The sequence below is a fragment of the Phallusia mammillata genome, chromosome 6, assembly GCF_965637545.1.
Source record: "Phallusia mammillata chromosome 6, kaPhaMamm4.hap1.1, whole genome shotgun sequence".
In the NCBI taxonomy this organism is placed as follows: domain Eukaryota; kingdom Metazoa; phylum Chordata; class Ascidiacea; order Phlebobranchia; family Ascidiidae; genus Phallusia; species Phallusia mammillata.
The window spans coordinates 3,167,197-3,271,936 of NC_137257.1; the positions used below are offsets into that span (position 1 = coordinate 3,167,197).

General features: G+C 37.4%; 6 protein-coding genes, 1 long non-coding RNA gene and 1 other non-coding gene across 8 annotated transcripts; 6 read left to right on the forward strand and 2 right to left on the reverse strand.

The window, feature by feature from the left end:
- Positions 1 to 986: 986 nt before the first annotated feature.
- LOC145234098 (polyunsaturated fatty acid 5-lipoxygenase-like) lies at positions 987 to 9,994 on the reverse strand. The gene is made up of 14 exons (XM_080098877.1): positions 9,882 to 9,994; positions 9,148 to 9,334; positions 7,968 to 8,096; positions 7,266 to 7,520; positions 6,649 to 6,745; positions 6,012 to 6,165; positions 4,866 to 5,123; positions 4,141 to 4,333; positions 3,591 to 3,671; positions 3,134 to 3,252; positions 2,541 to 2,660; positions 2,199 to 2,333; positions 1,768 to 1,866; positions 987 to 1,577 (listed from the first exon to the last, which is right to left on the reverse strand). Exons 1-14 carry the CDS (start codon positions 9,948 to 9,950, stop codon positions 1,395 to 1,397), a joined length of 2,079 nt encoding a protein of 692 aa, XP_079955003.1. The 5' UTR covers positions 9,951 to 9,994; the 3' UTR covers positions 987 to 1,394.
- On the forward strand, positions 6,244 to 6,317 carry Trnas-gga (transfer RNA serine (anticodon GGA)). The gene has a single exon. It is a non-coding gene; the product is annotated as a tRNA-Ser (tRNA).
- A 9,895-nt stretch (positions 9,995 to 19,889) lies between the features above and the next one.
- On the reverse strand, positions 19,890 to 29,050 carry LOC145233688 (polyunsaturated fatty acid 5-lipoxygenase-like). Its single transcript, XM_080098460.1, has 14 exons — positions 28,867 to 29,050; positions 27,306 to 27,492; positions 26,768 to 26,896; positions 25,884 to 26,138; positions 25,594 to 25,687; positions 24,833 to 24,989; positions 24,240 to 24,497; positions 23,191 to 23,383; positions 23,035 to 23,115; positions 22,650 to 22,768; positions 22,067 to 22,186; positions 21,601 to 21,735; positions 21,121 to 21,219; positions 19,890 to 20,495 (listed from the first exon to the last, which is right to left on the reverse strand). The coding sequence occupies exons 1-14, from the start codon at positions 28,927 to 28,929 to the stop codon at positions 20,316 to 20,318; spliced, it is 2,070 nt and encodes a 689-aa protein (XP_079954586.1). The 5' UTR covers positions 28,930 to 29,050; the 3' UTR covers positions 19,890 to 20,315.
- Positions 29,051 to 30,885: 1,835 nt separating this feature from the next.
- Positions 30,886 to 33,189, forward strand: LOC145233160 (transcription initiation factor TFIID subunit 10-like). The gene is made up of 4 exons (XM_080097828.1): positions 30,886 to 31,093; positions 31,968 to 32,032; positions 32,751 to 32,873; positions 32,949 to 33,189. The coding sequence occupies exons 1-4, from the start codon at positions 30,980 to 30,982 to the stop codon at positions 33,028 to 33,030; spliced, it is 384 nt and encodes a 127-aa protein (XP_079953954.1). The 5' UTR covers positions 30,886 to 30,979; the 3' UTR covers positions 33,031 to 33,189.
- Positions 33,190 to 33,403: 214 nt separating this feature from the next.
- Positions 33,404 to 46,782, forward strand: LOC145233159 (allene oxide synthase-lipoxygenase protein-like). The gene is made up of 15 exons (XM_080097827.1): positions 33,404 to 33,483; positions 34,262 to 36,269; positions 39,954 to 40,146; positions 40,432 to 40,560; positions 40,926 to 41,180; positions 41,745 to 41,838; positions 42,300 to 42,456; positions 42,602 to 42,841; positions 43,226 to 43,418; positions 43,761 to 43,841; positions 44,246 to 44,364; positions 44,701 to 44,820; positions 45,360 to 45,494; positions 45,806 to 45,904; positions 46,409 to 46,782. The coding sequence occupies exons 2-15, from the start codon at positions 36,204 to 36,206 to the stop codon at positions 46,586 to 46,588; spliced, it is 2,061 nt and encodes a 686-aa protein (XP_079953953.1). The 5' UTR covers positions 33,404 to 33,483; positions 34,262 to 36,203; the 3' UTR covers positions 46,589 to 46,782.
- Positions 46,783 to 48,121: 1,339 nt separating this feature from the next.
- LOC145232700 (allene oxide synthase-lipoxygenase protein-like) lies at positions 48,122 to 55,795 on the forward strand. The gene is made up of 14 exons (XM_080097371.1): positions 48,122 to 48,190; positions 48,717 to 48,903; positions 49,298 to 49,462; positions 50,310 to 50,576; positions 50,754 to 50,856; positions 51,104 to 51,260; positions 51,882 to 52,118; positions 53,101 to 53,293; positions 53,461 to 53,541; positions 53,958 to 54,076; positions 54,408 to 54,527; positions 54,588 to 54,722; positions 55,039 to 55,137; positions 55,286 to 55,795. Exons 1-14 carry the CDS (start codon positions 48,122 to 48,124, stop codon positions 55,460 to 55,462), a joined length of 2,109 nt encoding a protein of 702 aa, XP_079953497.1. The 3' UTR covers positions 55,463 to 55,795.
- A 79-nt stretch (positions 55,796 to 55,874) lies between these two features.
- LOC145232069 (transcription elongation factor SPT6-like) lies at positions 55,875 to 81,265 on the forward strand. The gene is made up of 35 exons (XM_080096571.1): positions 55,875 to 56,050; positions 59,400 to 59,552; positions 60,457 to 60,668; positions 61,209 to 61,363; positions 61,978 to 62,095; positions 62,324 to 62,419; positions 62,483 to 62,589; positions 63,251 to 63,332; positions 63,477 to 63,566; positions 63,709 to 63,834; positions 64,755 to 64,897; positions 65,077 to 65,164; positions 65,586 to 65,724; positions 66,083 to 66,227; positions 67,239 to 67,470; positions 68,195 to 68,296; positions 68,712 to 68,855; positions 69,328 to 69,458; positions 70,180 to 70,374; positions 71,041 to 71,176; positions 72,134 to 72,271; positions 72,713 to 72,880; positions 73,551 to 73,681; positions 74,390 to 74,597; positions 74,964 to 75,111; positions 75,474 to 75,622; positions 76,030 to 76,170; positions 76,603 to 76,798; positions 76,936 to 77,052; positions 77,486 to 77,607; positions 78,482 to 78,677; positions 79,392 to 79,544; positions 79,921 to 80,021; positions 80,205 to 80,395; positions 80,828 to 81,265. The coding sequence occupies exons 1-35, from the start codon at positions 55,942 to 55,944 to the stop codon at positions 81,027 to 81,029; spliced, it is 5,064 nt and encodes a 1,687-aa protein (XP_079952697.1). The 5' UTR covers positions 55,875 to 55,941; the 3' UTR covers positions 81,030 to 81,265.
- Positions 81,266 to 83,582: 2,317 nt separating this feature from the next.
- On the forward strand, positions 83,583 to 103,173 carry LOC145233998 (uncharacterized). The gene is made up of 6 exons (XR_013861234.1): positions 83,583 to 83,644; positions 85,275 to 85,407; positions 87,527 to 87,621; positions 100,502 to 100,561; positions 100,800 to 102,570; positions 102,862 to 103,173. It is a non-coding gene; the product is annotated as an uncharacterized LOC145233998 (long non-coding RNA).
- The last annotated feature ends 1,567 nt before the right edge of the window (positions 103,174 to 104,740 follow it).

The following is a 104,740-nucleotide window of genomic DNA, read 5'->3' on the forward strand; positions in this document are numbered from 1 at the left end:
TAACAAAGTCTATCCAGCTAATATTGTTGTAGGTAATAGGATGTGTATTGACATGTATACGATTCATCACTCCGTCTACCTAATGTAGGTGCTCACTTCCTTAAATAATAAACTTTCATTGATTAACGTCCACCTAGGGTCATTTTTTCAGTGCTTTATTGTTGTGCAAACAAAATTAAGCATGTTTTGCGGTAAACGGTTGCAACAGAGGAAAATTGGGCCAGGCTTTTCGGGCCAGGTTCGGACTTAGGTTTCTCAAACAAGAAACGGGCTCAAATCCGGCATGACTTTACGCTCTGTACCAGCAATGTGTTTGAATAAGTTTAACTAGCTAAGTAGCTAGTTGATGGACCTGACCTAATGACAAACAGCCCTAAAACGCCTTCTTCAAGACCAACTATCTCTTGCGTTTGTTGTCTTGGTCTTTCTTGAGGCTTGTATGGGCCTAACAGTCAAACTTTCGTGCCAAAACGGGCTTCTCATAAACGACTTGGGCTCGGGCCGGGTACGGACTCCAGTTTCAGGCCCGTTTGCAACTCTGTGTTTCAAATAGTCAACCTAACTTGTAACTTTCGTTAATTTTTTGGTATTTCATACGATTATTCGCTTGGAAGCTGTTTAGTGATTATTCCTTGTTCATGTGGGTTCGACTTATCTTCAAAGGTGGCCCAGTAGTTAACACAGATGCCTACTGCTTGAATCGTTTCGTTGAAATTCCTGCTCGATTTTCTGTGTTTCGCTTTGAGCAAACTAAACATTATTACCACTTGGAATTCGAGATATTGGTAACCTGTACACATCAGTGACCACAAAATTTCACTTAGGTTAATTGTATTTTATTAGTTTAGTTATGTAACATTTCACTACTAAACAACGCAATATAGAATCTGAACTAATTGTACAAACAAGCGGTTCTCAATATTTGAAACTGATAGGTAAATAGACCCCTCCCCCCCCCCACAACAGACAAAATTTACAAAACAAATACAAGACCAATATCACTGCGATGTCTAATGAGACCAAATCGCTTTCTAATTTTTACACACAACTTCTATTTAAGGTGGTAAAAATTACAGCCCATATATGAATTACTAACAGGTATATACTTCACCGTAACTTTTATCGATAACAGGGCTAAATAACTTTATTTGTCTGTAAAGGTGTACAATATAAACGTATACCATCATAACATCTCTAACTTCATACACGGTCATACATGTATTTACAAAATAACATTACCACTTAAGTAAAACTATTGAGCTCGGAAGCATGGATACTTTTTGCTATATATTTCACTTTAAATTCAATCTACAAAGGCATTTAATATTCACCCTAATACAAATCATCTCAAAGCGTTACCAAAATACCACCATCCTTTTTTAACGCTATGATGCTTAAATGGCGATGTAGTTTGGGACTCTGCTTGGTATAAGAAAGTTATACGGGTTAGGTTCTATACGTTCGTTGCGTTCATCTATTTCTTTCTCAAGTTGATTGAGGTCGTCTAAGTAGGTTTTCTGCACATGTCGAATAGGTTCCTCCGTGAAAAGATGTTTGTCATAATGACCGAGAAATACCTATTGTAAATTGTAAAGCAATATATTGTAAATTGTCAATAACATTGTGAGTACTTGTATTTAATTATCCTTACGGAAATCTGTAGCTCTAGTAATAATATTGTGGACGATTTGAACAAGTCTTATTCAATATTTTATTCACTTAAAAAAGTGATGATATTTTTTGTGAAAAAAACCTTAGTCAACTTACGTCATTGGGTGAAAATGATGACAAAGCAAATGATACAGCCACCATAATTGTCGCCATTTCAAGACTTGGAAGGCTGTCCATAATCAGTTGCTTGGTTGCCTGTGAAGTGAAAAAAGACTAAGATAATGTATGGATGTTAAAAAGCTGTGCCATTTCACTTATCTTTTAACGCTACTTGGTATTCACCTTTCCTAAAGCGTGGTTTATTTTCCCCACTAAAAAATCAGCATAATGACAATGTATTGTAACTTTGCACACCAACGTTAAACTTGTAGCTGTTTTATACATTTTCTGTCAGACACGTTGAAAATTTGATTTTGTTATTGCATAAATCTACCCAGTAATTGCATTTAACGTTAATCCTTTGCAAAAAATCACATTTTAGACAAGAAAGCCAAAATGGGTTTCGAAGCAATCCTATATAATCTGACCTCTCCCTTTTTGTGAGGAGCAAGTCTCATTCCAAGGGGAGCATTCGGGGCAAACTTGTAGGTCTCGTACTGACCGAAATTGACAGCAGCGTGTTGAACCGAACTGGTGTAGATAATGACGACACACAATTCGACCTGAATCAGTTTACAAATATGGTTTAGTTTTGCAAAAATGTGTTTATAATTCCTGTGCTAATTTCTCTGGCTTAAAAAATGACTAGTTATGTTATATACCCTTTGATCCATATTTGTTATATATCAGCTTTCGATTGAACTGAGTGGATTTGTTACGCACCAAGAAAATTAAAGTTTTTACTAAGTGGTTTTGGAATAACTCCCTACCAGTTGATCGTAGGTCTTGATTTCCTTTGGCACACCTTTAGTATTTCCATCAACCCATCCAACACCTTCGGTAGCTACATCGTTCACCCAATCTTGCAGTTCGAAATCGTTCTTGATGTCCTGGAGTAAACGGTTTAAATGAGTACTTCGGATGTAGTATATCATGGCAATCAAAACTAGAAATCTTATAATTAAGTTAAAGGATAGAAATGAGTTGTTTGTTGCAGCAGAACAAAAGCAGAAAACGTTTTCAGGACCCTTTTACGGTTGAAATTTTGCAAAAACTTTACAAGCAATCATCGAAATTTAAATGAAGCACCATGATTTCCTGAATCAACTTTCAACGTTTATAAGGTCATTCACAGTTGTAAGCAGATCTGAAATTGTTGGCAAACCCGAAAGTGTAATCCAAAACCACAAATTCAGCACAAATGAGGCCGGGTGTAAGGTCATGCCCAAATCAACCCCATTTTATGCAAACTTAAGCTCAAACCCGACTCGAAAATCCAGCCCTGATTTACACAAAATGAACAAAAGTTTTCTAGGTTCCCTTGTAAAAGAAACTTGCGAATACATATGTTATGTGGACTTACTTCTTCCGATTTGTAGTAGAACTTGACGACGGCAGTGACGTACTTTGTCATAATCTCCCACAATGCAAGAGCATCATCGCGGTAATAATAATGGGGAAGAAGATCTCGGTTTTCGGTTTCTAAATTCAGAGGAAAACTTTATAAATGTTGATTACCATTTTTATGGTATGTTTCTGAATAACTATTTTACTTTTTTAATAACACTTTAGAAAATAGTGGGAGGTTTTAGAAATTAAAAAGATTGCAAATTCCAGGACAAAAACATTAGACCAATTCATCATCATGGTAAACAGCATACTTCGAATGATTTTTGCACACTTTTTTGACTACGTTTAAGCTCCAAATAAATTTGGTATCTCAGTGTTTAGGTGTGAATGTAATGAGGTTTCAAAATTATGTATGAGGTAAAGGGCTACTGTCAGATTAATACATAACTGTTGTCTTATTAATTTCTTACCGTTCTTCTTCAGAACTTTAGGAATCACGAGGTCGTCAAACTGAAATGTCTTGTAAACTGAACGACTCAGATCAATTGCGGCTGTAAAACATTTTATTTGTGTTGTCTAACATTGTTCTTAAATCGATTCTAGGAATCATTTTCTACTCAATTGCAATCTTCTCTACACTGATTTCAAACTTGTTACAACAGCCATTAAAATCGTACATTTCGTTGATTCGATCATAGCCTTAGTGATACACTATAGCAGTACGCCAGGCATAATGAAGACATCATACCCAATCAAGCCGGTCTCACAAGCACAGGATAGGCTCTTGTCGTGGGTTCGAATCCCACCGCAGACTACATTTTTCTAGACTACGCCCTGTCGTGTATGGAATGCTTTGGAGACCGACTTGATTCGGTATCACGCTTTCAATAGGCCTGGAGTAATACGATTTTTATATGAGTGTGCCGTGATCGCTGGGCTGCATAGACGCTTCAGAGCTGATCCCAGTAATGAATATGTATCTTAGCTGTACGCAAGTTACAACACTTCATTCGTACTTACAAGTTGCCAAAGCCTTATTGGGTGCCGCTGTTGCCGGTATAAGATCTGTCCTCGCGTCAGCATTGATAGCAGAAACTGTGCGCAAATGCGGGCGCAGTAGCTTGTAGATAGGGTGGGAAAGGGGGAAACACCGAAAGAGCGACACGGCGAACGGCTCCATGATTGAGTGAGTGTAGAGGAAGTGATAAATCCACTACAACGTATAATATTTCAATTTAATAACCTCCCGAGAATGTGTTGTATATGTAAAGAACGATCACTGTATGCACCATAGTATAGAATTTGAAGTCTTGTGGTTTATAGATGTTTTAATGCAGGGGTCGGCAACCTTTTTTGCACTGCGGACCGGTTTTACAACTAAAATTTTATCGCGGACCGGTCTTCAAAAAACTACAAATATATAGCTATAAAAACGCTTAAATTAGTTTATCATGCCCGGGATACATGGGCATAATGTTTTATAGCATTTAACGTGAAAAATTATACGGCCCGGTAACGAACTCCTCGCGGACCGGTACCGGGCCGCGGACCGGCGGTTGCCGACCATTGTTTTAATGGACCAAACTCTTGAGGACAAAAGCTTAATTAGATTCAACGCGGCATGTTTTTATCATTTGAAAAGACTTTTTGGCGCAGTGCTTAACAATGTTAATTTTGCAAAGTGTACGTTGACATTTGAACTTGAAACCTGCACCACAATTTCTTATTTATACGGAAACTCGTACCTCGTGCATATTACCCTCCGCGCATCGGAAATACATCTTAGCAAGCAACCAATCTTCGTGGCTGTCTTGGGGCGTAAAAAGATAATCTCTGTTTCCAGGGATCAACTGGATTGCTATCGGCAAAAATTTCGCTTCTGAGTTTACGTAGAAGAGTCCGAAAGCGTCGGGACAGTTTAAAGGCAGATTGGTAGTCGGGGCAGGATTTCTTTCGATGTTTTGGAAGACTTTGCTGTAATCACTGATGTAAATCTTCCCTGCCTAGAAACAAAGTCGTGTTAAAAACCTGATGCAGTCATCTAAATATGATGTAAAATACATAAAAAGCGTTGAGTTTGAATTGAGATATGAGTGTTTAAGCTTTGAGCAGTGGTTCCCAATCTTTGTAACCTGCAAGACACTGACAAAAAATTTTGCTTCGTACAGTTAGCACACGAACATAATAAGTTGTTACGGCAGTGTTGTTTGTGTTGACAAACAGACGATATTTTGCTTTTGGCGCGCTTGGCTTCGTGCAAAAAGCGTGTATGTATAACCAACGCCTTTTTATGTCGCAGTGGCAGTGGTGTTGCGCTTAACATCGTACGCCTGAAGTTGGTGTGTTAAGAGTGTGAAGCGAGTTCTGCAGTTGTACGAAATCTATATGTAGACTCTGCCATATATTAACACATTACTTGATGTTGATTCTATTTAATATAGATTTAAGAACCAAAGGTCAAATTTATAGGAAGTTTGACCAGTTTGAATTATTGTAGGTTGACGAAACATGAATTTGATTGCGTGTTTATGATGTGCGATATGGAATAAAAGAATCGAACAGTATCTAAATTTTCTTATACCTGAAAGTTTCAAGTGATTTAAAACAATTTTGGAGGCCACGTATGTTTCAATAATTTCAACAGCCACTTTAACGAGGTGAGTAATAATGTTTTGGTGACAAATAAGATCAAAATACTGTCAGTGACACATTTATTTTGTCAACAAACCAGTTTTGAAACATAAATTATAAGCTGCTCAAATATTCCTTTACAATATTCTGACAACGCACTACTTGTGCAGAAACACAGTTTTTAAATCAATTGTTTCGAAGCTAAACGCTTGCTATGTACAAAGCTGTATTAACAGATTTCTCTTTGCAAGAAAACTTACCTCCATTTCGCACTCTAGGGAACTCCCCTCAAGAAACTTCTCTACGTCATCATTAGTGACGTTGAAGCCTTCCGGGATTTCGCGACACCTCTTAAATGCCAGCGGACTTATTCCGGTCATGACCTGCCGGCCCATGCCTTGATCTGTGTTCCAGCTAAAACAGAAAAGCGAGTTAAGATTTTGTTCCAACTTTTTTCTATGTATGCATCTTTGCTGGCTAAAAGAAATTCTAGCCTATGTAGCTCAGTTGGTAGAGCGCGAGTCCCGGAAAGACTCTTGTCGTGGGTTCGAGTCCCGCCGCAGGCCAGATTTTTCTTGACTGTGCCTTGCCATATAGGAATGCTTGGGAGACCTGCTGATTCGGTATGACGCCTTTAATAGGCCTGGTGTACTATAATTTGCTGGCTAAAAGAATTAATTTTTGAACATATCATGGTCAGATATGTAAGTGTCTCACTTTATGGTACAGGTACATTACTTAAATATTTTCACTGATGACCTTTGAGTTTTAATGAGTTTCTCTTTACGTGTAGCGATTTTGTGAACCACAAGCCTATATCGCGCTGTTTTTAGGGCATCGTGATTTAGGCAGAAGTTAGGCAACTAAAGCTAAGTGTAAAAGTAGAACAATACTTACTCATCTAGATAGTAGGGATTTTCCCGAATGCGTTGAAGCTTTCTGTGGGTGTATAGGCGTTTGTATGAGTCGAGATCTTCCAAAGGATGAATTTTACCTAAAAAACAACGTAATTATAATCGTAAAAAATGATTTTAGCTCTTAAATGATGAACAAAATCAGAAAACGCAGTAAAGCAAAAATGTCGAAATGAAACTCAGACCACTGAGTATCTTCATACTTTACCAAACAAACGCATTTGTCATCAGAATTTGTAGCAAAAAAGGAACTTAAGTTTTTCTAAATGCTCGTTTACCAAATAAATCATTTACTTTGATTCATTTTACCAGATTAGTTTACAAAAAAATATAAAAAACGTTTTAAATCATATTACGCCAGGCATATAGCAAGGCATAGACTAGAAAAGTTTAGCGTGCGGTGAGATTCGAACCCACGACTGGAGTCTTCCCGGAATACTTAGGAGACTAGCTTGATTCGGTATGTTGCTTTTCAATGGGCCTACTATGATTTATAAACTATGAATGAGTGTGTTGTAATCGCTGGCCTGATGGACGCTTCAGAGTTGATCTCAGTATGAATGTATTCATCTTAGGTAGAAACATTTTACAATTACTTACCTTCAACCAGATCTATGATTGTCTGAATTCCTGCACCAAGTCCTTGTTCTACAAAGTTTTCTGCACGGACGATGTCTCTCTTAAACATGTTCGGGAGATCGGCATATGTAGCTGCATCCACATAACGGGGCAGACCCCATCCTACACTGTCCTCTGCTGGACGCGGAATCCAACTGAAGGTAACCTTGTTGCGTTCAATTTCCCGTTTGCGCAGATCTTGCACATAGCGGTTCATGACGTTCTGGGGCAACTGACCTGTTGGTGACGAAGCAAAAGTCGAAATATGCTTAGTCATGTGATATTTTGTTGTCTAAAGACTAAGGGAGATATTTGTTCTAGGAATATATTGGTTCAGGTATACGGAAATGCGCATTTGTTTTTGTTTGTTTAGTTTTTTCGTTTCTCTGGCTAGTTAATTTCCATAAGACTTATACACAGATATCAATCGATATTCCAAAAATCACAGCCTACTCATGCAAATCCGAGTGATTTTTAATTGCTGTTTAAATGAGCTCAAAGACACTATTACACACAAAAATTCAGAAATGCTAGGCCATTTTTGTATTAACAGCATGAGCAAATTTTCACTCGCCGTTTAATAGGTCGCTGACTATAGAGTTACATTAACCTTACAACTATCCCAGTATTAAGTTATTTTGTCCAACCTCTTAAAAAAAGTATACAAGCGGCAATACATCCTACCTTTTCCCAATGTTACTTCCTTTTCCTCTTCAATCCAATCATAGACTGGGAATTGAACTTCGTCACCGTTAACACCCACAGCTATTGTATCACACAACCACTGGTCTTCGTGGTGCCGGTTTTCCAAAGCTTTTGAAAAGAAGTTACCAGGTTTAGTGACAAAACAAAACAATGTGATGCTTTGCTTGTATTTAAACCCACTATTTTTGTCTTCGTATTTAGACTTCGGTATAATATAGCTGAAGTTATGTCGTGGCCCTTTTCAGATCTTAACACTGGTAAGAGATTTAGGTAATGTCAAACATTGAAATCCCACCTGCTTGCTATGACTTTGAGGTAATCATTTCTGACGTACTTATGATTATAAACAACCTATTCCAAAGACAAAGCAGCAGAGCGATGGTAATTTGAAAGCAATCCCTTCATTGATAATAATATAACTTGCTTTCAAACCTATAACACATGCATGACGTCGCTTGCGCTGACGACGCGTTGATAGGAAATAGTCGCTATTGTTCATGGGCTGGAGGAAACTAATCACTGCTAATTGCTTCAAACCAATGTACATATGCCTTTGTATGAGAAATCACTGTATTGCTAATCCTTGCCCACTGATATGTTTGCGTTTGGTGGTTTTCGTGAATAACCTCTGGTAACAAGTTTACTTGAAACTTTATGTAAGCGTGCATGGAACACAGCGTTCCCAAACTAAACTATAAGTAGGTACACAAGAAATACCCACACATTTCAAAGCTTGTGTTATAGGTAGCTAAATTCATCATACACTAAATGGAGATTAAATATGTGTAGATTTATACTTGCTTTGAGGGCACCTGTTTCTTTCTAAAAGCACTTTAAGCCCGAGTGCACCATTTGACAATGAGTAAAACCGTCCGCTTTTTACGGTCTTGTAAGTTCATGCTGCATGTGTACCATACGCACGTCGTAAGAACAAATAAGAAGGATCATGATACATATTATGGGGTAACTACACCAACACCATTTTCAAACTACATAGGCATGGTTTTTGAGTCAGTTACTTCCAACAAACTGTACCGTATGGTATCGTTTTGTTACCAGCTGCACTGATGAGTGATCATAGGTCGCAACAGCGCGTTATTGCTCAGTTATGTCTACAGAAACAGTCTTTTACGATAAATTCTCGCCATAAGTCACTTACTTATTCGTACAATGATCGGCAATCCAATGTCTCTCGCATACACCCGGAAATGGTTAAGTTGTCCTCGGCAAAAATCGAAGTGAAAAAAGTTGTCGAGTTTTTGGGGACCCGTAGCTACACCACCCGCGTTGATCAAATCAATGAACACAACAGATCGAGTTCCAGCATTCTTATAGCTGTCCGATGTCTAAAAACAAAGTCTTCGTTGGCCATGAAACTAAATTCTTAACAAGAGATGCCTTGTTGGCATGTTTAGTTCGGTATGACGCACTTTCTGGAGAGTTTCAGACTGAGTTTTTCAGGTCGGGTTCGAGCTTGCGTTTAAATGAAGCGGGGTTGATTGGGACCTAATTTTACACTCGGGACTATTTGTGCCGCAATTTTACTCACTTTCGAGACTAGTTCGGGCTCATTTTTTTACAACAAAAACAAATTCGGTATGCTTACTCTTCTGCTTTTGTATAGGTTTGGTGTACTGTGATTTTTTGATATACAACCTAAGGCATTATTAGGGCTCGGGTTTGGCTCTAAGTCTGATTAAATCGTGTTTGATTCGGGTCTGAATTTACACCTCGCCACATTTGTCTCGTAATTTAATTTTGACAATTTTAACTTTTAGGCCTACTTCTGGCTTTATTTTTGATCAAATTTCTTTCGGATTTGTTTTAGGCTTGATTATTTAGGCATGGGTCCAATTTCAAGCCCTTTTACAACTCTGAAACAAAGGCGTTTACCTGTATTCTTATGTCGTAGTAAACCTTCCTGTATGGCTCATCAGGAGGCTTGCAGCATATCGCTCCCATTATGATTGACACTTAATGTTTTCAGTACTTAAAATTACACAAAAATGTTCTAAAAATTGAAAAAAATGTGTTGTAAAAGCAATTGGGCAAAACACTTAATATATAACATATTTATATATTATAACAGTTACTAACATTAATATATAATATATGACAGTTAATATATATTTAACGAAATATGCTGAGTAATATTGCAAATCACAATTCCCGAAATCAGCTTCCAATTTACATGCACACTTTAAAGTATAGAGTATAATCTTAAGCACATCGCTTGGATGGAAATACCACGTATATGTATGCTTAGTTCTGTACGCCAATCCCACGCGTTTAACACGACAGCAAAGTAAACTTTTACTTAAAGTGACAGTAACCACGCAATGTTGTAGAAAGTCCCTTGCGAATGTTTTCCATCAATCTAGGCCAGTGGTTCCCAACCTTCCATGGTCCGTGGCCCCCTAAAAGTGTCATTTTTGCCTCGTGGCCCCCTTCATGTAACCTTGCAAGTCCTGTGGCCCCCTCAAAATGTAAATGGCAAACTCGTGTGGAAATTGGATACTAATATCGGCTTTAAACGCAGGTCGAATAGAGTAAATAAGGGTCCGCATTCGTAAAAAGCCTCAATATAGACAAATAGTATGCAAAATAGTTGATTAAATTAGGGAATTTCTAGTGGGTGTTTCTGGTAAATCTACACCTGTGGCCCCCCTGAACACAGCTCGTGGCCCCCCTGGGTGGCCATGGGCCCTGGTTGGGAACCACTGATCTAAGCGATGACAGAACCAAACAATGGCTTGCCGAGCAAACATATTATGCAATACTTTTCCTGAGTCATTTTTAGAGGAGCAGATGAAATTCCAATCCACATTAGCTTCTCTGCTACGCTTGTGTGTTGATTTTTGTACTTTTGTGGGCCGATAAAAGTTTGGAAAGACTCTGGCAATCCCCTAAAAGGGCCCTTGATTTGTCAAAACAAAATTGCACCATGATTTTTTCCCAAATCTCATTATAAACACCAACTTTTTCAGCGAAGAGAATCGTGTCCTTACAAAAAAGCGGTAAATCAAAAATTTGCCATCAGAAAAACACAAAAAGAAATTACTCTGAAACTTCAACTAATTGTCCAATACATCATATACTTGTTCAAAACCAGGGGTGGGCAACCTTTGTCACTGTGGGGCCAAATACAATCGCCAAAGTTAGATCGCGGGCCGCACCTGTGTATAACACAAGGTGATTTTTCTTTGGTGCTTACCAAATATGCTTAACTACAAGTAAAATTCCCATTTGATTCTAGCCACAAATTGCCAGGTCGAAGAAAAATAGCATCGGACGCATCAATCTGCTCAAAAATATATAATAGTTGGACTCGTTTGCCAGTACATTTGAAATCCAAGCGTCTCTGGGGGCGCACAACCTTTAATGAAGGGCCACATTTGGCCCGCGGACCGCAGGTTGCCCACCTCTGTTCTAAACAGTATATACATCGAGTCTATGTATAACACAAAACAGACAAGTTGTAGAAGCTACATTTTTTCCGACTGCAGACCACAAGAAATACACTGACCTTTATATAGGGTTAGCGCGACCGATACTACCAAAATCCCCCGTAAATATGTTTGTGCTCCCTTGGAATGCATATGGTAACTGAGACAATTCCTAGGCCCCTTAACGCTGCTTTTTTCTCTCGATAGCTAAAAACGCTTTTGCAGTTTCTCTTTCCTTACCGGAATTCCTATACCACGCATACGAGTTTCGATTACGCTACAGCCAAATAATTTTACCGTAAATAGAGTTTTGGTTGTCTATCTTGGAATGTGATTAGTTAGCTTGTGCACTTCAAGAACATATCACATATTCACAGCATTTGGCTCTTTGTTGTTAACCAGAAAGTGTGGATCAAAACTTTATCCTCCAATCAATGCATAAGCAATTTATTAAACACTTTGGTTTAACGCTGGGGTAGAAACGGCAAACTATGCAAACAAATCTTGATATAATGGTTTGCAACCCATCAAGTAAACCTTCGTGTGATGTAAGAGTGCCTAAAATCAGGGTCCGAACCCAACAATACAAGCCCGATAAATTGCCCATTTAAAAAAAAGGAATTAGGTCTAAAAGATAAAACAGTGGCAAATGGGACTAAGTGTAAAGACAGGCCCGAGTTATGCCCATTTTAAATCAACTTAAGCCTAAAACCCGACCGTATCCGAAAACCCCACCAGACTTACAACTCTGAAGCATTCGGTCCAGATTACAATATGAATAGATTCGAGCTGTTTGGCCACTTAGACGTGGTCATGGGGGCATACCGCGTCGCCAACAGACCTGTTTCATTTAGACGTCAAAATTTGGGAGCGTATTTTTTTCTTATTGCTTGCTGGCTAAGGATTTGCAGCCGTAAAATAGCTAGAATACCATGTCGGTCACATTTTTGTTTTAAGGTATGGGGATTTTTATGCGTAGCGGCTAAATGCGTCAAAGAAACTTCTGGCAAACTTCATTTTGACTGCGAACAATTTCGTCGTAAAACATTAACATAGTAAAACACACACCTATAGTAACAAATGAGGCACGATTTGCTACAATTCGTCGGTATTATACTGTTATTTTTCGAATTATGACTAAAAAATACATATTTGTCATAGTAGCCTTACATACTTAGATGTTAGTTTACCAATTGCTGTAAACATAAAGAGTGCTGTTTGTGTCCCAACTTCATAAACGAATCACCGAATTCCTCATTTGCACGCATTCAAAAGCAATTTCGACAAACTCGGCATCATAATACACTTGATATGTTTTCGGTTTTCACTATGTAAGGAGAAAGGATCTATTGCCGCCGGCGCGAATCACCTATGCAATGATCAGAAAATGTTACGCAGCCTATATGAGCACATATACTTACAGCCCTTACTTCAAGCCAAACGACTAAATAATAATCATCTGGCTCTCATTCCATTTAAAATACGTAATTTTGTGAGTAAAATTTTTCATATTCGTTATTTATCAAGGTACATGATACAGTAGATTTGAAACATATGCCAGAACTCTATAGGCTTATGCTTTGTTTAAAACAGATAAACGTATGTAAATTTCGACGTTTTTTTAGTCTTATAATAAGTCTAATGAAAATGTTAAAACATGCACCACGATCGCCACGAGACACCATTTGGGAACCGTTGGGCCTATTTTCACGCTTCAAAAAATACACCTCCGTGGGCCGTTTTAAAAATTTTCGTAACTGACTTTACAAAAACAAGATCTTTATATACCTAACCGCATACAACTAAAAACCGATTTCAGCTAATACCACGTACTACCAATCCTCAAACATAAACCTCATTGCATTGAACCGACAATCGCATCTGTGATATTGTTTGTGCATTGGTATCTTCTTGCATTGCGTTCAGATCACACAGTCATCTATATGTTGATGCGTGCTCGATAAGCGCCGGAATTGAACGACTTCATCACTTCCGTAAATGCGCGAGTGCGTTTAGCTACATCAGCTCGATCTGGTATATTGCTGTTATTTTCTGATGGGTAATGTTTATGTGTTTCTGTGACCTATATCATTTTATCCAAGATGGGTTTGTGTTCTTTAAAACGGTTTGAAAAGTCAATGCAAAACAGAATCAAACTTACAAGCACAATTTGGATACTTTCCAGTCGGGAACTAGACGTTTTATTTGTATTTACTACAATATGAAACTGATTACTTTTTTGTGTCAAAAAATGATTTACATATGTTGTGCTCGTTATTTTGATTACACTTGATTACAAAGTAACTTATCCAGTTATGCATGAGTGCATTTAAAAGGGTCGTGGTTCTGATGTTGCTTAATGGGATCGCTACAGGAAATCTTGTGAACCTGTCTATTATTACAAATATGTAAGAACAACCTGCAGATGGTGGGAGCGGTCCAATGACGTCAGCATTGATGTTTTTAAATTTGTCTGACACAACAGGATATCTAACAAATGGAGTTACAGTGTGTCTTACAACTTTTGTACGTTGACAAATAATGCATGTCTTACACCAAGTTGTGACGTCACGACGTAGAGACGGCCACACGTATTTGGAAGAAATTAGTCTCAGCGTTGCTTTTACACCGCAGTGGGTAAGGTTGTGGGCATTGTCAAAAATCAATTTCCTGAAACCTGTGGGTACTAAAGGCCTGTTTGTTCCAGGTATGGAAGTATCACACAGTAAAGTCAAGTCAGGTGAGCCTGGTACCGGTTTATTGACCAGGTTAAGGGAATGATCTGATTTGCAGAAGTCTTGCAGGGTTTGGTCACGCCTTTGGGCAATAGCTATTTGTTGCCAGTCAATTTCTGCTGCATGTCTGAACATGGAGTTTATGTTAGGGCGTGACATTGTGTCAGCTACGACATTTGAAGCACCAGGTAGGTAACGTAAGTCAGTGGTATATTCAGATATGAACGCTAGGGCTCTGGATTGTCTGGCGTTTTCACGCGGTTTGTCTGCATTAAATGCATCAACAATTGCTTTGTGGTCTGTATGCACGGTGAACTTTCGACCCTCAAGAAAATATCGGAAATGCTTTATCGCGAATACAATCGCCGTGAGTTCTCTATCAAACGCCGAATATTTCGTTTGCGTTTTGTTGAACAATCTTGAGAAAAATCCTAGTGGCTGAGTTTCGTCTCCTATCGTTTGTTGGAGTACACCTCCAGCGGAATTATCACTCGCGTCTGTGACTAAGCTCAGTTCCCCTTTTGGGTGGGGGTAAGCGAGGGCTGTGTAATTAGCAAGGGCTTGTTTCACGCTCTCAAACGCTTCCTGTAATGTGCCATTCCAAGTTATTTTTTTATTGCGGGGATCTTTTCCATTAAGCAGTTCATAGAGCGGTTTTAGCTTACGTGACAACAATGGTACACTTGGTGCAAAAAATTGAACCATGCCAATAAAGCGTCTTAATTGTCTGGTCGTGGCCGGTTGGGAGAAATTTTTGATTGCCACAATTTTATCTGGATTTGGTTGTACACCCTCTGGCGTCACCAAGTGGCCTAAGAATTTGACTTGTTTGCGGCCAAAGCGACACTTGTCAATGTTCAAATGTAATCAAAATCGATCACTACACCCATGAGGACAATATGTCTGTTTTACTTTTACATTAATGCTGCTAAAATACTTTTGCAAAAAAACGAAAGTTGTAACGTTACATGTTTACTGGATTACTGATTATGTCATATAAAATACGCCCCCTCCACTGAATGTAACTTACTTATATTTCATAGTGAAAGTCAACACATTACTTCACTACACAACGACATGCGCAAATCGGATTTTTTAAATTTGCGCCAGGGTTTTGGTTTCACACAACGCATTTTTGCAAATGGCTTTCACGCGCCTTATGACGTGGGTACGAAACCAGCGAGGAAACGTTTAACGGAAACTCGTGTCGTACGGACATTTTCGTAACAGCCAAAAGTTGATATTATATTAGGCTCTTATACACTCTGTGTCAGTATTGTTTTGAATAAATTTAACTAGCTAAGTAGCCAGTTGCTGGACCTGACCTAATGTCAAACTGCCCTAAAATGCCTTGTTCAAGACCAATTGTCTATTATGTTTGTTGTCTTGGTCTTTCCTGAGGCTTTGAAGTACAGGCCTGCCAATCAAACTTTCGGACCCAAACGGGCTTCTCAAAAACGATTGGAGTTCGGGCCAGGTTTCGGGGTTGTACTTTTGGATTCGAACTTCAATTTCAGGCTCGTTTACAACTCTGACAAACGCTATGCAAGAAAAACATTATTCGCAAGAAAAACTATCGCAATTATATTTACGTTAGTACAAGCTAAATACAAAGATTTTCGTTCAAGCCGAGATAACGAAATTACATTTGGAGAATGTTAAATGATGATACAGCTTTCGTATCCAGCTTTACAACATATATTTCTTGCAGTGGTTGGCCTTGTAAAACAACCTCGCATTTTACAAAAGTGTTGCGTCTCAATTACTACCTTCTGTTGTTTGTTTTGGTGCAAAAACCTCTTACAAGTTTCGTTTTCATAGATTGGTACAGATCATGATTTCTGAAATGGCGTACCACGCAATAAAGTTTATCCCTTATGCTTATGGATTTTTGGGAAACGCTTTTATACCATGACGTTATGTGTCTATCATGTGCGCGAGTCCCTGAAAGACTTTTATCGTCGGTTCAAATACCACCGCAAGCTAGATTTTTGAGTATGAATAAGAAGTGATCGCTGGTCTGCGTGAATGCTTCAGGGCTGATCCCAGTACGTAAGTATGTTAAGTACACATTATTCGACAAAATTTGCTTCTACTTTGACTTTGTATTCTTCAGAAATTCTTGTCATTGGATTCTATTAAAATGCTTGCCGTTGTTTACTTGAAACAACTTGAACCGCAATCCTGGCGAATCAAACAACAAGGGGGTGTACGCATTTGTTTTGTGTGGTGTACGCATTTGGCATAGAGGGAGTGTTTTTCCTGTGTCATTGCAAACCTACGACTTCAGTCCGGTTTAAAGTGGCTTAACCAGGTTTATGTTGTTGTCAACGTTAACTGGATGTGCCTCCTCTGTATCCCACCTTCACAGTAGGCAGTTGTGAACGCAGTTTGTATTGTTTGGTGCGTGTTAAAAAACACATGGTTAGATAAAGCACCAACAACGAATTGTTTCTACTGGAGTGTTCCTATGACGTAACGGTGATTATGTCATATAGCGGGATTGTCTCTAGTCACATGACCTAGTTTTTTAGTTGTAAGCGAAAGAGAAATTCCCAAACCCGAAGCCCGACCCAAACCCGAATCGTTTTTCAGTCCTTTTGATCGACAAGCCTATAATAAAGAAGACACATAGAATATTACAATAGTGTACAATATTATACAATGGCTAAAACAAGACGTTTTAGGGCTGTTGGGCATCCAGCAACTAGCAACGTTGATCAAAACATAATTTATATCAAAAACAAATTATGAACACACAATGAACAGTCAGGCCCGAGTCAATCCCGTTTGTTAACACACCGAAGCCCAAAACAACGGGGCTTTGTTATTTTGATTACACGCCCATGAGGACAATACGTCTGTTTTACTTTTACATTAACGCTGCTAAAATACTTTTGCAAAAAAACAAAGTTAACATAATATGTTTACTGTATGACCGATTATGTCATAGTAAATACGCCCCTTCGATTTTAAGTACTTATCTTTCCTAGTGAAAATCAACACATGACTTCACTGCACAACGTCATGCGCGAATCGGATTTTTTAAATTTGCGCCGGGGTTTTGGTTTCACACAACGCATTTTAGCAAACGACTTAGGCTTTCACTCGCGTAATGACGTAGATACGAAACCTGTGAGGAAATGTCGTACGGACAATTTCGTAGCAGCCAAACGTGGCCAATACATTGGGTATACCATGTTGTACAAACGCTATGCGTATTAATCGCGTACTAAGTTATAGCAATTATAATTGCATTAGTTCAAGTTAAATGCAAAGATTATTGTTCAAGCCGAGATATCGAAATCAATTTTAGAGAATGTTAAAATGATGAAATAGCTTTCGTATCCTACATTATAAAACCTATAGGTGTTTTGAAATTGTTGTCAAAAACCTCGCATTTTACTGAGTGCTGCGTCTCTTTATTATCTGCTGTTGTTTGTTTTGTTCCGAAAATCGGTCACAACTGTCGTTTTCATACATTGGTACAGTCATGATTACACAAATGGTGCACCACGCAATAAAGTGTATCCCTTATATGTCTATGGCATTTTTAGTAAAACGCGTTTATACCATGACATCATGTGTCCATCCCTATCGTATGCGCGAGTCCCGGAAAGACTCCTATCGTAGGTTCGAATCCCACCACAGGCTAGATTTTTCTAGCACGCGCCTTGCCTTATGCTTGGGTGACCGACTGGATTCAGTATAGCGCCTTCAATGGGCCTAGCGTACTATGATTTATATATCAGTTTGCCGTGATCGCTGGTTTGCATTATAGTGCTTCAGGGCTGATCCTACTACGCAAGAAAGTTCAGTACACATTATTCGACAATATTTGTTTCTACTTTGACTTTGTGTTCTTCAGAAATTCTTGTCAATAATAAAACTGTTTGCCGTTGTTTTATTAAAACAACTTAAACCGCAACGCCGGGCAGATCAACAAGATGGTTGGTTTTGCGTGGGATACAAATTTGGTATTTTTGCCGGTATCATTACAAACCTACCAGTTCAGTCCAGTCTAAGTGGTTTAATCAGGTTCATTTTGTTTGCCAACGTTAACTGGATGCGTCTCCTCTGCAGCCCACCTTGACTGTAGGCAAACGTGAACTCAGTTTGGACTGGTTGGTGTATGTCAAAAAGGTTGTAGTTACGGGTACACATACTTATGCTGATGATTAGTATATTAATGTGTCTCTTTAATATAGTTTACCACCTAAATGTAAAATCGCATATGGTTACATAGAGCGTCAACAACGAATTGTTTTTACTGGAGTTCTCCTACGACGTAACGGTGATGATGTCATATAGCGGGATTGTCTCTGGTCACATGACCTTGGTTTTTAGTTGTAAGCGAAAGAGAAATTTCCAAACCCGAAGCCCGGCCCGAACCTGAATCGTTTTTCAGGATCCCCTTTATGCCCGAAAGTTTGATCGACAAGCCTATAATAAAAGTAGACATACTGTGTACAATAATAGACAATGGCCTAAACAAGACGTTTTTTATGCTGTTCGGCATTATGTTGTATCCAGTAACTTGCAACTCAGCTGATAATTTATAGTAAAAACAATTTATGGACACACAATGGACAACCAGGCCCGAATCAATCCCGTTTGTTAACATACCAAAGCCCGAACGCTTCCGAACCCGTCCCGAAAAGTTCAAAATCATGATAATCTCGCATCGTTATGTCATCATAACCAAATCGCGTTTCTCCCAATAGTCATGCCAGAAGGACCATGTTTTTTTCAAGATTGAGTTTAGTTTCGAAAGCACTATGTACTTCAGCACGTCATTTGTACGTCAATCCTTTGTGTCATTTCGAAAAAGAGAAAGAAAACAGGAAATTGCATTATCTTGGATAATTTCCGTGACCATTTACTTAAAAATTGTCGTCCTAATAATTGGATATTTCCAGCTAATATTGATTTTAGTTAGAAATGTAATGTTGTAGCCTTTTTTAAGTTGATTTTTTGCTAAGTTAGAACACCTCTTTTTATATTTAGCCCTGTCGATAGACACATTTAGTATTTTAAGTCATTGTGGTTGGAAAACTATAGTATATTTTAGGCCTAAACAAGTCCAAATTCATATACATGCCCACCCGGAAATTGTAACTGTCGAATTCCACACTATGGTAGACATGCCCACGTGACGATTAACGAATGTTCAGCTCCCAGCAACTATAATTTATGTTAAAGAAAGTAAATTACGACAGAACTATGGCAGGGCTGAATTACTGGTCTGATTAATTTTAAATTTTTAGTGGAAACCCGACCCGAAAATTCTTATCGACAAGTTGCATCTCAGCATGGGATAATTAGTGCAGTTTTGTGTTCTACTTGCGTCATATATACGTCATACTTCCGGTTAGTCTGTGTTACGTAATATCGAAAAGTTGAATCGTGGTTTTTTTGTTGGTACTTATATGTTAACCTATTTACCGCTACAAATAAAGATAAAATCTACATAATCCGTTTATTAACGCACAAACAGTAAAACAATGTGCAAATATAAACTGCTCATAGTGTATTCATAAATCATAAGTCACCAGGGCGTTTGAAATATTAAAGCAATATTCTAATGTACTAAATAGTATGTAAACTTCCAAGTCTTGGCTAATCCATCCTTTGTTCGTGACACATATATTTTAGCTGAGTCATTCGAATTTTAAAATAAACAAAAAGTTAAAATACAGTAATCTAACTAAAAAGATAAAAATAAGTGTTCGATTATTAAATTGGTTTACAAGAAGAACTTTTCATAATTATAACAATTGCCCCTCCAGTTGGCGGGATACTTAAAATAAAAATTTGAATTATCAAAATTTTCATGCTTAAAACTGATTGTAAAGATGATGATTGGTTTTGATGCAACATGACATATTGGTACCGAATTTTAACGTGACAGGAATAAATAGGCCCATATATGAATAAATGCTCGGATAAAAGAACTTTTTTACTTTTCTAAAAATTTGCTGTGCATTGTCTCTGAAACAGTGTTTCATCCTTACACAAAAAACGCCTAAATAAACCTCTAATGTTTCATATATCTGAACTTAATTAAGAGATTGTCAAATTAACTATATTTGCTACTAAGAAAAGCGCTTGTAAATTTAGCTATAAGTGGTACCAAAGAAAAGCGTTTATATGGCAATGTAGTTTGGGACTCGAGATGGTAGGAGAAAGGTGTACGGGTGTTCCATCTCGCAATTTCTTTCCTCCAAGCGTTTCTCTAGCGCCTCCAGTGATTGTCGATATTCTTTCTGCATTTCCAAAACTGGGGCTTCGGTAAAAAACTTTTTCCGATAATCACCAAGAAACACCTAGATGCGTAATTAACAAACATTTACTAAATCTTGTTATGTTATCTGAAATGATTGAGCAACACCATCGAAAAAATGCTTTTCTAAAACAATTATTAGCGGATTTTTTAACAGAAGAACTGCTTTATTGTCTGATATTCTTGAACCTAAATAACGCAGTAATTAAACATGCAAATTGTCATTTATGGGACACCAAATGTTCTTAAACCCTTTAGTCTTGATTATCCTTTAGGCGTTTTTAAAAATAAAGTTTATTCTCCAACATTTGTTTAAGAAACTTATCCCTCAAAACTGTTGCAAAGACAAGGCCTTAGCCGTGCCTTGAAAGTTAATTTGTTTACAGTATATCAGCACTGTTTTCACGTTCAAGAATGTCAAGTTAACTTTCTATATTTGTCAAATTTGGCCTTTGGAAGTAATCGGCAGTGTACGTGAGTTACGTAAAAGAACTATGGACATATTCAAGTTAATCATTTTCACAAATGTCAATCTTGTGTACTATCTTTACCCCAAAGGCGAGCCAAATTTTACCAATAAAAGTTATTATTTTACTGATTGAGAATTTCTGCAATTCAGTGACATTTCCTGTTACAACCACTACAAGTTTACATTGCATTGCTCTTACGTCATTTGGTGTAAAGGATGAAAGAGTAAATCCCAAAGCCACTGAGATTGACGCCATAGTGATGTCAGGAAGTGAATCAATGATACGTTTCATGTTTGCCTAAAAGCACAAATAATATCAATTTGACATATACCAGTAAAACTTTTTTTTTCTGCAATTTAAAAATACTTTCTGTACAATATTTGTCTGAAACTTTTTGGTAACTCATTAGCTCTAGGGCGGTCAGTAAAATAGTCAGTTGTTGTTTGTTTTTTAAACCTAAATTATTGTATATTGTAATCACAGTTTGTTGTTTTCAAAAATTACTTATTCTCATGGTTGACTTTAATCAAATTCAAAATCTTTAACTACTAACTAAACTCAATAAAATTACTCAAAACTCCTATACTTTGATTATGAAACCAACAGTATTAGCTGTAATTTAACGAAACAAAAATGATCTGAGATCTGAACATTGGCAAAAACAAATATATTGGTCACCTCTCCTTTCTTGTGAGGGCACATTCTCATAGCCAGTGGAGCATTGGGAACAAATCTGTAGTTAGCAAACTGTCCGAAGTTGACTGCTGCGTGTTGCACGGAACTCGTGTAAATTACGATTGTGCATATCTCAATCTGTGAACATAATGATAAGCTGATTTAAGCTGTGTTGAAGCAAAAATGATAGACCAAAATGTAAATTTAGTGTTTCTTCCATTTCATGTTTTCTGTACAATTTGTATGTTCCAAGGTTTTCAGTAAAGCGCTACATATACCATTAGTAATTTTTTATGCATACTTTGGCAAAAACTTACAAAAGTGAGTAAGTTTTTGTCAAAAAACATTACCGTTCAATGAGTTCAAAGTCAATTATGATTGGTCAAGTAGGAAAGTAAGTGTTTTTTGTTCTGTCATACATGACCACAAAACTTAATTTTATATTTAGATTACAAAATACTGTACTTACAAGTTGTGAAATTGTCGTTATACTTTTTGTCATCCCCTTGCAGTCTCCATCAAGCCATCCAAACCCCTCTACCGCTACGTCATTAGTCCACGCTTGTAATTCTGTATCCTGTACAACGTCCTGCAACACAAAAAAACACATTTATTACCTACATTGGTTATAATAATGTTTCATACTTAATGTGGGTATGCTTACCAATAGGAAATTTCTGTAAGCAAAGTTGCTGCGAAATTAATTGATTGGGAAAAAAATTGTTTTCGACATCTGCCAAGGGGTTTAAACGAAAGTAAAACAGTTGAGGACGTTTGTACTGAGGGTTCTTATACTGGTTTGAGATTCAGAACTTACAAGATTTGTTACTTTAACAAATGAACGCATACAATCTATGAATTTGTACGACTCCAACGGCTTCTACCCCCTGTAAAGCATTTGCTTTTTTTATCTTTTATAGGCAACTTTGTTTATAAATACAAGAGAATTCATCCCCTCAAAAAACTTAAAAACTTAGGCCGAGACGAACTCCGTTTGAGAATTAGCATTGCTTTATATCTTATGTGCAAAAGGTTGAATGACCCCTCCTTACCTGGTCGGATTTGTAGTAAAACCTGATGACGCTTCCTACATAATGCTCCATAATATTCCACAGTCGAAGTGCGTCGTCGCGGTAATGATATTCCGGAAGTAGATCTCGGTTGTCTGTTCCTATGGTTACATGGCAAAGTAATTCAACAAGAGTTAGGCGTTTCATCGACATGAGCAGCGCTACAAAAGTCCTAACTCAGCATGAAACGACCCTCAGTTAAAACAAATCCAGGCAATAAACTGAAAAAGGGGAAGCATCTAATCCACATGGTAAACATTTCTAAACAATGTACTGTTAGACGAATAAAGTAAAACAAAATTGAAATTAAAATATGTACATGAATATATGAAAACTTAAACAGTACCTTATGTTGAAGGAAACTTACCTTGCTTCTTAAGGAGCTTTGGAATGTTAAGATTCTCAAGTCGGAATGTTTTGTACCACTTTTGGACAGATGATACACCAGCTTAACAGAATAACATAACGTTATGGATCGTTAAGGGAAGAATTCGTCGAAAAAGGTTGGGAACTATTGACTTACACAAAGCCAGAGCTTGATTGGCCATAGCATCGTGAGTCAATAAAGTGTTCCTCGCATCAGTGTTAATAGTAGGCACAGTCTGAAGATGAGGTCGTAATAACTTGTAGAGAGGGTGCGACGAAGGAAAGCAACGGAACATCGACACCGCGAAAGTCTCCATAACCGCATGACAGTACAGGAAATGATACTGCCACTAAAAAATGTAATAAAACCCACTTAAACTCTAGAACACTATATATAAACGGATCTGTTCATAAGTTTAATGGTGAAAATAACGGCCAACTTAAAATTACTATGCTCTAGACTTTTTGTGATAATACAACAGGCCAAGTTATGGTCGAATACAGTGATTTGAAAAATGTAGTAGGTGTGCTTGGAATAGTAAGTTAAAAGTCTTTCCAACGAAATTTTGTTGCCCACTAAAACGCTGTATCAAAAGTTTTTGCTCAAACTCTTACCAAATTTCAAGTTTATAGAGAGCTCTTCTGGCAAATGTAATTTTATTCCGACGTTTCGACGTCCTATTACCAAATTTGTCGCTAAATTCTTGTACTTGTACATGTAAGAATGTATGTTTTACATTTTTCTTTCGAAACAAAATCATGCGATATTCCAAGAACATGTTGCAAGTTAATCGGCTTTGGGTAAGTTTTACTCGTTTTAAGCGACTTTAAGCGATCGATACTTTTTGAATTATTGTTGTTAACTGTTGGTATACTAAAGAGCAGTAGTAAGATTCAGCCGATTCGTGCCGGTTCTATAGAACCGCCTTACAACATTTTATGAGATCAGCGAGCCGATTAGCATTACTGGTTACTGTCATTGGACTTTTTGTAGCAGAACCGGCTGAAAAATATGACTTTTGTGATAGAACCAGCTGACAAAAAAATGATTCCCACCACTGATTAAGAGTCATCGTACCTCTTTGAATTAACCTGCAATAATCGTTTGATTACACTCTCTACTTGATAGAAAAAAAAGCTTATTGCTCAGGGGGCAATACAAAAAATACTCGTCCTTTGTAATAACGGACTCTTTACATTATTTACCTGATGGGCGTTGGATTGGGTACTCCGGAAATAAATCTTTGCCAACATCCAGTCAGCTTTGCTGTCAGCAGGAGTAAATAGGTAATCTCTATCCCCTGGAACTAGCTGAATAGCGATAGGAACGAGTTTTCCGTCCGAGCGTACATAAAACAAAGCAACAGCGCTACAACAGTGAAATGTCTCCTTTGTTTTTGGATGTGCGTTCCTTTTTATTCCATTCATCATTTTGCTGTAATCCCCGATGTAGACTCGGCCGATCTAAAAGCAATACAAACATGAAGTAAACTACTATGAAGGAAGGACTGGTATCGCTTAACATGAAATATCTTTTGCCAAACTAGATTACGCAAAATGTTGGTTTCCACATTGCAAAAAATTAAAAGATTTGTAAAGTAGTATGGATGTACTATTTTACATTCAATCTATGTTTGGAACAATACACACAAATCTGTTCATAAGTTTAATGCGGAAAATAATGGCCCAAATAAACGTAAAAGCGACATGCTAGATGAATAATTTTCTGTATTCTAAATTAGCCTAAAACCGCTATTTGTAAGTAAGTTTCTGACATTTTTTTCACTTTATATGTTTACCTGCATTTCGGATTCCAAAGTTTTTCCTTCCCTTAAGAACTGCGCTACGTCATCGTTGGTGACGTCAAAGCCTGATGGAAGTTCGCAACAACGCTTGAAGTGGATGGGACTTACCCCGTTCAATGTTTGACGTCCCATTCCTTCGTCTGTTTCCCAACTACAAAAACATGTTTAGATGACTAAAATTTTTACCACAAAGGATTGGCTGTTTAAAAGCAGGCAGAAAGTAGGTTTAAAAACACTGTAAATCGTCTGTTTGCTTTTGACAAAATCTAAACATTCATCTTACGTTGAAACGACTGTCAATATGTATAGATTAAATACTATGTGTACTTGTATTATACATATATAATAGAACTAGGACGTTTCCAGAGAAACAAAAAATTTTTCCAGAGAAACAAAAAAAGTTTCTGTTATATCCTTAAAGATATAGATGAATAGCTGGATTCAGCCCTGAAGCGTCGATGCAGACCAGCGATCACGGCACACTAATATAAATTGTTATAACCTACGCCTTGCCATATGGTGAATGCTTGGTGACAGGCTTATTCGCTATAACGACTTCAATAGGCCTGGTGTACTATCGTTTCTATTACATTTACAGTATTAAGCTGCAGACTATAAGGTCTCATTTATAGGTGGAAACAGTGTGCACTGTCTGCAGCTTATCATTTTGGCTCTATGCCTTTACATTTATAAGTTAGTATTTGTTTCGGACAGAAGAAATTTTTTGTTGATCAATTTTGTTTTGCTCGGTTTACCCCTCTAAGTAGTTGGGCACTTCGGTCCTTCGTAATTTGTTGTGAGAATAAAGTCTCTTGAATGATTCAAAGTCTTTAATCGGTTGGGAAAAGTCTAAAATATACGGTCAAATTTTATTGTAAAAAAACAACTTCTTTTATTGACATGGAAAACAGTGCTTTTTTGTAATAAGTTATGTATTTTACAATTGTACAAACGCTATACTTTATACCCAACGCACTGCACAAGAAAGGATGACCTTAGTATCTCAAATATGATACAAAAACAATGTACAAAATTGACAACTCACCTCCTAATAGATTAAGCACTGCTCCCATACCAGCCCCAATGCCTTGGAAAACAAGATGCTTTAACCTGGCTTGCTCGAACTTAAAAATCTTCGGTAGTTTTGTGTATGACTCCCACTTCCCATATCGGGGTAATCCCCAACCCACCGTTCCTTCCACAGGCGTTTCGGCCCAATCAAAGTTCACCTTGTTCCTTTCAATCTCGCGTTGCCGAAGAGATCGTATGTATCGGTTCTTAATTTTGTGAGTAAGCTCGGCTAAAAAATAAAGATGTTTTTGTATCAGTATATGGCTGTGGTTTTGTAACTTTTTCGCCAATTCCCTTAACAATTCACAGCATTCATTCCTGGTCGCTAATAGACTACATAGTAGATGCTAAACCATACAAAGATCATTTAAAATGGTGTCCTATGTCAACTTCATATTACAAGAGCTTAAGTGTCTGTTTACTAACCACATGCAAAAATTAAAGTAAATTTCTCCACTCAAGTTTTAAAATCCTCCCCGGTTGGGAACCACTGGCATATGATATGCTAAAAATCAAATACGACTTAATTCAGACATTTAGTTTTAGAAAGAGAGGGCGTTCTTTAATTTTGCTCTATTGAATGAAAGTAAATTTATAATCCAGTCAGATTACACTAATGTGATTTGTACAAAGATACTCTGGGAAATGCCCTGTCAAGTCCCAACTTGCATAGTTTAGAATCAGCGATGAAGTTTATTAGGGAGGAATAAAATGTTTTGTATTGTAAGGGGAGGAATTCGTGAAAAAAAGGTTGAGAATCACAGGTCTAAAGGTTATGTGTCTGTTTGCATTACACAATTGTAGTTTTTTTACCGCTGCCAGTAAAAAACATTTTTTTTTTGGAAGCAACTAACCCACCTGTCCCTCTTGCGAACTCTCTGTCTCCTTCTATCCAATCTTGAACGACAAAACACACCTCTTCGCCTTTATAGTGGACTGTGATGGTTTCGCATAACCATTCGTCTTCTTTAAGAAAGCCTTCTAAGCCTGAACACGAATTTTAAAGTTTAAGATTTGGCCGGTAAACGTGAGACCTTATAGGTACAAACAGTGTGCACTCAGTGGTGGGATTCAAATTTTTTGTCAGCCGGTTCTGTCACAAAAGTCATATTTTTCAGCCAGTCCCGTTACAAAAATTTGATTGACACTAACCAGTAATGCTAACCGGTTCGCTGATCTCATGAAAGTTCGTGAGACGGTTCTATAGAACCGGTGCGAACCGGCTGAATCCCATCACTGTGTGCACTGTTTTCAGCTTATTTTTCTAACAAATTAAAAACAAAGACACATTTTTACCAAGTCCAAATAATAATATGTTCTAACATGCTAGTCAAAATTTCGAAATAATTAAGGACGGTATGGCAACCCTGGAAATAACTACTTTACTGTTGCATACTTATTCTTATAATGCACGGTGGCCCAACGTCCCTTGCTTGTATGCGGAAATGGTCAACTTGGGCCCTTTCGTGGTCGTTTCTCAAGAAGTTGTCGAGTTTCTTCTTCTCTGTACATTTCCCGTCCTCTCCGACCAACATGATGTAAACAGTTGCGTCTGTCCCAGCATCCATATAATCATCTGCAGTCTGATATAAAGAAACATCTGGTTTTCGAGTATACATTGTGGTAATTGTGTAGTAGCAGTCTCAATGAAACAACCTACAATTTAATAAATTATAGTACGCCATGCAGGCCCATTTGCATTATACCGAATTGGCCGATCAGCAAGCGTTATGTCATAAGGCATATGACAAGGCATGGGTCCGATAAATCTGGTCCACGGTGAGAAAAATTTGTTCCAGTCCACGTCTTATATGGTGAATGCTTGGTGATTCGGTTTAACGACTTCAATGGGCCTGGCGTACTGTGGTTTTATATATGAGTATGCCGTGATCAGCATGAACGCTTCAAGGTTGATTACCTTAAACAATACGTTCATCTTACAATTTAGTTCAATTTTAGTCTACAACTAAATTGGTGTTTTATCCAGCTGATGAAAAGTAAAGGTCCTATGAAGTAAGTCAGGGGTGTCCAAAGTGCGGCCCGCGGGCCAAATGCGGCCCGCAGCTGTTTTTTCAAATTGTATTCCGTATGGCCCGCCATCGTCCGGATTAGGTTTTTAGGATTTGGCGACTTGCGACTTCACGTAAATGCCTTCCATGGAACTTCATTTCCCGGTAAAAAGGAGTGTACATCGTGCTGACGCAACAAAATCCCACAATTCCTTAAATCCCGTATATTTGTGTTGTAATACTAAAAAAACGTTGGTCCACGGGCGTCTTCACTTGGTAAAAATTGGCCCCCATTGAAAAAGTTTGGACACCCCTGACTTAAGTTGATCTAATAATATACTGATGATGCCGTAAAGTCGAAATATATATTCTTTAATGCTTTTTTGAACCAAATACTTATATAATGCTTTTTATGAACTAAAATCATTAGACATAAGGTTCATTATAGACTTCATCCACAAAGCAACGAACTGGGATATTTAGGTTAAGTACCGGTTGATCTTTTCGCTGGAAGCGTTATTAGGCAATGACTTTCTCAAAGTTATATTTACTTTTATTTGTATTTTTTTTTAAATTCATCAAAATGTACACGGGTTGTAAACTTTACCAGATTTTGCCAAATCAAAAAATAACAGATAACAAATTCACCCGTTAGTTGTAAAAAAACAACCCCGATGGCTAGGCTTTATCCTAAAGAGTCGTTTAGCAGTCTTTCGTGTTGTCACCACAGACAAATCATTACTCACTCATACGTTTGTCGAACAAAGGATTTTTACGTAACCTGTCTCGAGTCGCGAATGGTAAGGGGAAGGGAAATGTTTGTTTTGATTTAATGCCATTATTCTGTAAACACTAAACGCATGTTGGGTTTTAAAGTCCAATCCCAAACAAGTCTGTACTATTTAGAAGTACAAAAAATATATTTTTCTTTTGCAAACAACTGCTTACCTTTACCGTAACTTCGTATCGAATTGTGGGTTCGTTTGAAACTTTCGACTGGCAACATCCCATTTTTGAAATGTACGATTTGGGTTCAATACGGATTAATGTAATTTTACGACAAACTTTTTAATAGTAAACGCCACAATTTTTCCACTTCCTAATTTTACTGCAAGTGTTCTGTTGATAAACCTGTCCCTGTTAATGTAAACCATTAACTTAAATCTGTTGTTAGAAACCATCTCAACGATTTTTTCCTGTTTTCCCTATGTTTCTATGAAACATTGTTGTAAGTGGTCCAGAAAATCAGGCCGAACCCAATGCTGTTGATTGAAAGCCTGTACTAAGCCTAGAAATTGGTGAAATTACAACACAGCTGAGCAGGAGTATGAAGTCAGTAACAAATCAAGACAGTCATTTTATACAATTGTGCTCAGTTGTGTTGTAATTTCACCAATTTCTAGGCTTAGTACAGGCTTTCAATCAACAGAATTGGGTTCGGTCTGTTTAAAATAAAACATAAACCGTTTATCGCAAATTTGTAAACTGAGTACATAGCTTTGTGGGAGATGCAACGATACTCTTATCAACTCTTCTTGCTTTTTGCATTTTGTCACTCCTTCCGCAACCTATGATTCACCAAACTGTTATTGGTCTGCAAATGTAGGCTAAAGCAATGGCTGATTTGTTTTGGTTTTAACGTAACTAAAACAGTACACCAGTGTTTCTTAACCCCGGGCCCGAGGTACCCTAGTGGTTCACTAACAGCGTTTCCACTAGGCCCACATCAAAACCTCAATTCGCGCACAACGAGATTAATAAATCAAAATAATAAAAATAAAATCGTCGTTTTACAGGAATGATAAATGGTGAATATATTGATTCACAACAAACCCAAGTGTAAACATGTTATTTCCATTTTTCAATTCCATGTCATATAATAGGTTAAGTGAGTTCTTCAAGGTACTGCTACACCCATAAATTAACAAGCAATCGGTTTGTGGCATATGAGCCTCACAAAGTCTAATGGTTTAAACTGCTGCCTCCACATTCCTCTGGGATAAACTCAAGAAATCACTAATTCCCTAATCATTCAATTAATTATCAGCGAAAGAAATATTTCAAGATGTCGTATTAAAAAACAAAGGAATTTAGGACAAAAACAGTAATTAGCAATTAAGTAAAAGTAGAAAAAATATTCCAAACTTAACTAAAATCTTTTCTGGTATACGGCAATGTTCTACAAAAACGCTTAAGTACAACTTGCAACTCTATGTCCGTTCGAATGCCCAAGGTCAAGATCACCATTTTAGTTTGGCCGGCAGTCAAGGTCCGCTGACCCGGGCGCGGCCGCGCGTAGGTTTCAGTTAAATCGACTAACTCCGTGCGCCTGTAGTTTAAGTCAAACCCATTGTCATTTTTCGGCCGTTGACTAAACTAACGCAGGCTTGCCTTTTTTCTTCTCTATCCTATCCAAACGTAAAGACAAAAATGGCTTGAGTTACCAAAATCGCAGTGTATATACCAGTGTGTGTGGGGAATTCCTACCGATGTGTTCGGGCAAGTGCTCAATGAAATGAGCGGTGTATGTTATAGGCCTACGACTTACCGGAACGTATTTTTTAACCCTGTTGTAGTGTAGGTACGCGACTTCGCTTTCATTGTGGGAAAAGCTATTAAATAACGGGTATTTGGCATTTTGTCGCTGCAGATTCCAAGTTTCATCCGTTGCATCCATTGTCTACTGCGATAATTACGTACTAACCAAAACTGAGTATTTATCCGCTAAATCAACTGTCAAGTTTTCAACCTAAAACAAGACCTTTTAGCGCATTTTTGTATGAACAAAACGACTTTTGGTAGATAACTGCTTTAGCTTAGCAAATCAACTGTGTGACTTAATCCTTACTTCAAGATTGCCTTAAAATTGCCATTATAGTGTAAAACTCATTCTGATGAGACCTTTTTCAAAGACCCTTTATTAACATAAAAATCTTATTAACGCGACCCGCGACAGTTAGGACGCGACATTTGTGACGCGAAAGCATTGAGGCGACAACCTTAAGTTTTGTTGGTTGTTTGTTTTTAGTTTTGTAATTTTGCCTACTTTTAAGTACAAAGCATGAACGGGGTGAAAACGGAAAAGGACATGTCAAGCGAGGAGGACGAAGAAACACAATTGAGTGACTCACAGTTCGTTGACTTATTGCAGCAGCTGGAAAATTACACGCCTACGGTAAACTTAATAAAATGTTTTAGCCTCACAGGATTTGCGATACTCTAACAAGTGTTATAGGGAGTTTCACCACTGTTGTTTTCATCTAACAAATTACATTACAATTTTTCCTTTTTTGAAATCCTGTAGTTTTTTAGATATCAACATTTTGTGCTGTTCATTTTTATAACTAGTTATCTGACTAAAACTCATAGTGTTTTTAAGAAATTAGAGATTGTATTAGAGTTCCTTCTCGAGAAATCTCGAAAAAAATCGAGTCTCGATTCTCGAGAAATAAATAAAAAAATTTCGAGAAATATTACGTCACGTATCTTAAACAAAAAGTAACTGCGACAACTTTTATTACGTGTATTTTTCGTTTCAACTCACCTCTAGAGTGGACTGGGCACATGACTTTCTTTGCTTCAGAAACAGCGATTTTTAGCATGCGTTGTCACTAAACTTTCACCTTTCCCAGGCAGTAGTCACGCCTGGTTGCGTAAGATCTATAACAGTCACTTCGTTTTTTGATGGTTTGCTAGCGAATCACTACTTGCGATCGCTACTAGAAGCGAAAAAACATACAATCGGAAATTTTTTTGTTTGAAAATTTCGAGACTCTCAAGATTCTCGAGAAATGGATTTTTAATTTCTCAAGAAACAAAAAAGTCGAAAAACAGAGGAACCCTAGATTGTATCAACTGTTGAAATACATTCTATAAATGAATAAATTAACATGAGTCGTTTGTTTGATGTAACACAGTAAATTTTAAAAAAATGCCGGACGCTGCTCTTTTGTTTCCATCTTGTTCAAAGGTTTTACCTGTTAGTTTTATTTTTTCAATTGTTGCTTTGGCCAACATAAACTGTAATATACATTCCACTTTGTTTGCAGATTCCGGATGGTGTAGCTGAATACTACTTGAACAGATCTGGTGTAAACACAACAGACACACGAATGTAAGGATGAATAAATTGCTCACAAACTTTACTATTCCTTTTTTGTGCATGTATACAGTGGTGGGATTCAGCCGCTTTGGACTGGTTGTATAGAACCGTCTCACGAGATCAGCGAACCGGTTAGCATTTCTGGTTACTGTCAATGGATTTTTGCATCTTATCTTATACACTAATTTGAGATCTGGCTGAAAAATCTGACTTTTGTGATAGAACCGGCTGACGAAATATTTAAATCCCACCACTGCATGTAGCCTAGTGATTTCTCAAACTCTGTACTGCTGCACACACAATGAGAAATTTTCAAATGTGCCGCGACATGTGTGCTTTTTTAAGTGGAAAATTTTATGGTGTTTTAGGACTTGATGATGAAATACAGGCATGCATAAGAACATGATGATTTTTTGTCATAAAATCATTCTGAAATTAATCATCTTTCCAAACTGAAGTTTTGATTAAGGCAATATTTTTAATGTCAGTCTGCAAAGTATGCCACGAAAAGAAAAATTTACCACCTGCCTAAAAAGTTTGAGAACCACTCATGCAAATTGATAGCCATAAAAGCACTGTTTCTAAAAATGAGTTGAAAAATTAAATATTTAATTTGTTTACAGAAGGAAACCAACTGCATTTGTTTCTAAAATTTTATTTAAGTAGCAATTTTTGTTGGAAAAGCTTTTTTTCATCCGCAAACCTTAAATTTTTTGTTCTAATTTACCAGAGTTCGCCTAATTTCACTTGCTGCCCAAAAATTTATGTCTGACATATTGAATGATGCGCTACAATTAAACAAAATGAAGGGCTCTGCTCAAAATGCCAGATCAAGCAAGACCAAGGAAAAGAAGTATGTTACAAATTGCGATAATATCGATAAACTACTAAGTAACAAAATCTTGACCAAAATTTTATATTATTTCAGGTTGCTTTTAACAATGGATGATTTAGTTCCTGTTTTGGCCGACAGGGGTATTAAAGTAAAAAAACCTGCCTACTACACATGACCATATTTCGGTTTAAATTGGATACGAAAGACATTATTAATCATGAGGGAGTGGAAGGCTTAAGAGGTTGCCACCGATTTTTTTTTCTACTTTTACATATTTTGCAGCTTCGTTCTAGAGTGTTTTTGTCCAAATATATGTGCAGTGTATATTTCTGTATTCATATGTGGTAATTTTAGTGGAATTAGCCACTTAATGAAATATCCTTTTTTCTCTGAATTAAGCATCCAAACCAGATTTGTTTTGGTGTCCAGCAGACCGTGACCACATGTCGCAGTCAAAACAGAGATATCATATTCACAATATTTGTCAAACTGGCCAGGACAAGTCACAGTTATATAAAGGACCGGATTGTGTCTGTAGTTATGTAACTTGATATGCCCAAAGTTATTGTTCTGTCTTGAAAAACACTTTACGCCCTGACAACGTTTTTGCCATTTTCTGCTTGTATAGGTTCTAGAACAGCGGTTCCCAAACTGGGGTCCGCGGTCCCTTAGGGGTCCGTGAGGCAATTTTGGGGGGACCGCGAACCGGTTGAAGTAATTCTATAATCTTATTTGGCGTCAGTTTGTGCCACTAAATAAGTTTAAAATCAAAGTAGAATTGAGAATCGACTGTCTCCATCGCTAAACAATGGCCTTTATTGAATGACAACTATCAAAAATGCAATTGTTCGCGCATAATCGTAATGTTTTTGTCCTGTTTGTGATGTCACATGCTGTCTTTGAATGATTGTTATGCGCAAGGCTAAAATCCTGCAATCAACTTTCGTTTTTATGAAATACACATTAAGGCTTAAGGACCGCGAGCCCTCGAAATAATGGCAAAGGGACCGTTTTGAAAAAAATATGAAAAAGTTTGGGAACCGCTGCTTTAGCTGCACACAACGTTATGATTAAAAGTCCATTCTTCGCCTACTACCAGCCATATTTGTCACAATCTGATTGATCTTCTCCTCGCTGATTCTTTCATGATGACAGTGTAGCACACACATATCTGAAAGGCGATCGGAAGTCATCGTTGAGCGCAACCATGTCTTGACCCGCTTCATACACGAAAAAGAACGTTCAGCTTCAACCAGTTGTTGCCGGCAACGCCATTATGATATGGACCAAGTTGCGAACGCTTGGAGAGCTTAGAGAAGATCTCCACAGAATAACTTCGCTCTCAAGGTTTTCTAAACCAGTGGTTCCCAACCTTTTTTTAACACGACCCAAATAGGCTTGTATAGGTTCTAGAATGTTGAACTTAGTAAATGGGCATGAAAACCCTTGCCATGCTCGTTTAGTTATATGTGTTAAACTTATGGGTAATATGCTTTAAATGTCAAGACAAATAAAAATGTCGGTTTACTGAATCTAGCGAAAATTATTATTTTTTCGACTATCTCCCTGTGTTTCGGCATACGGACTACGTAGTTTAGCTGGTTTAAAACAAAAAAGAAGGCTTTGTACAAATGCATAGCTGATGATCCGAAAAAACATGCAAAAACAATTTTCGATTGTCGTAGTACCCGATTTAACACCGATTTGCAAGACCACACCAAACATCGTTTAAAATTGCTGCTCTTAAAAAGTGACCCGGAAATAAAAATTGAGTAAATATTTTCTGTAACCAGGCCTTAACTTTTATTGCTTGGTTACGATGCCATTTTGAAGGACTGGCCACAACCCAGAAAAAAAGATATGACTGAGTTGTTTAGCCGGCAGTTGCTTTATCTGTAATCATTTTCAGTAGAGGTGTTAATCAAGTAGATCTATTTAGTTGTCCGTTAAACGAGCTTATCTAAATACGCAATCTACTTATAAAACTTCAAAAATATCGGCGCTTAGGGCTGGGTTTAAGGTTTGTAAACACTATAACATTATAATACTCTCACGTGCGTTTGGCGTGGTAGGCTACTAAGGACCGTTAGTTACCACACCTTAAATCTTGCAAGAATATAGCCTCAAAATAGGGTCTGAATTAGGGTAGTACTAATCACTGTATGGTATACGCATGTTAACCCTTGTAAGATTATTAGCCCCAAAAGAGTTGACCACTAAGACATAGACTAAAAAAGGGGTGTTGGTGGCCAATGCAGGGCGTTTCAAAGTGTTGCCGTAAACGTAATTTGTTTCACAATTATTGACCGGATAAATTCATAAATAAACTCTGGCAGGATTGTCCGAAAGTTTTTCGATAGTGGCCAATTATGCTAGGTAAAGACGCCCGGCGGCCAACATTTTTGGCGATGTTTTAAACCGGAGAATTGGAACACCAATATACGGCTGTAAAAACGTGTCTTTGTTTTCTAAAGTCATGCCGTGTGTTTTCTGCTACGTTCAAAAAAGAAATGGGCCAGCCGCGGGCCATCCAAAAAGACGCCGGGCCGCATTTGACCCGCGGCCCGCACTTTTGACGCCCCTGCCCTATGGACTTCTTGCTTGGCTTAAAAACAGGATGATAAATACCATTTCTGGGAGTAGATGAATAATGTTACAAGTTACAATTGTTAGGAATTTGATCCGGAACCGTTGTAGTAACGTAAAAGTTTGTGATGGCTCAGGTTGCTGATTTCAGATTCCTGACGGTAACCTAAACTCAAACTGTCTGTGCCGGTTTTCGCGTTTCCAACGACTGTATTGTTTAAACTGCGTTGCGCTAAGTTGGCTATTGAACAGTAACAAAGCTTAACATGTCATGATTGTGGCTGTTCATTCCTGTTCCCTGGCCACCAGACAGACCACCTATTGTTTCACAAAATAGTAAAGTTTTGTAAAAAGCGGAGCAGATAGCTGGTTGAAAACAAGAATTTGGCAGCAATAAAATTGATTTTTTCGTGTTCGTGAGCTCATGCAACTTAAGTTTTGAAGTAGATTTAATTATTTAATATCATGTTACATCCAGTGGTGGGAATCAGCCGGATCGCACTGGTTCTATAGAACCGTCTCGCGAAATTTTATGAGATCAGCGAACCGGTTAGCATTACTGGTTACTGTCAATTTTTTTGTACAGAACCGACTGGAAACTATGACTTTTGTGATAGAAACGGCGGATAAAAAATTGAAACCCACCACTGGTTACATTTATTCCTTAAAATCTAAGTCAAACTCTGTGTGATTTATATTAGTTCACTTGTACATTTTACTATAGGTTGACTGCTTAGCTGACAAAGAAAATAGCAATTTAAAATGGGAAACGCTTGCGTAAATCCAACTGATCATGAGACAGACGCTGAATACAAGTTTGAAATTAAGGTACATGGTTTGAAAAATGTCCTTGACTGCCTTATGGCAGCATACTTTTTGCAATAAACGTCGGTTAAACCGGATTTCGTAAATCAGGATCATCACCTAATGTACAAATGATTTGTAATGTGGTAAAACTTAACTAAGCGACATCGGGTATTTTCGGACACATTTTTGAAAAAGGTTAAAATCCACTGCTATACTTTATACAGTAAACCTTTAGTAATCCGGATCTTCGCTTAGCCTTAAGAGACAAATGATTTGCAATGTGGTAAGAGTTGAACTAATCGACATCGGTTAATCCGGACATATTTTTTGGTCTAAATGAGTCCGAATTAACCGAGGTTTACAATACTTAATGTTATGTATTATATATATTGTCGTATGGTTTCCACGTCTCAAAAAAACTTAGATGTGATCGGATATATTTTGAAACCAGTCGCTAAATGCTGTATCGCATTCATGTACGGTCCGATATCCACCTTGTAACTTGGTTGTGGGGCATTTTAGGACAAGATGGTCGGTGTCTTGCTTATCTGCCCCACAGTGAGGGCATTCCGAACTCGTTCTTTCGCCCCAGCGTTGAAGCATGTGGGCAGTGCGAGCGTGTTTTGATCGCAGTCGGTTCGCTGCTACCCAGTTACGTCTATGTGCTAAGTCGAAACCTGGCAGTGGAGTTGTTGGGTCGTCTACTAGCTCTCCTCCAGCGGGCATGTTATTAAACCAATATTGTTTCCATTTTTCAGTCATATCGAAAGTGTTGTCAGTCTCTAAGTTGTAGATTGGATGCCTGGATTTTAGTCTACGTGTTTTTGGTGCTTGTCTTATAATTTTGGTGAGGGGAATTTCCTCGGGAAGTGTTTGAAGATTCTGTATCATCTTCATAGCTGATGCTCTGCGTCGTAAGTGTGGGGGAGGTATTGCACTCATTGTTGGTAGCCATGTAATAGGGGTGGATTTTAGAGTTCCTGATATTATTCGCATTGTTCTGTTCAGTTGGATGTCCAATTTTTTAGTGTGAGTACTACGCTCCCATGTCGAAGCACAGTATTCTGCGGCGCTGTAACACAAAGCTAAGGCAGATGTTCTCAGGACTGATTGACTTGCTCCCCATCTGGTGGCTGCTAGTTTGTTGATCAGTGAGTTTCTAGTTTTTATCTTGTTTGATAGTTTCTCCAAATGTTGTCTATAATTTAAAGTTCTGTCTAATGTTATTCCAAGATACTTCGGATTGGGGTCCGTTGGCAGTTGCTTTCCATCAATTGTAATATTCAGTTGTTGGTTTGCGCGGTGATTGTCCAGATGGAAAAGAGTTGTCACTGTTTTAGTGGTGTTCATTTGTAGATACCATGTCGTGAAGTATTCCTGGAGAGTGGTGAGATCAGCTGTGAGTTGGTTTTGAATCGTTGTTAGACAATTTCCTTGATAAGTTAGTGCCCAGTCATCCGCATAGCCGAATTTAAGACATTTGGTTTTAGGCATGTCTCTGATGTATACGTTGAATAGTGTAGGGGCCAGTACGGAGCCCTGAGGTACCCCGTTTTTTTATTTTAAAAGTTTTGCTGGTGTCGGAACCTACACATGTGTAGAAGCGACGAGTACCTGTCATTTTTGATATGATTCGCAGCATGGTTCTGCATTTTATTATTTTTGCTAGTTTTAGTAGAAGACCATCATGCCATACTGTATCGTAGGCAGCTGATAAATCTACGAATATGGCTCCAGTTGTGTTTTTTAGTTCATATCCTGTTTCAATGTGTGATGTTAAAGCAAGGACTTGTTCACTGGTGCAACGATGTTTTCTAAACCCAGATTGTTCAGAGGGTAAGAATGGTTCGACCAGTGGCGTTATTCTGGCAAGTATGATTCTTTCCAGAACTTTGTAGGTGCAGCATAGAAGAGAAATTGGCCTGTAACTGCTTGGATTGGTTGGATCTTTTCCTGGTTTCAAAATTGCTATCACCTTTGCTATTTTCCAATCTTTGGGAAGTTTTCCGGTTTGAATAATGTCTGTCAATGCGGTCCTCAGCCATTGAAGACTGTTATTTCCTAAATGTTTCAGCATTTCAGGGTAAATTCCATCTATTCCAGCAGCTTTGCTCGCTTTTGTTTGCTTTAGCGACTCTTTTAATTCTGACATTAGTATATGTGATGACAGGTTGGAATCTTCCGTGTATGTGCGGTATAGTTGTTGATATTCTTTTCTTACAGATTTTTCAAAAGTGTGGTTTGGTTTATGGTGTCCTCGTTGTTTAATTTCCTTTGCGATTTGGTTTGCACTTATCGGAGCTGCAGTTTTGGGCTTTGATGTTGAATTAAGGTCCAGTTTATGTAGAAGTGCCCATGCTTTACGGCTTGAGTGTTTGAAGTCGAGATTTTCAACTGTACTGATCCATCTGTTTCTCCTGTCTTTATTAAGCGATGATAATAGTTGGTCTGCTGTATTATTGTCATTTGTTTCTTCGTAGGCTTTGAACAAGGCCTCACTTTCTTTTGACCAGCAGGGAACATACTTTTTTCGTCTACCTCTTGGAATGTAGCGTCTTGCACTTTTTAAAACTAGTTTGTGAAATCTGGGTATTGTTTGAGCTGATGGAGGAATATGGATGCATGTCTGGTCCACGGCTTTGGCAAAGTTTTCCCAATTAGCTTGTTCGAAGTTCCATCTGTTTTTTGGAAGGGAGTTGATGATAGGAATTTTTAATCCAACTGTAGTTATTATGGGCCGATGTTGGCTATGTGGAAAGGAGGGCAGAATTTCCGTAGATGCTGGCAATGGATCGAGGTTATCGTTTTTTGATACGAGGCATAGATCTGTTGAATAATCTTTGTTCCATCTTGAGGAATGAAAGGTACCATGGGTTTTGGGGTCGTATAGTAGATGAAGATTCGTGTCATTTATCCATTGTCCTAATTGTTCGCCTGCTTTGTCGTTTTCATTATATCCCCAGTCGGTGTTGTGGCTGTTAAAGTCCCCAATGTAAACAGTGGGGTGAGGAAAGGATGGGAGAGGAGGATTCGGCCATTCTTTGTTTGGTGGTTTGTATAAGTTAACAACCGTTAGTTCTTTGATTTTTACTGCTGATCTGTGAGTGTTGTTGGATGTTAGAGCTGATTGCAATTCTGTTACTTCAGAAGGGTTTCTGGCATAAGTGCATATCCCGTATTTGTCATGGCAGACTTTTGAAATAAGAGTGTATCCTGGTATTCGGGTCTTTGATTCCGGTGATGTTGCTGTAGCGTGGGTTTCTTGGAGTAATGCGATGTCGACTCTGTGTTGTTGGAGGATTTTCCCAAGATATTCGCATTTGGGCATTGAACTTCCCTCGATGTTAAGTGAAAGGATCTTTGTCTGGTTACGGAATTCAATGGAGCCTAACTTATTTTTCGAACCTGCTGGGCTCTGTAGGTTGTCAGCAGGAACGCGAACGTTTTTATTCTGGGCCACGTTCGATCCAGCATTTTGTTTCATTTCTTTGTAAAGCATCTTAGTAAGTAAGGTAGTAGAGAGACGTGTACCCAGGATGGCGCGTTGCCGTTTGGGTACCGGGTTGGACTCGATCTTAGTGATTGTAAGCCCCTACACCAACGACAAGGTGTCGAGTCCCTTCGTAGGGGAATGTTATGTCAAAAGTATGTATGGCACCGGTAAACAAATAAACAACCTGAACACATTTGCTTTATTGCTTGTAGACATCACACGCGTATCGAGAAGCTGGCACAAGTCTGCTTTCTACAGTACATATTGACTTGGTTGGAGAGAATGGCTCTTCGACCGGATTCCATGAGCTTGACAACTCGTTTTGGCCTGACTTTGAACGTGGCAGTCGTTGCTACTTCAAATTGACGATGAGACATGTCGGCATGCCAAACATCTTAAGGCTAAGTAAGTAAAAACTACAAATATTTAGCAATAAAAACGCTTAAATTAGTTTATCATCCCCGGGATACATAGGCTAGGCAAAATGCTTCATAGCATTTAACCTGAAAAATTATACGGACCGGTAACAAACTCCTCGCGGACCGGTACCGGGCCGTGGACCGGCGGTTGCCGACCACTGGGCTAGATGACACAGGCAATGTCTGTGATGAGAACCATTTTTAGTGGAAACTAAGTTTTGTTTTCGATTAGGCCATGTCTCAAACAAAGTGGACATTTTCTTGTCCACAGAGGTTGAAAATTCCTATATGGATGACGAATGGTTGTGTGAAGATATTGTTGTAGAGCTGGGAGACAGCAAAAGGCATTTTCCGGTGTACGACTGGGTGGAGGACAAAATCGTTCAAGTAACTTCAGGAGGTATAATAGAAATACGAATAACTTAAAAGATAAACTTCTGTTTTCCTGCCTAATAAAATAAGTTGTAGTAAGTTAGCTAATTTCAGGGGTCGCAATAAAGTTTACTTGCGATTAGACGTTGCTAACTTGAAACTTGATATGATACCAAATTGGCTATCTTGCGAGGCCCTATTGTCCAAAAAATTTAGTTGCGGAATGTTAGTTTTTTCAACAACGGCGCCCCTTACAAATCAACATCACGCATCTAGTGTTTTATTACTTGCAAATTTATGGTTAATATAATTTGTAAATAGTCATGCAAATGGCCTTGTAAAACTTACCGCTTATTTAAACGCATTTGAATTATTACATGCAACATCAAACAGCTGTCTTGCCTCAAAACGTCACTTCAAAGTACGTCAAATCGATGCGAAAACACGAAATCGAGCAGAGCAAGGCTCGCTACGCTTGGATAGTTCGTCCGTCACGTGACGACATCGGCTGGGGGATGCCCCGTTACATGAACGCGTCGGACCCGAAAGAGTTGCCCTTGAGGTTGACGAGAGACGCAGCAAGGCAAGATGATAAAGACAAATCCGAACTTAGCTCAATTTTTGAACTTGTACGGGCTAAACTGCTGAGTAAGTATGCGTCAGCAAAAACAAACTAGCTTACAATGTAAAAATGTTAAAAATCTTGTGTTGCGTCTTGTGTTGAGTTTCAATCTTTTTTGCAACTACAGTTACCCTTTTTCTACCAATTAAATAGCATTGATTCCCAAAAATTCAACAACGGGCAGACCTTTTTGGAAACTAACACCAACTCACGGCAGTCGCACATTTGGCTAATTTTCGATAGGTGGCGCAAAGAGCCAAAATCCTATTGAAAACGATACATCTCAAAATATGCTTACAGGTAGAGCTCTTGGGGTTGGGGTGAGATATTATCATTAAATATTTTATGAAACTAACCCAAAAACTTGAAACTAACCCCAAATGTTCTTTATGTAAAATTTTCAAACACTTACTTCCCAGCCAAACCCCTATTTAGTACTAAATAAATAATTCCGCTCCTGCGCCACCTATCGAAAATTAGTTAAATGTGCGGCAGACGTGACTTAGCTCTACCGACCTTTTTAACTGAAAATTTCACTAACAATAGTTTGTATGGTTTGACAAAGTTTCTGCATCAAAACGTTTTTTTAGCTATTACGAACCCGATCAAAGAGCTTGACGATTATAAACAGCTTGAAGAAGTTTTTGGCAACGTTAAACAGCACGGTTCTGGCTTTCTAGAAGAGTAAGTATGCTTTTATTTATCCGTAAAGATTTAATAGTTACACCTACTGTTCTTGCAAGTTGCAACCGTTGCATGTCAGTTTACGGCTGAGGCCAATATTTAGCGTAAAAAATTACTATAAAAGAATTTTAACCATGACTATTGCTTTTCGTTACATTTTATATCGGCACACACTATACCTTGTTTCGAAAGGGTTCTAAGCAATTATTAAGATTAAAAAAAAACGCGTATCGAAATTTCTGAGCTTTATCGATTAGTCGAAAACCGATTAGTTTTTAACACTACACGCAAATGCGGTAAGATTTATTAGATTTGGTAAAAACGACATTCCATCTCCAAACAACATTTGACGCAGCGAATACTACGTTTGTTTTTTACTATAATTCATGTAACAGAGATTGGTAACCCATGGCAATACTTGCGATGTAATTTTTTTTGAGACCTTCCAACTTTTTTTACAGCTGGAAAACAGACGCAGGCATGGGTCGGCAAATGCTTAATGGCATCAACCCTCTCGCCATGCGCAAGTGCAGTTCTATTCCCGACAGATTTGACGTCACTAATGATGACGTCAGTCAGTATCTTCGTGAGGGAAAAACCCTTGACGAAGAAATTGAGGTTTTAAAATTCTCACGTTTTTTTAGCAGAAAATGTTATTTAAACTGTTGAAATAATTCATGTTTTAAACCGTAGCCAAAATTTCCAGTACTACACTAAATCGGACAAGAGCGAATACCAAAGCCATTTTACTTTTTTGTATAAGGCTGGCCGCGTGTACATCGCAGACTACGTTGAATACGTCGAAGGGGTTGATAGAACTGAGGGCAATGTATGCTGCGATTCAAGAGCTTTGTTTTATGTGAACGACAACAAGGACTTTATGCCGATCGCTATCCAGCTCGTTCCAGGAGACAGAGATTATCTTTTTACTCCTGCTGACAGCCCCGAAGACTGGATGCTGGCGAAGATGCATTTTCGCGTTGCTTATGGCAACATACATGAGGTAGATAAGTGTTTACCCAAATACGGGTCGCATAAAATTATTGTGGGTCGTATGTTTTTTAAGAAATGAAGCTTGTTTTGGACTCGTTAAATTAAAGGATCGCTGGAGTTTATAAAGTTTCATTTTAGAAATATTTGTATCGCAAATCTTTAGAACTTTTCGTTGTCTTTTTTAAACCAAGACTCACTAAGTTCATCGCAACATTGCGGACCCACATGTTAAACTCGAATTTAAGGCTCAAATGTAATAAATGTTTATTTGACCCAGCATACATGCCTTTCTACTAAAGTTGACAATCGAGTTCGAAATCTGAACGAAATTTTTCAAATGAATATTAAAAAACAAAATTTAACATGGATTTATCTGAAACAACTTGTTCTGCAGTGGATCTATCATTACTTGCACACTCATGCCATGGCTGAACCGTTTACGATCTCTCTGTTTCGTTGCTTGCCACGGGCTCATCCGATTTACAAACTCTTACGCCCTCATCTATGGACAGTGGTGTCCATCAACACGGACGCTAGGGTCACTTTAATTGCCCCAGGAGCTGCCCCAAGTCAAGCTCTGGCTATTTGTAAGTAATACATTTGCAAAAACTTGATTCTTACATCATTTATGTTTTCAGTATATTACATAGCGTTTAGTAGATTCCGGTTATTTGCATATTCTGTTTTAATGCAATGGTATTGTGAGTCGCAAACAAAGTGTGTTTTAGTTATATTTCCGAATATAAGCATGAAAAACTTGGCAAAATGGACATATTTTGACATGACTTTCTTTCATGAAATTTGAATTATCGATATTCTTCGCAGCAGTTTGCGCTTGTGAACATAATTTTCACATCTGGTTGTACATGTGAGTGACGAAATCGCACAGCGGGTAGTGTTACAATTAATCCGTCATATTTTCTTTGCAGCTGCCACAGACATGATCAGAAAATCGTATAAGAACTTCCACATCGACGATTTGAATATTCCCAAGGTTCTAAAGAAACAAGGTACGTCTTAACAACAGCCAATCCTAAATCTGATGAATTGTATTGCGACGTCAAGAGTTGCCAATGATCCCGTGAATATAAAATAGCGCCTGAACCACAAACAAAAAATAGAATATTGTATCTAAAAGAGTAAAGAAACCATGTACACTCTTTGGCTAGGACTGGATCGAATTGCACTAGGCTCTTGCCTTGTGAGGGAATATCACACAATATATTTACCTATTCGGTAGCATACTGCATGATATCCTATAAGTTTGCCCACAGTAAAAGTAGTTTGTTTTTACAAGTAGCTATTAAGTATTAATAAAGGAAATACCCAGTATAAGCATTGTGCATTATAAAAGCAGTGTATCTTCACTGGGTCACATAATTGTATCTCGATTAGTCAGAACCAATTTTTCCAGGTCTTGATGATCCTGATCAACTCCCTGGATATTACTACCGGGATGACTCCCTGAAACTTTACAAACTGATGGAAGAATACGTTCAAAACTTCATCAGCCATTTCTACAAAACAGACAAGGTGTGATTTGCTTAATTTCATATTGTTAAAAGGAAAATCTCACTAACCTATTTTGATACAAACTTGAAGCAACCATTTCTACAAAACTGACAAGGTTTTTCGTGTTAAAAAGAAACACCTCACTAAACCTTCGAAACTAATAACTTGAAACTTCAAAGGCTGTTTAAGTAATATTAATTACCTTAACAGCATTGTCAGTTATTGGATATATATAACCCATTTGTAACCAGGTCTATTCGCGTCTTTTACAAGTCTATCAATGTAATAAAGTTCCTACTGATGTCATGTTTACGAACGTGACTTACAAATACTAGCAGAGTTGAATGTTTATTTCAGGACGTGCAACAAGATTACGAACTTCAGGATTGGACAAAAGATGTAGCTAAGGAAGGTTTAGGCTGGGCCGATGGCGACACCAAGGGGATGCCAGAAAAAATGACCTCTGTGACACAACTGGTAGGAAAATAACAGCTCTTACCCGATCAATAACATCCTGGCTGCCTTCACAACAATTCAAGCGTTAGATATAACAGCCAATTTGAAGTCGTTTCTAAATCACACACATACATACAAGTTTGCTTAGTCAACGAGTGTGAGCCAAATCCAAATCGTGATGAATGTTGAATGAACTTAGATCAAATCTTTGCACATTTGTGGGGCGAAAAGTCTAAGAGACTGTGCTAAAAAATCAAAATTAATTTTACTTGTTTGGTAATATCTCATACAGACATACACCATATAGTCATAATCGTCACCGTTTGTTTACTAAATCAATAGAATAGACAGATTCAAACTACACATGATAATTACACGAAAAGTTGACCAGAAAAAAATGTATTTTGTGGCCTGGGTGTAGTCGCTTACATGACTTAACACGGGTATTTTTCTGAGTAATACTTTTAAGTTAAGTAGGGTCTATGTTTAAGACTTGCTCAATTTATTGCAACACTGAATAATTCCCACGAGTTTGGCACAAACATTATATCTGTACTCAGGTGGAGATTTGTACAATGGTGATGTACACTTGCTCAGCTCAACACGCAGCTGTCAACTTCGGTCAATTCGAAATGTACAAGTTTATACCCAACTCTCCAGGTGCCATGACAAGGCCACCGCACAAGAAGGGAGAGGTGGGTAATGTTTGTTTTTAAGTCACGGGATTCGAACCCAGGACCCTTCCGTGTTTGTGTATCAAACAAATTTGACCAAGTAATGATTTTTGGATTATAAATACCTTGGAGATTTTAATCCATGGCCACTTGGTGTAAAGAAAAATGCACTAACAACTTTTTGTTGTTTATAGGACTTGACAGCAAATCAATGTGTTTTTTACCATCCGATGGTAGTCTATGTTTCGGCAAATAAATTTGTGGTTAAAGATGAATTAATGAAATCAATAACAAAATAAATCCAGGTATACGACCCTTTTCTTACAATACAGGCAAACATGGAAGTCATCATGAACAGTTTGCCACAAGTCGACCGGGCTCTTGTGTTCATCACTGTCGCATATACGCTCTCAAGGCTCACTGCAAACGAGGTTAGTAAGAATAAGACGGCAGTTGTTGACGCTAAATGCATGCATTGTTTTGCCCTTAGATTAATGTACCTGTCTGACACTACATGCTGTAACAAATGATGGTTATAAATGGGGTCACAAACGTTAAATGACCCTGATTATATGATTAGTTTTAGAGGAGTATTTTGGTTACTACCGTTCATATTTTAGAGTTGTTTTTGTTTTTTTTGTTTTTTTTTGCTGTAAAATAAATAGGAATTGCTTCATTCATGTTAAGGAACATACAATACATGTATACATTAGTTGGTCTTTGTTTTTGTGATGCATGTTTATTGTACTGCAAAAGTTATTAATACAATAACTTCCAAAACCTTTAAATATCATGTAATGTCGAAAAACGTGTCATAATATACACAATATGTGGTCACATGCAATCCTATGGCGTCAAATCTCTGCGTAATAACAATATCACTTAAAAAAGTATGACACCCAAAAAGAGTTGATGCTGACGAATCGTGTTCACAGACTTACATCGGAGAGTTTCCGAAAAAGTTCTTTGACGATGAGGGGGTGATCAAAATCCAGGACGAATATACTCACAAACTGAAAGCGTTCGGGAATGACATAGAACTGCGTAACAGAGACCTCAAGCATCCTTACACTTACCTGCTTCCCTCAGATATCCCAAACTACATCGCTATTTAGTATTTTACCTCATAAATGCACTTACCATTCGAGTGGCATTTCAAAGTGTATGAATGTTTGTAAAGTAGTATTTTTGTAGCACGTTTTTGCACAATTGGGTAGCGTTTTGCACATGTATACCTTATTCACTGTTTGCTGTTTCATATTTGCTGTCACTTTTATAGTGTGAAGAAATACACATTCCAATAAGTTCAGTTTTACATTACATGCAATGCCACAGATCACACAAGCAAGGTTCACTTGATCAGGAATACTTGGTTGTGTAAACGTATGAATCTATGTCTGCATTTAATCAAATTCAAAAGCCGTAGGCTGTACAAGAAGCGAAAAAAAGGCCTCGATCCGGGCGTGACTTGACATTCAGCATCATTCATAACAACATTTCATCAACTTTCGGGTCTAATTGATTAGGTTGGTTTGGGTCCTCATTTTTGATTGGAACTAAGTTCTATCTAAATCAGTGGACCCTGTATTAGATGAAACATGTTGAAATCTTGACTTAGATCTGTTGTGCTAGAACGGTGCGCTGGGTGGCTCTGGTGTGGCCTGGGAGGTTACCAGCAGCGCCAAAAGATAAAAAATACATTTGTGTGATCCTTAAAGTTAATAACTGAGTGTTTAATATTACTATTATTGGTATGCCCCCGAAATTTTGGTTATTTTATTGGTGCGCCCTGAGCAGTGCCGGATTAACCATTAGGCAAAGTAGGCACGTGCCTACAGGCCAGTCAAAAATCCAGGCCACTTTAAAATCAGCAGAATGATTTGGCAACACTAATAATTCTAATTTTTTATTTGGCAATCCTGATTTTCGGGCCACTTATAAATTGTGCCTAGAGGCCAGCAGACCCTTAATCCAGCACTGGCCCTGAGGTCAAAAAGTTATAGAAACCCAGGCTTGGATATTAACAATGGTTTTTCAGCCGGAATAAGAATTATACAGAACAAAATAGATAACACCAAAAATGCAAGTAAGAATGTATTCATTTCAACCCTTTATGCCTTTTACACATTAGTTTTAAAGTTTTCACACCCAGTAAGTCAAACAGGCCTATATTGTATTAATCACCTGTAGGTGTAGAAATGTATGCGAGTGGTGCTCTCCACTACAGAACAATACACCACACCGTTCTACAGGGTCATGTTACCCTATTGTCAACCGTGTCACGGTACCCATGTCATGTATGTGTCACAAGAATACATTATTGATACGTACGTACTTTGCAGAAGGACTTTCGCGTGAGGAATACGGACTTCGTCGTTAAAGTAAGTCGTTGTTGTATTTTTTCGAATAGTTTGTCGAATTTGCTTAAATAACCGCTTCAGTTATCAGTAAAAATACCTAATGGTACTTGTGTGGTATTTGCCGAAATGTGCGAAAGATTAGATGATATCAACAAAACAAAAGACAACAAAAATTCAACCTTGGGCGCATTAGATAGTAGGTTATAAGTACAGCTTCCGTGTATCATGTTTTAACCAACTGTTCATTTCAGTTTCATCTGTTGATCTGATAGTTGTTGTTTTTCTAGCATGGGCAACGCTTGTATATCTGCTGGGGAAACCACGGATGGCAAGGTCACATATCGCATTGAAATAAAGGTAATTGAATAAAAAAATCCCTACAGTACGAGTGTGCTAGGCCAGGGGTCGGCAACCTTTTTTGCACTGCGGACCGTTTTTGAAAGTGAAAGTTTATCGCGGACCGGTCTTCAAAAAACTACAAATATTTAGCAATAAAAACGCTTAAAATAGTTTATCATCCCCGGGATACATGGGCAAAATGTTTTATAGCATTTAACCTGAAAAATTATACGGCCCGGTAACAAACTCCTCGCGGACCGGTACCGGGCCACGGACCGGCGGTTGCCGATCACTGTGCTAGGCCACAAAAGCTGCTGTAGCCAATTCAAATCATAAACAGTTATCCTGTATTCCTCCTTGTTTTTTTTCATCTGTTTTTTTAATATACAAAACCAAATGACAACACTAGACTTGTAGCCTATACCTATTTTACTGGAAATGGTGGCTCCAGGCAAAAAGTTAAAAGATTATTTTTCACGTCGGGCCAAGTTCGTGCCCAATTTAAGTGCTTTCGACAACCACGGACCCCCGAAATTATTTGCAGACATCCAACGCATATCGGACCGCAGGCACAGATGCTACAGTGTACATAGATTTGGTAGGGGAAGGCGGTAACTCTACTGGCTGGATTAAGATGGATACAAGTTTCTTTGACGACTTCGAGCGTGGTTCAAGTGGTGTTTACAAGCGAGTACTGGATAATGTTGGAATTCCGGTTGCTATTCGTCTCAGTGAGTAAACATTCAATGATAACATTTGAAGATAATTGTACAAAAACGCAGAAAGTCGTGTTATTGGTTTAGCTTGTTTTTTGTTATATTTTAACTTACCTTTCGTTGTAAGTGCCAATCTACAATAATTAGGCTGTAGTCTCAAGGTATACTGGTGCCACCATTTCTTGTTTCGCACAACTTAAAGATGTTTAGTTGTTTTTATGTGATATAAATCGGTACACTATGTTCAAAAAGCGGCTCATTCCTTGCTAAGGCTTCATATTTTTTCTAATGCTATTGGCGCAAAAAAACAGGGTAACTGCATTAAAAATTATCCAATTTATCGGTATATTTGAGCAGCGTTTAGCACTTTCATGGTATAAGCCGTAAATTATGCTCACTAACATTGAAGATAATTATGAACTTGTGTTAATTCTGTCGATCACAGAGCTAAACGACAAGCTTATCGATGACGAGTGGCGATGCGATTACGTCATTGTGTCGCTAGGTGGCAGTAAAGCTGAATTTGTGGTCAACGACTGGATCGAGAGAGATGTTCTGGAAGTTTCCAAAGGCGGTAAGGCAAAATAGTTAGAAATCTTTTTTATTTCAAGTTTGCAGCAGCACACAAATAAGAGTTGTAAACGGGCCTAACCAATGGAGCCCGAACCCGAAAGTACAAGCCGGAAACCCGGCTCGAACTCGAATCGTTTTTGAGAAGCCTGTTTAGGCCCGAAAGTTTAATTGACAGGCCTATGGATTGAAGCCGTAGGAAAGACAAAGATAAAAAATATATTCGAACAAAAATACTGACACAGAGTGTAAAGCCATGTCCGAATTAAGCCCGTTTTGTAAAGAAACCTAAGCCCGAGCCCGAACCCGACCCGATAAGGCCGACTCGACTTACAACTCTGGCACAGAATAAACAGCAGGTATCTTCACAGATACCTTCTCAGTCGAGTTGGACTTTGTTTTGAAAATTCAAATTAAAAATCTGATTTTTTTGTATCACAGCTGTAACTTATACCATATTTGAATCAGTCTTTGTATATCTTAATTCAAATTTGTGTTAATATCTTTTTCGCCATAACAACATGGCATCATTTAACCTTATTCAAATAAATAGAATCCTGACTCTAAGATACAGCTGTGATACGTCAATTTATGTACCTGGAATCGTCTGTTGGGCATTAGTGGGACGAATCCTCAATTTAATAGATATACGGTCTATAGAGACTATTAGTACATTTCTGATTTATCAGATTTAGGACGTCGAAACGGTATAAGATTACAATTGCCAGAAGAGCTCTATAAATTTGCTATCATGCCTGGCAGCAACTGCTTATATATCTCTGATTTAGATTGTGCAATGCTGGATAATTAAACAAAATAATTTCAAATTACTTTTTTATTTAATTTTGCAGCTTCTTTGCTCCATAAACTTCCGGACAACAAATGTGGAGATATATTGAAAGCGATGCGAACAGCTGAAGTCAAAATCAACCGTACCCGCATCCAGTGGGTGGCGTCAGAGAGTTGTGACGAAGAGTCAAGGGGATTACCCCGTCGTGTGAACGCCACCAAAACCTCAAACCTTCCGTTGCTTTTACAGCGCGAGTGGAGTAAAGTAAACGAACAAGCGAGACACGAACGCAAATCACTCGCTCATCGGATTTCTTCCAAAGTACTCAGTAAGTTCAGTACTGTTTTTTTTTGTAATTTGGTCGAGTCGATTTTCTTGTTTGCCTACAACATATATGACACGTATTTTTGAGTTGAAAACGTGTTTTTGAATTACTTTATTTGGTTTCCGATATTTTTCCATTGGTTTACGGAAAGTGATTATATAATGTTAGCGATATTTTTAGCTGCTTTCAAGCCGTTACAAGACTTAGACGATTATTGGGAGCTACAAGACTTTGGAGATCAAGATCATACGGAAAAGAATTCAGAACTGTTGCAAGATTTAAGGTAGACTGAAAAAAGTAAATTTTCGCAAAGTTAGAAACAAATTTTTAAACTTAAAAAAATTATAATAAAAAAAATACAAAAATTGCTAAACGTGGTCCCGAAACTTCTTTTCAAAAAAAGGATATTGTGTTCACTCACCGTAAACAATTCTCCTTTTCATTTGTGCGGAAATTAAACAAATATAACAGCCCGGTAGTTCTGGTTATGGACTCTACAATGTTTTAGAACACAGTAATTTATTTCTTAGCTGGCAAGACGATGAAGTGATGGGGTATCAGATGCTCAACGGTGCCTGTCCACTTGCCATCAGCAGGTGCGACGCCATACCGAATAATTTCAACGTCACCGAAGATGACGTCATCGACCGGCTTCGCCCGGGGAAGTCCCTGGAGGAGGAGCTACAGGTAAATCACTTCTGTAAGAAATATTCCATTATCAGACAAAAACTGTTTTCTGTTAAATTACTTGTTAACGGAACTTTAATTACAATCTTGTTAAATCGATCACAGATGTGTGAACATAAATAGACTCTTTTTTAACAAATAAATAACACAGGGTTGTAGGTATGGGTCTGGATCTGGCTTGAGTTAAAATATAACAAATTTGACTCGATCCTGACTTTGCAATTGTTCGTATTTGTGTCGAAATTTCACTAACATTTGTATTTAAATCGGGCTTCGATTAAAAATATCGGGTTAAGTCCAGTGGTGGGATTCCAATTTTTGGTCAGCCGGTTCTATCACAAAAGTCATATTTTTCAGCCGGTTCTGTTACAAAAGTCCATTGACAGTAAACAGTAATGCTAACCGGTTCGCTGATCTCATGAAATTTCATGAGACGGTTCTATAGAACCGGTGCGAACCGGCTGAACCCCACCACTGGTTTAGTCCGATTTCGGGATTTTTCTTTCGGGTGTGGGCCACCAATTTTTGGTCATGCCTACACTTCTGTTCTTACAAATATAGAGTGTTGGGCTGAGGTAAGGCATGTATTGTTGAGTTCTAATTCCCTCCATTTTTTCCAAGGCGGGACGTTGTTACATCGCCGATTTTTCGCACCTTGAAGACGTGGAAAGGCAAGAAGGAAAGTTCTGTTGCAGCTGCATTGCTCTTTTCTACACAAACATCAAAAATCTTCTGGTGCCAATCGCCATTCAACTGGTGCCAGGTGACAAAGATTACCTTTTTACATCTTCTGACAGCAAGGATGACTGGATGTTGGCTAAAATGCATTTCAAATGTGCGTTTGCTAATATTCACCAGGTATGTAATTTACGCGTTGATTTAGTTTCAATACTATGTTTGTTTATCTACATGTTAATTTGTTGAATGGTGAAAATAACGGCCCAAAAAGACGTGCGACATGCTGTATATTTCAAACGTTTCGCTTATGCCATCATCAGTGATATAGAGGCCACATCAATTACACCCGTTTATCTACACTGGAGTCACGTGATGAAGTGATAAAATGGTGCGAAATTATTTGTTATTTTTAATAAATAGTGGGTAACACCATTATTGCGATTTTGCCCCTAATGTTATGGACATGCACGTTAAATTTCGAACTGCCATAGTTAAAATTTCAAAAACTAGGATCTTGTAGTCTATGGGATAATAAGTGAAGACCTATAATAAACTGAGGGGTTTAGTTTAAAAATTTAGCACTTGAAAATTATGTGGCCAAACATGAGTATGTGTTTTCGCCTTTCCCTTTTTTGTATGTATTTACAAAATATTTATTTATGCATAAAATGCATGGCTTCAGTTTTAAAACTGAAATGCCTTATTTTCCAAAAAACTTTTTATTGAGTTTAACGACATCCTTTAAAAAAACTGTTTGCTCTAAAGTTGATATGTGTTTAGTTTATTTCGCCCGGTAGAGAATACATAGTCTAACATATCTGCACTATAAACAATCACCAAGCCGGAATTAGCTGCGTTACGTTGAAACCAGTGGTGGGATTCAAATTTTCAGCTGGTTCTATCACAAAAGTCATATTTTTCAGCCGGTTCTGTTACAAAAAGTCATCTTTTCATTGACAGTAACCAGTAATGCTATAACCGGTTCGCTGATCTTGTAAAATTTCGTGAGGCGGTTTTATAGAACCGATGCGAACCGGCAAAATCCCACCACTGGTTGAAACCTAACGGAGCGCAAAACGTAGCTAACTTAAACGGATAATCCTATGTTCCACGTTTTACCACTTTTGCTATTTGAAACATACAATTTATTATTTTCTCGTAGTGGATCCACCGTTATCTCCACACACACGCGGTGATGGAACCTTTCGCACTTTCGCTGTTCAGATTTTTGCCGCGAGCTCATCCAATCTTTATGCTCTTGCGCCCTCACTTGTGGACAGTTCCAGCTGCAAATGTTCTCGCCAGAAGTTTGCTGATCAAGGACGAATCTCCTGGAAGACAAGCATTTGCCTTATGTAAGTTTCACGAAATTAGCGTAGTTTCTTTTTGAGTAAAATTAAAGAACCTGAAAAATAAAAAAAAGAAACATTACGACTCGTAATTTACGAGAAACCCAACATCAGCAAAAAATGTTAAATTTGTGGTTGGTTGGTTGCTTACAATAACAAAAATATTTTATTAGCTCCTCACTCTATACTGCGGAAATCTTACAAAACATTTCAGATGTACGATTTGAACGTTCTCAAAGTGCTTCAGGACAAAGGTATGGCCTTTAATTTGTCATCAGGTATAATTTGCTGATCTTGCGTTAGTTTTATCAATAAGTATTTTTGAAATCTTAACATAAATTTATACCTGGGATTAGCCCTGAAGCGTACATGCAGACCGATGATCATGGCACGCTCATATAAAAGTTGTAGTACGCTAAGCCTATAAAAGGCGTCATGCCAAATCAAGCCGGTCTGCCAAGCATTCTCATATGATAAGGTTTTTCTAACCGACGCCTTGCCATATGGAAATGCGTGGGTGACCGGCTGATTCGCTATGACGCCTTCAATAGACCTGATGTACTAAGCTATGATTTTTTTTATAAATTAACTTTTAGGTACACGGTTCCAAAATGCTTTGCTGCAATATAAATCAAATTAACCTTTTGTCGATTTTGCATAAACATCGCAGGGTTGGACGATCCACACAAGCTCCCTGGATTTTACTACAGAGAAGATGCGACAAGGTTATGGAAATGCATTGAAGAGTTTGTGAACAACGTAGTGTCTCATTTTTACATTGCAGACGAGGTAAACAAAGACTTTCTCGGCTCGGGTTCTGGCTTAGAGTTTTTATTTTGCTGTAGCCTATATCGTATTTTCACTTTCCTTCACGAATGTAAATGCACACAATTCTTCATGTAGGCTACATCAGGATATTTTGCGAATATCTATGTAGGTGTATCTGCCTATAATTGGTTTGTTATGTAAACTGTTTTCTGATCTAATGTAGGCCTTCAATAAATGTCCTGTATAGAATCAAAGTTGGTACCGCTTACAACTCTAGATGAAGTAATAGTTTTGAAACCGTTTAAACCGTTTTTGATAAATTGTATGCACTTGACCCTTTTGTAACTTTTAGGACGTGTCTTGCGACGAAGAACTACAAAACTGGGCACAAGATGTCGCTCAAGAGGGGTTAGGTTGGGAAGGAAATGACTCCAAGGGAATGACGGATAAAATCACTACGACTGAGAAACTGGTACCCTGTTTATTACCTTAAATGATTTGAACCATTGTGAATGCCTGCACTTTGTCGTAGATTGAGATCTGCACCACTTTAATCTTCACGTGTACTGTCCAACATTCTGCGGTAAATACGAACCAAATGGAAATGTACAGATTCGTTCCCAGTTGTCCTGGCGCTATGCGTCTTCCACCACATAAGAAAGGAGAGGTAAACAATTGTTTCAGTTGTTAACTTTACCTTTTGTTGCATCTTTCTTTAAGCAGATCGCTCAAACAAAAAAGTCTGTATACGGTGGAGGGAATCAAATTTTTTGTCAGCCGGTTCTATCACAAAAGTTATTTTTATCCGGTTCTGTTACAAAAAGTACATTATAACCACTAACCGGTTCGCTGATCTCATAAAACTTCGTATAGAACCGGTGCGAACGGGGCTGAATCCCACCACTATATAACTTAGCTATAATTCTGAAGTAACTGTAAGTTTAACACGAAGTTTGATGAATTTGAGTTTCGTATTGACTTAGGCCACACTGGAGTTGATCATGAACTCATTGCCTGATGTCGACACGTCCCTTGCGATGATGACCGTTATATCTGCCACCGCAGAAGACCCTAAACATCAAGTAAGCTATTGTAATTAAAACACAAACAACGCAAGCGAATTGTTTTTCGGCTTGTGTTTGAGCTGGGTTAAGATTAATTATTTGATGTTGTCATTGCAATTGTCTTTCGTAATCTTTCTTGTAATCTCTTCTCGAATTTAACATTTAGGTTCTGCTCAATGTTCCGAAGTATTTCACGGGCGACAAAGAACTGATAAAAATACAGGAGCAATTTGCTGAAAAAATAAAATGGTGTGAACAAACCACTAAAAGGAGGAACAAAAACAACCGACAACCGTATACCTGCCTTCGTCCATCAAGAATACCAATAAACATGTCACTTTGATTTTGTACGTTGTTTTCATTTTGTGCATATTTCGTTCGAGTTAGATTTACCAATGCCTGACGACTTTTTTCTGTCTGTTTTAACATTAAACGTTTTTCCTAAATTGCCATACTATTGCACTTGATTTTATGCTTTTTTGTGCTTTTGTTTACTGAGCTCCGTGATCATTTGTTTTGCTGATCCGTTTTAAAATATCCAATGAGATGAAGCAAGTCAATGCGTTTGTAAATTGTCTTTCTCCAACAGACAGTTTTCTCAATCTCCTTTTTAGTCGTAATTACACGTCATTTAAACGCTAAATTTACAAAAAATACAATAAACTCAGAATACAGTTGTTAAACTTCACAACTGAAAAGGTGTAAATCACAAAAACTTCGTTTTTCGTCGTTTCACTTCAACACATTTCCATCAAGTTCCGGTTTCCATTTATATTGCAGCCACTTTTTTAGCCTTGTAGAAACGTGGCTTAAACATAAATCATGGCTGATTATATGGATTACGAGGCAGAAGAATCTTCTGACGAGGAATATGACGTGAAACGAGGTCGGACTGTACTCGATAGTGAAGACGAAGAAGAAAATGAAAAAGGTATACCTTCAAAGTATATATACTTTTCATAAACAATATGCAATAAAATACAAAGAATACCGTGACACAAGACGTTGGAAACATTCAAAGAAGAAAAGATTAGATTAGAACGCATGGAATATAGTGTAAAACTATTTTTTACGCAGGGTGCATGTAAATTGAAAAACAATAAGGTTCGATGCCATAGCAGTTTGGGTTGTATACATAATGCGCCAGAATAGCAGAACTGAATTATTTTTGAAATTTAAGTTGTCCACAGTTTGATAGAATAGGATTGTATTTAAATTTATTGCAATGTTTTCAGAAATGTCAGTTTTTAGGCATATAAGACAATGAATTAAGTAGGGAATACAAGCATGGTTGCATATGGCATAGATTATTATCAGTCTGCAGAGTATGACACAGCACATGCGAGTTGTTTTTTAAACAAAATTTGGGTTTGCACACAGAAATTTAGCATAAAGTACTGCCTCTTCCTGTATCTCACTTGCATTGTACTTGTTATGGGTCCCCTTCCCTGAAGGGGACACATATTGATTTTACTCGAATTGTTTTCTTTTTTTTTCTTTTTTTTTTCTTCCCAAAGTTTGTCCGACTCGTTTTTTCCATCAAATGTTTGATGGATTTGGCTGAAATTTACACAGATGGTAGATATAGTTATGTAGATGTGCATCCCACTTTGTTTTTGTTGATAACCCCAGTATTTACCCCGCTCGCCCCCTAAAATCGGTGTGTTTACCCAAAGTTTGTCCGACTCGTTTTTCCATCAAATGTTTGATGGATTTGGCTGAAATTTACACAGATGGTAGATATATTCATGTAGATGTGCATCCCACTTTGTTTTTGTTAATAACCCCAGTATTTACCCCGCTAGCCCCCTAAAATGGGTGAGTTTTTAAACAGTGTCAGAATTGGCTAAAATTTGGATTTCTTGTATAGTATGCCATTTATAGGTGTCGATTGTTGTGTTCAACCCTGTAGTCCTAACATTTACCCCACAAGCCCCTAAAGCAGGGGTCTCCAACTCAAAGTTTGTCCTGGGCCAATTTTCGAACTGCTTTGAAGCTGCGGGCCATATGCGCCCTTTGATGTCAAAACGCTTTCAAAGATCTTGCAACTGCACGCTACACCACTCTATCATTCTTGGCCAGATCTTTCCAAACCAAAGTCTCTGGTTTTTTACTGGTTGACGGCGCTATTTTCGTCGACCTCCAAGAGGTTGTCTTTACAATCTTACTTGCGTGTTTAAGGCTTGTTTATTTCACCACAAGTAACAATGAAAGCAATTGTTTGCGCATAATTCATATCTTGGTTTTGTCTGTGATGTCACAAACCGCTCTTAGATCATTGATATGTGTTACCAAGCAAATCATATTTAGGTGAAATGAATCCTAAAAGCTGTAGTGGTAAATCTGAAAATTACTTTAAGCAGCTTAAAACTTCGTTTTTCTAAGGTGTTTGATTGGCTTTAGCATTGAATTTATCTTGGACCGCGAGTCCAATTTGTTTCTTAAGAAAATGAAATGGCTTGGAAACCACTATCCTAGGCTTTTGAAACAATTTATGCGGCCCACTCAAGTATCAATAAAATGTTGGTTCGCCTTCATAAACGTAAATGTTCATTATCCATAAGCTAAACCTATACAGCAGTGGTTGGCAACCTTTTTGGCGACGCGTGCCAATTTACTTGTCATTTCCATGTGTTAATGACCTCGCGTGCCATCGTTTTTCTAAATAATAATGGTTCGTGCCAGCTGATATCAATAATAAAGAGGAAGCAGAGTGTTTTGTGCATGTAAGCTTGAATTTTAACACAATGGAATGAAAAAACTGAAAACAAGCAGTGAAACAGGTTTAATTGTTACTTCAATATTAACACGCAAATCGGTTGGCGTGCCATAAAAAAGTGCCAGGGGTTGCCGACCCCTGCTATACAGTAAACACAAAGAACTTAATGGATTCTGAAGTTTACGCTTTGATGATCAGACTAAGTTCGCATTGTTTCATCACAATTATGCATCACAAACGTTGAATTTTTTAACGTAGTGTTATATGGGTGTGAGTTAAAGTTTCATTACTTTTCTTTTGTTAAACACGCGACGGATGAGTAAATCAAAAACAGATGGTCATATTTGACAGGATATTATTATTTTTTTAATTTACTAATGACGCGGCGGGCCACGGAAAATTGCCTCGCGGGCCACATCTGGCCCGCGGGCCGCGTGTTGGAGACCCCTGCCCTAAAGTGTAAAACGTATTTGTATGTTACTGGGCACCACAAACGAAAGATTTCTTTGGAACAATAGTGTTACAAGGGCAACCAGTTGTATGTTGCTCGTTGGTGGGTTGCTTGGTGGTTGTTTTTGCGCCATGGCAGTTAGTGGCTTGTTGACAGCCCTATGACGTCAGAAACAATAACGGTTGTTGCTCAAAACACCTCTAGTGGTCTAAATTTTAAACATTGGCGGATTGGGCTGAAATTTTGCAGTATATACTATTGATTGAGTCATTGTGGTTTTTATATATTTTTTTGTTTGTGTGTCGAACCCAATTAGTTGCCCTACTAGCCCCCTAAAATGGGTCAGTTTTTTAAAACGTTAAATAGGACATACTTCAAACAATATCTGGGGTGAATCTAATTTTATAGTTTGTATTCTACATAGTATTATTATTTAAGCCCAGTGCCGATCACTGTGTTTTACCTTACAACACCCGACTTTCTCATGGTTATCTCTTGGATTGCATTATTTTCAACTTTGCATGTGTGGGGACCCATGAGTTTTTGCCTGCAGAAACGACTAAAGTTATAAAAGACGATGGCTAATATGGGACCCAATACAAAATAAGCATAGGAAATATATTAATGTTTTAAAATAGGTTATAGTGTATATTCAAGGGCAATATGTGCTAAGCCACCCTTCTAGTTATAATTGGTATTGCTTGCGGATTGCGAGGGTATGCCTGCACACATGGAGAACATAATGGCCCTGCATGCCCAGGATCTCATTGGGAACTGTCATATTCTGCAGACTGGGTGGATCATTGGTTCTAAACCTTTTAGTTAAAAAATACCCTCAAGTTGATTTACATCGCAAATATTTACCCCCAGAATTTTGGTAAATATTTGGTTTATCATTCATTGTTAGTCACAATAGGCATTATTAGGTGAACTTTTAGCTGCTGTATGTGTAAATAATAATACATCAGTATCTTTGCTTGCATCACTATTTCACTGTTATTGTAATCAACAGTAACCAAATGTTACTGCCATTGTAAATGGCGTATCACTCCATTACCAAGTTATAAGGTTTCAATGTATTTACAAATCAAGTTGTTACTATTGTTTCAGCACTTGCCAAAGAGATAGACGACACTGGAAACATATCCGGCTTGGTGGATGACAATGTTGTTGACGATGAAGAAGAAGCAGATGACGATAATGATAGTTTTGATTCCACTGAGGATGAAGATCAAGACTCAGATGCTGAAAATGTTGAAAAAAGTATGAAATATTTGTAGCATTAAAATCTCGGGTTCATTTGGAAAATTTGCCATGACGAAAAAAGCAATCACATTTTTTTACAACAATAAAGAACATCCCTTAAATTCTGAACCTTTTGCCTTCAATATTAATAAACTAAAAAATTATTTCGGGTAACTCAGCCTTAATTTGCATCTTACAATCTGTCTATTTCTATTTTGTCAGTTTCTGTATGCACATTATTTGCTATACTATGTGTCCTTAAAAAAATCAAAATTTGGGCCAAACCTGTCATCAAGACCAATTTTAGTACAGGACAATTGATTATAAAAGTTACAAAACTGTATTTAATAATCAGTAAAAGTTTTAACTTTATTTCTATGTTTATTATGGTATATTGCAGTATATATGTTAAGTGATGTTTATACTAGGTATAGATAGATTATTGTTATCAGACCCACAATGTCACCAATATTTGACATTTTACTGACTATCAGTATCACCCTTTTCCTATCAAACGGCCAATGAACAACACATTTGTAACTAGGTCACTTTTGCCTCATGCAACTATGTCTCTGTCTTGAGCTTTGCCAGTCACTAATCGATTTCACAGAAATTGGCATAAAGCTTTGATGCTCAGGCATGGATTTCGTTAGTTCTATTTTTACGGGGTTATTGTCATTCATGCTAACAGCGTGACCTTACAATTTTAAATTTTGGTACTCTGTCCTACAGTCAACCTAATTTTTAAACGCTGTTCTTATTTGCCGTGGAAAAGATATAAATTTATGTCTTTTGCTACAAATAAAATATCGGCTTTAAAAATACCAAATACCTACCAATAAGCATTATCAGCCTTAAAGAAACGATATCTGTCTATGTCTAGTTTATATCGGTCTAATTTGTACCATTAATCTTTTCCCAGAACACAAGAAACGAAAACGTGACCACAGACTCGAAGATGATGACTTTGACTTGATTGAGGAGAATCTTGGAGTCAAGCTGAAAAAAAGAAAGAAGTTTTCTCGACTCCGCACAGTTTCGTCGGATGAAGATGAAGAGGATGCTGAACAGGATGAAAAAGAAGTCATCCAGGATCAGCTCTTCTATGGGCCAGCAGATGATGATGTAGCTCAGGTAACATATGTTGTCAACTTTGTTTGGTACAATGCTTTCTTGACTATATATTCAGTTTAGTTATAAAAAAATCTAAACACCTAAGAAAACATGGCAATTGAATTTAAATATTAAACCAAACTTGTCTTAAAATATAAAGCTTTCTCAAGATTTCACTATTGTATGTAAGTTTTATAACATTAAGCCCATTGTAAAGTATTATATTCACACTAGCATTGTTTTTATATCAGGACTCCCTTAACATTTTAAACAGGGATTTTAATTTACAAAAATTCCTGCAAACTTTTATTTCATTGAAGTTCGCTTCTAGAATTCACTGGCTATGTAAACATATTTATTTCTAGATATAATCTAACATTTTTTACACACTGCTCTGATGTACCTCTGTCAAAAGCATTTGATCTTACTGTTTCCAAGTTTTGTACACAGAGCTGTGTTGTTTTACACTTAGTTAGTTTATCAGTTACGTATGCACTATACCTTAAATACTTTTTGTGCATTTTGCCACATAACATTACTGTTCAATTTTTCACATCACAGGCTCCACATCCAGAACCTGAAATGCCGTTGATTGGAGACGCTGAAGAAGAGGAATTATCGGATGAAAGTGATGTAGATGATTTTATTGTGGATGATAATGGAGAACCAATCAGCAAACCACAGAAGGGAATGAAAAGAAGAAGCAAGGGAGACTCGTAAGTTTTGTTGCTGTTACATGTAAAAGTCCATGTATGGTTGGTATTAGGAATGGGCCGAGCTGAGCCAGAACCCGAGTACTCGGCACAGAGCATTGCTGATTTTAATGCTCGGTGCTCGGCCGAGCAGTTGCACAAACTGACCCAAGCGTTAAATTTGCATATTCATGACCTGCTAACATACGACCGAGCACCAAGCATTAAAGTGAGATGCTCGGTGCTCGACCAAACAGAACATTTGCAGTTTTGGCACATCCCTAGTTGGTATGATATGCTGTGTAACAAAAGGTTTCGACAAAATTATGTATGGTGCAGTATCATAGCTTTACAAGTCTGCTGTAGTTTTACAGGCAATTATGAGCCTTGATGACACCCACATAGAACCCTACAGTCATCCTTTTATTAAATAAGTGCGAAAATGCAATCATATAACCCTGATGAAATCAACTTGAATAGAATGCGGAACAGTGGTACAAACAACACATTTGTCAAAATAATGTTATTGAGTTTATTCAGTAACCTACCTCAACTTTGTCCCCATATTGTAAGACAAAACAGGCCTGAGTGTATTTATATTGTATTTGTTGCTGGATTTATTATTTTTGACATCTCAGGGCACTTCAAAATCTGCAAGACATTTTTGGTGGAACTTTCGATTACGCTGACTTCGAAAAATACAATGAAGATTATGAAGGAGATGACATGGATGAAGAAACATACTATGATGAGCAGGTGCAGAATAATTTTTAATTGTCTAATTGGAGGAGAAATTCAGAGAACATATTTTTGACACCTTTTTGTCTTGTTTACTCATTGCCCATTTCAATGATACCTTTACCTACACAATTTGAACCTAAAATAGTTTTTTTGGTGACCTTTTTGCCAAAAAGGTGGTGGAACGTGTGTAATATATTGAGGTAAAATTAACTTATTTTCAACAACTCATGGTATATTCTTTAGATTGATGATGAAGAACTTGCAGAAGGCAGTGAAATGCTAAGCAGAAGAGCCAAGAAAAAAAGCAAGAAAGCTCGCAAAAAGAAATCTATCTTTGATGTAAGTTTTGTATGATGTGTTGTGTCAAGAAGTACTTTCTAACAAATAAACATCTCCAAACAGGTTATGGAGCCTGACACCTTAGAGAAGGGTTTCTACACAGACATTGATGCAGAAATCAGAAGCACTGATATTCCTGAGAGGTTTCAATTACGTGCCATACCTGTCAGGTAAATGTAGCGCATTTCGCCTGTTGTACTGGTCAGTTTGTTTTTGTTAAATCTTGTACCACACTTTCTTTCCTAAACAAACAAGCAACAAAGTTTTAGCTTTTTTATGTGGTAAAGCGTTTCGATTTTAGAAACCAAAAAAAGTGCGAAAAGCCAAGACCTTAAAATCCAACAGATATTGTAAAATAATAGCTGTTATTAAATTCTCACAATAGGCATTTAACTATGGCCGTGATGGCATACATATGCCATAAGTATTTTATTAGTTTTAGCGTTGTTGGGTAAAAGAGACATATGGGCGGTGCTGTAATTGTTGTTAGCTTTGTTGTTAGTCAAATATGTTTAAAGTCTTCTGCTCATAGAAGAAAACCTAAATGAACATTGAATGACTTATTGGTTAGTAGCGGAGTCTTTAACATGCATTTGATTTATCCTCCCAACATGCCTAAGTCTTAAGAACATGTCATGTAAACTGCATGTATGTGAAAATTTTCCACATACTTACACAACACTAATAATACACTTACATTTTTGTGACATTTGACTAACACAACAGTAATACCAGAGATCCACTTTTGGAAAAGCTTGTATAATAGTTTAATATGTCTTTCAAGACTATACAAACTAGTATCATGTAGCTCAATTTATAATTGCTTTGCAGACCAGCAGAAGAAAGTGAGCTTGAAATGGAAGCAGATTGGATTTACAAGTACTGCTTTGTTGAATCTACTTTGTCAAAACAGGTAATGTATCTGACATTTACAAATCGGCAATAAATCATTCTGCACACTTTTGTTATTTGTATATATAGCTTGTGTGGGCATTTGTTGAATATCAGAATATTGAGGTTTGGTAAGAAATATCTAATTATGTTTTTTTCTGTGCAGGATCCAATTGAAGATTTTGGTTCAAATTTTAATGCATCAGTATTGTCATCCCTGAACAGAAAACCACAATCTTGTGTGGGAAAAATACAGGTATGTTAATGTTCACTAATGTCTACACTTTGAATGAATGATCATCATAACACTCAGTGCAAAACAACAGTTAGTCTTAGTTGCTCGAATACTATTGACGGTAAACTAGAGATTGGCATAAAATATACATATTTTTGTACAGGACACCTTAAATTTTATGCGTAACCAGCAATTCGAGACGCCATTTATTGCTTTCTACCGCAAGGAATATGTTGAACCTGAGCTAAATATTCACGACCTGAACAAGATTTACCACTGGGATGAGAAAGTAAGATTTTTGTGCATATTAATCATAAACATTACTGCCAAGGTAGTGGTGTATATAGAATACATCGTGTAGACGTTTCGACAATCTCTGTTGTCATCATCAGTACATGTGAAACGTCTACACGATGTATTCTATATACACCACTACCTTGGCAGTAATGTTTATGATTAAACTACTTTTCGAGTCTGTGCATAGTGTTCCTTTGTGCATATTATTTTTCAATTTTTGTTTGCACTTTTCTTTTCTGTGCAAATGTCTGTTTAGGGCCTTCCAAACATTTTAGCTTGCAACCATTTCCAATTAAATATTTTTGTGACTTCTTGCATTTTAAGAAGTGTTTCAAACCAACATTATTCTGCAGGTGTAGTTTAATCTTTTTTCGGCTTGTAATATACACTGACTTAGCTGGCAAAAATTTTATCTCTGATCTCTCACGCACTTTTATACTGCCATGGGCCCCCGTTTGGTTGTTCAGTGTTCCAGAGCACTTCGATTTTTGCCTTCCCTTACAGTGGTTGCTTGTGACTGGATGGTAGTTTGGTGACAAAGCTCAAAGTTAAAACTGTTGTTGTGTTGTTGGAATATTTGCAAGATGGCACAGCATCAACTTAATCATGAAACTCTGTTCTGTACTAAACATTTAAACCAATACTTTTCAACACTGAATCTAAAGTGGTTTTAGTAAATCTGTTCATGACCTGAAAAATAGTGTGAAACACTCATCTTGCAGTAAAATTTAGAACCCAAATCTGCCAAACTCTTCTAGTCCGGACACAAAAATCATGTAAACTGTAGCCCATTTTCTTATCAAACAAGCCAACCTGTTATCTCCAGTAAAAATATGAAGAAACTGTATGTAGTAAACATTTCTAAGAAGATAGTGCAATATAAAATGTATGCAATTGACTTATTTGTTTCAGTGGACTCAGTTGAACAACAGAAAAGCGAATCTTACCAGATTATTACAAAAGATGCAAACCTACCAGTACGAACAGATATCAGCCGACCCAGATAAACCACTGGGTGACAATGTTCGTGCTTTGTCAGACTCAGATATTGAAAGGTAATTTCTGAATCCGACTTTTTATGTTGATCCACTTTGAATATTTGTTTGTTCTTTGTTGATGTTTTGTACGAGTACTGTTGCAATCTCAAAGGGGTTTAATTTTTTTGAGCACCATAAAACTGGTAGTAAAACTGGATTTGCAAATGCGTTTTTTGTTGTGAATTTAACTTGTTTAGAATTCAAACCGTTCAAACTATGGAGGAATTACGAGATGTGTATGGGCACTTTCTGCTTCACTATGGAAGAGATATCCCTAAAATGCAGGTAATGCTTTTGTTTAAACCAGGGTACCAGTCATTGCACATTTTTTGGATATGTCCCAATTCGGATTCACCCTAGATGTCCAAGGCCAATTAAAAATGTTGCTTAAATTGTTTGAAACACAAATCCGGATTTGGCCAATTCGTAGCATTTCATTTTGAGACTTTTGTCTTTTACGAAATTGAAACATGTGCAAACAGAATGGTAAAAAAAATAATAATCTAAAGAAACTGTACTTAGATGTATTGCAAAACCGCAAGAGGTAAAAAACATCAGTGCTGAAAAGCCATCCCTTGTTTGCACGTGAGCATTTTATTGTTTCACATTCAGTCGTTTAAACACAGCAAATTGCAACATGCTCATTAACAAAAAAGGTGTTTATGTCAAAATATACATGCAAGCAACTTTTGTTTCCATTCACAAGAACGCACTACGGATTCAACGCAAGCGGGAACGCGCGGAGGAGGGGGAAACACCTTCGGGTGAAGCACCTACTCAGGCGTCCGATCTCAAACAGGCTTCCCGCCGAGATATGTACACTGTGTGTCTTAACGCAGGACTGGGTAAGTATCATCAGTGCTATGACGTCATTAATGTGACGTATACTCTGGTTTTAGAGCAGGCCGTGCAGTAGTTTAGGCTTGTAACACACCAACAGACTCTTTTTTTGCAAATCACTGTTTGAAGGATACAAACCACAAATAGAATGTGTAAAATATAAAACTTTAGTGCATTTTTTACATGTTTTAGATAGGGAAAATGTATTTTTTACTCATTTTGAACCATTGGTTTGCATGACAATAAGTTGTTGTACACACTGACATTTTGTTTTCAAACCCTCCTAATGCAATGCTTTTTAACTACGAGTTTTAGAGATACTAGTTCAAAAGCAATCATTTTTGTTGGTATTACTTTTACCAGGTGGTGTCGCCAACAAGTTCGGTTTGACACCAGAACAATTCGGTGAAAATCTTCGAGATAATTATCAACGTCACGAAACAGAGCAATATCCAGCTGAACCACTAGATCTTGCGGAAGATTTTGTCTGTCCACAATTCAGCACTAAGTAAGTTACCGCTGAATGTTAATAAGTTATCCGTGTACAGTTGTGTCTTTTCAATACAACGATCGATTATGTATGTTGTTGTAGTCATAAAATCGGTTTTAGAATTTGCTGTGACGTTTTAATTTGAATTTGCCAAAAATGTAGGGTTAAAGAACTAATTTTTTTTAAATATATAACTGCCATGGAACTTGTGTTAAACCGACATATTCTGTACTGAGAGTATTTTATATACACAGGTTCTCTGGCAGTTTCATTCTTATTTATGTTACTTTTTAAGTCCGTGCTACAGTTTTGTGATTTTAAGACTGTTTTAACTTCAGCACACTGTCCACAAAATACTAAAACAATATTACGAAATGCCTTTCTGTTTTTTTCAGCGAAATTCATGCACTACTCTATATGCATAACGTCTAGTACAGTGGTCCCCAACCTTTTTCAACAATTCAAAACAGTTCGGTTCCTCCCAATAGACTACATAGTAGATGCTAAACCAGTGGTTCCCAACCTTTCGTGGACCATGGCCCCCTTAAAGTAACTTTTTGGCCTTGTGCCCCCCTTCAAGTTACCATGTAGGACCCGTGGCCCCCTTAAAATGTAGATAGCAATTTCGCGTTGGAATGCAGTATTAATTTTGGTCTGAAACAGGTCTAATAGAGTAAATGAGCATGATAAACCTCACTATAAACAAATAGTATGTGAAATAGTCCATTAACTTCGAGAATAAGTTAAAGTGAAAATGACTTTTAGTGGGTGTTTCTTGTGAATCTACGCCTGTGCCCCCCGGAACACAGCTCGTGGCCCCCCTGGGGGGCCATGGGCCTTGGTTGGGAACCCCCGAGCTAAACCATACAAAGATCAATTAAAATTGGGTCTTTTATCAACTTCACAGGTTATATTCCCAGAGCTTAAGTGTCTATTTACAAACCACATGTACAGACTAAAGTAAATTCCTCCCCTGTTAGGAACCACTGCCCTAGTAAACCAACTTCACACATACATTTATCACAACAGAGAAGCAGTATTAGAGGGAGCTCGTTACATGGTTGCCATGCAACTAGCACGTGAGCCGCTTGTACGTCAGTGCGTACGTCAAACTTTCACTGAACGAGCCAAGTTGACCGTCCAACCAACGAAGAAGGGGAAGAAAGAAATTGACGAATCTCATCCTTGTTTCCGATTCAAATGGATGAGCAACAAAATGGTGAAGGATTTGAGCGGGCCACAGTTTCTTCACATACAAAATGTAAGTTTATAAGCCACTTTTATTATGGGGTCCTTTCGTTAAAGATAAATATAGTAAACCTGGGTTAATCTGGACCCGTTTGGACCAAAAAATTGTTGTGTGTATGGGAAAGACCTGGATATACCGATGTTGATTAGTTAAAGTCTTGCCACATTACAAATCATTTCTACTCCCAGTTTTGTCCGAATTAGGCAAAGGTCAGGTTTAACCAAATCCGGTTTAACCGATGTTTACCCGAATGTTGTTTTGTCGTCTATAAATATATTTAGTGCTAAAACTTTTCGAAATTTAACACACATAGTTAGTTTACCGACGTTGGCCCCTGGATGACCCAGAGGTTTACCCACAATCCCCAAAAACGTGAAGTTAAAAAATGGTTGTACGTTCATGACCTAAAGGTTTCGATTTTTAGGTATTCCTTTTTTCGCATATACATAGCAATTTTGTTAATGGTACATCCAAGTTACCAAGCTTTTTAAAGCAATTAACCCAGAACATTCGATTACCCCACGCTTTTTATTAGCTTTAAATTCACAATCCTCATGCAATTAACCGGTATGCAAATAAATAAATTCTCTATTTTTTACCGAGAAAAAACTATGTTAAACCACATATTCCGGTCATTTGCATGCAACCAAGGCGAATTCGATATGCGATTAACCGAATTCATTAATACAGATGTAGTATTAGTCACGTTCTAAATCACATGTGTTTATTCTAACAGGCGGAGACAGAAGGTCTCCTCAGTGTTAAGTTCCATGTTGATATGAAAGATGCACCGAGCGCTCAAACCTACTTTGAAGAAATCAAACAGCTTTACTACAGGGTAAGGAAGCACTTGTTTCATATAATATTCAACATTTTTAATTTGAAAAAGCTAATTCAAGCAAAGCGTTTTGCTAAGCACCTGGCATCTCATTTTAGTACCATGTGCTTCGTTTAGAATTAGATTCAATACTATTTTGAAATATTGTTTTATTATGACTTCACATATGCTTTAGGTATCTTTTTTGATTTAATTTTGTAAAGTAGTAATTGATTGAAGTATGTAGACGAAATGTGCTGATATATAGCAACGGTAAAACTAGCAAAGTGATCGAACGATGCAATCTATATTTTTGACTTATCTTGCCATTTTTGGCTATTTCGGCAGTAATAAAGCAATCTTTTTTATTAGCAATATGGGTTAGGGCCATAGGCTCTGGTCTTTTTTGTGTATTTAAAACCCTTTTTTGGCTTAGGACGAATTCAGCCACCTTGTACAAGAGTGGAATGCCCAACGAAGCAAAGCTGTAGAATTTATGTTGAACAATATTCTCTATGTGGAAATGACCAAAGAAATTCGGACGATTCTATGCAACGAGGCCAAAGACGGTATCAAGGAGGTGGGTTGGTTTAAAACACTCACACAACTTATATTGCTTCAAAATTAATAGCTGAAAGGTTGTAAAAGTTTCACCTATACATTTATAGCATAGAATATTCATATGTTTTAAAGTATTTACAGATTTAATACAAAATTTTTGCCTGTATAATTCAGCGTTTTTTAAACCAGTGTCTATGATTTTAAATTGATATTAGTGAAAGTGCCATTTGATATTTCTTTTTTCCGACCATTTGCTTAATGTATTTGTTATAAAGAAGGGTAGTTTATAGGGTTCTATATCCGGAAAAGTCGAATAAACCCTATATTTGATTTTTAATAGCCAATAGAAGCACACTTTTGGATTTAAACTTTTTGATATTTAAATGTATTAATATTTAGATTTGCTTATGTCTTTCTAGGTACGTTTTCTTTTTACTCAAAGAAGTACAAAATGTCATTCGTGTGTTTAACAAGTGTCATCTCTTTCACAGCAATGTGGTTTGAAACTGCGCAGCTATTTAAGTGTCGCTCCATATTTGGTGGAAGAACGTGAGTTTGATGACGTGGATGACGACACCAGAGTGGGGACATACGTCATGGCTATCTCGTACTCAGAGGACAGGTACAACTTCTTCAAAGCTGTTTTACAGTTATATACTTGTCTGTAGAAACGCCGCCTTCCGGCTATGCTAACGCAGTAGGTAGAGGAAGGATTAGAACGTGCAACCTTGCGAGTGCAAAAATCTTTTTTAGTGAAATGTTTAGCCCTTATAGTTAACCTAGTTCTTGGGGCACATATATGTAACGCATGTACATTTTAGTATGAATAGATTTCATTTGAATAAAAGCTATGTGATGCTGTTACAGCGATATATATATATATCATACAATCTAAAAATGAACAGAAATTCATAACTGGGATCAGCCCTGTAGCGTCCACGCAGACCAGCGATCACGGCACACTCATGTATAAATCATATGTACGCCAGGCCTATTAAGTGCGTTATACCGAATCAGCCGGTCACCAAGCATCCCCATAAGCGGTCTAAAATCTGTTCTATCGTGGGATACGTTTTTAGGGAGGAATACGTCTTATTAAATCTACATGTAAGGTTCATTATAGTCTTTATCCACCAAGCAACGAGCTATTTTAAAGTTTAAATTACGAGTTTTATTCATTTCTTAAGGACTTAAAGTTACTGCTTGGCTTACAAGGACAAATTAGCCTTTTATAAATACTCGATATATTCGAGCTACAAGATCACAGCAAGAACAACATTTTTATGACTCCTGCTAAACGTTAACATAAAAATCTTGTTTTTTATTGATCCGTACCATTTCAGGAACATGGCAACATTCGCAGCAGTTGTGGCTGGTAACGGTGAAGTAGTGGATTATTTGAGATTGCCTTCAATGAGATTCAGGAAGAATTCACCGAACGAACATGAGGCCAAAGAGAAACAAAAGGACATGGAAGCTATAAAGAAATTTGTGACGAAAAGGCGACCTCACGTGGTTGTGATAGGAGTCGAAGACCGGTAAAAGTGAAATAAAGTGTTGTTTGTCAAAATTTTAGCTTTATGACTTAATTGACGCGAAATTGTAGTTAACAAGTTATAGGTTTTGATTTTTCCTTAAGAATATAATTTTAATTTGTAGAAATCTTTTTTAAAAATGTTTACGTGTTTCTTCTGACTTTTCGCAGTTTAATGACTTTATTGACGCGAAATTGTGATCAACAAGTCCTAGATTTTGTAAAAAATGCTCGTTTTATAACAGTTGTTGCGTCAGAAAGCTATTACGTCACATTCCCACGCGCGAAAATAATAAAAAGTTAATTATGACGTCATCCTTTAATAGTCCCATACGTTCTAAATAGAGGAGAAGTAAAATAAAAAAAATCGGAAAAAAGAAATCATAGGTTGGAATCGGTGTGGTTAATGCGGATCTTTGCCTAATTCGAACAAAACTTGAGGTACTGGTTTGCAATGTGGTAAGACTTAAATAAATATTGACTTCAGCTAATCCGGATCTTGTGTTATTGCCTTTTTCGGACAATTTTTTGGGTCCAAACGGGTCCGGATTAACCTAGGTTTACTGCATGTATATGAGGTGATAATAAACCACCTCGGTCGGTTTCTGCATTTAACATTCAACTAGAATTTTAAATTCCATTTTTAACTTTTTTGATTTGTGCGTTCCAGATTTGCAACCACATTACAAGAGGATGTACGACAATGCGTAACAGAACTAGAACAAGAGGGTATTGTGTCGAATGTGGCTGTAGAATTAATGGACAATGAACTGTCGTCGGTGTACGCTGCAACAGCAAGAGCGCAGGTCATTTGCTCATCACTGTTTTGTCTTTATTGTATTCGTCATCTTGTTTATTGAGCTTTATTATGGGTCCCCTTCCCTGAAGGGGACACATATTGTTTTTGTCCGTATTTTTTTTTCTTTTTTTCTTTTTTCTGTCTAACGCTGGCTTGTGAGACCCGTTTGGTCAAGAAAAAGTGCTTGAAATTTATTGAAATTTGGACATATGTTAGATATTAATCCAAACTTGGTCCACCTGAAGTTTGACCCCAAATTACCCAGCGGTTCACCCACAGGCCCCCGAAACGTAAAATTTTTAACGCTGGTTTGTAACGCTCATTTGGTCAAGAAAAAGTGCTTCAAATTTATTGAAATTTGGACACATGTTAGATATTAATCCAAACTTGGTCCACCTGAAGTTTGACCCCGATTCTAGTTATAACACATATGAGGTGAAAAGACTATAGAGGGGTGTTTTTGTGTAAATAACCGACCTATACAAGCATTCCCATATGGCAAGGCACAAGCTAGAAAAATATACAGTTATGAATAAATGTTCATCTTTAGTGTCAGTTGTGTACTGTAAATCAAAGAAGCAATAGCTGTCAAAATAGCACTTGCAATGTTCAACCGGTATAAGTAACTAGCCAAACTGTTTAAATGCCAACGGTCTTTCTCTTATATGGGAATGCTTGGGAGACTGACTTGATGTGGTATGACGCCTTTACAGGCTGTTGTAATTTGCCCAATGTGAACTACTCACATATTCTAAGCGCACACGTCCATGCCACACGTAAAATAAAGTCGATTATAAACTATAACTCATTATGTGTACTTAAACATGCATTGTCCTGCGCATTTACATAAAAAAATAATGCGGTTTGACTTTTTTGCGTTTTTTTGTGACACGATTTTGATGTGTTCTTTGAAACGCAAAATTCTAAGTTTTCTGATTAAAACTAAATATCCTCTGCTTCTTAGACCGACTTTCGTCATTTTCCAAACGAGCTTCGTCAAGCGATATCTCTCGCTCGAAGACTTCAAGACCCACTACTTGAGTTTTCTCAACTTTGCACAACAGATGAAGACCTCTCCTGCCTCAAACTGCATTCCTTGCAAGTAAGCTGGGTTGTCCATAAACTAATCACTGCTATTTTATGTTTGCACCTATTCTTGCCAGTAATGATAGGCTGATGTTTTACAAAAATCATGGGGAGAATTTAAAGTAAATTTAAAATTGGGGACCGAATCCGTTGGTGTAAGCCCGAATCCGACCAAAACGCGAAATTTGTAAAAACTGTGAAACTTAACTGTAAAACAGTTTTAGACTTAGTTTTCTTGTGTAGTTATTGTGCAGCAAATAAGGGGTTTTATTGAACGCATCAAACACATAAGAGTGTTTAATTTGGCAACGACATTATTAACGCAAAAGAACGGTTGTAATTTGCCCTATATGTGTGACTTTGCATTGGCTAACCGTGGTCTTACCAAATGTTAAATAATGTCATAAAAATGTACTCATTTCAAACTGGACCTTATAATCTCCTTGTTTTATCTTAGGACATGCTCAACAAGGACGAATTGCTGGAAACCTTAGCTGAGGAGTTCGTGTTCCGTGCAAACGAAGTTGGTGTAGATGTGAATCGTGCCATCACACACCCTCACACAGCTAATGTTGTGCAGTTTGTGTGTGGACTAGGACCGAGAAAGGCTGCCAACCTATTGAAGGTAAGGTTAGGCAACCAAAAAGGGCCAAAAACGAGCCAGTGCAAGTAGATACCAAGCATCACCATTTCTAAGACCAATTTGTTAGATATAATTGTGTTGGTTTGGAAAAATATATTTTTTTTCTGTAAATTGTGCTTTATACCTCGAATGTGAATTTCTAAAATTAAAATTAGAAGCCTGAATTTATTGACATCATAGTTGTTTTGGCATGCTTTATCAAACGCAGACAGCAATATTGGTGCTGGATCAGATAAAAACTTTTTAGGGGCTTCCTACTGACTGGTATGGTAAATGTAAAACAGTATTATTGACCTATTCAAATAGAATCACATAAACGAGTTGATAAAAACACAAAAATGAAACATATACAAAATAACTAGTTAAGATAGCTCATACTGGTATATGGAACACTAATCCATGGAACACTAATGTATAAATCATAGTACCCCAGGCCTATTCAAGGCGTTAAACCGAATCAGCCGGTCGCCAAACATTCCCATATGGCAAGGTATAGGCTAGAAAAGTCTAACCTGCGGCGGGATTCGAACCCACGACACGAGTGTTTTCGGGATGAGTCCTGTAATTCATTCAGATACTTAGAAAAAACAACTAAGATATTATACCCTCTCAAAGGGTTTACAAGTTGTCATAATCTATAATTTTTCTGCAGGTGTTGAAGCAGAAGAATGGAAAACTTGAAAATCGTTCAAACCTGGTGACAGTCTGTAAGATGGGACCGAAAATTTTCATCAATTGTGCCGGATTCATTAAAATTGACACCAAGTCTATCATGGAGGATAGGTAAATAACGATTTATTAACTTAACGTGCTGCCCAAAACTCTCTATGTACACAACGAAACTAGTGTAGTAGTGCATAGGAAATGTGTTTTTTTACAGAAAGTATCAAACAAGTTTCAAAGCAATTACATACTGTTTTGCTTATCTCCGCTAGATACAAAAATTCTGGCTAAGTGCAATTCCATTTGCTTATATTTTCTAGCTATTAAGCGATTTTTTTAAAAAATGGCGGTCATTAAAGCGGAACCTGCATTATGCGATTAACCGAAACAGTATGAAAAACATAATTTCTTGCCTTTGCAACCTTCGTCATGGTACAGAGGTTCTCAACTCGTTTTGAGCCATGGACCACCAGTCCAAATAAATAAATAAAGTGGACCAGTCGATTGTTAAGTAAGGATAAAGAAAGCATTCACAACATGCATATTGGCTTGAAATATATTCCTTCAATACGTAATTTCTCGGAGTGATATCAAACTGAAAGCTAACAAGTAATGACCAATGACTAGCATATGCTTTTCTTGTACTGAGCATTTAATAAATTATATCCAACTATTTCCTGTTTATCACCAATAATACTTAATGTCCTGTGGACCACCCAAAAGGTCATCATGGATTACTATAGGTTTATGGGCCACCGGTTGAGAACCACTGTTATATACTGCCATATTAACCAAACCAAACAATCATATTTGTGATTTCACATATAGCACTGATGCCTACATAGAAATCTTAGACGGGCTTCGAGTTCATCCCGAGACTTACGAATGGGCTCGCAAGATGGCTGTAGACGCACTGGAGTATGACGAGTCAGCCGAAGACGCGAACCCCTCATCCGCTTTAAGCGAAATCCTCGAATCCCCCGAAAGATTGAAGGATTTAGATTTGGACGCCTTTGCAGAAGAACTTGAACGACAGGTTTACGATTTACACTAATTTGTCTTTGAGGTTCATACGATGACGTCATATAACATGGCCGCATCTCAAGAAATTTAAAAATCTATGCTTTCCCAACCTTTTTCGACGAATTCCTTACATAACAATTTAAAACATTTTCATTCCTCCCTAAAATAGTACAGAATAGGTGCTGAACCATACAAAGATGATTTAAAATTGGGTCTTTTATCAACTTCACAGGTTATATTGCCAGACATGTAAAAATTAAAGTCAATACCTCCCCTTAAGTTTAAAAGCTTCTCCCTTGGGAGAAATTCCTTTCTGGATGGAAATCATTGATGGAATTGTTCTGAATTACATTGTTACAAAAAACTGTTTGCGTTTCAGGGATATGGCAACAAGGGTATTACGTTGTACGATATCCGAAATGAACTAAATAGTCGTTACAAGGATTTTCGGAATCCCTACAGACCACCGACATCTGAAGAAAAGTTTGAAATCGTTACCAAGGAAACCCTTTCAACTTTCCGCGAAGGTAGGAAAACGGAGTATTTTTGTTTTGTTTGGGTAAAATGTGGAGCAAACTGGCCCTTAGATATTTGTTGCTAACTTTTAGTACAGTCTTATTATTACTCAACAATTAATAAAGCAAATATCCAAGACACATTCAAACTGGTGATAGTCGATAATTACTTTCATGAAAGTAAAGCTATCTAGGCCCAATGTGTAAACCAGCGAATCTGTATTCTATGGACCTATAGTAGCGTGGTCGGTTCCGCCAACTCCTTTACTATTACATTCTACATCTAGATGTTTTGTTTCGTAGCGTGTCTGTCGTTTCCAATTGGCGTTTTGTGTTGTTTTTCTGTCTATGATGGCGTACTACTCTTTTTCTAGGCAAGTTGGTCACGTGCCGGGTCACGGGTATTGCACACAGACGGCCTAAATCGGAGCAACTCGATCAAGCGGAACCGCACAAGGACGAAGACACAGGGTTGTGGAGCTGCTCCTTCTGTAAAACTGGCGGATTCGCCGAACTTAGTGAGGTAGGTTAGAAAGAGTTTTGTTGGTGGAAATAGTTGCAAAAAACACCACGTTAGGATACCATGTCTACAACTGTGTACAAAATTACGCATAGCTTAACGTTGTTATAATAAATGTAAAATCGCTTGTCTGGGTAAATTTTTAAAAAAAACTTCGCTTAAAAGATAGAGCAGTTTTAAACAATGTTTGTGACAAAAAAATAAAAACTTTTTTGTCTCTAAAACTCTTTTTATTTTTGACTGTATTTTATTGTACAAATTACGCACATTTTGGAAAAACAAAAAAATTGTAATTGTTGCCTAAAAGGTGGTAATTATAAAGCTTTTATACAAGTGTTAGCTGGTTTTGAAGTTTCACGTATTCTCGGTCAAATTTGATTCCAAAAATACTGTGTATGATTTTTATGTAGGTGTGGTCGCATCTCGATAGCGGGGAATGCCCGGGTAAGGCTGTTGGAGTGAGAGTTCGGTTGGAGAATGGAATCGCCGGTTTTATTCCTACAGATAAACTCAGCGACAAACCGGTCAACAACCCAGAGGAAAGAGTTCAAGTGAGTACAGATTAATAATTTAAAAAAACGGTTAATCGCATAATGCGTTTAATTTCATAGGGGGGCGTAAATTCCAACCATAGCCGTTTGTTGGGAAAATCTTGCATTTAACTGAATATTTCGGTTAATTGCATAAAAACGCTTGGCAAATTAGGTGTGTAATTAATAGGTATCGTCTGTCCCCCCGTTTGTCCTGTTAGGTAGGAGATATACAAAATTCTTTGCAACAAAATAAATTCACATACAGCATGGCATACATTTAAAATACAAAATTGCACATGGAACAAAAATACTGAAGCACCCAATACCTTATGAGCAAAACTTATAAAACATGTACAATTTTTTTTGGAACAATTTACACATGGCAAGCAGTATAGGCTATAGAAAAATATAACCTGTGGTAAATACTAAATCAGTAACATGTATTTTTAGGTTGGAATGACAATACATTGTCGTATCCTCAAACTTGACATTGACCGTTTCCAAGTCGACCTCACATGTCGAGGTTCTGATCTAAGAGATGACGAAAACAAATGGAAACAACAACTTGACACGTATTACGATTTTGAAGCGGAGACAGCCGACAAGCAAAAGTCCGAAGACACAAACAAAAATACCAACCAAACCAGTAAGCTGTGTTTTTTTGTCAGACTGAAAACGTGAGTTAAAAATGTTGCCCCCATTAGCGCTGTACTTTAATTTTTGGATTTTGATTTTTCGTGTGTTTAACCAAAACTATTAATTATTCCGTATTGTTGTCACCAGCCTATATAAAGCGAGTTATAGCACATCCGTCCTTTCACAATATCGATTTCAAAACTGCCGAAAAGATGATGATTGAAATGGACCAAGGAGACACGATTATACGCCCGAGCAGCAAAGGTGATTTTTACAAGATATATTTCTGTTTATATTATTTACTTGAAATTTACACGGGTTAAATCAGAGTTGAAATTTACACGGGTTAAATCAAGTCGGACCGGGTGTTTCAAATCGGTTTTTGAGTCGGGTTAGGGCTTAAGTTCGAATAAAATGGAATTGCTTTACATTCGTCCTAATTTGTGCTGCGTTTTTTCCAACCTTGGGTCATAAATCGGGATTTGTTAAAAAAACAAACAATTAGGTTTACAGCTACATTTTGGTTTAAGCCTGTTAACAACTCCGATTAAAATGTGAGCTTAACTTTTTTTAACGGCCGGAGCAAATGCCGCGAGATAAGTGTTTCGTTTTGCCTAATTCTTATTAATTTTTGGTGTTTAAATAGCAAAAGCAAAAACTCGATATTGGTTGTCTAAAATGTCCAATCATGTTACAGGATCCGATCACCTGACCGCCACGTGGAAGGTAGCAGAAGGAGTTTGTGCCCACATTGATATCAGGGAAGAGAAAAAAGAAAATGCGTTCAGTTTGGGTCGATCACTGTGGATTGGAAACGAGGTGAAGGGAATTTCATTTAGGCAGTTATTTCTATGTTTTCTGTGCCCCCTTGGTGATTTGAACGCTTAGAAAAAAATGTTTTGCTGCCACAGTAGACAAAATAATAGATCATAGTGTGCAAGGCCCATTGAAGGCGTTAACCAAATCAAGCCGGTGTCCCAAGCATTTCCATATGACAAGGCACAGGCTAAACAAATCTAGCATTCCAACCCACGATAGAAGTCTACCAACTGGTGTAGCTCAGTGTTTGAATCACGTTGCCTGCCTCGTGTGCTGCACATGTCAGCTTCGTAGTAGGAATGACCAGTTCGACCATCGATCAGCTGATATGAAAATACACACATACTGCGATCAGCCCTGAACCGTACATGCAAACAACCGTTTGATCACGGCACATTCATACATAAATTATGGTACGCCAGGCTCACTGAACTCTTGGTACCGAATCAGCTGGCCTCCCAAGCATTTCCATATGACAAGCGACATACTAAACAAATTTAGCCTGCGGTGGGATTCGGACCCACGATTGGAGTATTTTCGGGACTCGCGGTCTACCAGCTGGTGTAGCTCATTGGTGAGCCACCGAAAGTTGAATCGCAAGCACCGTTGTCTGCCTCGTATACTGCACATGTCAGCTTCGTAGTAGGAATGACCAGTTCGACCATTGGTCAGCTAAGGAAAATACACACATACGGGGATCAGCCCTGTAGCGTTTATGCAGACCAACACAATAATAAAGACTGATATAATGGCTTAAAAGTTACCGAGCTAATATTACCAATAAACAAACATTTAAGGCATGCATGACCAAATTTGTTGCTACAATCCGTTCAAATAACCCATTTTTTTCTAAACCTTTTGTCAATTTTGAAAGGAATTTGAGGACTTGGACGAAATCATCGCTCGCTTTATTCAACCTATGGCAGCAAATGCACGCGATCTCATCAACCACAAGAATTACAGAGAAGTGGGGGGTAAAAAAGAGGTGATGGAAGATCTTTTGAAACAAGCCAAGAAGGCTCTTCCATCTAGGATTCCATACCTCATGACTGCGTCCAAAACTCTTCCTGGTAAGTAAATGCTACTTTAAGACTTCATTTGATTTTGTTTGTTTGTTTGTTTGTTTGTTTGTTTGTTTGTTTGTTTGTTTGTTTGTTTGTTTGTTTGTTTGTTTGTTTGTTTGTTTGTTTGTTTGTTTGTTTGTTTAATATTTAGACCTGGAGCAAATGTATGCCCCACCAGCACAAGTTATAACCAGACCTGGACCAGAATTTTTGTAATAAACTCAATCTAGGCCTGAAAGTTGGATTTATCAACGTGAAATTGCCCCAATAATGTCAGACCCGAATCAGGTTTGCATTATTCCAAATTAGTCTTAACCTGACCCCGAAAACCTTTTTTGTTTTTACATTACGTCACAATTAAATATCTAAATTATACAGAAACAAATACAATTAATTAACCCCTAATTTTTATCATTTAACCCCTAGATTTTTATCAAAATAAGCGAGGCATGGCTATTTACCCTGTTACTCCCAACAAACTGGAGTGCCGTTGAATGGCTACAATAGCAAATACTACCCATCTCTTGTCATTAGCTGCACTGATGAGACCTTATAGGCCGAAACAATGTGCACTGTCTGCAGCTTATCATATGTTCCTAATTTAGAGAATTAGCCCAAAAACTAATCTGAAAAATTGCCAGCGTTTTATCTATTGCTGTTATTCTTATTCTTGCAAAAGTCTTAGCAAATTTGAATTTAAACTCTGTATTATTTCCACAGGTAAGTTTCTCCTCTCTTACATGCCTCGTGTTCGTTCTAAGCATGAATACGTCACCGTTTCGCCTGATGGCTTTCGGTACAGAGGTCAAATGTTCAATAATCTCAATCACTTGTTTAAATGGTTCAAGGAGCACTTCAGAGACCCAATTCCAAGTAAGATTTGCTCGTTACTTGATTTATTTTTGATTTTGCAATCAAATCAAGTTAGTCAACGGATTTGTTCCGAAAAGCCTTTTTGACTCTGTGCGTCGCTGCATGAAGAGTTCAATGCAAATTGTGCAAATTAAAAAGAACGTGATGAAAACACCTCAAATTAAACATACATGTAAACTTGTTGCGGCACTGTTTTTGAAAACTAGTCATAACAAATTTAGCTTCTTTAGCAATTTAGATTTGCAAAAACAAAGAAAGCAACTAAAGAAAAAAACTGACCAGAAAACCAGTAAATGGGGCCCGATTTGAAAACGTGATTTAAAAACTTTACACCTTTCCTGATTTCAGCCATTGCATTGACATAAATTTATCTCAGGTCACATGATGTCACGTACGCCGGCTGGTTCCGCATCAGTGAACATGTCAATCACTCCGAGCACGCCAAGGAGCAAAAGACACACACCGCGAACACCAAAGGTAGCGGTGCTTTTAAGTTACCTCTAGTTTGGAAAGCACTTTATATTAAAGAAACAATCGGATAAACTTAACTGAAAATAGCACACCTCTAAGTGTTTGACGTCATCAACATGTGACGTAACACAAATTGTCACAACAACCGATTTTTTGCTTTATTAATGAAATTCCTGATTTATATTTCAGGGTACTCCTCAACAGACCCCGCAGGCCCAACCTGGCTACCCCTACACCCCCAACACGCCTTACATGACCCCTAGTGGAGGTTACGGACGTACACAGGCGTCACCCGCTGGCATGTATCCTCCCAAGCAAGCGCCCCCAGCCAAATGGGCCCAGCCAGCAGGGACAGCCCCTAAACGGACACCACGACCAAAGTAAGAAACTTTGTGAATTTTATTTAATGAGTTTTCCCGTAGAAACTCAAGTTCAATACATTTTTACTAAGTTGAAAGCAAAAGTCTTCGGACTAATTATCGACTTAATCTGCATTATTTAACGTCGCTAATTATACTGCAAAACGATTTTTGGTTTGAAAGAATGCAGTGACCTATTTCAAAACAAACTTTCATAATTTGTTCGTGTATTTTTTGAAATACAACAACACCAAAAAAATGCCAGCACAATTTGTCCAAACTTTTTTTCGAAATCCAATTTTAAATCAGACTGTTATGTGAATATATTGGCTACTATGTCGTTTAATTTAATGTATAACATAGGATGTTTGGCCTTTATATAGACAAAGTTGTCTTCATCAGTTGACAAACTTTCTTTTTACGCGGCATTATTTTATCGAAACATTTTTTTAGGACTGGCCCACCGTCTGCACCAGTCCCCCCTGCCGACTGGACTCGTGCCGCCCAGGAATGGGCCTCAAAACAGCACGCCCCCAGTCCTCGAATGACCCCAAATACCCCACGCGGTCCACGGACCCCAGCTGGAAGTTACAAGGGCACTCCAAGGACGCCTCAGCACCGAACACCAAGAAATCAGCGTACACCAGGATATTAACTTTGTTGGGGTTCGCCAAGCTTCAACCAGGGGCATCAAACAGTCTGCTAGCCTTTTATTGCATTTTTTGTCACACTTTCTGATGCGATTTCGTTGAAGCTGAAATTGAACTTATTCTGCACAAAAATGCGCCCATTTTTTGTTTTTATCTGGACATAAAACCGTTACCGACTCGTACAATTTGATTTTCGGTTGTCCGCACAAGCCTTTGACGGTGTAATAAATGGTCCTAGTCAGTTGTCGACTTTTTATTGTCAGGATAGGGAAAAAAGTATTTAGCTCACACAAACGCCGACATAGATTTTCGCTGTACCAAGTAGCAAAGTCAACAATACTATGAAGTCAATCTGCCAGTTAACAGTTTCACTTTCATGACCTGAATTTACATCATAACTAACCACACACAACATTGTCGAAACTTTTGTGATTTTATTCCACGTACCAGTAATATTACTTACAGTAAGGGCGTTAAGGCTAAACCCCGTTGAACAGTATTGACAATTAACTAACTTATATACGATGGAAATTTACATCATAACTAACCAAACACATCACTGTCTAAACTTGTATGATTTTATTCCACTTACCAGTAATGTTATTCACAGTAAGGACGTAAACGTTTTGAACAGTATTGACAATCAAGTAACTTATCTACGAAGAAAGCTAGCATCGCCTTATAGCACAAATATCAGCTAAAAAACAAGGGGTGGCACTAAATACCGCATGTGACCGCATGTGGCCGCATGTGACCGCATGTGACCGCATGTGACCGCATGTGACCGCATGTGACCGCATGTGATTCCTCTTAAAATACACCATGTTATGTGAAATGTAAGAATTCCAGCCCCATTAGGGGTAAAATAGACCAGATTCTAGATTGATTTTAATTTCAAACCTTCACCCAACCCTAATAGCTCTAACCGTCAGCGCTTTCAAAAGTCCGCAAAATTATTTTTTGGTAAAAGCATATTTAAGTCCTTCACAGATTCCTGCCGTGTGATAACATGCGGTCACATGCGGTAGCATGCGGTATACCATGCGGTCACATGCGGCCACATGCGGTCACATGCGGCCACATGCGGCCACATGCGGCCACATGCGGTATTTAGTACCACCGAAAAACAAGGCAATTATAAACATGCGTTGAACTGTCCATTAGGTTTAGTGCCTTTTATGCGGAAATATTCCAGTTTTAATTTGATTTTGGGCGCTCTTTGGCCCCTACTGAACTTCAAACCGCATCTAAAACAATATGATTTAGAATCTAAATGAGGTAGGAAACTGGATCTCTTTTAAGTTGTTGTCTATGACAGGGGCGTCCAACTTTTGTCACTGTGGGGTTAAATACAATTGCCAAGATTAGATCGCAGGCCGCACAATTACCGAACACACGGTGATTTTACTTTGGTGCGTATCAAATATACGTAACTACAAGTAAAATTCTCATTTGATTTAAGCCACATATTGCCTGGTCACTGAAAAATAGAACCAGACGCAATAATTTATTTAAAAAATATAGAATAATTGGACTCGATTGGCAGTATATATGAAATCCAAGCGTCGCTACGGGCCGCACAACATTTATTCAACGAGACGCAGGTTGTAGGCTACACCCCTTTATTCAACGAGACGCAGGTATACACGGTCTATGGTAACAAAGGTATTGAGTTGAGTTGAGTTATTGCAAGTTTATCTCATAGAAAAACATCAAACACGTTAAATTAGCGGACGCAAATTGCACTGAGTTAGTTGAAATTAAAATGTATTAAAGGTGGGCAAAGAAAAATATGATAAAAAAATCCCAGAGTTACCTTGCAAATACCAAAGTTAATCTGAACAGCAACCGTTAGTTCGCCAATTTTGTACATGTTCAAAAATGTACAAACATCTTGAAACAGTCCTGAATAGTTGCATTTAGACAATTAAAAAAAAACAGCCGGAAATATATTCGAGGTAAAACAGAACACAGTGTTCAAATGCATCACATAAAACCAGATCGAGACAGAAAGAAGGCAATCTGTCAAGTTCAGAATTCGGGCTCCTACCCAATAGAAGTTCCGTTTCTTCGATTTTTCGCCGGTTCTGCCTCCTACCGAACCTCCAAACCGGTTTAAACCAGAATTGAAAATCGACGATTTTGATCCGATTTTTAAAAAAAACTTAAGCCCTTCAAAATCAGGACAAATCTTAGAAATAAGAACGGTATGGCAACCCTGGCTATGTCTTAGAAAAGTTCATGGGAATATTACAGTGTTAAGCCGGTTTTGACCGGTTTCTGCCTCCTACCGAACCTCCAAACCGGTTTAAACCGGTTTCTAAAATCGTAAATAAGGCTATGCAACCCTAAGTTGTTGCAAGTTAGCTATCTTGCAAGTGTTTTGTTTGTTTTCAAAACGGCCTTAAGACACCGTTGTTAAAAAAAATCAGGTTGTGGCAACTCAACTTAATCGACAACGGCGCCCCATACTTTTGGCGATAAAAAGTTTTAAAACCAACAATCGATAAAACAGAATAAGTTTTGAATCTGTGTGAAAATAGCAACTTTTTGGCAAGGTCAAATTTGATCATTCTAGTTTGGAACAGTCTGCGAAGACAATGGTCGAAAATAAATTGAGGTTGGTTTTATTGCATAATATTTTATAAATTAACAAAGAAAAACGTCAAAAATATCCACCAGATGATTTACACACATTACTGCAACTTAAATGCGCGTTTGACGTTGCCCAATTTAATTTAGTTTTTACAAATTTCAACTTTTCCGCCTAAAAGCGCACGTATTCAAAACTTCCACCAGGCTGTTATTGACTCAGTCTGAAATCATAGGTATACCAATTAGAAATTTAAAACCAGGCTACTATCCTACTTATGATAAGTTAAATTTACCCATCCATTGCAACTTTATGGATCTGAATTGTTGCCCTATAGCTAAATCACAGTTGCTTGACCACTGTCCACTTAATAAATTTAAGTAAACTTGAGTTCTACTCCAACGTAAAACAACTGATGATTGCAAACTGGAGTTGTATTTGTATAATTTACATTAAAATGAAAGAAACTATCAAAATTCATATTGAATACATAATAAAATATCCTTTCTGTTATCTAATCCTTAATGACAAGAATTTATTTTCCCTTAAATTTATTTTCTATAGTGTACTCAAATAAAAATGGTGAAAACTAGACTCTTCGAGAAATATCACTACACAAGATCAGATAATATTTAAACCCACAACAAGACTGGAAACACACTGAAATATTCCCTGTTATATTTATTTTTGCAAGCTCACCAAAGTTTTGACATCCATTAATATATTTTAGTTTATGTGCAAAACCTAAGACAAGTTTTACTCAAACAAGTCAAATAATGAGATTTTTTGTGACACAAGTAAAAGTCCTGTTATGTGGGGTGTAAAATGTCCATTTACCTGCATTTGTGTTTGGTCGTTCTTTATTAAAAAAATGTTTTGTTGTCGCTAAAAATAGGATAATGTCTACAATTGCTAGCCCATTGTCATACCAGGGGCTAAGCTAGTGCTTTGGGGACTAAACCTGGGGTAACATCTAAAACTGCGAGCCCACTGAGCCCACATCATGACAGGGGCTAAGTGAGGGCTTAGCGGACTCAATGAGGCCTAACTGAGCGCCTAAGCAAACACAATAAGGGCTTAAACAGAGGTTGAGCAAGCCAAAGGGCTATAATCGAGTTACACAGGCTAAATGGCCTTAGTTTAAGCAAAGCTGGCTAAGTAGGCTCGCAGTTTTATACAGCACTTCTAAAAACAGAAGTTTATTGGATATATCGAGTTTAAACCACTTCACAATAAACTCCATCTAATCTTGTTATGTATAGATGTCCCACAGGGTCCTTAAAATAAATATTATGAAAGAAAACACAATAAAAAAGACAAACTGTTCTTAATGCACTGCACTGCCATATAATGCAAGACCTGTTAACTACGGGGGTGCGAAGATGCACATTTATTAGAATTGTGTAATGTTAGGTACAGAAAATAAAACGGGGTTGTGTAAACTGGCTGATGACTGCAAGGGGTTGCTCACAATGAAAATATTAAACTTCTGTAGGCAATTTGCCCCCAAAAAATTACTGCAACAACGTTTTGTATTTAAGAAACTTCACGGTCTTTACGTTTTTTTAAGCCATTCGTGTAGTTTAATTTAAAATAGTGCAGTTATTATCTTTTCTTTTTTGATGAAACTTGATCGTTTGATATTGTATTGTATTAGGTCTGCGAGTGTGGTGCCTCAGCTGATGTGGACAGATCAAACAACAAACTGATACTGGGCTGTTACATGTGACAAGTACACTGCATCTGTGGACTCTCTGACCATCATGGATAAACTTACCAGCAACTGACAAGTAAGTTTTAGTGACACTTAAGAGTTGAGTTGATTTCGCTTGGTGAAAGAAAACATAGCAACACAGTTGCACTAAAATAATCACCCATGTGTAAAACACTGCATAATGATGCAACATTATGGAGCACAAATCAGTGGCGAAATGCCCTGCAGCTACTCCATATTATAAGGCATTATGTGACAGTAGCTTGCAAAAAGGTGCGGCGCATGTGGATAAAAAGCTTTGTTGCGGTGTGTTGTGTGCATGTTTGACAAGTCGTTGGGCGCCCACTTGCCGAAATCAGCAGGGAGGCAAAACTGTGAAAATAGAAAAGAGGTCCATTACAATCTTTCCTGTTTGACTTCTGTATTGGTATACATCAGAAACTAATGCAGACCCAACTGTATTGTTTAACATTTATTTTTTTCTCATTTTTTCTCCTTCTTTCCAGATGGGGACATGTTTTGATTTTACTTTGGCATGTACAATATAATCCCAACTGCCAACTGACATTCAGAACACATAAAAATGTGAAAATTGCCATTTTTATGTCATTAAGCCTTGTTTAGACTTGCTCTGGAGGAGCAAACGAAAATCGCTGAAATGAGCAACGCAATATGGGTTTTCCCCATGCGTTGTTTAAAAACAATAAGGATTTCATGTAGCTTGCTTTGCACATGCTCGAAATATACTGACCATTGGAAAGAGCGCGCAACAATTTCTGGGGCGGCAGCATAGCTATTTTATAATGGCTGCCACCCCGGCAATTGACGCCTATGCTACCACCCATCCCCTGTATTAGTATGTTACTTGTGTTTGTTGATTGCTTGGTAGACGATTTTGCACTATGGCAGTTATGTGGTTATTAACATCCCTATGACTTTAGAACAGTGGTTCTCAACCTTTCGTGGATTGTGGCCCCTTTCAAGTAACCCTGTAGGACCTGTGGCCCCCTTAAAAATTAAAATGGCAATCTCGTGTTGGAATTCCGTACTAATTTCGGCTTTAAACAGGTCGAATAGAGTAAACAAGAATCCATAATCGTGAAAAACCTTAATATAGACAAATAGTATGTGAAATAGTCAATTAAATTAGGGAATAAAGTTGAAAAGAAAATGGCTTTTAGTGGGTGTTTCTGGTGAATCTACACCCATGGCCCCCCTGGGCCACCTAATTTTGCAGTAATTTGGACATCCTATAGAAATGATTATTCATAGGGGCTAGTTGTTGTGTTTAACCTTGTAGCCCCTATTTCACCCTACTTGCTCCCTGAAATGGGTGAGTTTATTAAACAGTAATATGTAGGCTATTGAGTATATAAGCTATATATACTTTATTAAACAGTGTTGGAAATGGCTAAAATTATGGTAGGATGTAGAATATGCTAATTGTGGGTTTCGATTGATGTGTTTTACCTTGTAGCCCCAATATTTTCCCCACTAGCCCCCTAAAATGGGTTAATTTTCTAAACAACATTTGAATCAAATGAAATTTGGATAGCTTGTAGGATTTGCCATTTGTAATTGTGGCTTGTTGTGTTATACCCTATAGCTTTAACATTTACTTTACTAGACCCCCAAAATAAGTGAGTCTTTAAGAAGAACGTTAAATAGGACATACTCAAACAATATATTGGGTGAATCTGATTTGTATAGTTTGTACTCTACATAGTATTATTATTTAAGCCCAGTGCCATTCACTGTGTTTTACCTTACAACACCCGGCTTTCTCATAGTTATCTCTTGAAATGCATTATAATTTTCAACTTTGCATGTGTAGTAAATATAATAATGTTTTAAAATAGGTTATAGTGTGCTAAGCTACCATTCTAGTTCATGATGAAATCTGTACTGGCTAACTGACCTTAAATTTATTTTACTGCTTGGTGTGGAAACTAATATATTGCATCTGATCTTTAGCATAAACTATGTCAAAACTGGTTATATTGCTGTAGGTTAAAATCTAATCAATAAAATTTCACAGAAAAAAACAGTTCTTTAAATTATTTGCATTAGTAATAAATCTAAATCTCTCCTAACTGGTCATAAATTGATGCTGATTTTGGTAAATGTTAAATTGGTTGTATGCATGTAAAATATGCATATGTAAGAAAATTGACTATTACAAATGTGATTTTCAGCTTTCCCTCAAACTTTCATCACAGAAGAGATTCATCAAGTTTTATGAAGTTGGATCATCTCATGACTGCGATCGTCTCATGACTTCGATGGCAAGGTTTGTTTGAATTGTTTGTTTAAGTAATGCTCAAATAATAACTATATTAGTTTGATCAAGTTTAGTTACAAAGCTATGGTGTATGAACTAGCTGTTTTTTAAGTATAATATCGCCTCCGAATTCTGGGGTCAGTGGTATTATCAGGGCCTGGAAAAGTTTTGAAAAAGGCCAACTTTTGCAAAAGTCCTTAAAAAGTATGGAATTTGGCGACTGTTACCCTGAAAATGCCAGATAGAGATAGGAATTTCAAATCACGTAACGTTTGTATATTCCTTGCAAGTATGGTAAATTAGCTTTATCTATCAAACCCTTTTTACTAGTTTCACAATGGGAATTGCTCATTTTTTTGAAGAAGGTTATGGAAATTTGTTTTTTTCCTTGAAAGGTTTTGGAAAAGTCATGGAATATATGACTGAAAATTGTGCGGGAACCCTGTATTATATATTGTTTTTGTATGTTTTTTTTTGATATTTTTTAATGGTTTGTTCCTTCCATTTGGTCCAGCATGTGGATTTGAAATTCTGATTCTTGTTAGATATCTATCCATGAAATTGTTCTTGTAAATTTTGATTTCAGTTGACCCAGCAGTTCACGTTATTTAGACTAGAATCTTTCTAGTCCCTGATTTGATTTAAACGCTGTAGTGTCCATGATATATACTGTGTTCCTTAGTGGCAATGGAGTGATCAATTGGTTTATGATTTCGAATGGTCTCTGCTTCATGCATAAAAACATGTACCACCTGGCTTTAGTTTTATCAAACAGTCACTCTGCACTCAAAAAGGTGTGTTACATGGCAGACTGTATAGTATGGAGATTTAAAGCAAAATAGTGTTGTTAAGTAAGGAGTGCATGAAATAAACTAATGAAACGATACTTCTAAGTATATAAAGAATCTGAATAGAGCAGAATGTTGTTAACAAACAATTCATGAATGACATATCTTTGAAACTGGGTAAAGGTTATTGTCTGCTTTGCTAACACACAGCAAGTAGTAATGCTGCTTGATGCAACGTTATTGTGAAATACAAATAATTATGATATGTTGCAAGTGTTCTATCTTAAACATGCTTGAGTTTCATACTTTATCAGTTGGTGCATTGTGAAGTTTGTTAAATGATTTTCAGGGATGTTCAGAGTAGAATATGAATTTATCGTTTATTTTAAGTAATTGGAACCAATATAAATGTGTGCTCTGGTCATTGCAAAATGTGAACGCATGCGTTCCTTGATGGCAGTTAAATGGGTAAATTATTTAAACAATCTTAAATTGGATGAAGTTTGGATAGTTGTAAAAATTGGCAATTAGAGGTGGTTGTTATGTTTCACCGACATTAATCCCCACTAGCCCCCTAATAATGGTGATTTTTTTAATCTCTGAATTGAATGTGATTAGACACTTCTTAGATTATGCTATTTTGAGATGTTGGTTGTTTTGTTTTGAACTGCAGCTCCACCATTTACCTAATCAGCCTTCCAAAAGGAGAGATTTTTTATTGTCTGCTTTGCTAACACACAGCAAGTAGTAATGCTGCTTGATGCAACGTTTTTGTGAAATACAAATAATTATGATATGTTGCAAGTGTTCTATCTTAAACATGCTTAAGTTTCATACTTTATCAGTTGGTGCATTGTGAAGTTTGTTAGATGATTTTCAGGGATGTTCAGAGTAGAATATGAATTTTACCGTTTATATTGAGTAATTGGAACCAATATAAATATGCTATTTTGAGATGTTGATTGTTTTGTTTTGATCTGCAGCTCCACCATTTACCTAATCAGCCTTCCAAAAGGAGAGATTTTTTTGACCAAGGCTCGAATTCATTGAAATTTGGTTAATTTGTAGAAGATTCCATTTATAGCTGTTGATTGTTATGTTTCACCCTGTAGCCCAAACATTTGCCATGCAGGCCACCTAAAATAAGTGATTTTTTTAATGTCCGAATTATATAAAATTTGGTTAGCTTTGTCATTTATTGGTGTTGCTTGTTTTGTTTTACCCTATATTATCACTATTTACCACTTCTTTCATTTAAGATAGAACATAAGGTTGATTGAGATTTTGATAGTTTGTAGTTTGATATATGATTATTTAAGCACGCTACTGATTATATATTTTACCTCACAACACCTAACCTTCGCATGGTTATCTCTTAAAATGCTCTCGTTACAACTTTGCATGGGTGGGATGCAAATTAGGTGACATTAAAAATTTTTTTTCTGAATTAGTTAAAATTTGGACAGTTTGTGAATTAAGTCATGTCTATTGTTTCATTTTAACATGCAATCTGACAATATAACTTACTCCCTGCAAGTCACACTTTAATAATGTCCGAACTAAATATAATAAGAAATAGTGGTCAGTTTGTAATATATTGGTCACTGCGGTCACTGCAGTGGAGTTTAAGATCCAACAAATGTTACAAATAAACATGTCTAGTGTAGGACCTGTTTCTTGTTTTCTTTGCCTTAAATTTGTCCGCCCCCATTTGCCATCAATGTTAAAGGATTTGAGTAAAACTTTCACAGGTGGTAGATATAACCATGTGTATGTGTCATCTGGTGTTTTACAATGTAGCATGCCATATTATGGGTCCCCTTCCCTTTGAGTTTATTTTCTTTAATGCTGTTTTCTTCTACATGTTTGTTCAAGAAAGAGTGCTTTAAACTTATTCAAATTGATACACTTGTTTGTTAGTTATTTAAAGTTGATCCCACCAATGTTTGACCTTGTTTATTATTATACTTTTTGTTTTTGTCCCTATTTTTTTCTGTCTAACGCTGGTTTGCTAGACACCTTTGGTCTAGAAAGAGTGCTTTAATTTTTTTAAAGTTTGGGCAGATGTTAGTTATTAGTCCGAATTTGATCCTCCTGATGTTTGACCCAGAATGACCCAGTGGTTCACCCACAGGCCCCCAAATAGTGAAATTAAAACTGCTGTACTCACTAAAGTACATCATTTAGATGTTATATGCTTTGTTGTTTGGTGCAATGTAAGATATTTTTAAGAATTTTCTACCTTAAAAAAGATTTACCCTTTTTCACCCCTTAAACCCCAAATTGTTTGTTTCTGTCTTATGCTGGTTTGTTAAAAGCGTTTGGTGAAGAGAGAGTGCTTTAAATTTATTCAAATGGGCACAGATGTTAGTTAGTAATCCAGAATTGATCCTTCTGAAGTTTGACCCTGAATGACCCAGCATTTCACCCACAGGCCCCCAAAACGTAAATTTTTTTAAACGGCTGTACTGACTAAAGCAGTGGTTCCCAACCTTTTTTTGACGCGACCCAAATACCTACCAAAATTTTGTTTAGTGGTTTCTCGCGACCCATGGACATGCTATTTATGGGTCCCCTTCCTTGAAGGGGACACATCTTGATTTTACTCGATTTCTTTTTTTTTTTTTTCTTTTTTTTTCTTCTTTTTTTTTTTCTTCCCTGAAGTTTGTCCACCCCATTTTGCCCTGAAATGTTTGATGGATTTGGATGAAACTTTCACAGATGGTAGATATAGTTGTGTAGATGTGCCATCTGCTTCGTTTGTCATGATAACCCCAGTATTTACCCCGCTAGACCCCAAAATGTAAAATGTGGTTTGTGCGCACCACAAACGTTAGTTTTGTGTGATGTTATAAAGACAACTACATATGGTACTCATGTTTAAGGATTGCTTGGTGAACGTGTTTGCGGATAGCAGTCAAGGGGGTTGTTCACAGCCTTGTGACGTCATAAGTCATTAGGTTGTTTGTTAAAACGCCCCCTAGTGGTCAAAATTGAAACATTGGCCAATTTGGACAAAATTTTACAGGATTGTTGTTTGGGTCATCTTGTGACGTCATAAGTTATTACGGTTGTTGGTTAAAACGCCCCCTAGTGGTCGAAATTGAAACATTGGCCGATTTGGACAAAATTTTACAGGATTGTTGTTTGGGTCATTGCAGTTTCATATTTTCAACATTAGGGTGAAGAACCCCATCAGTTACCCCACTAGCCCCCTAAAATGGGTGAATATTTAAACAGGGTCGGAATTGGCTGAAATTTGGATAGCTTGTATAATTTGCCATTTACAATTGATGATTGTTGTGTTAAAACCTGTAGCCCCAGCATTTACCCCACTAGCCCCCTAAAATGGGTGAATTTTTAAACAGGGTTGGATTTGGCTGAAATTTGGATAGCTTGTACAATTTGCCATTTACAAATGATGATTGTTGTGTTAAACCCTGTAGCCCCATCAGTTACCCCACTAGCCCCCTAAAAAGGATAAATTTTTTAAACAGGGTCGGAATTGGCTGAAATTTGGATAGCTTGTACAATTTGCCATTTACAAATGACGATTGTTGTGTTAAACCCTGTAGCCCCAATAGTCACCCTGCTAGCCCCCTAAAATGGGTGAGTTTTTAAACAGTGGGCAATTGTTGGAAATGTTATGCCATTTATAGGTATCGATTGTTGTGTTTTACTTCTTTGTTTTAAACTAGACAAACTTTAAACAATGCTTGAATTGAGTCGATTTGTATAGTTTGAACTTTGCATAGCATGACTATTTAATCCTAGTACCAATCACAGTGTTTTACTTTACAACACCAAAGTTTCTTATGGTTATCTCTTGAAATGCAGTGTTTACAACTTTGCATGTGTGGGGACCCATGAGTTTCTGCCTGCAGAAACAACTAACGTTTTAAAAGACGGTGGCAAATATGGGACCCAATATAAAATAAGTGAAGGAATTATATTTATGTTTTAAAATAGATCATAGTGTATGTGCAAGGGCAATATGTGCTAAGCCACCCTTCTAGTTTAGTTGAATTTTTGTCTGTAAATTCGGAAAGCTTTTTAAAAATTACTACGCAAGTGTAGCAAATCAATAACCTTATAACTAACAAATAGTGTTGTTGTTTTCGACCAAACATTTTCATTTAACCAGGACTTAGTGCTGAATGGAAATACATAAAAATAACGCTACAAGGTGAAATCAGAAAGTAGATGTTCTTATTGTCACTAAAACAAGCGACCCAAAAGAATGTTCAGGCGACCCAACTTTGGGTCGCAACCCATAGGTTGGGAAACAGCTGTACTGACTAAAGTACATCATTTGAGTGTTTTGTGATTTGTTGGTTGATGCAATGTAAGCTTTTCTAAAGAATTTTGTACCTTTTTATTGGGTTCACCCATTTTTACCCCTTAAACCCCAAAATAATAAGTTTTAGGCCAGAAATACAAGCCCTAATGTGCTGAAATGTTAAACAATTGTTTGCAGTAGGTTATTTGTTTAGTATTTAACAATTTGCCTTAATCGGCCAAATAGTTACTTTTACAACCCATAATATGTGTACACTTGCAGTCAGATAGAAGTCTCAAATCTCAAGGTTGTAATTTACTGGTTTATGATTAAGGCAGGTGAATGCAGAGCGGGAGTGCTCAGCTTGACATCCGGACAGGCATTTTACAAGACAGTTGTTTTGGTGATTAGAAATCAGCTGTTTTGGTGATTAGAAATCAGCTGTTTTTGTGCAGCGATGCTTTGTCGTTTTATTAGGTTATCACGCACATTTTGAGTTTTGGAAAATTATGTTCAAAAATGACAATATCAAGGTCAAAGCATGAGATTAAATTGAAAGTATTTTTCCCATTCTTATTTACTGTTTTTTATGGGTCCCCTTCCCTGAAGGGGACGCATCTTGATTTCACTCAGTTTTTTTTTTTCTTTTTTCTCCGGTGAAATTTGTCCATGCACTTTTGGCATGAAATCTTTGGTGGATTTGGATGAAAATTTCACAGATGGTAGATATAGTTATGTAGATGTGCCATCTGCTTCGTTTGACTTGATAACCCCAGTACTTACCCCGCTAGCCCCAAAAGTGTAAAACGTTTTTGTATGTTGCTGCGCACCACAAACGAAAGATTCTGTGGTGTAATGGTATAATAAAGGCAACAGAACATTTGGTACTTGTGCTTGTGCATTGCTTGGTGAACGTTTTTGCACATGCCAGTTGTAGGGGTGTTAACAGCCTTGTGACGTCAGAAGCGTTAACGAATGTTGCTAATAACACCTCTAGTGGTCAGAATTTTAAACATCGGCCGATTGGGATAAAATTTTACATTAATGTTGATTGGGTCATTGTGGTTTCATATTTTTTAATTTTGGGTGTTGAACCCCATCAGTTGCCCCACTAACCCGCTAAAATGGGGGAATTTTTTCAAACAAGTACAGAATTAACTGAAATTCGGACAACTTGTAGAATTTGTCACTTTTAGGTGCCAATTGCTGTGTTTTACCGTGTAGACCCAATATTCACCCTCTGGCCCCCTAAAATGGGCGAGTTGTTTAAAGAATGTTGGAATTGGCTGAATTTTGTAAAGCTTGTAGAATGTACAATTTTAAGATGTCAGTTGTTGTGTTTTACCTTGTAGCCCCACCATATAACCCATTAACCCCTAAAATTGGTAAATTTTTTAAACAATGTTGAAATTGGATGCAATTTGGATAATTAGTAGATTATGTCATTTTTAGATGTCGATTGTTAAGTTTCATCTGTTAGCTTAAACATTTACCCAACAAGCCCCCTAAAATGGGTGAGTTTTTAAACAGTGTCGGAATTGAATGAAATTTGGACAGCTTGCAGAATTTGTTATTTATTGCTGTTGTGTTTTGCTTTATTTTGCCACTATATACCCCTTTCTTTCCTAAAAATAGAACAATAAATAGGACAATGTGTGAATTGAATCAGATTTGCATAATTTAAACAGTTAGTAGCATGATTATTTAGGACAGTGGTTCTTAACCGGTGGGAAATTTCCCACTAGTGGGAAATTTGATGTTTTCAGAGGGAAATTAGGTAAGTCAGGTCACCAAACTCGGGCCCAAGGGTCGAACCCGGCTTTGAATTAATCGTTGAAAGTTACTTTCCTAACATTTTTCCGCAACAACATGTTAGATTAATTTCAGCAAGGCTTACAAGACACATACAAATCCAAAGTCCGTTTGTTACATCACAGACAAGACTAAAAGTATCAATGACTTTGCTATTGTGCACGAATGAAAGCCTTTCCTTTGTTGATTGTGATGCAATAAATGACTATTGCAAGCAGAGGAAACTCTTTAATATATTCAAAAAACTTTAATCTCTCACAGAAGCACTGTTTAAACTGAACAAGATTGCAGTATACCTTTGGAGTTTCAGACCAAATCGCTTCACGAAATTATTTCGATTAAAAAATAATTTGTTTGTTAACATAGGGCACAAAACATCAGTATAAAAAAAAAACAGAGGGGGAAATTCGAAGTTGGTGGTTGACTTTAGTGGGAAACCACACCAAAAAGGTTAAGAACCACTGATTTAGGACAAGATGTGACCACATTGTTTTGTTAAAACTCCAAACTGACTGTTGGTTATCTCTTGAAATGCTTTGTTTTTGACTTTGCATGTGTGGGGGACCCATGAGTTTCTGCCTGCAGAAACAGCTAAGGTTATAAAAGACGGTGGCTAATATGGGACCCAATATAAAATATGTGTAGGGAATATATCAACGTTTCAAAATAGGTTATAGTGTATGTGCAATGGCAATATGTGCTGAGCTACCTTCTAGTTTTTTTTTGTAATTATATGACAATAATGATGCAAAAAGAATACAAAGTTGGTGTAATGCCTTCTGAAAGTTTTTCCTTAAGAATCTAAAAACAACCGGAATATTTGTTTACTGTAAATCCGCACAAACAGACATGTGTGGGGACCTATTCGTATTTGCTTGCAAAAACAATCATATGTGTAGATCAAATGATGTGTATGGTAAATTGGTAAAAAGGATATAAAACATATTTAAAATGGAAGTATATTAGAAATCCACCTTTTCTAGTTTTTACTCATTTAGTGATTTTGGTTGGATTCAACACTTTTTTTATCCCCAAATATTCATTTTTAGACTTAACAGTTATTTGGGTCAGTTAGATTTAGCTTGATAAGCCCAGTGGTCAACTTTGCAGTTTTTGTCGAAGTGCCATTTTGCCTTACCAGACAATCATTGCTTCATGTATGATCATGTGTGTCATGAGGCAAAGTTAGTCATATGATTGTATCACAATGTGAAGGGTTGTGGCTGAACTTCCAAAAGCATATAATGCCTGACTAGTGTTGGTTCGATTCTTGGGTGTTCGACATACCACTGCTAAAGTGTGGTCTGATTAGAAACAATGTAAGCTATTAATTCACATTTAAAGTAGGGGTCAGTGTATGTTCATGGGACATGTGCTAATCAACCCTTTGATTAAGTAAAGGACTTGCACAAAGTCTTTTTGGTGGCTTTTCCATTTCTGGTGTTCAGAATTGGTTTGTATAAATTTGGCATCAGTGTTTTTGAGTATTTGTAAATAAGAATCTTTATCCCAAAGTTAAGAAGAATGTATTTGTGTTACGAAACAAGTTCTGTTGTAGCCTCACGCATTTTAAGAAGTTTGACTCAACGGATCCTGAAGTTTCAAACTTTGTTGGTTAGTGCATTGTAAAAAAAATTAAATGATTTTGTAGCTTTTAGTTAGGTTCACCCATTTTACTGGTAACCCCTAAACATTCGTTTTTAGCTTTACTAGTCCTTTAGGTCAGAAGTACAACCGTAAATGATCTAAAAAAAATTCTTGTGGGTAATTTAAAGTTTTAGCCTGAACTGACCTTACTAGCTCTGTTTTAAAGTGTCATTTACCATTAGACACTGAATTCTCATGGGAAGTAAACAAGCCACATTTAGATTTTTTGTAAAAACTTTTAAAACCAAACCACTTCACTACAGATAACGGAGCATTATACCGGAACGAAATAAATAATTTTTGGCTCAAATACCAGAATGAAAAACCAAAATAAAAAATATTCAAAATACAATATTGGAACTAAATACCGTTATAATAAAAATTAAAGCTTCTTCAATTTACATCCGTTTGACTATGATTGGCAAATGTTATGTGACGCAACAACAACGACATTAATTCTTGTGTGTTGCATCTTTCTTTTTCTTTTACTAGTTGTAAAGACCACAAAAATGTCTTCTTTTGTTAAGACTGATATACTGAAAAAAAATTATTTCGATCAGACCGGAAAGAAATGAAAATATTGATCCAGAAAATATCAACGTTTTTTTGGTTTCGTTCCGTTCAGGTACGAAGCACTGATATAAATCTATCCCTTACCCCCCCTATTCACTTAAAATGAGATTTAAAAAAAAACTTTGTCTATTTAATCCCATTTCAAAATAGTAACGGTGTATGTCAATGGGTACATGTGCTAAGCAACCCTTCTAGTTTTGACAGTAGACCTACACAAGCCTTTGGATGGCGTTTTCCGTTGCTAGTGTTCAGAGTTTTTTTTTCCAGTGTTTGTAAAGGAGAATCTTTATCCCTAAGGTTAATCAGAATGTATTTGTTTTACGAAACAAATTTGCATTGTAGCCTTACATGTTTTAAGAGACTATTGCAACAGTGGTTTTTAACCTGGTTTAACCTTTAGGCTGACTGTGGACAACTAGATGATTATGGATCCCCTTCCTTGAAGGGGACACATATTGTTTTGTCTGTATTTTTCTTTCTTTTTTCTGTCTAACACTGGTTTGTGATACACATTTGGTCAAGCAAGAGTGCTTCAAAATTATTTAAATTTACACAGATGTTAGTTATTTATCCATATCTGATCCTCCTGAAGTTTGACCCTGAATAACCCAAGGGTTCACCCACAGGCCCCCAAAACGTATTTAAAAAAAAACCGCTAAACTTACCAAAGTACCAGATCTAGGAGTTTCATGCTTTGCTGTTTGGTGCAATGTAAGGTATACTAAAGAATTTTGTAACTTTCCATTGGATTCACTCATTTTTCACCCTTTAAACCTTTTTGCGCTCGTACCCTTTGAGCTTTCATAAAATTTTCTTGCACCCCCTGTCTAAAATGGCCGACAGAAGTAAATAAAATTGTAACAATTAAACTCAGTGTATTTATAATTTGGGTGTTGAATGGATGCATGAAAACAGTATTGTAAGTAGTACAAAATTAACCCGTTCTGGATACTGTATATAATAAAGTAACTTGTTACGCATTCTTCACAAATATGCCTAAATAGCATATAATTTCACCCTGCATGTCGTACCCCCTGCTTTGATGCTTTGTACCCCTGCTTTAAACCCAGAAATAATCGGTTTTAGTTTTAGGCCAGAAATACAAGCCCTATGGTGCAGAAATATTTAAAAAATTTAACAATTGTTTAAGCAGGGTATGCGTTTAGTATTTAAATTTTGACAGTTACCTTTGCAACTCATAACATCTGTTCGCTATCAGTCAGATATAAGTCCCAAGGAAGGAATTCACTGGTTTACGATTAAGGCGGCAGAGCGGGAGTGCTCAGTTTGACGACAACAGACGTCTTACGAGACAGTCGTTTGGGTGATTAGAAATCAGCTGTTTTTTTGTGCAGCATGCGCACGCGCATTTTCAGTTTTGGCGAAGGTTTTACACCTATGACGTAATTTAAACTCAATAAACGTACTTCGGTTTCGTTAAGGTCAGGCAAAATGATCAACATAAATATGAAAAAATAAACTTAACTTTTTCAAACGCCGCAATAAATGGTCTTTAAATTCTCATTTTTAGCTCGCAAAACCATGGGTCACTAAAGGTCAACCTGTAGGCATTACAACACAGTTAAGAATTTTTTGTCATAGTGTATCTTTTTTATTTTTGACAAATCAATTCAAGAATCAGTACTTAAGTCGTCATGTATAAATTAGGTTAAACCAGGGGTGCACAACCTTTTTGCTAGGACAGTCACATCGCAGATCTTTATTTCACCAACGGCCGCCATTTGCCTTCTTGTTTTTGTTACAATATTACTGATGTAAAAAAATTGGTTTATATCATATATATGTACCATCTTATGGCACCTAAAAGCCCAGATTAGCCTGGTGCACAGATTAAGCTGCACATGGTATGAAGATCAGTCTTACATGTTTATGATGTCATAATCTATATTGTGATGTTTGAAGTACCTGTTTTGTTCGCATTGTTTACAAACAATAGGCTTACAAAAAGTCTGATGCATATGTCTACTGGGCTGGTAATACTCTTTTCGTATTACAAAAACTGTTTAGAGCAGTTTAAAAATCAAAATATTTAGCAAAGAAGTTTTATTTACGTCACGGCCACACAAACTCGTCTCTCCGGCCGCAGGTTGCGCACTGCTGGGCTAAACGGTATTGTTGAACACTAAGGACTGCATGCTGTTAAATACAGTGTCAAAGGGTCATTAAACGGTTGTTTTTGCGAAACAAAGTTAGGTGAAAAACAAATTGTTATGTATACCTTTGTAGCAAACACCTTTTTTTATATAGTATCTAATATAACAGATAAGGCTTTCTGGGAAAATTTGTGTTTAAAAACTGAACTTGAACCACAATATCAAGGTCAAAGCAAGAGATTAAATTGAAAGTTTTTTCCCCTTTTTTTCACCGATTTTTTTGTAATTATATGACAATAATGATGCAAAAAGAATACGGACAAAAACTTTTAAATTTAAGTTAATGCATTGTGAAAAATTTGTCCTTAAGAATCTAAAAATAACCGCAACATTTGTTCACCGCAAATCCGCATAAACACGTGTGTGGGACCCATTCGTTTTTGCTTGCAAAAACAATCATATATGTAGATAAAATTCTGTATAGTATAGTAAATTGGTAAATATTGTATAGAATATATACAATAGTGTATCGGAAAGCCACTTTTCTAGTTCTAGTCTAATTTGTAAAAAAATGAGATGCTCTATTTTCAGTCCTAATCTAATTCAAAAAACTGAAAAAAATCTAGTTGTCTAAGTCTGCCTTTAGGGTATGGCATTTCTTTTAGTTGGAAAAGGTAAATTACAAGTTTTTGTCGAATACCACAGTGTAGATGATTGTAGCTGTTTGTACTGTAATGGTTAATAGCCACTGGTTTGGCAGTGTTTGGATTTTTTTCTTGGTCTGGCAGTGTTTGGAATGTGCACTGACTGTTTTGTTATTGAAATTAGATCATCATTATAACACATTATCATAATAGCATTTTAAAAGCAGTTTTTAGATGACTTTTTTCTGCAACTGGTGTTGTATGGAATGGTTGAAGTATGCAGATTTAGTGATTAACTGATTGTGGCATATTTGTAAGCTTGTCTGTATGTTACGCATCAGCATAAACAAATTTAATGTTAAAGATGCCTATATTTTAGCTGGAAAATTGCACAATGTGCATACTTTGGTTTGGAAAAGTGTGGGTCTTTAGACAATAATGTTCTTTGGAACTTTAGCATGACCCAAATATGTGAAGCTGTGTTGGTAATTAAGTTAAACTTAGCAGACCCTGTGTTTAATTTATTGCCTAACGAAACTCATTAATTGTATTTGCCTATGTGGCTACATTTTCTATACTGATTGATATATATGTCATTGTTGCAAATACCAATAGACAATAAATGTTGGGGCAAAAAATTACCAGCTTATTTGATGAAACAGAAGTTTTTTGAAAAATATGTGTCTTAAATTTATTCATTCGAGAAAACATTGCCCTGTTGATGTTAATAATCAACCTCCCCCAAACAGTTAAATCTCAACAGACAGAACAAATTTTGTTTTTCAGCACCAATCATTTTGAGTAACTATAATTTAGTTCATTCCCCCAATGTACTATTTTATGAACTTGCTTGATTTGTTGTTTGTTTTTAAATATGAGTATAATAATTTTGGAGCAGTTAAGGCTCATTTAAAAACAGTTCATTACCTTAAATGACTACGAAAGTGACATTTTTTCGGTGTTTTGATCATTTTGTGGTAGATCTTTTAATTATATGTTGAAGATTTAGGTGTTTATGAATGTTACTTTTAGATTTCATCACATGAGGATTCATCTCCTGTTCCTGATTTAACCACCAGACTACATGGCAAGGTTTGTAAGATTTTGTTACTGTGGTTATATACAGCATAATAGATTTGTGTTACAAAAAAGTTGCAACTGATTCTGTTAAAAACTGCATTAAACAGGATTGTTTTTTGTTTTTAGAGTTTAAAAAAAACTAAAATTAGTTAATGCACTTTTTTAATAAACTGAAATTTTTTTGCTTCGTTTTATTTATAAATCTACAATTTGTTTCAAGCTTTAACTTGCTTCTCTTTTTTTCTTACAGAACTCACAGAGAAGACCTTCTGACACTCAGTTTCATTTCAACAGTGTCTTGTCGAGCGATTCTGTTTTTTTTTGGTAATCTCTATGTAGTAGTCTCCAATAATTGCATAGTGAGGCTGAGAATGTCTGCTCTTCCGCCTGCTTGTGTAATGGTGGTTGGGATTTGCTTGGCTGATGTTGATGGTTGTGGCTGGTTTGCCTCAATCATGCATCGAGTATGGCTGTCTGAATTGTTGGAGTTTGTGTTTCGATGCCAGACAGGCGACTGGGTGGTGGGATAGCAACTGGTTCGCAACGGGGATCGGGCTGTTCCCGTTTTAAACCGGTGTGTGTATGGGCTGCTCACGCGGCTGTACACTGCAGTTATTTGTTCCTGCTCATCGGTAGGGGTACTTAGCTAGTAGGAGTGCTTACCTCGCTAGTACATGTATTTACTGTTCGGACCCTGTTTACTGGTATAGGTGGGCAGCTGCCTGTGGGCTGTGCACCGCCGCTAGACATCTCCCCCTCTAATTGACGGCACAGTATTGTTGTGATTCGGGTTTGATGTCAGTATTGATGCTTCTCAGTTAAGGCCTTGTCAAAGATGTTTGTCTGCGGGCTTCTCTTTCTCGGCTGGCGCTGGTCTGTGGCACTTCTTTACTGGCTGACTGGAGGATGTATGTTTTGTTGCGGTCTGTGTTGCCTGCTGTCATTAGTGTTGTAGGGCAGAGCTTGGCTGAATATTTTAGGCTAGAGCGATGACCCTGCAGCATTTAGTGATGATTGCATGGTTCGCCAAGTCTGTTGGTATGGTGCTAGTCTGGAGCGGCTCAGGGAAGGTTACCCAAATGAGTGGCTTTGTCACAGTTGGAGCTGGAACTGGGTTATATCCTTGCTAGCTGACTGTTGTAAGAATCAATTAGGCTTTTTTTGTCTGGTGTCAGTCTGGAGCTTCTTGGCAGATGTTGTCTGAGACCCTAACCCGGTCACTTTTTAAGATGGCTGATGCTGGTTGCAAAGGACTGTCTGTCTGTTGTATGTCATGTTATTTTCGGTCTGGTATGCCGGATGTTGGCTGGGGGCAGGCTGGTGGAGGGAAGCTGAAAGACTGGTTCCACTGTCAACCGTAAGGGGTGGGTCCACGTTCGGCCAACTGAAGCGGGGCTGTCATCTGGTTCTCGGATGGCATTGAATTGGTTATGTCATGTGTCTTTGCTGTCCTCTATTAGGCTAACTGTATATGTGGATTCAGCTTAGGCAGATTAAGATAAAACTTTCTTTAATTCTAATATAGATACGGTGTTGCATTTCAGGTGTGTTTATTCTGCCAAAGTTTGTTTTGTGAATTTGTTGATATAGTGGTGTTGTATGACTACGTTGGTATATGTGCCTGTGGTGTTGCAGTGGTTTATATGTTTGTGTTATATATTAAAGCTACATTATAACAATTATTTAAGTGACATGTCGTATGCCGCCTGAGACCTGACTGGCATGCCTGTCTACAGCCTGTGTTGTATTGTTGAGATTGGGTTTGATATGTCTAATTCAAGCTTGGAACATCTTGGTCAATGTTGTTTGAATGCAATTTCAGCAGACTGAGACCAGGTTGCCTTTGCTTAAAGTAGGCATTGAATTGTTGTTAATATCGAGTCTGTGCGCTTGGTGCTTTGGCCGATGTTGGCTGGATCAAGCAGCCAACTGAAGCTGGGCTGTCTGCTGTAGACATTACACTGTTGGGTGGGACTGATGTTTGGATGAAGTCTTCCATGCCAAAGCATCACCTGTAACAAGTAAGTTGTAGAAATATATTACATATTTTTTTTCTTGCAACTGGAGTGTATGTGTCATTGAAATGTTTGGTATAACAAACCCATAACCTATATGTTTTGTGTTCTATTTTTAAGTAGGAATAATTTTTAAATCATTTTTGGTTAAGCATTTAAATTACAAAAGATATTTTGAAATAAATGATATAAATAGTCAATAAATTTTTGCTTCAAATACTTAAGTTTAAATTTTTGCTTCAAATATAAAATTAACTACATATGTAATACTAATAAGTTGTAATTTTTGTTTTGCAGACTCGTTGCAAGGTGGACAACCTACTCCTTCCAATTTTATTGTTGTGTTGTGTTTATTGTTTTTCGTTTCGCAACGCTTGGTGTCATTAGGTAGCTGACTTAAATTCTGAATCAGGCAGGTTTACAATCAGGAGTTTCCCCTCCCCACATAGATTAAGCAGTGCTTCACCCCCCCTTTCCGGGTGTTCTCTGCATCCTATACCTACTTTAACTTAGATTAAGCAGTGCTTCACCCCCCTTTCCGGGTGTTCTCTGCATCCTATACCTACTTTAACTTAGATTAAGCAGTGCTTCACCCCCCTTTCCGGGTGTTCCCTGCATTCTATACCTACTTTAACTTAGATTAAGCAGTGCTTCACCCCCCTTTCCGGGTGTTCTCTGCATCCTATACCTACTTTAACTTAGATTAAGCAGTGCTTCACCCCCCTTTCCGGGTGTTCCCTGCATTCTATACCTACTTTAACTTAGATTAAGCAGTGCTTCACCCCACTTTTCCGGGCGTTCTCTGCATCCTATACCTACTTTAACTTAGATTAAGCAGTGTTTCACCCCCCTTTCCGGGTGTTCTCTGCATCCTATACCTACTTTAACTTAGATTAAGCAGTGTTTCACCCCCCTTTCCGGGTGTTCTCTGCATCCTACACCTACTTTAACTTAGATTAGGCAGTGCTTCACCCCCTTTCCGGGTGTTCTTTGCATCCTATACTTACTTTAACTTAGATTAAGCAGTGCTTCACCCCACTTTCCGGGTGTTCTCTGCATCCTATACCTACTTTAACTTAGATTAAGCAGTGCTTCACCCCCCCTACCTACTTTAACTTAGATTAAGCAGTGCTTCACCCCCCCTTTCCGGGTGTTCTCTGCATCCTATACCTACTTTAACTTAGATTAAGCAGTGTTTCCCCCCCTTTCCGGGTGTTCTCTGCATCCTATACCTACTTTAACTTAGATTAGGCAGTGCTTCACCCCCTTTCCGGGTGTTCTCTGCATCCTATACCTACTTTAACTTAGATTAAGCAGTGCTTCAACCCCCTACCTACTTTAACTTAGATTAAGCAGTGCTTCACCCCCCTTTCCGGGTGTTCCCTGCATCCTATACTTACTTTAACTTAGATTAAGCAGTGCTTCACCCACATCCCAGGGTGTTCTCTGCATCCTACACCTACTTTAACTTAGATTAAGCAGTGCCTTTTTCAATTTCTTCCCCCCACAAAACGCATGTAAGGCGATGGCTCACTCCATTTTTGGTGGTAAGTCATTGTTTTGCAGCAAACTGTGGCAGCCTGATAACGCGTACTGCTCCTTCCATTGCAACCATGTTTTGTCAAGAGTAAATTTTGTTTGATACAAAGTACGGTCAATCACACAAAAAAAGGGCTGCCCACCATTTTAAGTTGTAAGGGGGTCGGCCAAAGACAGGGCTCTTACACTAGTTAAGTTGTAAGGGGGGTCACCCAAAGAACGGGCTCTTACACTAGTTAAGTTGTAAGGGGGTCGGCCAAAGACAGGGCTCTTACACTAGTTAAGTTGTAAGGGGGGTCACCCAAAGAACGGGCTCTTACACTAGTTAAGTTGTAAGGGAGTCGCCCAAAGACAGGGCTGAACACCTGGAAACGTGGGTGAAGCACTGCTTAATCTAAGTTAAAGTAGGTATAGGATGCATAGGACACCCGGAAAGGGGGGTGAAGCACTGCTTAATCTAAGTTAAAGTAGGTATAGGATGCAGTGAACACCCGGAAAGGGGGGTGAAGCACTGCTTAATCTAAGTTAAAGTAAGTATAGGATGCAGGGAACACCCGGAAAGGGGGGTGAAGCACTGCTTAATCTAAGTTAAAGTAAGTATAGGATGCAGAGAACGCCCGGAAAGGTGGATGAAGCA

Coding starts and splice junctions, on each gene's coding strand:
- LOC145234098 (XM_080098877.1), bottom strand. CDS start 9,950: ATGGGAGCGATATGCTGCAAGCCTCCTGATGAGCCATACAGGAAGGTT. Junction 8,097..9,147: donor GCCGATCATTGTACGAATAA/GTAAGTGACTTA, acceptor TCTTTTCAAAAG/CTTTGGAAAACCGGCACCAC. Junction 6,166..6,648: donor AATCCCTACTATCTAGATGA/GTAAGTATTGTT, acceptor TTTCTGTTTTAG/CTGGAACACAGATCAAGGCA.
- LOC145233688 (XM_080098460.1), bottom strand. CDS start 28,929: ATGGGATGTTGCCAGTCGAAAGTTTCAAACGAACCCACAATTCGATAC. Junction 26,139..26,767: donor AGAGTTCGCAAGAGGGACAG/GTGGGTTAGTTG, acceptor TTTATTTTTTAG/CCGAGCTTACTCACAAAATT. Junction 24,498..24,832: donor CTTTGGAATCCGAAATGCAG/GTAAACATATAA, acceptor TATTGCTTTTAG/ATCGGCCGAGTCTACATCGG.
- LOC145233159 (XM_080097827.1), top strand. CDS start 36,204: ATGGGAAACGCTTGCGTAAATCCAACTGATCATGAGACAGACGCTGAA. Junction 36,270..39,953: donor AATACAAGTTTGAAATTAAG/GTACATGGTTTG, acceptor TATTGCTTGTAG/ACATCACACGCGTATCGAGA. Junction 45,905..46,408: donor CAAGGCTCACTGCAAACGAG/GTTAGTAAGAAT, acceptor TCGTGTTCACAG/ACTTACATCGGAGAGTTTCC.
- LOC145232069 (XM_080096571.1), top strand. CDS start 55,942: ATGGCTGATTATATGGATTACGAGGCAGAAGAATCTTCTGACGAGGAA. Junction 62,420..62,482: donor AAAAGAAATCTATCTTTGAT/GTAAGTTTTGTA, acceptor ATCTCCAAACAG/GTTATGGAGCCTGACACCTT. Junction 65,165..65,585: donor GAGATATCCCTAAAATGCAG/GTAATGCTTTTG, acceptor TCCATTCACAAG/AACGCACTACGGATTCAACG.
- LOC145232700 (XM_080097371.1), top strand. CDS start 48,122: ATGGGCAACGCTTGTATATCTGCTGGGGAAACCACGGATGGCAAGGTC. Junction 50,577..50,753: donor GATTTCTTCCAAAGTACTCA/GTAAGTTCAGTA, acceptor CGATATTTTTAG/CTGCTTTCAAGCCGTTACAA. Junction 54,528..54,587: donor TCACTACGACTGAGAAACTG/GTACCCTGTTTA, acceptor ACTTTGTCGTAG/ATTGAGATCTGCACCACTTT.
- LOC145233160 (XM_080097828.1), top strand. CDS start 30,980: ATGAACGGGGTGAAAACGGAAAAGGACATGTCAAGCGAGGAGGACGAA. Junction 32,033..32,750: donor AACACAACAGACACACGAAT/GTAAGGATGAAT, acceptor CTAATTTACCAG/AGTTCGCCTAATTTCACTTG. Junction 32,874..32,948: donor AGCAAGACCAAGGAAAAGAA/GTATGTTACAAA, acceptor ATATTATTTCAG/GTTGCTTTTAACAATGGATG.